The sequence below is a fragment of the Vidua macroura genome, chromosome 1 (genome assembly GCF_024509145.1).
Source record: "Vidua macroura isolate BioBank_ID:100142 chromosome 1, ASM2450914v1, whole genome shotgun sequence".
Lineage (NCBI taxonomy): Eukaryota > Metazoa > Chordata > Aves > Passeriformes > Viduidae > Vidua > Vidua macroura.
In genome coordinates this window covers 110686492-110820868 of record NC_071571.1, presented here as the reverse complement: position 1 = coordinate 110820868, position 134377 = coordinate 110686492, and the positions used below count along the sequence as shown (strand labels likewise).

General features: G+C 37.6%; 1 protein-coding gene and 2 long non-coding RNA genes across 6 annotated transcripts in view; 1 reads left to right on the top strand and 2 right to left on the bottom strand.

Annotated features, from left to right (window-relative positions):
* The first annotated feature begins 12701 nt into the window (after positions 1–12701).
* On the top strand, positions 12702–64312 carry TRAPPC8 (trafficking protein particle complex subunit 8). Of its 4 annotated transcripts, XM_053979000.1 has the most exons (31): positions 12702–12964; positions 18314–18508; positions 21115–21198; positions 23987–24076; positions 25407–25581; positions 25977–26130; positions 27259–27340; positions 28771–29018; positions 30017–30132; positions 31404–31554; positions 32847–32947; positions 34394–34499; positions 36032–36163; positions 37791–38015; positions 39020–39128; positions 39875–40069; positions 40254–40384; positions 41475–41549; positions 42226–42352; positions 43387–43544; positions 44315–44757; positions 47082–47229; positions 48484–48580; positions 49025–49093; positions 49207–49247; positions 50758–50943; positions 51440–51541; positions 58071–58118; positions 59462–59607; positions 61217–61306; positions 63280–64312. In XM_053979000.1, the coding sequence occupies exons 1-31, from the start codon at positions 12808–12810 to the stop codon at positions 63512–63514; spliced, it is 4416 nt and encodes a 1471-aa protein (XP_053834975.1). In that variant the 5' UTR covers positions 12702–12807; the 3' UTR covers positions 63515–64312. The 4 variants fall into 4 exon arrangements, with proteins under 4 accessions (XP_053834975.1, XP_053834986.1, XP_053834981.1 ...); XM_053979011.1 differs by lacking the exon at positions 21115–21198 and having other exon boundaries at positions 12703–12964; XM_053979006.1 differs by lacking the exon at positions 58071–58118 and having other exon boundaries at positions 12704–12964.
* A 61835-nt stretch (positions 64313–126147) lies between these two features.
* LOC128810972 (uncharacterized) lies at positions 126148–128704 on the bottom strand. The gene is made up of 3 exons (XR_008438189.1): positions 128644–128704; positions 128487–128559; positions 126148–126341 (listed from the first exon to the last, which is right to left on the bottom strand). It is a non-coding gene; the product is annotated as an uncharacterized LOC128810972 (long non-coding RNA).
* A 5668-nt stretch (positions 128705–134372) lies between these two features.
* Positions 134373–134377, bottom strand: part of LOC128810970 (uncharacterized) — a 3111-nt gene continuing 3106 nt past the window's right edge. Inside the window, exon 3 of the long non-coding RNA XR_008438187.1 lies at positions 134373–134377. This exon is cut by the window's right edge and continues 158 nt beyond it. This is a non-coding gene — a long non-coding RNA (uncharacterized LOC128810970).

Below are 134377 nucleotides of genomic sequence, written 5' to 3'. Positions count from 1 at the left end.
ACACTGTTTGCCCGCAGGCAGGTTTTAACTTAGATCATTCCTGTACTTTAGACAGGGTTGAAAAGGTTTCTTTGTTTCCCTGAGGAACAGATGAATCTTCTATAAATAACCCTGTACAAGGTTCACAAATGCTGTCTGAGATCTTTCCCCTTTTAATGGAACAGAATATAAAATCAGATTACCCTTTGCCAGTTTGTTCACCCTCCCTCTAAAAGTGTCAGTAGCAGGAAAAAAGTTGATATAAAGGATAGAAGCATTGGAGAAGAACAACTGCATCATGCATTATATGCAAATGGTCTTATGCTGTTAGCCAGTGATTTCTTCACTTGACTATAAAAAAAAATTGCAAAAAATTCGGGTTCAGCCACAAAAACCCCCTCCATCCTTAACCCAATTTATCACTTTGTTTGCTCAGACTGCACCTAAACACATAAAACAAACAAACAAAACAACACAGTGCAGATAGATTAAATAACACCTAAGTATCTCAGGATATTGATTCTGAACACTGCTAAGGCCCTACAATTTTTCCCTTCCTGCCTAGCCTCCAAACAATTGCCATGAGTCTCTAGCCAGAGGCTGCCTAACACCTCCCAAATACAACAGAAGCATTACATTAGTTCATCTAGGAGATACTGAGGCTGCTCTAAACAGTTGCACTTTTAGACATGCATGCATATAATTTGTGTGTCTCAGCTCAGGAGCACCTAATTTTCCGTAATCTGTGACCTGGCATAAATGGTGAAAACAAGCCCCGCCGGATGAATAGCGGAAAAGGCTCAACTGCTTAGCCGGATCACTGCTGGGAAGGAACACTGCAAAGCTGACTTAGCCTCTGAGGCCAACGAGTGATCCTGGAAACACAGGAGCTCAGAAACATGCAAGGAAGTCTTTAATCCTTTTTTCTCATTTTTCTCCCCCCGGAATTACTCCTGAACATTCACTTAAGTGATGCTTCTGCCTGCCATGAGCAGCAGAAGGAGGCTTGTGCCAAGTGCCAGGCTGGGAAAGGGAGCAACTGTTGAGCACAGATGTAACTGACAAGGCATTTAAAATAGTGGTAGGCAGAGGTAGGTTATCTCAAAGCTGATGATTCAGTCATCTATTACTTTTAACAACACATTTCCATTAGCACCAGAGAGGCGTTTTCTCAGGTCTGGGCAGCTATGGCCCACATTTCTTGTGCCAGCATGACGAACCATCAACTACCTCTGTGAAAGAAAATAGGGAAAGACTTAATGGTTAAATGTTACAAACAATGACCACAGATATTTCAAAGAAATTTATTTTGCTCTATTTGTAAAGGTTATGAAGGATTCTCATTTTTATCTGTTTTCAGCCTGTTATTTCTTTACCCAGAACTCTGATGATAGCTGTGATGGGGATGTCTGTGGCAAATGACAAGATAGGGCAACAGAAGATATGAGACATGTCCTTGTGTTGGCTAACAGACACAAATATAGATTAATTTTAGTAGGAAGTTAAGGTACTCAAGGAGAGCTGAGCTGTGGAAACAAAGCTGTGATTTTTCTTGTCATATTCTTTCATGTCATTCATCCCTGTGCATGAAGCTTCTCTGCCCACAGTGGAAATGAGTGCTGAAGCCAAGTGAAAATCATGGAAGGAGTTGAACATCTACAAACATAACATGGTGACCTTAATGCAGCTGTCAAAGCAATCTACCAAAGCAACTGGGTTGGTTTTGCCTGTGATGAAGAAAAAAAAAAGGCAGATTCCTTCTATGTGTCCTCAGGCATGTGAACACTTAAAGAACAAAGACAGTGTTCTACTTATTTCTGCAGGTACTGGAAAATATGTGATACATTCAATAATACATATAAGTGTTTTGGGATCTGTCTAGGTTCTTCTCATTTGGCTAAAAGTTGCATCTGCCCTATTAAATACAGTTGGAAAAGGTTGCAATATATTTTGGGCAGTGTCTTTTTTATCATGACAAAATATTATTTTTCTTTTATTATTGAGAAAATCTGAATATAGAATCATAAAAAACTAATATCTGGCAATTCATGAATATATTTTCCAGTATCCAATGTATTTTCCACAGCTTGATATTTTTACAGAAGCAAAGTCAAGTATGACCCACTTTTGAGTAAGAAATAAAATGGGAAATGCAGTAGACTTGGCACCTCCAAGATGAAAGCATCAACATGTTCAGTTATCTTTCAGTTTGCATCTGGCCTGCAGTAAAACTAGTAATCTCCTGTCAAAGTGATTTTCTTGGAAATTTCCATCACAGATTTGGTTTTGGAGAAAATATCAGCATTTTCTGGGCCCAAACTCTGCAGTGATTATTATCTCATATAAACAGCCTTTACAGTCATGTTATTAACTTGCTAAATCAAACATGTAATGACAGCAGAAGGACAGAAATATTTCCTGTCTTTGCTATTTACTCCTATGCTATCCCCCTGATGAATAATAAAAGCAGATCTAAGAATTATATGTCATCTTAGGTAAAACTCAAAAAAACCAGGATAGCAGCATGCATTATTATAGAAACTGCAACAAAGTATGTTCCAGCACACATGCAATCTTGTCAGTCAGAATCAAGTCAATGAATTTCCTGTGACAGCTACTGGTTTCTTTTAGTATCCAATAAATCAGGAGGAAAATAGTAATACCATGCCACTGGCTGACTCTAATATTGTCTATTAGTGCATTACAATTTGGTGTCACTTGGTTAAGATTTAGATCTGAATTACACCCAAATTCAATTTCTTTGCATATGACTGCATTAATAATCTAATGTGATAAAAGGTCATTAGCCACTCTAAGATAATTAAGTGCTAAAATTATTTAAAAAATCAATCAGGGACTACATCTGTAGGGTTTTTCTTCTGGTAAATCACACACGCATTTAAAATCTGACTTAATGTAAGAATGAATAATATATGGAAAGCATTAAATCAGGAATGTTAAAAGTAAAGAGCTTTTTTTTTTTTAAAAAAAGCAGACCAACAAACCAACTTTAAAATACCCAGCAAATAAGCCCTTAAGTGCCTGTCAGTAATATGTGAAAACAGAAATAGCATTGTCATTGTTGACGTGAAGAATGGAAGTCTCATGAAGACAGTGGTACAACTGCATTAGAGATTTCAGAGATTACTGATGATATTTTTCCAGTACTCAATAGATGGCACACATGGAAACCTGATTGTGGTGGGAAGGACTGGAATGAGCACCAGGCTGGAAAGTTGTAGTGATCTGAAGAGAGACACAATGCTCTCAACCAATTACATCAAATGAGGTCACACGGAGAACAGGCTCAGCCAAGCTCTGTTACATGTGCACGTGTCTACGGCTGAGTAGGCATTTACAGAAGTGCTTGCATTTAATGTGGATACACACATACAAATAAATTCTATATATGCCTGATTTGAAGTTTCCTAGAAAAAAAAATTAGTTAAGAAATAAGGAAAACTGAGAATGTATTGATGAGAAAATTAACAGTATTAATGAAAATTAGTATATGTATCAGAAGACTTCATTACATGGTGTTAAGCAGTATTTTAAATATTAAAATGAACAATTTTATTTAAAACCTTTTCTGGAAAAGGAAGGAGAGACAATAGTTAGAAGTAGATAGCAAACATAAATATGTCAATAAAAATTACCACACAAATCCAAAGAAAATTCAAGCCTAGTAAAACGAGGGACAACAGAAGGACATCTAAAGTAGAAACAAGAGAAGGTAAAACTGCAGGTAAGATTTGGTGCTAGATCAATAGGAGTGTGCTAATGTTAGCTGCAGTATTTGGTAAGGAGCAAAAGGATGTATTTATATCTGATCAGGGTAGTGGATAATTTGCTAGGCCAAAATGCAAATGTAAGTTTTAAACTGCATTAATAAAAATTGTTTTAAAAAATAAATATTCTAAAAGGAAAGAAGAGAAAACTTGCATACAATAATCCCAGATGAACTGGCTGAAGGGTTTTCTGTCTTGCTGTTAATCATTGTTAATAATTCTGAGCATGCAATGGAAGTCCTCCAATGCTGGACTCAAACAACATGTTTGACCCCATCAGTTATAAAATATAAAATATGAAGCACCATCAATAGAAATATATTGATGTTCACTAATTTGGTTTTAGAAACAGGACTTGGCAACCTCAACTCAGGTTGTACTCTGATGAACTTAAATTATAATTGAATTTTGTAACTGTGCTGATGTAATACATTTCTATAGGGTATTTAACTTAGTCTTTCATGGCCTTCAAACTAATATAAAATAGCATTATATAATACAAATGAGATACTTGGGAAACAATAAATGCTGTATGGCAGATCTTACAAAGTAGCATCAGAAACATACATACTTGACCTTACCATAGGTAATATTTTTATGGACATTGTGGAAACAAATACACAACTACCAAGTGACTGTATTTGCAGATGCTGGAAGCAGAGATGAAGAGATAAATCATGATGGCAATGTAGATTGCACAGCACAATCTGCATTCCAGGATAAATTGGACCTGTTCAGAGAAAGCAGATCCTAAAATGTCAAGTGCAATCTCATATATCCAGGGGAAAAAAAAATGTGTGCTATATTTCTGGAAGAATAACTAGTGGCTGAACACAGCCTGGCAACAGGGTGGAGAAGCAGCTTGCACTTCCCTGGTAGCTCTGCTATCAAAGAAGCCAAATGACTTCTGATGGGAAAAACAACAGTATAAACTGAAAAATAGGATATTTATTGCATTGGATTCACTGCTCTTAAATGCAGAGCAAGTGAAAGAAACTCTGCTAGTGCAACTTGACTAATTTTTTTCTTATCCAAGGCATAGCATACATCAGATAACCTGTGCCCACAGATAATCTGCACAATGACAAGGGGATAAGAAACAGGTCAATGTTTCCCAAGCAGAGGTCTGGGATACCTTCTGGTGTAACCTGAGCATGCATATAATGAACACTGCTGTTAAACCACAGGGCATTTTCCCACCCACACAGAAGCTGTGGTTTTGCTGCTGAGGATACATGTTGAAGTTGAGGATACATGTTGAAGCACAACAAGGGATGTTTGTTGATTGACCTGAAAAGAGCACACCAAGTTGCTTTTCCTCTTTGTTCCCTTGCCCTAGTTTAAAATGCTAAGATTGTAGAGGATTTCCTCATGTGAATTTCCTGTCATTTATGCAAGTCAGAAAGAGGCAAGGATTTCCTACTCCCAAAAAGGAGGCATTATACCATGCACGTATGTCAGGCAGCAGTGCTGTTGCCTTGAAATGTGAGTTTTAATTTCAGTGATCTTATTTACATCATGACCCTTCATCTATTTACCTGATTTTAATGACACTATTATATGAGAAAGTAATCTGTGAAGATTATATTATTTGGTGTAACTTTCTAAAACCTTAATGTCCTAACCTTTGTTAGAGTGAGTCATACAATTAAGTAATTGGGTAAGGTCAATTGAAGTAGACACATGGTGCCTGGTGAAAGCATGTGTTGACCTGAAGCTGGTTTTATAAAATCATAGTGTAATTTCTAGCTTCTGCTTGTACCTTTAGAAACTATAGTTCCCCCAGGGAAAACCCTTGTGAATAAGAAAAGATAGCTGAAACGATAAGCCATGTAAGTACTGATATCTTTAATGGCTAGGATTTTAAGAGAAGGTTTAAAATCCTTTTGTTAATTTATGAAATCACTTCTTTCATGGCAAAGTGGCAATACAGTGCCCAAAATTTACTTTTTGGTATCAACATTTAGGAAAACTTTTGAAAATTCCTTGGGTATTTTGATTTCCGCATTCCTCACATTTGTCTCAAGCTGTGATCCTATCTGTAGCTGTGGCTTCCAAACAGATTCATTGATCACCCCACTTCAGTCATGAGCACCTTCCCTCTTGCCTGTCCTTCAGTGACCCCCAGAGTATTGGTCCTCCCCCCAGAGTATTACATCCCCATCTAACTGAGATTTGAGTCCAATGCTTTTTCCTTGCAGTATTGCCCTTCCAAGTCCAGCGTTCTTCATCCACGTGTTTTTTTTCTCCCACCCGTGTTTCTTTGCAAGTTAGTAACCCATGTCTGCTGGCTTAGCTTTCTAGATTTGTCTCTTGTTTTGCCATTTGGTATTTATTGCCTGACCAGTGAGTGAAAGCACTCACTACTTTCCTGATCAATTTGAAGTAGAAATTATTTGCAATGAGTAAATTATTTTCCTCCATGTGAGAATGCATGCTTGTCTGAATGTTCAATTTTTCTGTGTATCTTCCCTGCAATTTCCTCTGAAGAAACTTTTCCTGGGAAGGAACCAGCAGGCCTCACCTGGTGCCTAGCTGAGGAATCTGGACAATTTGATTGATACACCAGGCTGGGCTTTTGGAAAGTGAACCAAGTGAGTGAAAAGAGGCCCTGGGGAATCATGAATAGAAGGCAAAGGGGAAGCAAGCTATCACAAAAACATCAAATTGCCTTTGAAGGTTATAGCCACAGCAATCACACTCAGATTAGTGACATTACACCTCTATGCCAGGCCCAGCTCAGGTGCATAAGATGACTTTAATGAAGTATAGTAGGTGTAGAACTAACAGTTCACTCCTGTTCATCAATAAATGACCTCATTAATTTTTTTCCCCCCTTAAACTGGAACAAGAGTTGAAATTTTGAAATCTCCTACCACCTGGCATTTTGGGGGTAGGAAAAGTCAGGAATGTGGAATATCTTTCTGAATTAAACATAATTATTAAATGCAAAAATTTAAACAGGCTGTTTAGAAGTGGTTGGAAAGTTTGGATTTTACCTTGTCATGTCTGGTACAGGACACAAGACATGAAAGAAAAAGTGATTATATCCTCTGGTCAGGGCTTTCTAATTTGGGAACCAGTATTGTCATGCTGAATCTATCACACTCCTTTCCTTCCTCCATTTCCCTTCCTTCCCAAACAGCAAAAAAATAATTATGCATTCAATTCTAATTCTCAGTAGGGATGATGGTTCTCTCATGTGTTTGCATTATGCTGTCCTGAAGCTGCTGGAGTGGAGTGCTCTGATTTTTTATCCAATTTGTCCCCCACCTCTTCCCAAGCTGAGGCCTACATCCTTACAAAAACATAGGAGCTATCATGTCTTGCACACTAAATCCACACTAAATTCTGCTTTGGAGAAATTAGTACAAATGTTGCCCTATAAATGAAGAACCAGTTTGTTAGTCCTTTGTTAGTTTAGTGACTCAGTTTCAGCAAATGGTGGGCAACAACCCCAGGAATTTCCCTGACAAAGGGACCCCCAGAATCAGGAAGATTATTTGACTATAGTTTAAAAGAAATGAGCAGCAAGGATGACAGACTTTAGGTAAAATATCTGTGATAATTAGGAAAATGGAAGTATGAGATTGTGTGAGAGAGTGAGCGTGAGAACTTCACTTTTTTTTTTACAAGGAGAGTGGCAATATTTGTATGTGTCCAAAGTTCTGTGGTGAATGGATCCAATGACTGTGTTGCTGAGTTTTGATCCACTTGTTTTACTTAATTTCTTCCTTTTTCTACTTGTCTCTCTCTTTTGTTACTGGCAAAGAATAGAAGATTGCTGCTAACCCTGGGCTGAGTCAGGGGGGTGGTACACAGCTGGTTCTGGGAAACAAAAGAGAGGTTATAGAGAATGACTTCAGAATTCCCAGCCAGAGCAGGATCACCAGGAGCTACTCCTAGCTCTCTCTAAATACCAGGAGCTGTTCACTGGAAGAGCTGTATTATGATGTCTGTAAGGAGAACTGCATGATCACCCATTCCCATCCCATGCCCATCAAGAGCATTGGGATCCTGAGTAGTCAGGGAGAGTGTGCCATTGATTTAGGAGAGCAGGAGACTGATCCCTGCTACCACCTTGAAGCATGGCTGGGCAAACCTTTCCCATTAATCCTTACAGCTTCAGATCTGACCTTCTACTTCAGCCAGCAGACTCTGTCCAGAGGATCACCTGGACCATGTCCCAGTTACCCCAGCCTTGACACACACTTGAGGCCCCTGGAACAGTTCTTACTGCCTTGCTGTCTAAAATCTTCCTTCTAAACTGGGTTTTTTCCTTGTCTTTTGGGAAAGGACAAGCTGTGTTGATTCAGCTTAGGAGGAGTTCCTCTTTCTTCTGTGCACGTGTTGTTTTTCCTTTGTCTTGCAAGCTGCAGAAGGGCATTTCATGAGCTTTTCCTGATTTGTGGAAGGCAGTGAAACTTAGAGGGCTACTGATGCATGGCAGACTGCAGGAACAGCTTTGCTCTGGCAGCAATTCGTATTCTGTACCAGTGTCTGCTGACACAGATGACCACATTGTTCAGCTTTGTGAAGCTCATAAGCAAATCCAAAAGTTGAAAAATCAGGGTCCCAGATTAACCTTGAGGAGTTACCACACAAGATATTTAAATGACTGCAAATGAAAGTATTGAATTCAACCTGAAATTGCAGCTCTGGCAATTCTATATTCTTTTTCCTCTATTTTAAACCTACACAGTAATACAAATATTTTATTAACAGATGGAAAAAACCCTTTCAAATGAACTTCCTCAGCAGTATCCGAGTTCAGCAGAAAGATCTAGCTTGGTTATCTGCATAAAACAATTGCAAAACTTACAAGTTCAGGAAGCTTCCAGCCCAAAGAAGTACAAAAGCACAACTGGCACCAGCAAAGAAACAGCAAAGGGCAGAGGCTAAGCAGTTTCAGCTCCAAATTTTACAGTCATGTTCTGGTTATTCTTACAACTGAAGCAGTGGACATGATCCCATCTATTCATGACACTTTCTTGTTTTACTATTTGTTCTCTTTCTCTATTTCTTGATTAGGCCTCCCCTGTCCCTTTCCACCCTATACTCTCTGACTTACGTTCAGATACCATTTCCTTTGACCCACTGCTTTCTCTGTAATAACCAGTATTTTTAGTTAAGTAATTCAGATGGTTAAAACATGGATTTGTGACACTGTATTATCCCTTTGTATTTCTGTCCACTGTCTGTCCTATCTATTTGTACATTGTCAGAATCTGAAAGCAAAATGTTATGCACACATTGCCAGACTGAGGGTGCTACAAGTCCTTAGCAATGATCTATTATATTCCTTCTAATGAATTTTCTGCCTTGTAAATAAATATATTTGAATGATTGACTGCCCCATTTTTTAGTAACAGATCTGGGATACAAGACCCTGAGCTGCTTTGTTCATTGAAGATGGTGTTGTTCATCCCTCCTCAATTCTCCAGGCAAGTCTGAGGCTGCATCAAAAGGTTCTCAGTCACCATCCCTGGACGTGTTCAAGAGATGACTGGACACAGCACTTGGTGCTGTGGTTTAGTTGACAAGGTGGTGTTCTGTCAAAGACTGGACTCAATGATCTCAGGGGTCTTTTCCAACCTAATTGATTCAGTGATTCTGTTACCTTGTCTAGGAGAGCAGTCCATGAGATGGCAGAGCAGCATTAAACTAGCATGACAAAACTGGTCCTGTAGACAGTGTCCTACTGGGAGAGATCATCCAAACAGAGAGACATTCTAAGCACAAAGTTTTTAATACTGGGTAAAAAGAAAATGTGTACAACATGTTTGCATTCACAGAGAATAAATTCTGAGCACACAAATACAAGTTTAGAGCTGCTATAATAAAAAAAGGACCTCCAACACAATTACAATTAAAATGAATATTTTGTCATTCTGTAGTGGCTACTGAAGATTGATAACAGCCACATGAAATTTGAATTTCTGCCAGAAATTTAAATTAAAAATTGAATCTCTGCCAGAAGAATGTGATGATGGTCAGAATTTTAAAATAATTTTTAACCTCAAGTCATGTGTGCACAGGATCGGGATCCACTTCCCTCTACTGGCTATAACTCATGTAGTGTTCAATAGTAATGGATCAAGAGGAACGGCAGACAAACACCATTTTCCCAAAGCATCTGTGTGGAGGTCCTAGTTTAAAGTATCTGTGAAAACATGATTTTGGAATAGCTCTGGGGAATTTCAAAATGTGGATAAGCCATAAATATTGTGGAAGTTTGCCTTCCCCTTGTTCTAATAATCTATCAAAGCAAAAAAACATTCTTTCTGCAATATTTAGTAGCTTTTAGATAACATTCCCAGGACACAGTCCTGAACAACAGCAACTTGTATAGCCTATTCAATATTTTTCTTACTGTCTATATTAAAAACTATTTTTTCATTCACAGAAGATCTTCTTTTATATGATGTTTACAAGCCCTGTCCCAAGGACTGTCCCTGGCAGGGTGTTAAAAGTCAGCCCTACTACAGCACTCCTTTTTTGTAAATAACATGTTCAAAATCACTTATTTTATCATGGATAATCACTGTTGTCTTCCACATGACTTCCTTACTCAGGTGACAAATGCAAAAGGACTTTGGGTGATAATCCTGCTTTAACATGCAAATCTCAAAAAAAGAGAAAAGGAGCTGTTTCATCCCATTTAAATTTAATGCATACACCTGAGCAGTGACCCAAGCAACTCCTTAATTTTTAACAGAGTCACAGAGTGGGTCAGGTTGGAAAGGACCACAGTGGCCATCTGGTTCAACATCTTCAAGCAGGGTCATCCTAGAGCACATGGCACAGGGTTGCATCCACAGTTCTTCAGTATCTCCAGTGAGGGAGACTGCAAACCTCTCTAGAAAATCACACCAGATTCACCAACACAGTAAAGAAGTTCTTCCTCATGTTCAAGTGTAGCCTCCTGTGCATAAGTTAACTGCTCTTGAGGGTTTTGTGTGTTTTTTTGGTGGTTCTATTTGGGTTTTTTTGGGCAGTATTTGTTCTGCTTATATTATTTTTGTTTTGTTGTGGTTGTTGTTGTTGTGGAGATTTTGTTTCTTTCTTTCCTTTCCTTTCTTTTTTTTTTTTTTTTTTTTTTTTAATAAAACTGACAGAACTGCCTCCCTTTGGGGGAGGTTTTGGGGCCAAATGCCAGCTCTTGTCCCACCACAAACCAGCTTCCTGGTGCCAGGGAATCCCCCAGGACAGCTGCCCACCATGGTGCAAAAGGATTTTGTTTAATATCATGCTTTAATGGGCAAAGCTTTAAAAATGAAGCTATTTTGCCCAGTTTGCATACAACTGAGCACTGACAGATCTGCCAGAGAACACCCCAGCAACTCTTAACTTTTTAACAGAACCTCAGAATTGTTAGGGTTAGAAGGGGCCTCTGGAGATCATCTACTCCATCCCCCTGCCAATTCAGGGTTACCTGGAGCAGGTGACAGTGGAATGTGTCCAGGTGGGTGAACGTCTCCGGAGGGAGAAACTCCATGTGCTCCCTGGGCACCTGTTCCAGTGCTCTGCCACCCTCGGTGGAAAGAAGTTCCTCCTCATGTTGAAGTGAAAAACGCCAATTACTTGGTTTTTTTTTTTTTTAAATTTTTAAAAGTTTAATAATAATAAAATGGTTATAAAAATAGTAATACAATTAGAGTAATAAAAATTTAGAGTTAGGACAATTACAAGACAATAAAAAGCAAAGACTTAGGGATGTCGGGATGCTCTCGGGCACTTAAGCCACGACAAGCATGCCTTGTGAGTAAAGGAATCACCCTTAAAACAATACACTGTTGCATGTTCATATATACTTCATGGTTATGCATACATTCTATTTAGAACAAGAAACTCTGTTATATGTCAACTGTTTCCTTTAATCCCCACGGCGTCTTCGAGTCTGAGCAAGGCCTGAAGAAATTAGCTTCTTCTGATAAGAAAACCATAAATTCCTCTTCTCTGGAAGATTCAGGTGTGTTCTGTGATGGTTACCTCGAAGCGAGTATCTCATTCCTTAAAAAAAAACCCAAAAAACCCCCACATACATAGTTTCTATTTTAACTACTAAAGCTTCATTTTAACTACAAAACTACATTTACCATACTTAATACAGCACAACTAATCAATATAACATAATACCTATAGTAATTATCTGCGAAGAGCCATATAATATGCATTTTGCACAAAGCAGAACTTGTGTTTTAGTTTATGGCTAACCATTCACAGGTTTTGTGTGTGTAGCTTTATTCATGTGTGGGGTTTTTGTTTTGGGGTTATTTTGGTGTTTTTATGGTTGTTGCTTTTTTGCGTTTGGATTTTCGTTCTTGTTTTTGATTTTTCTCTCCTTTGCTTTGTTTTGGGGTAGTTTTGGCCCTTTTTCGTTGTTGCTTTTTTTTTTTTTTTGTTTGGTTGGTTTTTTGTGTGTGTTTTGTTTTTTTTTTTTTTTTTTTCAATTTTCTCGGTTTGATTTGTTTCGTCGTTATTTTGGCGGTTTTTTTGTTGTTTCGGGGCGCTTTCCCCCCCTATTTTTCTTGTTTTGGGGGCAATTTTGTCGCTTTTTGTTGTTATTTTTGGGCTTATTGTTTGTTTTGTTGTTTGTTTGGTTTTTTTTTTTACATAAATCCGACAGCACTATTTTTCCCACTCGGTGGCCAAACCCGCTTCCCGGCGCCAGGAATCCTCAGGAGCATCGCACGGCCCCGCGCCGCCCCCCGCCCGGACCGCACCAACTGCCCGCTCCGGGGGGGCAGGGAGGGCACACAGCCCAACCTCCCCCCCCTCCGGCCGGCCACCGTCGCCTCCCCCTCCCGGCCCGGCGCCGCCCCTTTGGCCAATCACATGAGCGGGCGCGGGGGCCGCCGGGAGCGGGCGCTCCCCGAGGGGCTCGGCTGAGGCGCAACATGGCGGCGCTCGGCGGGCGCTGAGCGGGGCCTGGGCGGGAGCTGCGGACAGGCACTGGCCAGGGAAGGAGGGAGGGAATAATCCGGAGAATTGCGGAGAAAGGTGGCGGGGCCGTCTCGGGCGGCCCCGAGCGGCGGCCATGGCCCAGTGCGTGCAGTCGGTGCAGGAGTTCATCCAGGACTCGTTCGTGCCCTTGGTGGCCGCGCTGTGCAGCGAGGAGGCGGAGCGGCTCACCCGCAGGAACAACCTCAGCTTCGCCGAGCTGGTCAGGCCCTTCTGCCGCCTCACCTCGGAAGGTCGGTGCCGGCAGCGGAGCGCGTTGTTTACACGGGGCGGGGGAGGCGGCGCCGCCGCTCCCTTCCGCCCGCGGCCTCCGGGGGTCCCGCGCGGCTGTGCCTGCCGGGGCTGCGCCGGCGGGACGGGCCCGACACCCCTTCCCGGCGCCGCGCCGGCGGCCGCCCGGGTGGTGTCACCGGGAGCCGTGACAGGCTTGGCGGAGACACGCGTTTGCCGGGGTTGTCGCAGGTGACAGCTGGTAAGGCAGCTTAGTTTCATTCGGTCTGCGGAACCGGGGAAGTTTGGCTTCTCCTGGAGACATCCCACGGCTGAAGAGGAAGGTGTCTGTAAATTCAGCTCTTCCAGACGGATTTTTGTCTTCCATTAAAACCACTTTGCTGTTAACTTCCTAGTACTCGTACCTGACTCTTGCTGTAGACTCTACTGGATACGGCTAGTCTTTCAGAAACATTGATCGTAATTTCAGTTGCAGGGCTTTCGTTTCTCTTGCCTGTAGCATGATCCTATGTGGGTTTTTTCCTTTTCTTTCTTTCTTTTTTTTTTTTTGTTGACGCTTCTGTGAGTAAGACCTGTGCTAAGAAGAAGTGGGAATCGAACTGCTTATGTGGCAAAATGACCACGTGAAGCAGCAGGAAAACTGGGGATTGACCACTTGAGAGAAACAACAGAGTTTTTTAGCTGTGGTGCTTTAACTTAATATTGGGAATTTGTTTATTTTTCATTTAGGTAAGCTGTGCATTTCAAGCTGCTGCCCATTACAGTTGTGTGCAGGACAGCAGTTTGCAGAGAACTGCTTGTCAGAATAATGATGCAATGACATTTGTCAGATTTGGTTTCTGACAGACGTGTAGCTCAGACTGCAGCCTCTGCATGCCACGTGCTGAGGAAAGAGTGCAAGAAAATGAAGCTTGTACTGTCATTCTTAATAGATTTTTGCATTTCTCTCTTAAAAATGGCAACAGCTTAAAAGCTACTTTGTCTTAAAAATCTGCCTTGATTTTCAGGTGAATCTTAGTAACTTATCAACTGTAACTTGTTCATAAATGTTTTTCATTTTGTTTAACAATGCTTATGAACTATGTGAGAATGCAGCAGAGATAAAAATAATAAATGCAGATGCTCACCTCTTTAGAGCTCTGAAGTTAATTATCTCTTTCTTTTAGTGAAAGGCTCTCAAAATGCATCTAGCAAACAAAACCAGGCTGAGTATTCAAAATGTAGCATTCACTTGGAAGGTTAATTAATTCACTTAGTTGCAACTATTTTGGTCCAGTTATTGTGACAGTTAAAGAACTTGCAAACCCGAATTATCCTCAGCGTTCCCTGAGCGAAACTTGACACAGTTGGTTTTGTTGCTGCACGATTTTGTGTGTATTCTAATCCAGCAGGCCACAAGCCTGACTCCAGTTCTTCACTCCAAGAGTGACTTCCTCTTCCTACTTCCTGGAAAAAAAATGTTACTGCATGCTGACTGTAAGTTCTTGTGTTAGAAGCTGCATGTGTGAGGGTAAGGACTGAGAGGAAGAAAGGCATGATTAAATGATCTGATTGCGGTACAGCAGAATGTGTATACATGACATGCTCTGTGGTTTACTGCTTATGGTTTTAATATTATTATTCTCATATTATGTAGGGTTATTATATTGTGGTGATAACTGTTCAGGGATTCTGTGAGGAGCAGTGACCATAAGTTAAAATACAAGAAGTTCTACTTCAACATGAGGCAAAACTTCTTTCCAGTGTGGGTGGCACAGCACTGGAACAGGCTGCCTAGGGAGATTGTGGAGTTTCCCTCTCTGGAGACATTCCAAACACACCTGGACAGTTCATGTTACCTGCTTGAGGTGATCCTGGCTTGGCAGGGAGGCTGGAGTAGATGATCTCCAGTGATCCCTTCCAACTATAACAGTTCTGTGATTCTGTAATTCTGTCTTGATGTCTTCCTTTCTAAGCACAATTTTTCTTAAGGGGGTGTGAAATGCTGTCCATTTGAAATTAATCCATCTCTCTTTACTTAGTGGCTATTTCATTGAATTTGTAACATAAAATTGGATTGATTAGTAGTTCATCCCTTTAGAAATAAGCTGTCCCTTACTTATACAGAAGTTTAACGTACATGTATAGCTTCTTGGATTCTTTAATTTGAAAAGCTAAGTCATGGATTTGCTACTACATTTTTAGAGTGCTGCTACAGTGCATATTTTTGTCTGAAATTAGGAATTACTTAGCTTATGAACCAGCTGAAGGCTGTGTGCTCATCAGCCTTCTTGCTTAGAGAAGCAGTGCAAGTAGGAAATCAGTCTACTGATATATGTGCAAAACAAATCTGATAAACAGGAATTTATCAGTAGAGAGCTGAGCTCTCTACTGTGAAAGACCAGAACACAGTGTAATCCTTCAGGTAGTGTAAAACCACACTGTTGAGGTTGCTCAGTCCAAGGAGGCCAGCTTCTATCTAACTTCAAGTAGAGCCCCTAGATGCAGGGGGATCACCCTTTGCACAAATCAGTATTTAATCTACTCATCAACTTTGGCCTATCACTGACTTGCTAATGTTGGTGTGGCCAAAATACACTTGCAATACTCAGCAAACTGTGATGGTAGTGTGTCTTGAGCACAGATTCAGGGTGCTCTGTCTGTAATTTTTAGCCTCTTGGCTTCTGTAAGTAAGTCACCTCCTGTTAGTGAAGGAGAAATGTTTAAAAAAAGTGAGAGGACAGCTTTACTGTCCCCATAAATCTTGACTTTAGAGGAAAGCAAAACCAAAACCCTCCCCAAACTTTCAACTTCCTTTAATAAAAGAAACCAGAAGTAAACTGAGGATTTTATACTTCATATTTATTCTCAAAGTGGCTTACTTAACTGTTTTGTTTGTTAGTTACAACTAATGCCTGATTTAACAAGTGTATTGTGCATTGTATATATTGATAGGCGTATATTGTGTATATAGGTAGGTTTTCTTTAAAATAGGATCCTGTTTTTAAGAATCTGTAAAAATACTCTATGAACTAATGCTGTCTTTGTGGGAGGGAGGATTACAGTGCACATGTCAATTAGCAAGTATCACTTTAAGATAGCATTGGTTGCTCTTAAATCAAAGCATTTGACCTTAACAAAAAAAAGAGCTTCTGATAACTTTATCTGATTCTAAGCCTTAAGTATGTGCAAGACGTAAGGAAGTATAATGGGAACACTGCTTACTTGAGCTTAGTGTGATGTTAGGAATTCCTTGTTCATGTGTATCTTAGCATCTGATGCTTCAACTTTTGATGAGAAAGATACTGTTCCAATACTGCTGCCACTTTTGGGAAAGTACTTTTTGAAATTATCTTATAAACATTTGAAGGAAATGCATAACACTAGATATGTCTTTTTCTTTTTGATTAAAACAAAAACTTTTTGGAGTTCCAAGTATGCCTGTTATTTTAGTCCTTAACATTTAACATATGCCAGAGATGTCATCTGTGTTCTCTAGGGAAATGTGGTTGCTCTTCATTATTATGGCTATTATGTTTAGGACAGATAGCAAGGATGAATTGTAGTGTTACAGCTGTGCTGGTGAGCAAACTAGTTTCCTAGTTGTTTGTTCCTGCCACTTCCTTTACATTTGATAATTTCAAAATGGGGTTGATAATTTACCAATGTGATAAGATGAAAAAAACTCCATCCAAAACAACTGCTTCAGCTTTCTGATAGAAATTATGAACTCAAATATGTAAAGTTTAGCCTGCACAACTGCCTTTTCTGGTGTTGATAGAGCCTTATGATGTACGAGTTCAATCTAAAACTTATAGCTGAAAAAAACCCACATATTTTTAGGTTGTTTTTGGCAGGACAAGTGTTTTAACCTGCTTTACTGTGTTTTCCCATGAGCTTGAGTGCTGGGTAAGGCTTGGGAGTGAATATGTGATTGAGGAAGGTAGAACTACACCAGTCAAGATTTGAATGACATTAGAAATCTGTTTTAACATTTAAGATGGATTGTAAACACATCTAGTGTGATCTGACTTTAGCTGTGTACTTGTTACTTCTGAAGAGGCTTGTGGAAAAGGTGTGGAGTGCTTTCCAGGCTGGAACAGATTGAATACTCAATTTCAGACCTTTATGGTGTGAATCCTGTAGTTAGTTGAAAGATGAAGAAAACAGCAAGAATTTTCATTTGTGCTGCCTTTTATATGCTATACAGGAATTTGTGAAAATAACATGCATAGGAGTCGGGCTGTGCTGTGTGGCACGTGGTAGCACCAGGTGGTTTAGGCAGCCGTAGTCAGTGTGTCCTGCCTGCGCTCAGTCTGGCTTGCTTTGATGGTGGTCGTGGTTTGAAGTAGGGTAAAATTACATGAAAAATCACAGTAGGCTCCAGAATTGTTACAAGCGTTGAAAATATTGTGATCAGTTCTTTAAAAACAGATGGCTTTAGGGAGCAATTTTCAGAAAGATTCTACAAAGAGAGGTATAGTGTTAAAAATCATACAATGGTGTAGGTCTAAAGGGACCTTCAGGAACATCTAGTTCTAAGTGTACCCTGCTGTGGTTAGGGTTACTTTCCAACTGACCAGGTTGCTCATACCCCTGTCCAGGCAGGCCTTAACTGTTCCAGTGTTGGGGCATCACAGCTTTTTTGGGCAACCTGTTCCAATGCCTCACTATCCTCATGGTAGAGAATTTCTTCCCAATATCTGATCTAAATCTGCCCTCTTTCAGTTTTAAGCCATTCCCCCTTGTCTTGTCACTATGTGCCCTTGTACCTCTCCAGCTCTCTTGAAAACCCCTTATAGGTACTGGAAGACTGCTCTAAGGTCTCCTCCCTTCTGCACGATGAGCAACTCCAGCTCTCTCAGCTTGTCTTTTAGGATATGTTAATTTTGGATGAATGAATACTATGTTATCCCTGTCAGGTTTCTTAAGTGCTATTTAATTGTGTGTGGGGGATTTCTTGGAAACTGCTGATTCCTTGAAACATGTGTTGTGTGAAATCCATACATGGTTCCTGTGGCTTTTTCATGAAAGTTGATATGCTCCACAAGGAAGGGAGTGCATCAGTGTAGGATGTGCACGCTCTATGTTAGATGGAGTAGATATTCTTACCAGCTAAGATCCTATACTGTTCATTCATCAGTCTGCCTAGATGAGCCTAATGTTGAACATCAAGTAATTTTTTGTTACCACCTTCCTCCCCTCCAATTTTGGTAGTCAATCATTATGGACTGTGGTCTAAAACTGGTGATGGAAAAGTTTAGTGGAGCAGTCTTTAAAGAAAAAATGTGTTGGAAAAAGACTAATTTATGACAATTCCTTTAAACTGTCTGTTACACTCCTCAGCAAATCCTCTTCTTTTTCTTTTTTAGTTCACATGAGAGATCCTAATAATCAGCTTCACATCATTAAAAATTTGAAGATTGCTGTCAACAGCATCATTACTCACCCACCTCAGCCCGGTGCCATTCGGAAACTTTTGCATGATGTTGTGTCTGTCAGTCAGCCTGCTGAAGGACTGGTAGCTAATGTGATCACAGCTGGAGATTATGATCTCAACATCAGTGGTATGTAATGGTATTGTATTTTTCATAATGTAAACTGGAATTGGCTGAGAGATTTCTAGCCTTTGTTTCAGCTTCATGGCATGTACTAAAATTATTCAGAGTTTATCAGTTTTGAGACATTGCTTTTACTGAAACTTTGGATTTAACAAATAGTTTTGGCTTTATATAATGCTGAAAGAGTGGTTGAACTGAATTAATAATTTTAAGTTTCCTGGTGTTGTAGTTCTTCTCAACTTCTGTTAAGTCATTACTTTAATGTAGCCATTAGCGATGCTTTGGTTGTGTAATTTTCTTGTTACAAAACTGATACAGTGACTTGTTGCACTTGGCTGGATAAATGTCAGAGCTTAGTGTTGGTACTAATGTGCAGCTTTATCTTGAAGTTAGTTATCCTAGCTTCTTTTATTTTTTATGATAAAGTCATAAAATGTTTAAGGAAAAAGGACTGTGAAGAAAGGTGTGTGACTCCTTTGATTCCTTGTCTTTTTTTTTTTTTTTTTTCTCCTGTGGAACTTGTGCTTCATATTTCACTGTCAAAATGACTGGAGTATTCCAAAGATGTTTTTTCTTAGATCTCCAAGGGATGAGGCATTGTGAATAATGCTAAATGAGACCTGATCTTAGGATCTGAGAAGATTGAACTCCTCCCAATTAAGACCCTAATCCATTAAAGCCTCTGAGCATGTACTTAGTTCAAAGCATGTATGCACTGCCCTATTTAAACATGCGTAATTTATGTAGTTAAAGTTCAGCCTGCAGTGAAGAGTTTGGCTCTGCTATAGCAATAGACTGATAAAACTTCATGAGGATTAGTGACTGATGTTGCTCTAGTATTTTTTTTTTTTATGTTGATGATGGAAAAATGGCATAATTCTTATGTCTTGGATACCTAATTTGCAAGATATGTTTTCAGCTTGATGTCCCATGTTGGTTATAAAACAAAGGACCTGAGCCTGGAAACCTCTTGTTTTTGAGATTTGTTAAAAATCCCACATATTTTTTCAATTTCTGTGCCTGTATTTATAGAGCATATTGGTGAATTGCCATTTTGCTATGAAATTTTATTTTTGGATGGAAATTTGCTTCAATTCTAGAGATGGAAAGACCCTGAGAAAGCAGAATGGTTTTGGTGAGGAGACTTTTCCATGAGGTTATTAGTGACCGTAGTTTAGAAGTGAGGTATTGAAAGAAGAGAAGAAAAATAGTAGCTATGTTAAGCAATGCTTTGTAGTTATAGAAGCTAATATCTCTCCTTTTGTTTTCAATATTTGCTGCTGGAGCCTCAGATGTACAAATCACCATGTTTGACTATCTTTTGTCTCTCAGTGATTAGGTTCTTATTTCTATTCAGATTGGCTATATGCTAATTTGACAGGAGGAGAGGTGTATAAGCTGTTTAAGATCACACAGAAGGACAAATTCAGTTGCTTTGTCTTTTAGTGGAACCCTGCTTCACAAAACACTGATAGTGCTGTTGATGGAGGAGTTTGTATCCCACAGTGTAAGAGAATATGAAGAAGTACCAAGTAGGGTTTCTTTATGCTTAGATGGATATGAGTATTTACTAAGACGTTTAGGGTCTTGTTTTTTCAACTTTCTTAGAGCATTTTATTCAAACCAATGGATACATTCATTCCTGACAGCAGAACATAATAATTTGGGATTGTAAATGGGAAATGCTCTCCTTAGTTCTTAATTTGTTCTTTTTTTGGGAGTGAATTAGTTTTCTAGGATAATGATATTAAAATATACTTCCTTAATTTTAATAGTGATGAAGTGCTGTCTGTTTTGAAGAAAGGTAAATATTGTTTAAGAAGCTGAGTTATGATGTTTCTGGCACTGGGGTCATAATCCTGCTCTTTTTTTTGATAAAAGGTTTGGAACTGCTGTGTTGTATTGATTTGTTTGTAATCCTTCATTGTTACAGTTTTGTTTAATATTCTTATAGTTCCATAATATAGTGCTGGGAGACTCATTTGGTTGCTGAAGATTTGCTCATGTTCAGCCATGCCTGCTTCTCCCATGTACTGGTGCATGTAGAAGGTGAAGAAAAATGGTCTCAGTAAAGAACTAAATTATTTGAGAGAAGGAAAGAATTTTCTACTAGACCAGTTCCCTATGTTTGTTCAGGGCTGCATGATAAAAATGCTGGCATGAGGCATTGGAGGAATATGTTTGAGATGAAAGAGAATGTTGGGGCAACCACTTTCAGCAGCTAATGTATTCAGGTACATCTAACTAGTACTATAGGCTTGGAAATCTCACAAGTTAGTGCCTTAGATTTAGAGTATCTTCCATCTAGTAAAATAGAAATAAGGTTTAGATACAACTTAAATCTTTGCTTCTTGATAGAATTTCCATTTGTGTTCAAGCCTAGAATAGGGACTGAACTAGAAATTAATATTGATTTCCATTAAAGTACACTGTCAAATGTTGAGAAGCCAGAAATATTCATGATTAAGGTTAGCTGGAGTCAAATCTCTTCAGTGCCCCTCATAGGCCTGCATGGCGTAGATTTTTTCTACTTCACTCTACCAGAGTGTAAAAGCCGAGTGTGTTTGCATCTGACCCTTTTTAGTATAATAATATCATGTTTTTTCTATCAGATCGCTCAGTTAAAGCTAGTGTTCCTTGGTACAGTAATTGGAAAGAGACACTGATGGAACTGAACACATCCACGTTTTATTCAGGTATTTTTTTGTGGTTGGTGCCAATTTGCCAAATTGCCCTTTACTCCTTTTCCATGTGCCCCATCCACCTTTCCTTACCATCTGCTACAACTGTTCAGCACTTTCCTGGACGTAGATGTGTGTTCCTCCATTTTTTCCCCCTAACTGAAAAATCGTTGGTGGTGGTTGTTTTAATTTTTCTTTTAATCACATTTCTACTCTTGTTAATCAAAAATCATTTGGTCTTTCCATGCAATCAATAAGGGTGGTGGTGGTAAATTAACTGTTGCTGTTAAAAACACTGGACTGTTTGATCCTATGGAACTGTATACTGTCACTGTGCTGTATTTCAAATGTACTTTCTGCTTCTCTAGGGAAATTCTTAGGGGATAGTAACACTTTTTAAGTTGGAACTCAACTGCTGACTGTACTTAGAGCACATATGTCGCTGCTATATTGACATTCTCTCTGGAGTATGATCCTTAAAAAAAGAAAAAGCTTTCTAATACATTTTTATGTAGTTCATGAGACTTATTGCTACCAAACCACATTGGTTATTGACCTTTCAAGGCTCTGCATTGTGGTCTTTAAGAGCCAGGATTTGATGTTTTTCATTTTTATATATTAATATAGTTTATGCCTTTGGTTAATAATAGCTGTCCTTTCAGTAGTATCTGTTCAGATCCTGCTAAATGCCTAAAGAGTACAAAACTTCATGAAGTAGACTTTCCATTCTTAAGCTGTTATGTAGAAATATTACTTTTTTTTTGTTTTTTAATTAAGTTCTGAACATGTTAACAAGTTTGCCAAAACTTCAGTTCTGTTACCAACATACTGGAAAAATGCAAAGTGTATAGGTCTGGGCACCTGAATGACAGTGCTGGCCTGAACTGCTGTAATGTGTTATGAGGTGTTACAGTTGTGAAATTTTTTTCAAATACTGCTTTTGTTTTGAGTATGGTGTGTGTTTATCAAGTATCTACAATAAGTGATTACAGTCCTGTAAAATGCTCAAGTGAATCCTGTTAATGTTGCTGTGTAGAGGGAATCCTACACAGTTGCCCTTTGAGGTTGCTTCCAAGCTTTTTAAGTAGGCCTAATGAAAAAAGAGGGCAGGGGAACCAATCCACAAAACAAAGTAGTTCTTCTCTGTTTGTATCTCAGATTTTAAAAAAACACGTAATTTTTTTATTTTGCTGTGATTCAGCTGCAAAACAGAAGTGAAGTTTTTTTGCCTTAGGTCGTTTAACAGTGTTTACTTTGAACCAGAGTTACTGCATTGCTTGTTATACTTGTGAAAAATGCATATGAGTCACTTTCTTATGGCTTGCTTTTAATAATAACAAGCTGTGTTTTCCTTAATTTAAATAGTTGGCATGTTTGCATGTAGGTCTCAGTAAAGCCAAGAGCTTTTTATATCCTATATGAGTGCTCAGAGAGCAGTTTCTGGAAAGGCTGTAATCAAAAGCTGGAAGTTTGTCTCCTATTGAAGTAACTTTTTTTTAGTATTTTTTTTCATGTGACATGTGCTGAATGCTAGACTGAATTCAAGTGTGGCTATATCTGACTTCTGTGTGTCTGAAGCCAGTCTAAGATGGCTTGACCATGTAGGATTAAACAAAATGCATTAGATGAATGCCATACAAGATAATTCCAACATAAAAATGAATTTGTTTTCTAAAGTTAGCTTAAGAAATCAAAGTGGTGGTTTGGCTTGGTTTTTATGAGGGGGTGCATGAGAGCTTTACAAAGCATTAGAAATTTTTATTTATTTTTACTTTTATTTACTAAAGTCTAGTGATGTGGGTTTTTTAAGGCAATATAAAGAAAATACCTTCAGATTTTCTTAACAATTTTTTTTCTCTACTAGTTACTGTTTTCTAGTTTGCAGGTGAGATGACACTGGATTCCTGTAACCAGTGTGAAATCAGTTTATTGAAACTGGATTGATTTTGCTCTGGAGTCTGTTTCCCACTCAAGGGAAAGGAGTTGGAGAATAAAGATATAATAGAACAGGCTTAAAAGAAGAAATAATAAATAATTGTTTGACCTATAGTGCGGTGTTCAGGGATGCAACACTATAGCTGGAGTGGAGAGAAATGGACGATATTAGGTTCACCATTTTTTTGATGTCCCAGATATCCTTGGTTTCCCTTGATTTGTTACGCTTAGGAAAATGAAATCCCTGTTGTAAAAGGGCATTGAACATTGCAGGTTAAAATTATTAGGCATTAATGGCACAACTTGGATCTGAGGTTTTATCTTCTTGGATCTTTGCCAGCTGAACTGTTTGTTTTAGCAAGGCATGGGAAGGGGACTGCTGTCAAGCCAAGTCAACACTTGTAGAAAACAGGCAGCATAGGGTTTTGGTAATCCTTAGCTCCTCTACATACTCAAAAATGAATTTTGTTTCTTGGTCAATTCTTACATCCCTAGCCCAGAAATTAAATGACTGTTAGAGGAATTTATTTCTTTCTTTGTCAAGTGTATGGGTGTTTAAAGGGGTGGTAAAGAGTAGTTGGTTTAAACAAGGACTCCATGCACGTGAGCCTGCAGTGGTGAGGAATGGGGTACTTATGGTGCTATTCAGTTTCACAGGATTTGATTCAAGTGTTACTGTTTCTCCTACTTGTGTTGCATCTAAAATACTTTCTCCTTGGACTATTCCCCCTTCTTTCCTCTGCCATGCAAACCTTGTCAGAGTTTGCAGGCTTCACTTTCAGGGTAGTCTTTCATACTTCCTTTTCATGAATGGGTAAACAAGTTTCACTGACTAGTCTAATTTGTCCTGTTTTATTGTGTATTTCAGCTACTACTCCTTGGTTTGAGTCTTACAGAGAGTGCTTTCTTCAGTCCATGCCTGCATCTGATCACGAATTCTTAAACCACTATGTTGCATGTATCCTTTAAATGTTACAGACCCCTCCAGGGAAGGCTGTTACAAAATGTAATGTAGGAGACACTGAAAATTTTGCAGTACCTCTTTCACAATTATGATTTGAAGCCTATATATTTTTCCACTATGTCTGACTACACAGACTGATTTCATAAGAGTGTCAGGGTTTTCTTTGTGACTGTTTGGCCTGAGTTTTTTTGTAGTGTTTGTATTTTTTCCCCTTTCTCCACACGCTCTTTTTATGTCAAAGTGAGCTCAAAGGCAATACCTGTAAGTGAAACTCCATCATCCTAAAACACTTTCTTCTGTAGCTTTTTAGGTATCTCTTGTCTGTCCCTTATCTACATCAGAGGAATGTGTGTTTGGGATACATCTGCTGCTTTTTAATAGCTTTTTGTAAGCAGATGGAGTGGTGGAGGTTGGGGAGAGGATGTTTTGGAAATTTGGTGAACTTTGAGCTGTGCTGGATAAAAAGAAGTCTGGAAAGACTGGAACGATGCCTGAATGCTTTAACTTTTTTTTTTTTTTTTTTTTTTAAACCAAAGCTTAGGCTCAATTTGCTTGTCTACAGGGAAATTGAAAAAAACCACTGTTTCGTGATGTAGCTGATTTTAAGCTTTACAGTAATTATGATTCTGCAGATTTTATGACACTCTGTTCCTAATTCTGTCCTGAACATTATCATTTCAGTATAGAGGACAGGTATTATAATGGCCACACCTGTGCAGAATTAACTTTGCAAAATATTGATTCTGGATTCTGAATTTTAATAACATTTAAAGTATAACTTTGCTTTTTGGCTTCTCTGAAGTAATGTCTTTTGATTTGGTGAATAGATGTAGCAGAGTGGGCTTATTAATGATTGTGTAGTTGTATTGAAATAAAAATCTGAGCACTTCTGCTTTTTACCCAGGTGGTGTTGCTGCGTTTATGAATGCTGGTCATCACTGTTGTTCAGGTGATAACTTAAAGCCCCAACTCTCCTTGGAAGTTGAAAGCTAAAATACAGTTGGGATAAATTTCAGATACATGTTTGCTATGAACATCTGGTTTCAATCTAAAATCTTAAATTAGCTATCATGTAGCAGCTTAAACTTAGATTCACTGTCAGAATTGGAGCAAATTCCTGTTGCATCTCATTTTACAGATGTTAGTTAACTGATTCTTTTTTGTTGAGAGTAAGGCCAAATTCTAATTGCACGTACTTTTGTGGTAGCATGTTTTACATGCTTAAGTATTGTACTCATCTATTCTGTTTTATACTCTTCCTATTTTATTTTATGGTCAGTGGTTATCCTTGTGTTCTTTGGGTATATGTCCTTAATGAATTCAGGTATGCTGGTAGTTTCTTCTATTGAACCTGACCCTGTGGAGCAGTTCCTGAAGCTGTCCCAAGAACAACATCGGATTCAGCACAGTAATGAATATTCATATCCCAAGTGGTTTATACCAAACACACTCAAATATTATGTGTTACTGCATGATGTAAGCACAGGAGAAGAACAAAGGTGGGTCATCTGCCTTCAGTGAGCTTACACTGAGCTCTTTGACCAAAGTGTTTGGGTTGATAAATTCTGTTGAGATTAGACATGAAACAGGATCCATTGGCCAGTATGCTATTATCAAGGCAGATGTTTGAAAGTATTATTTTTAGATCTTCTTCTTGTGTTCATGTAAAATGAAGTTAATCAGTCCCAGCTCTTGGGGTAGGTGCTTTCTTTGGTAGCTTTCTGAACTAATTCTCAAAGATTTTCAATTTTACTCTTACATAATGGATTGTTTTAAAAATTGGAGAATTTTCCTTTTAAGCACTATGGATAATAGTCTAAAATAGTTTGTTGCAGTACATGCTCTAAAGTTAGTTTGATATCAAGACAGGATAAATGTTGTTTTACTGTTTCAGAGCTGACTCCATTTATGAAGAGATGAAACAGAGATATGGAACTCAGGGTTGCTATTTGCTGAAAATAAATTCTCGGGTGTCAAACAGAGGAGCAGACGAACAGATACCAGATCCTTGGAGTCAGTACCTTCAGAAAAACACTATCCAGAACCAGGTATTACAGTATTCTAAAACCAGATTTTACTGTGCTTATGAAAGTACTTTTTAGTTGCATTGAGTTTCACCTTAGTGTTATGCATGTGCTTCTACAGAATAAGTAGGCATTCCAGACACTTCTGACACAGTTGTGGCTTTTTGTGAGGGCATAAGATGAGTCCTCAGTAGGAACTGTCCTCTGTGCTACTTAACTTGACACTAAGGAGCACTGAAGTACTAGACTGTCTGAAATAGACTGACAGGAGCACAGAAATAATAGACAAGAAATAGGAAGTAATAAGAGCTGTAAGAGGAAGTAACCCCAGAAGTGTCCTGTTCATAGTAACTTTCTACCTTCATTTTCATTTGTCTTTCTCAGGCTTAATTTTTTTTTTTCCTGGGTCTTCTGTACTCCACTAAATAGTCTGGGTGTGTTGTTTTGTGGGAGTATGTGTGGTTTTTGTGATAACTTCATGTGGTCTGGTCTGTCATCTAAAATTGCAAGGGAGAGTGTGTTTTGAGTTTGCCATAAATATCTGTATTTTTTGCTTTAGAACCAAAAATACTCTTTTTTGAGTTTGCTTTTGACTGACTTGAAATTATAACTCCTTAAGATTAAAAGGTTTCTGGAATTTCTTTACCAAATGTAGCTGTCTGTTCTAGGTAGCCATTCTCAGCATCAGCTGCTACTGAAAAGTCAAAATATTCCCTATTCTATAAGCTAAGAGGACCAGTGAGTTATAGTCCACCATAAACTAATCAGATATTTTTCTTTTTTTCTGTACCATGTCAATTGTGTAATATAGATCTTTGTGTGTGTGAGCTTATTTGAGAATTGCTTTAGAGAATGTATTTTTGCTGCTGTAGGCATTGGTGTGCAAGAGCTGAAGTTACTTTGGTTGACAGGGAAGCCAGTTGAGCAAGTTAGAAGGTACTTGCTTCATTTGGTGAATATAAGTTTTGTCTTTAAAATAGAACAGTTTTTTAAAGCCTCAGAAACTACTTAGAGAAATTAATACATATGAACAAACATGCTGCTGTAGTAATTCAGTTAAATTATTGAAGTTGATAACTACTGTTTCATGACTTTTGTATGTGGTTGAGTAGTCTTAAAGTTCTGACTTTTTTTTCCCCTCTTTTCTGGCAGGATTCCTATGAAGATTATACTGTTGTTTCAAACAAGAATACTGATCACTTGATATCTGATGGCATAGACAGTGAAATGAAAGGTATTTTTGTAACTTTATGAAAACCTTGGTCTTACAGCATTTACACAACTGTCTTTTGTCTTGGACAGTATTTAATTAGATGTCTATTAGGCAACTCAGAGTAATGGTTTTTTAAATGCTTTAAGTGTCCTCAAAAATGCTGTGGTAGTGACCTACTGGATTGGTGACATCTCCTTAATGAGATGGTTAATGATGTATTTGGCTCATATTTTGTAAGTCTAAGCATATTGTATGCAACTCTGGTAATCAGTGAAAATAGCATAGGATTAAAAGGTCAATTTTGATAATAATGAAGGTTTTGGTTTGTGTGCTTTGCTATAACTTGGAAGCTGAGGTTTTGGAGTTTTTTTGTCCTTGGTTTTGGTATTAAATCTGTAAATGTCAAGGAAGTGTTTAGTTTGTTGTTTGGAAGCACTTGCCTTGGAACTCAGCTTGTGGATGGAAGGGGATAGTAAATGAAATAGAGTGCAAATTATTGATTGCACCCTTAAAAACAATTAAGATAGCTGTGTAGGATTCAGATGAGAAGCATCACCAAATAGGGAAAAAGTGAGGTACCCTGCATTGCCTGGCCTGCCTCATCCTTCATACCTCACCTGAAAGGCATGTGTAGACCTAGAATGTATAGGAGACCCTATAGTTGCCATCTTTGTAAGGCCTTGCAGCCCAGATGTAGTCTGGGAGCTGCCAACTGAACTTTACAAACTCAGGATTACATTTCATGAGTAAAATCCATTGAGGATTTGTTTTCATGGCTCAGCTTTGCTTGGTGCCAGATAGGGCAAGCTGATTTTCTTATAAGTAAGAGAACTGCTTAAGTCTTAGAGTGAAGCAGTGTCTCAGTCTATTTCAGAGAGCTAAATGCAATAGTAGTCAGCAGCCCTTCTTATTGAAAAAAGAGGACTTTGGAGGAAATTGTTTTGCATCATAATTTGCTTGGAAGGACATGGAAAATTAGGTTTGTTTTAGTTTTTGGTTTTTTTTTTTTAACCTTTAAACATAAGCAGAAAAAAAAAGAGAATGGACCCAATGGAGCAATTGTGGTAATTGCTGCAATCCCAACTTTGATGAATGCTTTATTTTGATTTTAATGTTTCCTAGGTTTTCCTTCAAAGTTGTTAATAATAGTTAGCATACTGGAAGATTTTTTTGCACTGTAGTTGAGAACCAAAATCGTATATATTTAGTCATGTTGTAATTCTTGAGATTCCCTGAACTTCCTGAGAATTGCAGGAATGATGCCATACTCAGTGCTCTGCTGCTGCCTGCTCAGCATTGATCTGTAGTGTAGAACAGCTGGTGAATTGCTTTGCTTTCCAGAGTTCTGAGTAAGGAAAGCTTTGAAATAGGTTAGTAAAAATGACCTTTAAAACCCAAAATATTTCAGTAGCTTTATACTTACTGGAGCTCTTATTTCAATCTTTCAACAGATGGCTTGTCAAATAACTTTAAGACTCACCCCCTTCAGCTGGATCATCCCAGTGGCAGTTTGGATAGCACTGATTACATGAAGGCTTCTACATCACTTCAAGACTCAAAGAAGTCAAATTCTGGGACTCCTCATGGTGCTTGTTTAACTCTCACAGATCACGATCGAATTAGACAGTTCATACAGGAATTCACATTTCGGGGACTTTTGCCACACATAGAGAAAACAATTCGACAGCTCAATGATCAGGTCAGTTTACCCTTAAAAACACTCTGTGCTATAATAAGGAAAAATGGTTGGGGTATAAATCCAGATATCCAGAAATCTGTTTCGACAGTATTACTTCCTTCTTGTATCTAACAATTCAACAGTCTTGCTGAAAACGGTTAGTAGATTTAAGAGAAGTAACTGAAATTTTCCCATTATTGCTTAATTTATCTTTTAAAAAACAAGAACTAGTTTGTATCAACAGCTCCAGTGCAGGGTGGCTTCTTGGTGAAAGCCTGTGTGAATTGTTTTCAGGGAAATCTGTTGAATCTTAATATTCTATGCTTTTGGATGATTCTGCATGGGGAACAAAACAGACTTAGTGTTTCAACACCAAAATACACAACTGAATTTAAGAAATTTGTTTAATCAATAATCATCTGCAAAAAAAACCCTGTATCCTTCAGTTGCTACTTGACAGGGAAGAAATGCAGGGACACCCTGAACCGTGTAATTCTGTTGATTTTAGCAGTTTTTGCAGCTGAATATGCTTCTTTCAAAATAGATTTTTTTTGGAAGTGGGATTAATATCATGCCCATGTTCAGTCAAGGTCATGCATTAAAGTATTTGCATCACAGTGAAGTACTTTATTTTACAAATAGTCTAGATTTTAGGTTGGACTACTACCCAAAATTAGATACTCTTATTATTTAGAATTTAGTTTTCAAACAGATGTATCAAATATTCAAGGTCTTAAGATGGATGTTTCTCCAGTTTACCGAAAGAATAGCGAACCCCAAGTGTCTGAGATAAAATAGACATATGAATTATGAATATATGCATATAAATATATGAGCTTCTGTCTCAGTGTCAGAGATTAATTCTAAGAAAGTGTGTTCTTAGTTATTTTATTCCTTTTATTTATTTCTGTTTTATGGAAGAAAATCAATTCACGAAGCCATAACGAAGCTTGGCTTTTTATATTAGTTTAACGTACATCTCTTGCAATGCAGTGCTCTAATTCAGTGTCTTCCTCCAGTTAATATCCAGGAAAGGCTTGAGCCGATCACTGTTTTCTGCTACTAAAAAATGGTTTAGTGGCAGCAAGGTTCCAGAGAAAAGTATAAATGAGCTCAAGAATACTTCTGGTTTGCTGTAAGTAATCTCAGTCCCTAATTTTAGTCCTAAAGTGCAAATGTAGCCTTTTTAGGGATGGGAGGGAAAGCATGTGTTTGTTTGATGGTGTTCTGCAAAGTGAACTAAACCAGCAATGTTGTGAATTACTTCAGTTAGAAAAATCATAAGTGCTGTGCCTCAATATGTTCAATAAAGGAGTAGCAGAACTTAAAGAAGGGGATAAAATAGACTGTTTGCAGAGTCTTCTGCCTGCTCTATTTACAATGAAGCTTTCTAAGTTAATAAGAACACATGATTTTAAGAGTAATAGTCATAAAAAGAAGCTACAGTTTGTCATGAGGGATTTTTTAAAAAATTTACAAGCTTTTTCACCTGTCATTACAGCCAAACCCCATGTATAGGTGTTTTTGCTTATATAACTATGCAATTTTTTCCAGCAGAGTATTGAGTATTGTATATTGTATTGCTTTTACAATGTGTTCAAGAGCTAAACTAAAGGAAATTTCATACTTAATGTACCTGTGTCTTAGTATACACTAAAACCAGGTTTTAAGTGTTACTGAAATACTAATTCTCTATGATTTGGTAATTCTTTCTGTGAATTGGGATGTATAATCATGAAGAACACTCTCCAACTGTCTTTACTACAGAAGTCTAAATAATTTTGGTCATTGTCTAGTCAAGGTTAATGTCCTTGACATGCACATAGAGCTTCAAATGTCTGTGTTGCATGTCTTTGGATTCGTAATCAAAATGTTGGTAACTCCAGCTTTCTGTTTTGAACTTGTAAGTGTAGATCACTTCCTACAGCATTTGCCATACAAGTGTTCGTGAAAATGTATTTGATTATCACTGAAGTGAATCATATATATTGGATTAATTAAAAATTAGATTGATGCTTGCAGAGGACAGGAACTTGCACAGTGTTTTGGTATAAAGCATAGTTTTTAGTGGACTGACTTCTTTCAAGAGAAATGTGGAGAAATAACTTACAGCCAAGTGAACAGTCAAAGTCTCTTTTTTTTTTTTTCTTCTCATATGGCTCTGCTTAGCTCTAGTGTTTAATCTGATTAAGCAGTTTCAGTGGTAGTTACAAATTCCATTCAGTATTTCTTGGCTAAGAGGAGTGTGTGCTTTGAATGTCACTGGAACAGTGGATCTTGCCAGTCAGAAAGTAGGATGTGAAACCAAGTTAGGTGTGGCGGCAACAAAGCAGATTCCCTTTTCTTGGCTGTTTTGGGGCAAGGCTGAGAGAGGATGACTTTGAATTTAAATATTTGTATTTATAGGTATCCACCAGAAGCGCCAGAACTTCAAATACGGAAGATGGCAGACTTGTGCTTTTTGGTGCAACACTATGAACTTGCATATAGCTGTTACCATACAGCAAAGAAGGACTTCTTAAATGATCAGGCAATGCTTTATGCAGCTGGAGCACTGGTTGGTACTTCATGTAACATGAACATTCTGTGAACTTTTTCTAATAATCTCTAATATTTGTCTGAAAGTAAAAAAATGCAATCTCTCTCCTCTACCTCCACATCTGTAAGGGTCTCCCCAAATCTCCTGCCTATCTTTAGGAAACTCTAAGGTCTTGTAAAATTTTCTGCTGTTATATGAAGGGAATAAAGCTATGAATAAAAACTGGAGAGTTAATTCTTAAAATATGGAAAGGAGAAAGCCTAAAATGCAACCTCCAGAAAAATTGATCTTTAAACTGATAACTCAAAGCCAGATGTAAAATAGCTTTATGGTATCTCTTTTAGACTTAGGCAAAATACTTATTTGCCAGAAATTCAAGACTCTGTCACTATAAATACAGTATTGTACCTGTTTTCGGGTGACTTAACTTGAAGGCTGTACTTTGAATATGTCACTACTGAATTTCACTCTAAACACATACTCATTCATAATTTCCTCCTGAGAATGAAGGTATTTATGACTAAAGTAATTTTCATCAAGATAAATGGGAGTACCAGGGGAAATTAGTAACTTTATAAATTTTTAGAAGGTATGTATTGTAAACTTTAGTCTGGTTAACTTGCTAATATTCTAAACTCTGCTTCATAGAGCCATGGAAGCATTATTGTACATCTTTGAATCCTGATTAAAACTTTTACTTAAATGTCTATTTTTACAGTTCAGAAGGTTGCTCTGCATTTGGATAATCTGAATAAGCAGAATATTAAGAAATCCTTATTTCCAAATAAATGGAAGCAGTCTTAATTACAAATTTGTCTTAGTGTTTACTTTCGGCAGAAAATCTTTGCTAAAATATTTTCAATCCATGAGAAAAGAAGTAAAATTTCAGACTGCATGTTTACTAACTTCCTTGGAAGCTGATAATGTAATTTCATTTAAGCAAAACTCAAAAAGCAGACCTCAGCTTAAAATACACGGTAGCGCTTCTTTGCAGGAACAATCTTCCTGATAATAGGAAGTTCTTTTGGACTTGTAAAACTGCACTGAATTAATGCTTCTGCACAGTGTTGGGGGTACTGTCAGCTGCAAACACTTCTGTGTGTAACTCTCTGGCTAATTATAAACAGAGCCATAAATAGGCTGTTGTATTAAACCTTTTATCAGTTACAGTGTATTGGATATTTGTATATGCCAGTAACTGATTAGGTGAAGATCTTGAATCTAATAGCTATTGAAACATGTTCCTCAGTCTTTTGAGGTTTATGATTTGTTGAAAAACCTACATTGACTCCACTGAATTTCTCTTGTAGGAAATGGCAGCAGTATCAGCTTTTCTTCAGCCTGGAGCTCCTAGGCCATATCCTGCTCATTATATGGAGACAGCAATTCAGACTTATCGAGATATCTGCAAGTATGTTGTTTACTTTTGTACTGATCTTCATACAGTGAAAGTTGAAAGATCTGGTGGCTTAACTTTCTTGCCCAGCACAGTAATAGTGCCAGGTGACCACAGAATGATGGTAACATTTTAAGGAGTAAGATAAACTAATATATCTAGGATAGCATGAAAGGAGATCTGGGCACTTCTTAACAGAGTGCTTATTGAACTTGTGTATTGAATTCACATGGTAGATTTTTTGGTTGTGGGGTGGCTGCAAGGAAGGTTTCTGTGAGAAGACAGCAGGAGCTGCCTGTGGCAGAATCAGTTTTCACTCATCTCCAAAATGAACCTGCTGCTGCCCGAGCTGGCGGTGCTGCTGTTACCTCTGTGATAACACATTTAAGAAAGGGTAAAAATAGCTGTGCAGCAGCTGTGAGAAAGGAATGAGAAAATGAGAGAAATAGCCCTGCTGATACCAAGGTCAGGAGAAGGTGGGGCTTCCCTGCAGCCTGTGGTGAAGACCATGCTGAAACAGATTTTTCCTTGCAGCCCATGGAGGTGCATGGGCAAGCAGGGATCTACCCTGTAGCCTGTCCCAATGCCAGAGCATTCAGGTGGATGTACCCTGAAGGTGGCTGTAGTCTGTACAGAGTCTATGCCACAGCAGGTTGCTGTCAGGAGCTGTGACCTGTGGTGAAACCACACTGAAACAGTTCCTAAAGGACTGTACACTGCACAAAAGGATACATGCAATACTTGAAGAACTGCATCTGTGGGAGGGACTCCACACTGGAACAGGGAAGGAGGATGTGGAGGAAGAAACAGCAGAGGAGAAATGTTATGAAGTGACCACAGCTCTTTTTCCCTGTTCCCTTGCCCTGCTTGTAGGCAGGAGGAGGTAGAAGAATTCGGAGGATTTGTCAGGAGAAGGTGTTTTATTTCTGCTTTTATGTATCACTGTGCTATTCAGTTCTTAATTTTCAATAAATTAATTCAATCTTCTCCAAAATAAAACTGTTTTGCCCATGACTAAATGGTGAGTAATCTCCCTGTCCCTTTCTCAGCACATGAGGTTTTTAGTCTGATCTTCCCCTGTGTTGCTGAGCAGGGGGTGTAACAGAGCAGCTTGGTGGGCACCTGTACACAGGTACAACTTGCCGGTACAACTTGCTTCTAGCTGTTGGACTTCTTGTTTATCAGATCATTTTATTTGGTACTCTTACAAATACAATACTGTTATAAAAATGCTCTCCAGCTTTGACTTTCATAAAGCTCCTGTTATAGTTGGATTGAACATTTAATGTGTCAGTCTGTATGTGGTTGTTTTGTGGGGAGTGAACTTTCATATATTTTGCTTTAAGAAGAATAAGCAACAGAACCTCAGTCTGATGCCATGTGTAGAAAATCAGTAAGATTTGAGTTCTCTGAGGTTTATTTTGATAAATATTTATTAATAAATGCATGTTTTTACTTTAGGAACATGGTTCTGGCTGAACGCTGTGTACTTCTTAGTGCTGAAATCTTAAAAAGTCAAAGCAAATATTCAGAGGCAGCTGCTCTTCTGATTCGTTTGACCAGTGAGGTAAAACTTAGTAGCTTTTTCTGTTTCTGCCCTCTCACTATTTGTTTTCTTACCCAAACACTTCTAGGTTACCTTCTGATTCTTGTCCTACAATATTTTCTAGCCAAAGGTAGCAAATGAACAGGTATAAAGCATGAAGTGAAGAAAACTGTGTACACTGTAAGTGAAGGAACTAGTACAGTTATTATTTTTCTAGTCAAATGACATGCTTGACTTCCTTAACCATACTAAATATGTTGTCTTTGGCTTTGTAACTAATTTTCTTTGATATCTACTTAGCTCTTGGATGGTGTAGTTTACAAACTCACGTATTAAAAGTATTAGCATGGCTTGCCAGAGCCATAATGGATGCTATCCCATATATAATCAGAAGTTCTCTATAGTTTAAGCAACTAAGGCATTACTGTAGCTCAGCTGGTATGAATCATTAGAACCTTACTCTCTAAGTGAAAACCTACACTTCATTAATTGGTGGAAATTAACCATGGAATCAGCTTCTAACCCAGGAATTATCTTGCTTGAAAAGGAGTGAAGAAAAATGTAATTCCAGTAATAGTGTAGCATCTCCTTTAAAGCTTGGAGGGAAGTCTTAACTGGTGGTTCTGACTTCATGGGCAGCTGCACCAAACATGATGCTTCTGAGACCTTCCTTGGACCACTTAAGCATGGAATAAATCTGTTTAGTTCTGTAATTTTCTTTCTCAAGTGTCTCTGTAGCTTCATTCTTTCCCTTTCAACTTAAGTTTGCTACAAATGTTTACAAGAGCAGCCTAAGATATTTAAGCGAGGAATTTAAATGCTATTAGCTTTGCACAGTCATTTTATAGCTTAAAATTGCACATAGTATGCCTGTGGAGCATTTTGGTTGTTGCAAGGAAAATCTTCACAGGATACTATACTGGTGTCTCAGAGTATATTTGTAGTCAATATACATACTTGAGCATCACTGATAGCATGGAGTTCAGCTGTGGTAAAATCAAGCAGATTCTGTTCTGATTGGTTAAAGTAATATAGATGTATCTTGGCAGAAGAAGAGAAGGATACAGTAGTAAGGAATTGTACATAAAGAAATCAATATGTTCGAAAGGTTCACATGATAAAAATTTACCAAGTTTCATTGCTCCCTGTATTTTTCAGTCATCCTGGTAGAGGTCTTGTTTTTTGGTTCTAGCCTTAATATCTGCAGGGGAGGGAGGGGAAAAGGTGGGAGAGTGCTTCAGAGATAATGGTGTTTGAAACTGTAGCCTGAGTAATTGAAAAAGCAGAAAATACTTTTGTTACTCATACTGAAACAGGTTCATATATGCTTCACTGGAAGAAATAAGAATATGATGGTATTGAAGGCTATTGAAAAATACGTTTAGTTTTATTTTTATGTGCTCACATATGTATATAATATTTGCATATAAAAGAATCTTCAACTTCACAGAACTCTTACAAGTTACTGTCCCTCTTAGCATTAAAAGAAGACCACTGTTACCTTTATGGTTTTATTCAACTCAGGCTAATTCCTCTTTTTTCCTTTTAAACAGGATTCAGATCTTCGCAGTGCTCTCCTGTTGGAGCAGGCAGCCCATTGTTTTATAAACATGAAAAGTCCCATGGTTAGAAAGTTTGCATTTCATATGATATTGGCTGGCCACAGATTTAGTAAAGCAGGGCAGGTAAGTATTATCTTTCCATATGGAAAGAATGCCTGGTATTAGATACTTTGAAAAATATGTTAAGTGTGTCATTAGTCTGGAAAAAGATGCTTGGCTTCTGACACTTCTATGTTAGTCTGCAGTATTCTGTTCTGTAATCTTCTGAAAATGATTTCTGGATTGATCGCCCTAGCCTTTTACTTCTGTTTTTGAAGTAATGCTGAAGATCACTGACTTGAAATTTAAGTGATGTGTGTTTTCATTTCTGGGTCTCATTTTATACACAGTAATTTTGCTTTTTTGGGCAAAGGAATATTTTTACTCTTGAGATAAGAGTGAATTGCAGGAGATAATTATTTGTTAAACTCAGTTTATTAGAATAATAGCAAAATTTAAATATTTGTTTTTCCTGGTGACTTAAATACATGTTCTTTATTGGAGGTGCAGGTGCATGAACAGTTACTACATGACACACCAAAATATCTCTTTGGCTGTTAGAGTTAAGTGGCAGTTAAAGAAATACAGATTGTTTTTACTCCCATTCACATTCCTTTGCAGGCAGCTCTAAAGGTGGTAGATGAACTTTTTTGGATAGAACTTTTGTGCTTTGTTTCTGCATTAGTTGTGGGATATATTCTGTAAAGACAGCTTGTGCTTGAGTCCTGCTGAGGTTGGTATTGCAAGACAATAATACAGGAGAACCAAGGTATCAAATTCTGTTTGGAACAAAGCCCTGTGGTCTTGGCTGGGGATTTTCTCCCACCCTTCCTAATCTCAGTCTCACTGTCCTGGTAAGGACTAAAAAAAATATTTTTGCATTGTTGGCATCTGTGATGTGAGGAATAGTAGGAGTAAAGTGTCACTAGTACATGCTCATGTTAAGGATTTACTGCTTCTACTCTGCTGTCATCACCATACCAGTGTGAACATATATTAGATTTTTTGCCCGTTAGTGCTGTAAGGGAATGCTGTTGCCATTTTTTAGAAGCTGAGACTTAGCTGTACAGTGAATGTCTATACAGCTGTTCAATACCTAGACTTGGGATTGAATGCCTGCATCCTGATATATGTACAGGAAAGGAACTATGTAGCTGACTGGAATCAGGCCATCTATCTCCCAGTGGCTGATATGATGATTGGTAATTTTTCTTGTATGTAGGGCTGTGTTTTGTTGGTTTTCTTGGCATGGATTTTTGTCCCAGATACGTACACTGAACAACAGTTGGCTGAAAGTATCACACTGAAAGTTCAGTTTGGGTGGAATGAGATGTATTAAATCTAGCTTATGTCCTGAGGCTTGGCAGTAGAGCTCTGTAGAATTTAGCAGTCAGTTGTAAAGGAACTTCAAACACTATTTTAAAAGTAATTTTTTTCTTATTTGCTTTTCTAACTTACTGCCTGTTACTATAGTCTTTGAAAATGTGAACTTAATCTGGAGGCCAGGCTCTGTAGTATAGGAACAAGCACTTCTATGCTTAGATTAGTATTGACCAGATTCTGTGAGGCATAGTTCTGAAACATTACAGTTTGCATAGTGGCAGGGATGTGGTAAAAAGTACTTTTCTGACTTACTGTTCAGTCTTCTTAATGTTATAATTACAGTCAGTGGATAACGGGATAATTTGACAAATTACCTTTTTTCTTGCAGAAGAAACATGCCTTACGTTGCTACTGTCAAGCCATGCAGGTTTACAAAGGGAAGGGCTGGTCTCTTGCAGAAGACCACATTAATTTCACCATCGGTCGTCAGTCCTTTACACTTCGTCAGCTGGACAATGCTGTGTCTGCCTTCAGGCATATTTTGATCAATGACAGTAAACAACCTCCAGCTCAGCAAGGAGCTTTTTTAAGAGAATATCTTTATGTCTATAAGGTAAGTTACTTCCTTGTCTCTGTTTCTTGAGTAATAAGTAATTCTACTACCACCAATTTTCTATTAAATCATTAAATGATTTTCTGTTTTATCTACTTTGTTCCAGGGTTGGGTTTTTTCTTTTAATCTAGTTGATGAGTTCAGTTTTTTACTTGGGGCTTCAAAAAACCCGCACATGCTGCATTTCACGTGTGTAGTACTTTCACAGATGGGTATAAGTATGGGTTATTAGCACAGTAATGTATGTGTTTTTATTACAATAAAGTCTTCTTTTTGAGGGTCATAGCTGAATTGTAGTTGTGATAAGTTTCATGTATTTTTAGAGGAAACTGATCTGTTTTGATCAATTTATGATTTTGAGGGCTTTTGATAATACATGTTTATTAAAGACTAGGTAGCTCTGTCATCATCCATATAGTGAATTTAATTCTTTAATAAGGATAGAATTTGATGGATCAAGTGACTCATTGAGTTGTGTTTAAGGTCATGGGTGATTCTGGATTGCAGTATAGCATATACATCATGGGGTGTTCAGTGCTGATATTGCCACACAATATGCAGCCATGTAGATACTGTATTTTAAAGGTTATGAACAGATTTCTGTGGTGTTTAAGTTATGGCAGACCTTACTCAAAGGCTGGTGTTTGAACCCACAGCTCAGTTTGGTGAGAGTCTTGTTTAATGGTGGTGGGATAGTAAATGTAATTTATCAAATTCTGAGTTAGAGAGTCAAGCTTTGCATCAAATAAAGCTCGTAAAAGCAATGCAACCATGGTAGTGATTAGATTTCAGGATTAAAATAATTCTCCTTTTCCCATAAGGGTTTTGCAAACTTCAAACTCCTATTAAAGCAAAAAAACACTCTGTCAAACAGCTAATTGAAATTATTTATTCCATCTTAAAAGTACTCCCTGTTCAAACATTGAGTGTTTTTAACTTGGCTTCCTTATCATTCAGCCATTGGTAACGTACATGACACTGGTTTTCTTTCTCCTTTATTCCAGAATGCAACCCAGCTGTCACCTGATGGTCCCTTACCACAGCTTCCTTTACCATATATTAACAGCTCAGCAACTCGAGTTTTCTTTGGCCATGATCGACGACCAGCAGAAGGTTAGAAAATTTTAAGTAAACAGTTTCAAGTCCCTTTTTTAAGGAACCAAAATACATGCAGGAATTGGTGCCATTTAAAAGAAGTTTGTCATTATGTAAATCTAAAGTGCCTGGGTAACTTAAAAATATTTCAAAAGAAAAGCTTGAGCTTAATATCTACTGGCTGGATGTTTTCAGACTTCCTGTGTAAATATGAAATCTGTGTGTGTGGTTGTGCGGACTGTCACTGTTTTTTACACCTGGAAAGCTTCAATGCAGGTCTGTAATGAACTTCATGAAAGGGATTATTATTGTTGTAGCAAAAACAGGACGCTAGTGGCAATGCTACAAATTAGCTTTACAGTTAACTTCCTCTAGGATGAAATATGTGAAATACTCTGATTCCTGAGCGTAAAGAAAGCTGAGTGGAAATTCTTATATAATCCAAGGTTGTACTGTGGGGTTGTAGTCCATTATAAAATAAAAATGATCTGTAGCCTGAGTATACTATGTAGCTTGCTAAAATCTTGGAATGCTGTGGTATCCAAATTGAACTATGTTCAAATTATTCTCAGTGTTGTTTTCAATGTGTGTATTTCAAGGTGTCCTACAATTCAATTTTAAAATCAATTGCAGCATAAGAATTATAGTGACCTAGAACTTAAAATATTTTAAGAATAGTTAGATACCAAACTGCCAGTGCAACCTTCTGATGCAGCTATTGCACATCACAGTTCTTGCCTTTAAGACCGCGTTTCTCTTCCCAGGTGAAAAGCAGGCAGCTACGCACGTAAGCCTGGATCAGGAGTATGACTCGGAATCATCACAACAGTGGAAGGAGCTCGAGGAGCAGGTTGTGTCTGTGATAAATAAAGGAACAATACCTTCAAACTTTCAACCAACCCAGTTCTGTTTAAATCGCTACTCAGATAACTCCAAATTTCCGCTTGCTGTGATAGAAGGTAAGGTTAAGATTTTTACACTACAGAAATCAACTGAGATAAATTTGTATTAATATTTCCTGTCTTATTAGATATTTGAACCAACATTTTTGTGCAAGTTGTTTGTATGTGAATACTTCGAGACAGCCTTCAGATTGTGGTGGGGAAAGCCTGTTGTCATTATTTTTGTGCACTTTATTGATAGAACCAATAACTGTAGAAGTGTCCTTCCGAAACCCTCTGAAAGTTCCACTTCTTTTGACTGACCTCTCATTGCTGTGGAAGTTTCAACCTAAAGACTTCAGTGCAAAGCATGATGGAGAAACAAAAGAGCAGGTAAGGAAAGCTACTCTTTCTTCATCCATTTCCAAACCAAACAACTGCAGGTATGGAGTATATATTGAGTATTCAAAATTCTGTAGTATGAAAACATTTAAGCATAAACATTAAACATGAAGGTTTAAGTGTAAACTAAAAAAAAAAAGCAAGAAAAATAGTAGCTACTGAAATAATTTTTATATTATCTAGATTTTCCTAGATCTGTAGGGCACAAAGCAGCCAAGTTAGCAAAAAATTCTAATGTGTATTGTAAAGCTGAATGCAAAACAAAATACTTCCAAGATTTCATTATATATGTGCTACGCCTATTTTGAGTCACACTAGCCTTGACCTGCAAATATGCGTGTCAGTAGGTAGATTATCAAATATACCCTTTTCTTATTTGAGCCACTATACATAGTGAAATGTGTGTTCTGAAGAACTGTGCTTATATAAAATAGAAACATCTTAATATTTTGATTAGAAGAGAAATGAACATTTATTGTATTAAAAATTAATGTTTTGAATACTATAGATGAGCTGTTGTGCTACTGTTTGACTTAGTACTTCAACTACTGATGCCAAAAGCTCTGATGGACTGTATCACATCCAGATTTTAAAGGTTTTAATTGGTTCTAATACTGAGTAGTACAGTAAATTCCTAAATAATTTGTTTTCCTGGCCAAAACATTGAGAACACAGTGATCTCTAAAGGTGCTGTAAGTATTTACCAGAGTTATAAACATGATTCCACATCATTTAAGTCTCAAGGCTTTCACTCACGTTCCCTTCTGTTCTGATCTGAACTGCTACTTTAATGGTGTGATAAATACTTTTGTGAATATCCGTGAAACAGACTGGGAATAGTTCCAATTTACAGTGCTAAATCTTAAATTTCTCTTAAATAAATGTTTACTGAGCTCTCAAGCTGCTTTTTTAATTCATAAATGCTGAGGAGCTGAGCATGCAGCACTTGCTTTTCCTAACTGTTTGGAAATTTGTATAATTTTTTCCCTTGAGCAGTTTAGGAAGGGTATTGGAAATATTATTTATGGCACTTTCTCTGCCTAGGAGTAATAGTATCTAAAGAGTTGTTTCTTCTTTTCAGGGTATGTGTGATGAAGATATGGTAGGAACTGAAGCAATAGCAGAATTTTTAATAAATAGTGAGGAGACAAAAGTGGTAAGTACTATACTTTGTTTTAAAAAAGTGTTTTAGTGTTGCACTTAGTGTGCATTTCAGACCTGTTATGATCTGAACTTAACACTAAACTGACAGAACACATGACTGAATGAGAAATTCCAGTACCTCATATATCTTACCACTTTGTATAAATGTGACAGGACCAGAAACAGTGGGCACAAGAGGCTACTCCTGAACATCAGGAAACATTTATAACTTAATTTATAACACTTACTTATTTTGTAAATATGATGGTGCTTGTGCAGTTGGCACAGGCTGGCCAGAGAGATTGTGGGGTATCCATCTTTGGATATGTTCAGAGCCCTTTGGGTGGTGTCTTGGCAGCTGGCTCTAGATGGCCCTGCTTGAGCAGGCAAATTGGGCTTGATGACCTCCAGAAGTCCATTCCAGCTTCAATCATTCTGTGATTCTGCCCCTGTTAATCACAGTGAAAGTTAACTTTAAGGATTTTTTTCTAATGTAATGAGCATTTCTCAGCTGTGAACTGGTTTGGTGAATTCTGTGTGTATTAATGATCTATATTTACTGTTGCAGTTACAGCTGACACAGCTATAAAGTAAATGTAGCTGTGAGTGTGTTTAGCAATTCAACATTTAACTGTAATAATACTTCTTTCTAGTAGCAACAACAACAAAAATTTAACATATCTCCACAGGCAAGACTAAAGCTCTTTCCCCATCAAACAGGGGAGCTACATATTCTGGGAGTCGTTTATAATCTTGGCAGTGTTCAAGGTGCTGTGTCATTAGATGGGATAGATCCTTCTATTGGATTACAGACAGGTAAGTGTATTATTACCTTAAATTGTGTGTTTCTGGATGGAGGAGACATGGCTTCTGCAGAGTAGAACTAAATTCTAGTGTCTAGTGTTTGACTGCCATGATACAAGGCCTTCCATCAGATAGGGATGTAGAAATAAGAAATAAGAGAAACAACTAAATGGGAAAAGAACAAATTGGCTGTTGTAGGAATCCCACAAGGAAGGATGCCAGATCAATACGTTACTGCTCCTTTTAAATCTGATGAATTTTTGAAACCAGTAAAAAAATCAAAATGTAAATATTCCATCTATGCCATGTTGAATCTGTAACAACTTCCATGGACTCTCTTGCTGTTAATTTTTCTTCCACATCTTTTTGCGTTGTTAACTTTCAACTTTTGTCTAAATGTTACACTGAAGACTTTTTTAGAGATTCCTAAATTTAAATTTGGCTGATAGTTTTTTTTTTTTAGCATCTTGAATTCTCTTTCTTTTACATTAATCGATTAATTGCATGCTACTTAATCCGTTTTGTTGAATCATTCATCTGAAACTGTCTCTCACGTGGAGAATCTAGTTGTTAGATGAAATGGAGATTAAAACACGTGAAAGTGTCTGAATGAAATAAAAGCTTGCTTAGAGGCTGGAAACCTTTTGAATAAAAAACATTGGAAAGTGGTGGCTGTCTTTAAAGGAAATAATCCTCTAAGTGACTTCTCCAGCCTGTCAGAAATTGGGAAAGGAAATGAATGCATCAACTTTGTGCACTGTGTCTGCCACTTCCTTTCCAGTTCTAGTCAAACTATTGAAGGGCAGAGAAAGTCCACAACAATGGATCACTGGCTGTTGGAACTTGAACTAGCCATGTGTCATGTGACTGTGAGCTTTGAATAGTTCTTTGTTGGTGGTGCTGCTTAATCAATGAACACCGCATCGGCCCAATAACAAAAATTAACTTTTGAGATTGGATTGGGAGCTTCGGATCATTTCTTAGAGACAAAGTCAGGCATTACTTAAAAAAACCCAACTAAACAAAAGTTCTAAAAATATTTTCAGGAAAGTTTGTTTCCAATGGGTTATCTGTACGAGGACGACAAGATTTAGAAATCCAAGGACCTCGACTTAATAACACAAAAGAGGAAAAAACATCAATTAAATATGGACCTGATCGACGTTTAGATCCCATTATTACAGAAGAAATGCCTTTGTTAGAGGTATGTAGCTACTTCCTCTTGGCAGTTTAGAGAAAATAACTGAATGCACTTTATAAATATAATTTTAACAATGCCTAAATCTTTCCAGGTAATTTCTGATCTGTCAGTGACAAACTTGTGTGGGTTTTTTTCAGTTAAAACTTGAAACCTCAAAATTAGTATCCTCCTGAAATTGCTATATTCCCTTTAGAATTTTAGTTAGCAACAGCTTTATTAGCCAGATTTTAAGGTAAATGGGGGACAGGCAAAGAAACTTTTTTCTGTTTGCTTGCCATTCATCTAGAAAAGTTATTCCAGCTGGTTAATTAAAATACAGTGCTTTTCCTTTCTAAGGTTATTAAAATGGTCTGGGTAACTGGTTAATGACAGGGGCCTACAGAGTGGGATGGATCAGCTAGAAGGGACTACAGTGATCATCCAGTCCAGCTGCCTGACCAAGTTACACTATGTTAATGGCTTTGTCTAAATGCCTCTTAAACAGTGTCAGGCTTGGGGCATCGACCACCTCTCTAGAAAGCTATTCCACTGTTTGACCACCCTCTCTATACAGAAATGCATCTGTCCAGTCTGAACTTCCCCTGGTGCAGCTTTGAGCCATTTCCACATGTCTGATCACTGGATTTCAGGATGAAGAGATCTGCACCTCCCTCTTCACTTCCCCATAAGAAGCTCTAGGCAGCAGCATAGTTTGTATTAATGGTTGTTTTCCTGGCATTCCCAGCTTGGTTCAGTGTTCAGGTTTTTATTTTCTCCTTTTCTTTCCCATACAGGTGTTTTTTATAAATTTTCCTACAGGGCTTCTCTGTGGAGAAATCAGAAAAGCGTATGTAGAATTTGTGAACGTAAGCAAGCGTCCTCTTACTGCACTAAAGGTCGTGTCCAAGCATCCAGAATTTTTCACTTTTGGTGGAAATACTGCTGTTTTAACACCACTAAGTCCTTCAGCCTCTGAGAACTGTAGTGCTTACAAGACTGTTGTGACAGATCCTACCTCTGTGCGAACAGCACTGCTGTCTTCAGCTTCTTCTGCAGACTTTGGGGTTGGCACGGGAGATTCACCTGAGGTAATACAGGTTCCGCTTCCTGATGCTGTTCTTCTTCCTGGGGCTTCAGTGCAGCTGCCAATGTGGTTACGGGGACCAGATGAAGAAGGTGTTCATGAAATTAACTTCTTGTTTTACTACGAAGGTATTAAAAAGCACTCAAAAATGTGGTAAGTTCTTCTAAACTATCTTTTCTGTCATACTTATTAAACGCATTAGATTCTGTAATTCTGTGATTGTAATGGTAGAAGTAAATATTACTGAATTTCTCTCATTCACTGTGATGATGTGAAAATGGCCTGTTATCTGATATTCTAAGCAATATTTTTTCAACTATATGATCTAATTTCCATAGGAAATTGTATAGCCTATGCTGCTTTTATTGAAGTAGTAAATACTAAAATTATTAAAATACTAAATTATTAAATTAATAGAAGGAGGGTTAATAGAATTAAAACAACCTTTGTATTTAGTTCGTCTGGAACTAATGTTCTGAAGTATAGGGTGATTTGTTTCTACATTTTATAAAACAAAATCTTGTCTACCTTGAATGAAAGATTTTATTGTTAAAATTTGATTAGTAATTGTATTGTGATGAAGGATATTCGTATTTAACCCCTCCAAAAAGAAGTTTGACTTGCATGCTGTTGTATAGGTCCTTTTTGGACCATCTTGAGTCCACAGTCAGGTTTGACACAACAAGCTACAACAGCCCCAAGAAATTCATTCACCACTTCCTGTGCGCAGGCAGGTTTTCAGAAACAGGGGGCTCTATCAAGTTTAATGATTACTTGGGAAGATACATCATCAGGCCCTGCTTTCTCCTTCTCCCTATTTTTATTGCTGAGCATAACACCATACGGTATGGAATATCCTGGTGGTCAGTTAGGGATCAGCCGTCCCAGTGTGTCCCCTCCCACCCTTTTGTGCAACCCCAGCGTGCTTGCTGGGTTGAGGAGCAGAAAAGGCCTTGATCCTGTGCAAGCCCTTCTCAGCAATAACAAAAACATTCCTGTGTCAACATTATTTCTGGCACAAATCCAAAACATGGCAACTTACCAGCTACTGTGAAGAAAATTAATTATCCTAGCCTAAACCTGTACACTTGAAGTCTGTACCATGGTTACTTCAGATAAGCTCTAGTAAGGTGGACAGAATGTCTTCTTGTGGCTGAAGCTTGTTTTCTAGGCTAGTTCTGAGAGAGAAACAAAGTTCATGTGCTGTGAGACTGGTTGTGGTGTAAACCAAAGCAGAGTAAGTTGAAGATGGTTGAGAGAGTGGATCAGTAGCATTTCTCAAAACTGAAGTCATGTAAATGCACCCTTGGTTTAGATTTTTCTGTAGCTTCTGAAATACCAAAGTTAGCATTTAATTTGGCTCTAAGCTAGTATGTAGGAATAAGGAATTTTTCCCCTTACAACTCATAGTATTCAGAAAAAGGTACTTGAGAGATGCAGAGGGTTGTTTGAGTAATGTACGTGTTCCTTACTGTACTGAGGTTTTGAGGGGAACTTAAGAGAACTGCTGTGGTTTAACAGTGCTCTTCGTAGACTGAGGATAGCTTTTAAGTATTCAAAAATTATGCAATTTGTGCCACTTGAAAGCTATACAGATATCTGTATATCTGAATATTAACTGCAAAACTTAAAAGTTTCTTCTGTAGTTATGATATTGTGAATTAGGAAGCCACTGATTTTTCCCTCCCAAAACCAAGTGTCACATATTTCAACATATTTAGTAGGTAATGTGTATCAAACTTTTACATGCTTCTAAAATGTTTCCAAGTGGAAGTTATGGTAACTAAAAGCTTCTATATAGGAAAAGCTTATATGTTTTGATGGTGTCTATGAATGGAATTGTAAAGATTAATTCATCCTTAGAAAAGCAGGAATATATCACAAAGGGACTGCTGTCCTGGAGGTTGAGCATGCCTAGAAATAGGCAGGGTAGCTGTGGTTTGAGTCTCTTTTTTTTTGATTCTCTTTTCAGGGAAATTTATTGAATGCAGTGGTATTCTTAAGTGCTTTTTAGTAAATATTTATGGCAAGAGATGTGGCTAAGTAGTGGTCTTTCTCTGACTTACTCAGAAACTCTTTTCCAGAGCATTTGGTGGCATTAAATAGCTTAATGATATCTGTGTGCCAATACATGTCTGTTCACTTTTACTCTGCCAGTTGTCTTACATCTGAAACATTTCTTAAGTGTTTTTCCTCATGGTAATAACACCTGAACCTTTTTCTCCAATACTTCACACTGGCTGAGACTGTGTGTTTAAAGAGCACCTACCCATGCAGAAAGATGGTTAAAAATAAAGTATGTTTGATAGGGTATCTTCAGTGAAAAGTGTATCTTTGGTTGGAATGAACAAATTGTCTAATGGCGTTAATATTGACAAACATAAAAGCTAAATTTCTTGGTGTCATGTTCTGGGCAGTCCTGGTTGTTCAAAATGTTGTCTTTTTTTTTTTTCTCTTTTCTCTCCTCCATTTCCTAGTCACAGAGTATTAAGGCACACTGCAGTTATTTGTACGAGTCGGTCTCTGCATGTTCGGGCCACTGTCTGCAGAAGTAATGCACTTGGGGATGAAGAAGGCAGAGGGGACAACATGTTGCTCTTTGTGGATGTAGAAAATATCAATACTGTAAGTTCTTATTTGTATTAATAGTAATAATACGGTCCTGAAGCTCAGCAGATATGAACCAAGACTCAAGTTTTTCTACAGTAACTTTGCAAACAAAAAAAAAATAAACCTTGCATATTTGATCATTCAGTTACTGTTGGAAAGAGTATTAATGTAAAATGTATAAATGTATAATGTATAAATGTAAATATCCTAACTCTCTGAAAGTCTTCTATACTAATCATAATGCAAGACTATAGTTCATAGTCTTTCAAGGAAGATTTATTCCAAGGTGATGAATGTTCTTGATCTCAGCTTCCAAGGTTGTCTAATTCAGAACTGTGTCCCCTTTCAGTGAAAACACTGGTAGAATTAGTGGTAATGTCAAAGTTAGAATTTAAGCTCCAATTTGAAGTAAGTTTCTCTGTTTACATTTATCACCAAACTATAAAGACATTTTTACTACTATAATCCAAATACAGATATGTCTGTTGACTACTAAAACAGATGAAAATACTCAGTTTTTCAAACCATGCTAATTTAAATTTACTCATTTTCTTGGTAAAGCTGCTCCCATTTTTTCACTCACAAAGCAAGGTAACTGAATTGAATGTTCATAGAATTCATAGACACTTAGTTGGTAATCACTGAGTTGATTTGTCATTTTCTTTTAAAGGTGTGAATACTCTGGTTTTTTTCTTCATTTACTGAATATTGTCCACCCCTTTAAGGAGGGAGGAATGTTTTTATAAAGGACTTACCAAGTTAACAATGTGAGGCTTATTTTTCCACTACCACCTCACTCTTTACAAGAAAGGAAGCCAACTCCAAAAGCTACATTTTATCCTGTATATATGTAAACCCAAAATAGATCTTGAGTTTCTAGGATTTATGGTAAACCAATGCTTCTAAAATAATCCTAGAAACCAAGTTGCCTTGTGGACAGTGTTCTGCACTGGAGTTAAGAAGCCTAGTTTTTAAGTTATTCTTAATCTAAAATACTAGCTTATGGGTCTTTTTCTGGGGAATCCTTGTTTCTTCTTTGTGTGGCTTTGTTTACTGGAATTGGAAGTTGCTGTGATCTGGGACTGTTGCATTACTTTACAGTGGGTCTTAAATCTCTCCTTGTCTCTAAGTACTGTGTGTTACGAGTGGTGTGAATAATGAGTTAAATTTAGATTCTAACTGTGCCACCTTGCAGTGAACACACTGTGCAATGTGGCACATCACAGTTGTGATTGGTTTTCTTTGACGTAACTTTTGTCTGTTCCATAGAGTGAGACGGGTGTTAAGGAATTTCATATAGTGCAAGTTTCAAGCAATAGCAAGCACTGGAAACTTCAAAAATCTGTTAACATCTCTGGAGACAAAGGTGTGTATCGTTATCACCAAAATGATGGCAAATCTAGCTTCTGACTGATAAAAACAGTTTAAAGAATCTTACAAGGAGCTGAATTTGGCTTTCAGAATAGTTTCCAATAACTTTGTCCATTCCAAAAATACTAAAGCTCTTATTTTGTTATATTTCAAGAAATGTATATTTACAGATGACTTACTCAAATGTAATGAATTTTAAAAACAAGCTTAATTTGCAGGTAAATTCTGTGATGTAGAGAAATCCATGTGTGGTGTGGCTGATAACTTTCCGCCCAAGAAATATAGTTGTGTTGTGTGCCATTGCTATGCCTGATTAGCTGTGCTTGTTGAATGTCATCATGTGTTTCCTGTTTGTGAATGTTCAAGACTTGTGACTTATGTCTAAGGGACTCTGATTATACTGAGGGTGAAAAAAAATCTTGCCACCTTTTTCTTTCAGATACTAAAGTGGCTAGCAGAGAGAGAGCAAAATTGTGTTTTAAAGCAGCGAGATGCAAAAACTCAGAAGGTGGGTTTTTTCCTGAATGTGGTAACTTTTTGAAAAAATACTATTTTGGATACTGTAGGCTGAAGTTGTGAGTTCTCATGATGCTAAAACAGCTTTCTCTTTTTATTCCTTAGAAAATTACACATTTGCAGATATTGTCTTTGGAAATGAACAGGTAGGTGGATGGGTACAACTGCATATTTTGTCTTGTGTAATGTGTTCCTGTCATGTGAAAGGACAAAGAGGTGGTAAGGTAACCTAGGCTAGTGTGTAGTCAGGAATATTAGGATCCCAGCTCCACAGCTGAACTCCAAAATAACTTTGGAGTAGTTATTTTAAATATATCCTAGCCCTTTAGTTTTCTAGTAGAGGCCTGCAGATATCAGATTCTTGTTCTTAATTATACATTTACTAAGACAGGTTAAAAATTCTAATTACAGCTTATTTGAAAAACTGGAAAACTAATGGATGTTGGTCCCAGAATTTCAAAACTACAGGAGGTTGCAGTGGATTCAAGGAGTCTGTTTGATTTTTCTAGGATTCTAGGCTACCATGATCTTCTAATAATTTTAATCATACAGATATTGAATAATCCTTTCAGTAAATGATCTTGGTACTACAAATGCTGTTCCAAAACCTGAGCAAAGTAGGCCACTTGCATTAGGTGAAAAATCTGCATAGTGGATTTAATCAGTTGAATGACAGATTGCTTATTTTATGCTGAGCATACATTTTTCCTGTATTTATTCAGCTTTTAAAGCCAAAGAAAACCTATTCACTGCCATTTCATTTCATAGGCATATAAATTGAAGTAGATAATCCACCTGTGCATTTTTAGAGTTGTAATCTGAGCTACAGGAACTTTAGCTTTCCTTGAGATTTTTTTATTATAATTTTTTTTTATATTTGATTTATATTTATATTTGAGATTTTTTTATTATTTATTATAGTGGGGAGATGGGGAGGGAATCTTCCCTTCTGAACAGTGGCTTCAAATGTGGATTTTCTCCCTGGGCATCAGCATTCTGCTAGTGCAGTAATTAGCAACTTTGCAACAGCATATTCTGGAAAAGCGAGCATTTTTGAAAGGGAGGGGTTGTGAAGCTAAATTTGCTTGCTTATCCTGTTGTCTCCAACAGGACACAGTATCATTGCTGTTGCTCTTAACCAGGCTTTTGGTGTTGGAAGAGCTTGGTACACGTGACAGCACAGTGCTTCTGTTCCATGTATCTGTGGGATGTGCTGTGCAGTCTGTTGTCTTTGCTATTGCTAGCAAAGTGTATGCTCCTAACTTAGATAAATAATTCTAGCTAAGCTGAGGAAAATATTAGTAAGCAGAAATGACTTTTGTGTGACTTAGTTGGATGCTTCAGCTCTCTTTAATAGACTTGATATATCACAGTAGCCTGCTTTGTGGTAATAATCAAAGCTCCTATTTCCAAGTTTGGTATTTGTAGTTCTAAACTAGCAAATTATAGCTCTGTTTTCCCTATATTACCTTTAGCAGCCCTTTAGATAGGCTGATCTGTAACAGGTCAAGCACAGAAACCAAGGTGTCTGGCATCCTGTAGCTTTGCAAAGGGAAGCCCACTGGGAAAAAATGCTACAATGATGAGCTCTGTTAGAGCAACTTGAGTCAGCTCACATCCTGTTCTGAACACTTCCTTCCTTTTTTTCTCTTGTAGATAATAAGTTCAGCCAGTCCTTGTGCAGACTTTTTTTTCCAAAGCTTATCCTCTGAATTTAAAAGAACACATGTGCAATCTCATACTCATGCATCTCAAAGGGCAGTGAAACAATCATTTGATGAAACAGTCAGATTGATACAAAGATGCAGTGAAGTTGATTTGAACATTGTGGTACTGTGGAAGGTATGTATGGTTGTGGCTTTTGTGGTAATTTGGACATGAAACATTACCATTAGAAAAGAATTTAATGTGGCATCCTGAACTTTCAGGCATATACATATGAAATTTATGGGTGATTTTTTTTTTCCTGAAAACAATCAAACTATAATGATGTAAGCAAAGATAGTATCTATTACTGTAATAAGTGTCCCTAAATGGTTTTACATTACTCTGGATGCACCCAGTTCTTCTGATTTCTCTTTTAAAAGAGAAAATTATGAAATCTTAAACTAAGAGATTTATTAATGCTTGATTTTACAGAACTGTGAGAGTGACCCAGTCTGCTTTGAAGAAGAGAGTCTCATTTGAAGCAGTGGAAATTGGCATAACTATGCCATGCTAGCTTCTAAGTTTTGATCAGTACAGCATGTTCCACCTAAGTTAAGGAGCACTCAGTAATTGTGTTATGAATCCTATGATAGTTTCTGGGTTGCAAATGCCTTTGTATTATATTCTGTAGGCATATGTTGTGGAAGACAGCAAGCAGCTTATTTTGGAGGGCCAGCATCATGTTGCCCTTAACACAGTTGGGAAGGAGGCCTTTTCATTTCCTCAGAAGCAGGTAATCTTCTACTGTGAAGTTTTCCTTTACAATTGCTTCTTTCTCTAAATAGACTTAATGAATTCTCTAGTATGTAAGTGAAAGCTTCTGTAGAATCTTTGTCAGATATGTGTTATTACTAAATAATTCAGGCTGACTGACTCCAGGTTTGCTTAGTCTTCTGTATTGAGCTAGCCAGGCCCAGTTGAAACATGAGAAAAGCAATATGCAGGTAAGCATGTTGGTGAGCTGTTGTTGAAGTAAACTCTTCTCTGGTATTTCAGGTAGAACTAGAAACTTGTTAACAGTATGAAAGGTAATGTTTATTTCATAACAAAGTTAATAGTAAAATGGTGAAGTTTATAGTTGTTTTGCTTGATGAAAGAAAACAGCATCTGTAAGAAACCAGTGGCTGTCTTCTGGTACATAAATTGATAACAACTATGGAAGTTACAGAGAAGGTTCTGTAAAAACATCTGTACTAAATTCATTTTATGTGGATGTTCAGAATAAGAGGAAATAAATCTTGTGCTTGTTTAGACTTCTCCCGAGCAGCATATTGCTGTTCCCTTTTGGTTTGGTGCCATGCTTAATGTTTTGACCAGTATTGCAAACATAATACATAGCTTTTAGTGAACTCTTAAAGTTGCAGCAAAGAGTACTATGTACTAATTTTGTCAAGAAAACAAAGATAAATGTCTTCCTATAAATACCATACTATAATGCAAGTAGTGAATTACTCTGAAGCTGTGCATTTGGCTTTGGTTCATCAGCCTTTAAGTATTTGTACATTGCTAATTTTTTCCACTTAGGTATTTGTGCTATGAAATAAATGGGAATTGGCACACATGTACTCTAGCTATGCTGAGCAGTGCAAGAGGCTGTATAATCTAATGACAACTGCCTCCTCACGTATTACTTTCCCTGTCTTAATGTATATGTAGAACAGTAGATCACACTGTAGACATCTAAGGGTAGGGGACACAATACTGTGAGCTTCTGATTTCATCAAGTTCAGATTCTCAAATGAATAGGAAGAGAAAATAGAAATGAATCACATCTGCATCCTAAAATAAACAAAAGACTGAATAGGGTATGGGTAGAAATTTACATTTCTTGTTGACTGGAATTCTATTTGTCTGTATCACAATCAATTTCAAATTAAAGGAATTCATCCTGCCACCAGCAACAAGGAGATCTGTATGTATTCTCAATGTTTTTTTTAGGAATATAAGCTACTATATTAGCATTCTCTGTCTAAAATCCATTTCTCATCAGGTTTTATTACAACTATCTTCATATAGATTCTACATTGATTATTGTACTCACTTCCTTGAGTATAAGGAGCACACTTCCTTTGAAGCATTCTGTACTTTGGTTGGAAGCAAGAAAGCATCTGCATTGTCATGCAGTTGAAATCTGCTATAAGAGTAATTAGTTGTTGTTTTTTAATAAACATGTAAATTCTGTGTCCTCATGATAACCAAAGCCTAGAGTTAGCATGAATTTTAAGAACCTGTGATCTCAGGACTTCTAAGAATTGAGAAATTTCATATTCTCACATACTACTTTTTTTTTTAATTGGATCATAATAGTGTGAGGAGAGCAGATAGACTGCTCTGAGGTAGGAGGTGAGGTGTAACTAATTAATTGTTTTATGGCTTTGCAGCAGTTTACTCCATTCAGTTCACATTTCAGAATTAAAAGATTCGCCAAAATAGAATTAAATTAGGCTAGATAGAGAAAATAACGTACTTAATCTCTTAAGAATTGTATATTGTCTTTGAATTATCTTGCTCTTTTAGAATGACACAAGCGGTGAAAAGCTGCGGGGGGGAGCAGTGGTAGAAAATCCCAAACTCAGACTTGACCTCTGATTTAGTATTTTCAGTGTATAATTTTGTTTTGTAAGTCTGTATTTATTCTCTTAAGTCATGAACAGGGTTGGAAACTACTCTAGACTGTTTCTGATTTGCCTTGTGCTGACAGTGTTGAAGTTGGTTGTTTTCTGAGGACTTGACAGCAGAGGGAGATGGAGGTGCATGCTTTTTACCAACACATGTGGGTTGCCAGTTCATAAATGATAGAGGGCTGCTCTGATTTGGGGGGGGAAAAAAAAAAGTAATTCCAGACTCTGAACAGGGTGTCACCTAGGATGCAAGAGTCCACTGTCTGCATTTATTGCTGAGTTTTGTGACTGTTGCTTCCCTACAGTGACTTTCTTCTTGACTTTTGCTTCATGCCGTTTTATCCAGCAAAGGAATTTTGGCAGCCACAAACAGCTATCCCCAGCCCAAGAACAGTCTCACAATGGACACTGAGGAAACATGAACAAAATTCCTCTCTGCCCCCCTGCCCCACCCTTTATTTATTTTAGTCCTCTGAGAAATGGCTCAAATCTTAGCCAAATTAATCAAATAACTCTGTTGAACAAAATGAGATCACTAATTTTATATTTTGGTTAAATTCTCTGTACTGGTTGGCTTCTACTACATTGTCAGTTGTGGTGTATATCAGATTAACTCTTTGCCAGTTTATAAATATGTAGTTTGGATTCACAGAAGCTACTACTATTCGGGGAAACAAAACCTTAGTAAAGCACTGTAGTGAAGAACAGGAGATTGATATTCTTTAGCAGTGTTATGTTTAAATTGTTCCAGCAGTAGCTGGTAGATTGGTAGTTGGGTGAACTGACATAAATTCATCCTCATATGTCTGTAAGGTGTTAGACTGCTGATTGAGCCACAGTCATGGGTGGTTACTTCTGCTTGGTTCCTTGTGGGACATTTAATGCCCAACAAGGAGGTGGAACAGACAGCACGGTGCAGGTATACAGGGTTTCCAGTATCGCAGTAGCATAACTTGCTGTAGTATTTGATAAAATCAAGATATAACCTCTGGTTACAGTGGGGCTTGGGGAAAGGCTGGGTAAAATTTCTATATGTACCATCATATTAAAAAGGTAAGTAACAGTAAAATTCTATACAAGTATTTTGATGCTCAAATTCATGTGCTCCCTTCTCTTCCCATGTTTGTTCAAAATAGAACTAGAGATACTAATCCTTTTTCATTCCAACCACTACAGTAGCAATGACTTTAAAGCTGGTTTTCTGTCACTGAATACAGATGTTTTTTGTTGTTGTTTACACTAGAGATTTTTTTTGTATAACAAAATAGCATTACTTTTGAGCATAGGCTACTGGACACAGTAGGCCTACCAGGAGATGTGACTGAACTACTTAGACTTTTATGGTCTGGAAGTTTGGAGTCATAACATGTAGTGTGCTGAAGGAACACTTACAGAATATTGACTTTGTTAAAGTGTTTATTAGTTTCATATAGAAATCTCTCTGGATGATATGGAAAATATTTATCTTCTTACCCTTCCTCTCATTTGTATTTTTGAAAAAATGTCCTTTGGCTAAAGGTAGGGGGAAAATGCTAAATATAATTTGTTGCCTTGAATCAGAAGGTGCCACAAAGTGATGTGTTAATAGTCACAGGCAGCAATATATGAAGAAAATAATCACATAAGGTGTAAGTACAGTGAATTGATCCATTTGAATAGATCCATTTCAGGCCAAGTAATAAAAGCCTCACTTATAAATTCAGCTGAGTATTTGTAAATCATGGCTGGTTTTTTTTTGACTGCTATAGGTTCTGTTTCTATTCTGAAGCATGCTTTTGGAATGAGGTAGTTTTAACTGAAGGTCAATTTAAGATTGCACCTAAAATACAGGTACTCTGTCTCTTCTTGACCTTTCTGCTTTAAATTAGTGAAAGGACAAAAATGCATTAAAGGACTTCATATGCATTAAACATCCATTCACAGTCAGGGCTGTTGATTAATATTATTTCTTGCTGCTCTCTTCCCTGTTTTTCTAAACTGGTGGATTCAGTCCAAAAGATTCCAAAAGAAAAATGCAGTGTAATATGGTGGGATGGAAGTAATAGTGGAAGCAATACGACATTTGGCACACCTCTGGTTTTTAAAGACTTCACACCGATGGAAGGTGAGAAGCAGCCTAGAGGTTTGTTATTTGAATGTTGGAATGTTGGGAATAGCATCCATCCTTTCCAGGTGTGTTTCAGGACTGCACATTTAGTCCTGTGAATTAGACCAGTGCTAGCCCAAAGTAAAATCCATAAAATGTGTATAGAATGGATGCAGGCAGAGATGATAATTTTATGTAAGATAGCTTCTTAAAATACATGCAGCTTAGTGAGTCAGCAACAGTTTGGTTGGAAGCAGGAATTCTTGAAATGTAGGAGAGGGTAAGGTTTAAGTAGCTATTTTTCCTATTACTGGAAGTGACATCTTTTGCTAGTTCAGGACTTTCTTTACAGAATACGTGGGAGGAGATGCTTGAATAAAACGGAGATTGTTGTAAGGATTTAAGACTTTCCTTAAACCATGTCAGTAGAGGAAAAGGAAAGTTCTTAAGGGTAAATCAACATCAAGAGCTGAAATACATATTTTTCATTCTGTTGTATCAATTAATGGAGCAGATACAGTACCAGTTTGGGAGATCTGGCTTATATTATTGTCATGATGGACTGCAGAGCTGAAGATAACTGTTTTCAAATGTATTATTCTTGATATCAGTAAAATACTGTTCCTGGAGTTGTCATTTCTGTAAGTTGAGAGCTAGAATGAATGTAGATAAATCACATGTTGAAGGAAGCAACTTAAAACTGAGGTTTTAAAATGGAAATTCTCAGATCTAAAATGGGAAAGGGAGTAAAGCACATCATTTAGATGTCTCACTCTTATTCTTCTGCTTTCATATATTTTGCTTTTACTTACGCTTAGCTCCATTCAAGTGTTTCCTGTTTAGGTTTTCTTCTGTGCTGTGCATACTGGTCCCTCATACTTGACTGAGCATGTCAATCCTTTTGGCTATGTGTGACTTGTGGTTTATGGGGCAAATATGCTGATTTGCTGTACAATTTGGAAATCAAATTGCAGTGCTTACCTTTTTCTAGTGTGCTTAATGGCACATTGACCAAGTCTCTAAGAATATTGTTTATGGAATGGAAAACTTTAGGTTGTATAATACTGAGTATAAAAATCTTTTAAAGTGACTGTATGTGAAGATAACATCACTTCTGTCCATCTGATGGAAGGGAAGAACTTTTAAATTTGAAAATGCATTCTGAGATATTGAGGAATGTATTATGGGTAGATCTGTCTGTTACATTTATTTAAGACGCTTTGAATTGTTAAAATATTGCTTTTTCAACTTTTAGCTAAATATAATTGCAGAAGAGAGCTGAAGCTGATTTGAATGACTAAAGCACCATTTCAGAAGTGTATATAGAGATGATTTATAGCTATTTCAAAGTAACAAAATACCAGACTCTAATGATTTTCTTGTAACACATATAAGTGCAGATATTGAGATTATTCTACTTGAATTAGAAATCTTTTGTCTAGATTTGAGTGGCCTTTGTAAATGGCTTTGGGGAACAAGAAGCTTTCTAAAAACAGAAAACAACTTTCCAAGCACCAGTTGTGCAGTTTGTAGCTCTTGGAACATAACTGAGGGAGCACTGTCATTCTGGTGCTAATGCTTGTTGTGTATTTTTAGGCAAAACCGAAAAAGCTTTAAAATGCAGCTATAAAATGTAAAACAATAACAAAAACACACACTCGTCTTCCAGTCAAGCCTCTCTACCTCTACCAGTTTGTATAGATGAGACACTAAAATTACACCATAACTGTTTTCTGAAAGGGACAATCCTAACCGTTGATGTGGCTTTCTTGTATGCAGCTTATGCTGGTTACTGGAGCTTGTGACACTTCTGGAGGCTTTGCAAAGAGCCACACTGGGTCAGAAAGCAGATTTTAGGTGTCAGAATTCTTTTTTTTTTCCCCTTTTACAAGGCAATAATTCGCTTGGGCTGATAATCAAGGAGTTCAGCAACAGAATATCACCTGTTCAGTTCTTGATTTTTCTTTTGCTTTGTTTGTGAGCATAAAGCTGTTACTGCTTGGTGTATATTCTTGACAGGAAGTTATGGGTGCCAAGTAGGTATGGGCTTTTGGTTTGGTTTTTTTAAAGCCTTGATCCAATTTCACAAGCTCCAGAGGAGGGCAGGAGTTTAATGCATCCATAAAACTTAGCATTTATTAGCAGTCTCTAGGTAGCTTTCTGATCTGCATGCACATCTTCTTGGTTATTGTTTGGAAGTCCTTAATTGTTTGAACTACCATTCATTAGGTAAAAGAAAAATTGGCTAAATGTCATATCTTAGCCTTTGTTCTAGGTACACAATCACAAAAAGCCTAGAGTCTGAGCAGCTAACTTGGAGAGACAGACATCTTTTCTGACTCTTAACACCCAGAAGGTGGCTGGGATTAAGGTTTAGCTCTGCTGGAAAATGATTAATTTTGCTGCTTTCCAGTCCTTCATCAGAGGTGTAATATTAGAACTAAAGGTTTGAAGTATTAACAGCACTCTACACTTTCACCAGTAAATGTTTCTGCTGCATTTCATGATGTTCTTGTCTACTTTTAGAGGTAAATATTCGTATTTGTCTTTTGTAGGGTTTTAAAAAAATACTCGGGAATTCTGATTGGGAGGACTTGGAACAGGTAATTGATTCTAGGGCAAACTGCACTATGTAGGATATTGCTGTGTGGTTGATGGCAGCCTTGAAAATTGGTTGAACTATTATTTGAGGGGAGAGAATTATTTAAATGAAAACTTATAATCTCTGCTGTGTTTCATGCTGTCAGTTCGCATTGTTAGATAGGGTAGGATGGAAACACCAAATTCATTCAACACTTAAAATATATTTTATTGTTACTATGGAATCTATCTTTTTTTCTTCTCAAATTACTTTTTGAAAGAAATACCCTTCCTTTCAAAGGGAAGATTTGCAAGCCTGTGAAAACATTTGGTGTCTTCCTGGTATTATCAGCACAGTGACTAAGGTGTTCATGCACATTTCCAAATGCCCAGTGTGTTTGGTTTTTAAATCAGGTTTCATTGCCTGTACTGCTCCTTTTCAACTTAAAAGGTACAATCTATCACCTTTTAATGAAAAGTATTAACTTTATTATATTGTACCAACTTACTGGTGGCTTTTAAAAAATCTTGTTTCATGTGGTTTTTTTGTAGGCAATGACATTTACTGCTGCAAATTCTTTTTTTCCTTTAAAGATGGATTTTCTGCAGAATAGGTTCATAAGGATGTCCTAAAGGGCAGCCCCTTCCTGAATAAATCCTGCTCACAAACAAGATTAGATTATGTTAGAAATGCTGCACCAAATGCAGGCTGGTTGCAGCTTTCTGTATCACTTAATTTCTGCTTCAGAGTCTCATTCCATCCAAAGGGTTGGGGGAATCCCAAGTAGTGTGTTAGAGCTTGTCTTGGGCTTTCAGCTGGAGACAAAAGGTAACTTTCATATTTTCAACTGCTTGTTATGCAGTGTCAAAGAAACTGTTATTCAATCCTTCTGGTAGTGTTCACATGTTCCTGTATATTTCTATTTGATTTACTTTAGATTTTTTCTGGGAAACTTGTGCATTGGCTTTCCTGTTTTGAACTTCCTAGGGCAGGTGATGAATTTTTTTGTTGTTAGGTACAGCTGCTGAACAGGGAACAGTGTAAATGCTGTCCCTTTTCCCTAGAAGCCAAACCCAAGCACTAGCAAACTACTGCAACAATAGTGTGCTTTTGTGAAACTTGCACAGATAGTGTTTTCATAAGCAACTGTGAAATCTATTTCAAAAGAGGGTAATAGATAAGTCATATCAGTTCCTTGTCCAGCATGCTTAAATACAAACCACCTTGGAAAAAATGTGAGCTTCATGATACTGCAAACTTGTTTTCCTTATGAGCTATAGTTCATAATGGAGAATTGTAACTTCTTTGACTGGATTTCTTGTACCTTATGTTACTATTTTCAGTGTTATTCTCAATTTGTTTTAGGAACTACCAGAAACAGTTCTCTTAAAGTTTTTTCGACCAGAAAATGCACTGGTACCTGCAAGACCAACACCAGAGCAGCTTTCTAATCTTATTAAGACAAGTCTTCATTATCCAGAGTCTTTTAATCATTCTTTTCATCAGAAAAGGTTAGTGAAACATTACCTTTAGAAACTTTAAAAATATTGTTAATTGGACATAAATCCTCTTGAGATATGCTATGTGCGTTATGATATTAAAGTCTGGTATGCAAGTGTGAAATCTTGTTCAATTTTTAAACTTTATATGTAAAATGAAAAGTTTATAAAAGTTTAGAAAAGTTTTTTAAAGTTTATAGGTAAAATTAAAGTTTCATGTAAAAAATAATGGACTGTAGTACCACAGCTCAGTTTTAATGTTAACAAGTAATGTTATCAAACTTACTGAAAAAAAAAATAGTCTGCTCCCTTTGTGTTTATTTTTGTTGTCAGAGTAAACAGTGTGATTTCTTTGAGAAGCCAGACAAAGAAAGAGGTACTTTTAGCTCAAAGGAGCTGTTATGTCTACAACATCTTACTTGCTAAGATTAGCTGCACATGGTTCTGACTTTCATCAGAAGGAAACGTGGTAACAGTTCAGATCACTGGAGCTTGTCTCATGGAAGAATATCAGTATTAACCTCTGTCAAAAAGCTTGCTGTTAGAGTGAATTGTTTGGAGCCTGTAAAATCCATGAGTCTTTCAAATTTTAATGATATGAACAAACACCCTAGCTTAAGTTCTGAACATTAAATGGGTTGTACTTGAAACATGAAGGTTTCAAGTATAAACCTATTTAAGCTTGAGTTTTTTATCTGAAAGCTCTACTGTGTTCATTTTTTATAACAGTTAATGTAACTTGTCGAAAGAAAAAGGAATTTGTTTCTAAAATCTAACATTTAAATGTTCTATAAAGTGCTATATTTTAATGGCAGTGATAAAGCATGCATTATCCCAGTAAGACAGTCACCTCTTATTGGTTACAGTCTCTAATTGTTCTTTTCTTACAATTCAAGTTTAGGATATTTAAACTGTTAGGCAATGGCAAGGAATTCCAGTGACACAAATCACTTGCTGAATACAAGCTGTTTTAGCTGCAGTAGTTTGTGTTCCTGCCTGTCAATTACTTGGGGTCTTTCTTGCTGCAGCATTATTTATAGAAACAATAATAATAATTGTGAACAAGCAGAATATCAATTAACTGTATTAGTTTTATTTAGTATAAAGGCCTACATTAAATCCAGGTATACATGTGCTATCTGTTCTGGTTGGGCACTGTTCAGGTTATAACTTAAGGCCCAGTGTCAACAATTCCTCTACGGGAGGCAGTGCAGAAGAAAAGTATCCAGTCAAAGTGTGCCAACCAGAAATTCAGAAAATAGTATACTGGGCCATGTTGTCCCATTCTGGAATGCCTCATGTCACACAAGCAGATTTCCTGTAAACTGAGATGGTATTTATGCTTCTTCTCTCCTTTCTCAGCTGGATGAAGGGAGGTGATAACTTCATTTGGCCCAAATGAGCCAATGCTGTTTGCCTTAATTGACAACTTTTATTATAAGTAGCTCTAGTCAGTGTAAGTGATTATATTTCTATCTATACTGTCTTGACTCTGGCATAATTGACAACTACATATAAATTCCGTGTTACTGGAAATAATTTTAACTATTTTAGAGTATAATTAAGACTATCCAAAATAAGATTCTTTTTTTCTTTAATGTGGAACTGTTTCTCTTTGCAGCCTCTGTCTGGTACCTGTCACTCTCCTACTTTCCAATTGTTCCCAGGCTGTTGTAGATGTGATGATTGATTTGCGGCATAAACCAACAAGGTAGTGTGCAAATGTTAATAAACCAATATATTTTAAGAACTCTTCCTAGCTTGGGGAGTCTTGCAATATTTTAACTATATTGAATGTCTAGAATAGGATTTTTTCAAGAGTGGCTTCTTTGAAAGAATGGAAGTTGATAAAGGGCTCTTGCAGTTAACTGTGAGTCTTCACTCTCTGCTAAGACAGGGCCTTTAATTGCGACTCTTAAATAGTTAAAACTTGGCAGATCTTTTCTAGAGAAAGGGAAATGCTTTTCCACTAGTGAAATAGGAGCTTCACCAACCTTTATTGGTTTATAAGTTTTTAGGTTTTCATTTTTAAAAAAATAGAGTAATTTGTAGACAGCAACTTCCTCTCGCAGTTTGGCTTAGTGTAAAATTTTGGAGAACCTTGGATATTTTAAAGATTTCCTCTAGGTTTAGGAGCTGATTCTTATGACTGCCTTTTTGCTTAGTACTGTAGTAGTATGTGGGAAAATACTAGCCTTGAGGAAGTGTTCATGAATTACTTCTAAGTTTTACTAAAGAATTTTTGTGGGATGGAGAATTCAGTACCATGATATCTATACCACTGTAATTCTGCCACTTCTGTTTAAACAAGGCAATTTCTACTCATGAGCATTGCAGGTGACAGCTCCCCTTCTGCCCTCTTAGATATAATGCTACCTGGTCTGTTTGCCACCAGGGAAGGGAGAAAGATTGTGAAGACATTGTGGGGGCTTAGTCTCATGGGGGACCAGTGGCTTCTTGTCAACAGTCTGTTGACAAGATATTAAAAGCCCAAAGCCTAATGCACAGGTTCAGAAATGGAAGACAGAAGATTTAAGTGTGGCTTACTTTTCAGGTACAGTTGGAAAGCCATTCACTGATCTGTTTTTTCACAAGATGGTCTTGTTGTGTTACATTGTGAGACATGTCTTTGGAAAGATAGTGTACTCCTCATGTACCTTGAAACTGCTTAAAAAGAAAGCCCCCATACACTCTCTTCTAATGTATTAGTGCAATGTCTCTAAAGCAGTGTATGTCCATGTTAATTATTCCTGTGTGACATGCAGTCTGATTTAACTCTAGTTCATGGGACAGGTCCAAGAATGCCTGAAACAGGAATTCCTTAAACTGTGACAATTTGAATCTTGCAACTACATTTAGTGTTAGTGTTATGTGCAAGTTATGTAGAAAGCTGAGAATACACTGAGTTCTTCATTATGCATCTATGTATAATTAATGTCCTGTGTACAGTACATTAGGAACCAAAGAAACACATTAAAGGTTTGTAATGATTCATCTGAGCCAAGGGGAGAGCCACTCTAAGGATTTTTAAGTGAGGCTGAGAACATTAAAAAATATTTGGCAAGACCCAGAGTTAAATTGAGCTGATGGATGGACATAAGCATCCCTAAATTTACCCAAGGGTACCCCAGGTACTCTGAGTCTACATGTATTTGGGGGAGCAGGTGTGAGAGGATAGGAATGTAGTAAAAGAGAAGACAGACACAGGTGATTTTTTTTTTTTTTTCCTTGAAGTTGTATTACAGTATCTCAATAAAATGTTAAGTGGAGTACTGTCTGTAGCTATGATGGCAACTGCTAATCCTTGCAAAGTCTAGCTTTGTCTTGCTAGAAAACCTACTCTTAAAGGTAAGGAGGGTCCACAGAACAAAGAAAGCAGTATGCATTTGGGGAAGGCAGTGATTTAAGGGTAGTGATTGTAGACAAGCAGTCAAAAAGACTCACCAGCATCAAAGACAAATGCCAGTGGGCATTCATCCAAGGAGAGCCAGCATAGTAACATAAGTTCCCTACTCCTGAATTCTGAAAAGTTTTTAGGAAGTATCAGTCTTTGTAAGGGCCTGGTGAGGGGGACACAGTGCATTCTGAAATCTTGGGAATACTTGAAGTTGGAGGGAGTCCTCTAAATTGGTAATGTATGCTTCAAGTGCAGAGAGTTAACATTTATATCCTTTTTTTTTTCAGCTCTGAAGCACTAGAAATACATGGATCTTTTACATGGCTTGGACAAACACAATACAAGCTTCAACTTAAAGGCGAGGAGGTCTATAGCTTGCAGCTCAAAGCTTGCTTCGTTCATACAGGTGTCTATAACCTTGGAACCCCCAGAGTATTTGCCAAGCTTGTGGACCAAGTTACTTTGTTTGAAACAAGTCAGCAGAACTCCATGCCTGCACTGATTATTATCAATAATATCTGACCACTTCCTGAAAAAAAAAGCACTAAAAGACAAAATAAATGGGATTCTTTTCTTACATTGCTGGTTGACATTTTGCTGCAGTTTTTTTGAAATAGCACCTCAGACATCTAACTTGTTACTAAAGATCGTGTAGAAAAGAAAATAGCAAAATATTCAGATGACTTGTCAGTTTGTTTCTCGATGCAATGCACGTTGGACTGAAAATACCTTTATCCTTTTATAATGTATTTCTTCTCTGGTAATTAAGATACTCATAACATAAAATACTCTAACTGCAGATCTGAACATACTTGTATGTCCAATGCCCTGTCAAAAATGCAGCTTGACTGCTGTTACAACTTCCAGCATGGTGTGTTTAATATTTGTGGCTGTATTAGGATATGATTCAGGAAGAAAACCTCATTGGCTTTTTCCTCTCTGAAGCCATTAGTCATGGTAAATCCCAACCTTACTGTGAAGTTCAGTAAGGTCTCTCAAATCCATTTCTGATTGTCAGTTTTTTAGTTTGATTTTGGTTTCATATTTATGGAAACTGGTGACTTTTCAAGGTTTACATAAAAGTCCACCGAGGATGTGTAAAAATAAATTTGAACCAGTTTGAGTATTTTCTCATTCATCTCAAAACAGAATGCACTATTTCACAACCATGAGATTGTCATTTAAATTGTCACTTACTTTATTATGTAACTATAACAACTGATCTGTTTAAAAAAAATCTACTAAAGATTTTCAAAATATGTATTATATTTATAACAAATGTACTGTAAATAGAATAAAGCATACACCATATTCACTGTATGGACTGGTGGCCTTTTTGCTTCCCATTGCATACAGCTTGTAGCAATCCACAGGTGCTGCTGCTATCATAGGACAACGCTGGTGTATGAGACAGTGCATCTACCTTCTGATGCATTTTATTCTTTTTAGGTAAGGCTTCCAATTTTACTTGTGTTTGGTACTACTGTATGACCATCTCTAGGACTCTGTACTTCCTGAAAGTCTTGGAACCCATTCACAGCACGTAACCTTTCATAGTCTAACTTAATAGAACTGTGGATCATGTTGCTAAATCAATAGAATACTGAAATATTATCTGTCAATGAATATGTTGCTTCAGGCCTCAAGTCCTTTTCTGCTGATGTACAGCTTAAAAGAATAATCTGAAAGGTTCTCAGCATTGTAGCCTTAAGCTGTGTCATCATTGCTTTTTCTGTCTCACACCCATTTAGGGAAAGAAAAGTCATTATTGATGCCATTCAGCTGTGCACCATAGGTCACAATGTTCTAAGTCAGTTGGTGTGTATTTTAAGACAACCTGTCCAAAGTGGGTTATCAAGAGCATCATGTTTAGAAATTGGATGAAAAGAGGAGAGACCCTGTAGAGGGAACTGGGCTTGTCTGATGGAGGCTGGAGATGGTACAAATGGCAACTCACAGTGAGATCTGGCCATTGAGCAGTGGCTGGCAGGTAAAAAGCAGGTGAGAATTTGAGAATCTCTGAATGACACAGTAGTGAGATGAGATGATGCAGGGCAAAGCAGCTCCTGGAGCTTCTCAGCACTGCAGGCCCAAATGCGTAAGCTCTGACGTTCACCTGCACATCTGAGTGGTCTGATTCATCACTGAGATCAGCTGGGAGATCAGCTGGAGCTGTGGGTGTTAGGGGGAGGAGGGTCCTTGGTAACCTGCTTTTCTGGATTTCAAATATGACAGTGGATCTTTTCCTTTCTTGGAATTGCAGTAGCAATGGTTAGCTGGAGGCATGCTCTTTGTCTCTCTTGGTGCGTCATTAGAAATTCTAAGTGTGTCTTTGGGAGCTGTAAAAATCAGTATGATTGCTTAGGAGAGGAACTAGCATGGAAGTAGGGCTAAGCCTGCATGGGAAACTCTGTGTCCTCATTGTGGACTCCCAGTGCTGATGGAAAACAGTTCTATTGAAATGAAAATTAATCTTGTCTTGCTATTGAGTAAATAAGTAATATGCAAAGGCGTGCTTGTGCTTCTGTCACAGCAATGTTGTGGCTCACAGTAGATCATAATATACACCTTTGAGATAGCTAGAAAAAGCTCTCAAAGACAATGGGATCCAAGGGCTCTTTTTTGTACTAGGAATCTACTGAATGTTTATTTCTTGCTACCTTTGTAACATAAAACCATGAAACTTGCCAAGCTGGAGGTTTTGGTGAAAAATAAAATGCCCTGCTTCAATCTGGGGAATATGGGAACAATTTTATCTTGTATTACTTAAAATACAGAAATAATTCCATGTACTAATATACATAACATTTGGCTTTTCATTTGAGCTGAGTAACCAACAAGCCTGTTCCTGAGATGAGGTGAATTCTGCCATCCCTTCCATACTTCATGGCATGTGCTGCTCCATCCTTTGTTAGGGGAATTCAGGTGGTTGTAAGCTTCTTTGCCAAAAATTGGTGAAATGCTGCATTAACAGATAACTATTTTGTGCAATGCAAATCTGGAGTGATGAGGTTTTACAGAGTCAGAGTCTGTGAATCATGTAGGAGATTACTATGATAACATAGCAAGGTCTTGTGCTTTTACTTGTCTCAAACAGCAATCCCCATCTGCTTCCTCAAAAATAGTAGAAATCATTCTAAATGGAGTATTCCTCTTATATTTTTCAATATTGTCTACTTGTCTTGGCTGAAACTAGGACAGTATTCTATTGTAAAAATTTTTTTTGAAGGGATGGTTATGCTGATAAAGCTGTGGAGTTTTCTGAATTTGTTGTCTTGTAACCTAAACTTTTCTATGCTTCAAAACAGGAAAAATCATCGTAACTTTAATACTTAAATTACTTATGACAGAAACCCACTTTGTCTCTATCTGAAATGACATTTTTAAAATCCTGTCTAAATATTGAGTAATAGAATAATGACTTAACTAGCAATAAATATCTAAAAGTATGTAGCAAAAGCAGTATTAATTGCTTAACTTGTAAACAAAAGGGCCATTTACGTACTCTTGTGGTTGGTGTAATTCTACTTTATTATTGCTGTCTGACTAGAAAAGTGACAAATTACATTAAAAGTCCATTCCTACCATGGTTTAAGACAGGTAATATTCTCCTGATACTCAGCATGTGTGAAAACCCGTGCTCTCTTCAGGAGTTGGTTACAATTCGATGTTTGGAGTTTGAAGATAATTTGTCTTCACCACACAACCTGACTAGATACCAATTAATAAAAAGTCCACTGAAGTCCCTTTCATTTAAATACAATTTTGTAACATTTAAAATCTGCCAGGTTTCTGAAATCATTTGCTTATCCTGGAAAGACTGTCTGTACAGTGAAACATATAGGACTAGACACATAGCAGTGAAAAATTTATAATGAAAAATGAGGGGGGAAAAAAGAAGTAAAATTATCTTTTTTGATTTCAAAATAATAAAACATTAGCTTTCTAAGTAGAAAAAGGGCACTGAACCAGTTTCTCCATTGCATTTTTATAACATTTTTTTCCTAAATAAAAGGAAATTTCTCTTATTAGATTTCCCAGAGACTTCCAGAAATTCCACTCAAAATAACTTTTTCTTCCTGTTTTTTTTTACAGTGATAAATGAGATAGAGAGTATGTAAAAAATCAAAAGCAAAATCAGAAACGCTGACTGTGATGCCCAAAAATGTTGATAGTTTTTGGGAAAAGCACTACAGACATGCACTGGGAAGGTCATGAATAAATTGCAATAACTGAGATGTACCCGCTACAATGGCTTTAAAGATATGAGCATTATAAGGAGGGAAAATTAACTTCTTTTTCTCTCTATCAAGAGTTTGATACTTAACTGAGGACCGATTCAGCAACTCATAACAACCTTTTGATATCATTCAAAGATTCAAGTAAAAATAGCAGGAGGGAAAAATAATGTAAAGAGAGGTCAGTTCTGTGGTTAGAAACTTCTCAATAGAAGATTTGAAGATCTGTTTCTCTCCCACTGAGTCCTTCTACAGAAAGCCAAATAGTATCCTTATTATCCCTCATGTCATAAGTCACTGGTAGTTATTACTGACTCTCAGGATCCAAGACTTGAAGCTAACAAAGGAAATTAGCACCAATTCATTTCCAGTTTTGATAGTAAATTGTCCTTGCTCAGGTGCAAATGCTCTTGTGACCTGTGCCTTGAAACATCAGCTTGCCCCCCAAAAAACTAGTTTTGTTTACTAAATAACTTTGGACTCCTGGAGTTGTATTTCTTCCCTCTGGACAGGGAAAGTGCCTACACTGTTAAGTACAATTTCATGATGGTTTTGAAAAAGTTCTTAGTATTAGGAAATTCTACTGTTTCTGGAAGCATGAACTCAGCTGCACTTTAATTTCATTTTTGTGATAGGATTTTGCCAGGTTCAGTAGCAGAATAGGGAGGTTCAAAGTAACAGTTTTTTGATAGTCACTCAAATTGTGTGCTGCTTCAGAAGAAATACATAAGGTTCCAAGACAAAAGTAGAAGAATTTCGTGTTTGGATTCACTGACATAGTGAATTTCAGCAGAAATAATACTTGATATACATGGCCAGTGTGGATCCCACTGCATAGGTTGTATTTTGAGCTGTTACCACATTTCTTTCCCTGTCTAACACAGAGACATACGTGTATAGCATGTTTGTCAAGATATAAAGATAGTAAGTTGTGAGAAAAATTCTGTTAAAGTGCTAGAGTGACTGGAACATGCCTATGCCTTGGATAAGAGGATAGCATATAATGGAGTAATTAAAAAAAAAAAAAAAGTTGGTTTTAATTATTTAAACCCAAGGTCATAATAACCACACAATGTAAAGAATCTTGGTACTATACCAAAGCTTTCTTACTGATCTAAAGTTAACATTTCCCTCCTCTAACTAAACCACAGAATTACATTTTCATTATTCTTCAGCTGCAGTAAGTACAGCTGCCTTACTGAAAAGCCATCACCCTGGCTATGAGACTGCCTGGAGAATGCAACCATGTGGTGCAATGACAGCCAGAGTCAGATTAATGGGGACAGAACTTTTAATATTAAAGATTGCCTTTAATTCAGAATCTACTGTGACACAGAGCTGTCTACATCAAAGGTGTCACCCAGCCCAGGTGTATCAGAAGTCAGATTGCTGAATTGCAATGAATACAGTAGAGACTCCTGATGTTTTTCACTTACTACACTCTTGCTCCAGTAAGATAAGGGATTATTTCTGAGTATCCTTAAATATAAAGATGTCTGCAGTAATGGAAATCCACAGAGGGAACTTCAGTCTTTCTTCATATGCACATTGCCTTTTCTTCAGTCCCTTGAACAATTTCATGGAAAAAAATGACTTACAGAGTAAAAGCTAGGCTGGAACAGAAGATAATTTTTTCAACACTTCTGTTTTTAAAACCGTGAATAGAGATTAAACACTGAATGTTTCCTGATCCCATTTAACTCAAGATTTATTTACTACACATTTCTAGTTTACAGGAGTAAATAATTAATTTGTAAAATGTCACTTAGTTAATGAGTTCTACTAATTGCTTAGTGGTAGCTGAAGAAGTGGAAAAATGAACACAGTTTAAAAATTGTTGCTTATAGACTATATCAGTGTATAAATCAATTCATCTGATGCTTGCAAATGTTATTCCTGTGGGTTTTCCTCTTTGGAAGTTAGCATAGATGTATTGTTCTCCTCCTGATTATTGTGGGATAGTTCCTTACCCTGTTTCCTCCAGGATGATGAAAATTCTGCTTAAAAAAAAAAAAAAACAAACCCAAAAAAACAAACAAGAAAACAAGACTGTACCTATAGATTTTTACTTACTGAGGGAAATAACTTAGTGATGGTCATTAAACAGCTGCCCTGTGATCCCCAGGTACTTTGAAGCCCTAGGATGAGGGAGGTATTTCTGTATATTGAGGAGTCTGTAGAGGAAGTATGAACCCCATCTGACCAAGAACAGAAATACTTCCTGAAATTCACAGGCAATGTATTTCTTGCTATCCTTGTGACGAAAGCATCAGTGATAGACCCAGCTTTCTTCCTCACTTGTCAGTGTAGATGCTGTTGTCAGGACATGCCAGAGGGAGGGACAAAAGTGTACTCAGGCCATCGGCTCCACTTCTTATAGCTGCTGACACCAGCGTTGTATTAGTGCATTTAGTTTTAGTGGCAGTTAACCTTAAGCTCTTGAACCCAGGAGATGCTTTGAAAAGATCAGATTTTTGTAATATGCACTGGTAGTTCTCACAATGTCGGGGAAATACTTGAAAATATGATTTGCTTGTACCAAGAAGCATGGTTGTTCTGCAGCCATGAGACAAGTTTAAAAATGGACCAACAAACAAACCCCCCCCCAAAAAACCTCTATAAAAATCCATCCCGATTGTAATACCATAGGCAACTGGAGGGAGCTGCCAGAGAGAGGAAAAGGCAGTGGCAGTTCAAAGCACTTCTGGCTCTGCTTGGGAGGAGCAGTGGGAGGCCTACAAGAGGAGACTATCCTAGAAAGTTTTCCTGCTGTGACAGAACTGATTGAACATGTCAGCCAGGTTAAGAGGACAAGACTCAGGAATCACAGCGATACTGGTTTTCATTTTAACATCTGTCCTGTAGGATCACAGCTTTTATTCTCCAGATCACAGAGGGGGCATGTCACTGCCTTAGAGGTTCATGTTCTTTTTCTGGCTGCTTTTCAAATCCACTCTCTTCATCTGTAGGTCACATGAGTGCTAAGCATTCTGGGTTAATTGTATCCTCAGATGTACTAAAAACACTATTAAATTTATTTGTTCTGTTATAGATGCAAATTAAAGCAGAATATTTTGTTAACTTATTGAAATGCCACTTGGAAGTGTATCTATCTTTAGAGTAATATCTAAAACCTTTTCAATAATGGATCTGTAAAAGATTGCAAGGAGATAGGGAATAATTTATTGTTGCTTGCCACCACATTTTTTCCTACTAGATAAGACTTTTTTTTTACTCTGAAAGCCAGAGTTTGACAAATATGTGTGGGTGTTGAACATCCCCCTGAGAAAAGTTTACTTTTGTTCAGTCTTTTATGTAACTGGCTATGGGCTAGAATTTCTCAGAAGTCTTGGATGGTATTTTCAGCATTTTACAATATAATTTCTGAGTGTGTGAAATTTGACATTGATGAGGGTTGCCATGAAAACGCATTCATTTCCTTAGCATGGAGAAATGCCAATTAAAACCAGGATGATTAAAACCCTTTCAGTGGAGGTCTTTGCACAGTGGTATGTCTCTGTTACACAAGACTAACAAGAATGTGTGCATTGGGATGACAGTGGAAGGGCAGATACGTAGTCGAAACCTTCACTAACATGTGAAGATGTGCTAACATCTTCTTCCTCACTTTGGCTTCATTAAGTATTGGGGGAAATGAGAAGCAGTTGTGAAGCAGCTGCTTTGTGGCTTTATTTATTTTTTTTTTTTTACCCCTGAATAGAGTCTTTAAAATGAAAACTTGTGCATTTAGCTGTGTTGGTTCGAAACTAACATGCTTTCTGTGAGTTGATGCTCTGCCTGTGCTGTCAGTGCTCTGTATCTCAGTGAGAGTGAGGAGAGCATGACAGGAAGGTTCCACCCTGTGGAATCCCTGCAGCACCAAGCAGCTCTGGAGAAAGAGTATAGGAAAAAAAAGATCAAGCACCTGCTCTTTGGCTAATCACATGAACAATCTCAGAATGAGCTGTGAGACCAACACACCTTCATTAGGACTCTCATGGCAGATGAGACAGCAGTCCAGAAACTCCTGCTTGCAAAAATGCTTTAGAAGGAACTTAGCAACTAAAAGCAAGTTGTTAAATTCCAACACTTTGGTGGTAAATGAAACGAGGACTGTGTTATCCACATCCTTAATCAGGGAAGTTTACCAAATAGAATTGTCTGCTGTGAGTACAGTTGGTCCTGCTCATTATGAATTCCCTGCATCAACTATCTTAGTCAAAATCCTGTATGCTGCTGTAGACAGTTAAGTTTGTTAAACAGGTAATTATTCCTGTCAGGGGTGTTCAGTCATGTGTGGCTGCTTACCATTGTACACTCAGGTCTGCTGTTCCTTATACAGCACCTGTATCATGGATGCATTGTTCAATGCAACATTTCCAAAGACACAGAAATGAGAAATGACAGCACTGACAGCACTGGCTTCTGACTGAGGAGAAAAAAGTCAATGTCTCTTATTTCAAAATTCTGCTTTTACACATTAATAGTACAAAACAACTGTTTGACACACTACTGCAGTTGTTTGACTTTAGAAAACACTGATTAATAGTGTCTGTGTCTATGAAATTAATTGAAGATTGCTATATTTCTTAAGGAGCAAGGACAAATATCCTTAAGTCTGTATTCTCATTCTACTAAGAAAAAATTAACTCTATCCCATCTGCAAGTGGGACAGTCACTAGGCAACTATAAAGGGTCAGAGGGGGAAAAAATCCAAATAAATACTTAATCCCAATTAAATTTATTCTGTCCTGATACCAGACCTAAGACAAAGTGATAGGGTAAATGAGAGCTCTGAGCAGTTGCTGCACCTGTAGTCAAGAGAAGGAAGAGGGTGGAAATGGTATCTGAAAAGTTGTATAAGTTTGCTATTTGAAATTGCCTGTTCTTAGTTCCTTGACAGAATGGAAGAAGGAAAGATATAACCATCATTCCTCATCTTGGATATGAAAAGGAGATAAGCTTAAAAACCTTAGCCTCCTTTTCCCTCAGATTCCTGTAGAAATATCAGGAAACACCACTAGGAGCAGATATGCTCTGGTGGATATTTCTGGCAAAACCCAAGGAATATACTGATAGAGTCTTTCATATGAGACTTGTGTCCTATAATAGAGAGGTTTTCTAAAGGTTTTTTTTTTTTTGAGATTAAATTTGTACTATCCTTTATATTGCTTTAAAAAATATTAGGCTGGGGGTCAGATGGTTTTGATGGATAATCACAGACCTCTCTAAAACTGCTGTTCGTGACAAGTGTCTTCTGCAAAAGCAAAATGAAACTGGCAAAACAAACCTAAAAATTACAGAAGGAGAAGTATGTGTATTGTGGCCCAGACAGAAGTCTGAGGCAGGAAGTTTTTGAGCAGAGCTTCAAAATGCAAAGGAGCAGTTTAAGAACCAGGGGAGGCAGTGACTTTCAGGATTCCTGGTATTCTCTCTTTGCATTCCATCAAAGTATTGCTTTACTTTAGTAATCAGTGCAAATAAATTCAAATTCCTCAACTACTAATTTTTCAGGTCAAAAATGACAATAAGGTCATTTTCTGTTTCCTAAGAAACCCACTTTCTTTAAAAGTGTTACGTTTTGGGATGGAAGAGTATATTTCAGTACATATTGTTACTTCGCCCCCTATTCTATGAATTCAGAGACTGGTGATATTTTGGAGGCTTGTTGTTAAAGTCAGAACAGTTTCCAGGTGGGCATTACTTTTGAAAATAAGATTTAAGTTTTCTGGGAGATGCGCTTATATTGGGAATTGTATACTATGCCATAATTTTGCTTCCAACATCAAGAGTCTTTGTGATTTCTTGATTCGCAGAACTGGAATAAATCAAAATAAAGGCATATTTCAATGGAGGGAGAATAAAAAAATGGCAAGAAGGCTTTGATTTGCATTCCCCTCTGTTTCATTATCATATTTTGATGGGAATAAAATGTGAACATTAAGGATTTTTTTCTTTTTGTTCAAAAATCAGTGGTTTTAAGTAGAGGTGCTTTTTTATTGTTTTTTGTTTTTTTTTTTTTTAACTTTTTGGAAAATTATAAAATGTTACTATTTAGGAGCAATAATTTCAACTCAGTGCCTGTGTGCCATGGCTTAGAGTACACTCAGAAATGTTGCTGTATGGTTGGTGGTGTTACTGACATGCCACCCTCCACCCTCTGCCTCAGCATCACATGCTGCTCTTTTGGGGGCAGTTTCTATTTTCAGAGACATTTTGGGTTCAGCTTGTGCTGAAAGTGTGACAAATAGATCTGTGTTTCTTGCCAGGTGTGGCTGTGCTATTTTTATGGCTGTCTTATATTATTTCTCTGGGTCTTCAAATATTTGTTTGAGAAGTTGAGATGTGATTAGTGAAGTTACAGGAGATGGATTTGTTCCTCATTTTTTTAGCACCTCATAAACTGATTGTACTTTGACCTGAAACAAAACATATTTCTTAAGTATTAAATACATCTCAGCCAATTTCCTACTGGCTTTTTGTGAATGGTAAATATAAATTCAGTTCAGACAAATACATATGTAGTGAAATTTAAACACCAGGAAATGTGGTTTTATTCCCATGTGATAATAGAAAACTGGATTTGACATTTTTCTGCAGTTTGTCTTCAGTTCTTCACTAATAGTCACATGGTGAAAGGATAATGCCACTTTTTAGAGCAATGTATAAATACATTATAAAAAGGTGTACTAACCTTTTCCTACACAGGGAGGCAAGATCTGTTGTGTGAGGGCAGGAAATGTGAGCAGCTGTGTCCAAACACCTGCACACTTGGGCAGGCTTTCTCAGAGCTCCAAACTAGATCATAGGGAGTGTCTGAAAGTGTCTAACCACCATCAGAGGGTTTCAAAGGCTTTCAGTACCACATGTAGGGTCTGCATGGCCTCAGAAAGGTTCAGGATGCTGCAAGGATGTTCTATAAACAGTATTTTTCCTTTAGATTAGGGAGTTGCAAATTATTTATTCTTGGAGAGAAACCAGAATGAATGGAAGCCACCTAACAAAGTTAGCAGAAGTGGCTAAAGACATGAGTTGAGGAGACAAAACTCAGAGTTAAGCTATTCCCTTCTTTGCTTCACCATTCTCCTCTTCCCCCAAAACTGAGGAAGTAATTCTTCAGGGAATGGATATCACAGAATCACAGAATATTCTGAGATGGAAGGGACCCACAAGGATCATCAAAGTGCAACTCCTAGCCCTGCAGAGGACAGCACCAAGAAACACACCATGTGCCTGAGAGCATCATGTGGGAATTCCTGGGAGGAGATATAATCCAGGTGGCATTAATTTTGCTGCAAATGTATTACATGGTTTCATGTTGGTCTATGCCAGGTTTCTTTAGCACCCTGTAATGTTTCTGCACCTGCATGTTTATGGCACCATATCTAGAATCACTGAAGCTTCAAAAGCCTCAGAACTCTAGAAACTCTTACTTATGAGAAAAACCTTGAAGCACCTTTCCAAGCATCCTGCAAGACCTCAGGGTTTACAGAAATATCATATGAGACATAAGAAATGTTCCTTTAAGTCACAAGGAATTAGACTCCATACAGAAAGGATTCTTCAGGCAGTGAATGACTAAGCCTGATGCCATGAAGATGATCTGGGGGCTCTGTCACAGCTGTCCTGGTAGAGGTCATGGAAGGAGAGTTCTTTATAATTTTTTCCTGTGACATGATGGAAGTTCTGTAATATCAAGATATTACAGCTAAAAAAAAGTGTTTACAAAGGAATATGAGGAGAAAGGCTAAAAAATGTATAATCTTCAAACTTGTCTTTAAAGTACAAAAGGGGGCCAATTGGAAAAAAGAAGCAAAATAAATCTGGTGTGTAAGAAGGTGGAGTAAGGGACAGCTAAGAGAAACAGGCAAGGACAATGACAAATGCAGAAATTATGTAGTTGAGTGAAAGTATTGTACCTGTCCTTTTGAGAAGCTGGACAAAGTAATCCTTGAATACTTAAATAAAGGGCTTGAGGTAAAGAACAGAATGTCTTAAGTATTTGGTGGACAGCAATCATTTGAAGGGCTGATGGACTTTGTGTGAGATGGACTTTGTTACTCAGCTTCAGATGGGGAGTTCCACAATATATTGGTATTATCTGTGGCTGTAGCCTCTGCAACCCCAAAACTATGTAGCAGGATGAGAAAAGGCACAGTGAATATCAAAGGTCTAGAGAAAAATTCCTGCAAGGAGAAGGAATTTGCTTGTAGCTGTGCTCCACTATTTTATGTCTACCATTACTTTTTGTGAGCAAAATGCCTAAAAATGAAGCTTTTAAAGAGAACTATCCTTTATGATCTGCTGGTTTGAGGTTGTGGACCACTGAGCTGGGCCAGTGAGTTAATTGCCCTTTTAGACAGGGATTGAAAACAAACCAAACCAAGCCCAAAACCCAAACCCTTGCTGTTCAGAGAAAAAGGGCTTTTGTGTTGCAGTCATAGGCATCTGTTTTGTCTGTTCCCTGAGCTCTGTGCAGTGTTTGTCTGTCAGCAGAGTAACTTCTGGGAGGGATGGCAATGTGATCAGGGCATGAGGTACTAACATTTATAACCCACTGTGTTTCTAATGATCTCTGTTAAACACAGGGGAAAAAACTTCTGATGCAAGAATAGAAAATCTATAAAACTATCTATCCATTTCCAAAGCCACCAGAGCCTGCAGAAGGATTCCAGTTTTTATAAACAGAATAAAAAAGCAAGCAGAACTTCTTCCAAACTTGTGCCTGGTGAAGGAGCCACAGATATGTGCCTATGGGCTGTGGAGGTCATGGCAACAACTTTGAGGCTGTAAACTGAAGGATGAAGTCTGGAGTGCAGAAAAACAATGTGTTGGGAGCCTAAAGAAAATACTGCCTAAAAGGAAAGCATGAAAAATACTGGAAAAGGAGTTTAACTCAGAGGAGGAAGAAGTGGGAGGTGAATATAAAAGCATTTTATCTATTATTCAAGGCCGTTGCAAAGAGGAAGGGGATAATTTATTTTGGGTAGTCAAGCTGGATCAGGAAGAATTAGGACAAACTTTCTAACAGTAACGTATTTCTGAGCCTTGTAGAACACCAACACTGCCATAAGAGGACCATACATTGTCCCTCATGAGGTACTCTTAAAAATGCTCCACAGAAGTATCTATCAGGAAGAGCAAACTAGAACTGGCCATGTTTTGTCATCCTGTGGGCAAGAGCCACATTGAACAACCAGAAATTAGGACTGTTTCTACAAAAAGCAGGCAATGCCAAACTTTAAGGCTTTGTGTGTGGAATGGGGCAGGTGGTGACCTTCCAACTAAAGTAAGTGTTCACTGCACTGCTCATGGGTTTTAGCTGAGTGTGCAGAAAGATCTTAGTTTCCTGGGCACGTGTTGGTCTCGTATCATACTTTTGTATTTGTCTGTTTTCTGTAAAGTGAAAGATCTTTACCTTTGTTTCTGATCAGTGCCAACATTTCAATGAGTGCTCTTAGCCCTCAAGGAGGGCTCAAAGCCCTTCTGGATCTTTCTTACACAGAAGTGAGGGAAAAACAGAATGGATGCTTTAAAATGGCTATCAGATGAAGATATCCTCCCTGGGAGATATATGTATATGATATTTGTATGTATGCCTATATAGATAAAAACACATAGTAAAGCTGCATTCTCTGTTATGAAAGAATAGCTTTATTTTAGCTTTACTTTAGAACACTTTTAAAATAAATGAAGAAAAGAAGTGGGAAATCAGTGTGAGTTTCTTTCAGTCCTTGGGAACCTACCTTGATCACCATGACATTTCAGAAATAGAGTGTGACCTCTTAGTAACATCTGCCAACACACTTGGCACTCACAATTGTGTCAGATCAGAGGCCATAGGCTTGTGATTGTTCAGTTTGTGCAAATGTTCCTTAACCTGGTCCTGCTCCATGGAGGGCAAGTTCCCCTGTATTCCAGTTCTTCCTGCAGGACAGAGCCTCAGAGGAGGAATCAGTTCAGGCTGATGGCTTGCTGCATGCAAGCTGAAAGCTAATTTGGGCTGATGAGCTCTGTCTCCTTACATCAGTTCTTTGAAAGAAACATGGGATGTGTTGGATCACCTCTCCTCTGGACACTGATAAATAGAGACAGCCCATTTGCCCTGGCAACTGGGCAGAGGGGCACATGATCTGCCTCTAATCAGACACAGAAGAACAGCGAATGGGACCTGAGAATCTGCAATATTCAACACTTTTTGAGAGGACTGAGCTGTGGAAAGTAAACTTTAGGTTTTTCCTCTCTCTTATGTCTCACCTACCAAGCTGAGCACATCTTCCCCTGCAGAGAAACCAAGGGGCTGTGAATGTGTGAGATCCTAAGAAGGGGTGTAAGAGACTGGGGGAGTAAGTACTGGATAGAATGAATTTCATGCCGAGAGCTTTTGTCTTTTTGCTTGAGATGCTGATTCTCCTGCTGAGAGATACTTCTGGCATGCATAAGAAGAATTGCTGTCAGAGCTGACCAAAGGAGGTACTTTTTTAATTAAACAAGAAACACTTCTTTTAAACAGAAAAAAAAAAAAAATCCATTAAAAGATAATGTTCTGACTAACTATTCTACAAACAGGGGTTTCTGTGTCAGAATAAATTGAAGCTTAAAAGAGTATTATGTGACTGGACTTGTAAATTTTCTGGGCTGCATGCAGGGACTGTTATGACATTGGGGAACATTTGGCCAGCCTTTAGTATATATCTTCCCAAACTGAAAAGTGTCGCTGTTTATAGAGGAATGTTGGAATGAATGGGGGGTCATCAACACACCTCTTGATATTGTAGGTGTGGCATCTCTTGGAAATGAGTAACAACTGAAACACTTTGTGTTTCCAATGATGGCTCATAGCTGAATGATGCTGGCATTTTTTTATTGCATGAAAGTAGAGATATTATAAAAAAAAGACCTTATAAAATATAGTTTAGGCTCTGCTACTCTAAGCTAGCAGTCAGCTTGTGACTTCCCATGTGAAAAATCATAAGAATAAAAGCAATTAGCACAACAAACTATTCTGGTAAGAGAACTGTTTGCTCCTATAATAAACAAGAAATCTAGCCCATAAGAATCAGAGAACAAAATATGTAAACTAACCAAAAAGGAAGAAATTTAACAGATGTACACCTTGGCCATTAACCTACCAATAAATTGAGAGTCAGTGTATTGTTAGCCAAATAAGTCTAACACAGTGCTTTCTGATTTTTCCTATAAATATGAGCTTTGTGAATAAAGAATTAGCTTTCCTGCATGAAGAAACTGAGTCCCATCTGCTTTACTGCAACATTTTCTATGTTATATAATGTTGAAGAGTGAGGGTTTTGCCTTTTTCCTATCAGATTTAAATACAGGAATGCTGTAAATAAGTATTAGGGCTGTCAGGATTGCTCTTGGTAGCAATCAGGATTCATGCATGACACATATGTTTTCTGGCATCCTTCAACTCCCAATAGCAAATTCTCACTGATAGCCAAGATATTTCATGACTGAAATACACTATTTTTCTTCAAAAATCCAGCCTTCTGTCAGACATAGAACCTTTATACTGTGATTTTCTAAGCAGCTACAGGTTGTGATCCTGACTGTCATAGGAAGAAAAAACACTTTGTGCTGTTTTCCCTTGGCCAAATGGGAGGTAGAGGCTCTGGACTTGATGAGGTCAGTGTCCCATAGCAGTGGAACCAAGATTTTTTGCCAACATATTCAGCCTGGAAGATCCTTCTTAGATTTGAAGATTGCTTCTGAACAAGAGGATTCCCTGGCAAAAGATTGATGCTGATACTGTGGGTCTTTTACTTTCTCATTTCTTGGTCCAAGGAAAGGATAGTGTTGTGGAGGGGAATAAACATTATGCAGCCCAGTCTTCTGAATCATGTGGCAGGGCTGAAGGTTTTTTCCTTCTCATTCTTTTCCATTTGAACTGCTCAGGATTGAAGAAATCTACTTATTATCATCTGCCAAGCCTGGGGGAAGCCACAGACCAGGCAATTCTAAGTAACAATGTGTTTTCTCTTGCTTCTGAAGAGGAGTGATACAGCTCCTTGGTTGGCAGTATAGTTGAGCTGGAAGATCATGCCCAGTCCCTAAGGAGAAGGCAATTTTAGTTCTCTTTCATAAAAACAGTATCAGAGTTATGATCTTGTATCGTTTAGGAATGAGGAATCCATTTTATTTGAAGACTTCCCTCTGCACATTGCTGGGAATTCTATTTTTCTGGTTAATGGTTGTTTATTACCCTTTTCTGTTTGGTTTCTTTCCCCAAGGAGTCATTCTAAACACTAGCAAGAATTTGGAGCCTTAAAAAATTCCTGGAAAAGACTCTAGCTGTTGTCCTTTGTTGTGTGGCAAAATCCAACAACTATGCAAACTTTTTGAACAGAATTGTGGTATTAAAGTAATTTTAGAATCCCTTTGGCATGAGTCAAAAAATCATGTCTAGTCTCACCATGTAGCTCTGCAAATCTTGATATCTGTCTACTTTCTGTTTGTGTATTGAAGAAACATATTTTTCATGATTCATATTCCTAGAAAAACTTTCCCCTTTCCTTCAAGCTTGACCACTGAGTTAGTTTGGAACAGTAATATTTCCTGAAGGTTGTACATAAACACTGCCTTTAAACTCTTCCTCTGACCCAGACTCAGGATCCCAGTCTGAGAAACATGCAGCTTTTCCTAGCAGCTAGATATGATTTCTAAGGTAAGATGCTTCCAAAGTGTTTATAGATAAGTAAATCTTACTCCTGCCAACTTAGAAAAACAGCACCTACAAGGTGCTGCCCTACTCCACTCTAATTTTTCAAGGAAGAAGTTGAAACAATAGCGAGGACGTGTTTCCCATTCATTATCCATTGTCAGTTTATCACTGGCAACTGGGATAGTTATGGAAATAAGCAGCACTTCTGAAGAAAGAGTTTGGATCCATTCTGAGGTAATTCTAATCTGAAAGGACTAAAATCCTTCAATGTGTCTGTCGAAAGTTCATCTGTGTCAGGGAGCGGAGAGCAAGGAGCAGTGTCTGTCTGTAAAGCAGCAACCAGCATGTGAGTGCTTGATCTTTCTGGTGTCAGAAAGGGTTTTTTTGGTTCAGAGCTGGCAAGCATGGCTTGTTCTGGAGCCCATCATTCCAGGATCACGTTTGCTCTTTGTTAGTGTGTTTTTCCCCTTCAGTCATCCCCCTCTTCTCCTTGCTCCTTTTCTAGCTGGTCTGGTGTACTTGATCACGTCACTTTGGCAGACTAGGATGTAAATTTAAAGAAATGCAACTTCTTTGTCACAAGAGGGGGACTGGCAGCATGACTTCAGAGAAGAGATTCCCTCATCTATTTCAAACATTCATCTCTAAGAAATGTTTTTTCACCTCCTGTGAGGATGTACATATGGCCTCTGATCTGGTCACATGCATATCGGAGTGAGGTGAGCGTTGTAAGCTGCGAAGTACAAGAGGTAAAAAATTTTCATGAAGAAAGCAGTGCTTGTGTTATTAACTGGTGGCTTGGAGGACATTTTCAGGCTAGTTATCTTTTTTCATTTGGCAATTAACTTCCAATACCAGCTGTATTTGTGTAGAAATCTTAGCTGAGAATGTTTCATTAGTAATAGACCAAAAGGTCTCTCAAAGTGCCAAGTGTGATCCTTAGAGGGTGCTGTGACAGCAGCAGAATAACTTCAGAAGAGCCTGCAGCACAGACAGAAAATGAGAAATTCCTAGTGTATTTATCCTACTTACAATAAAAAAGGAAATGGAAGTAATAGGTTCCTGCAGGGATAACAAGCCATCGTATTTCCATCTCTTATTGTTACCTCTGGCATTTAGTCCTTTTCTCAGAACTGACTTCCTATCGCTGAACTTCCTGGCTTCAAGGAGGTTCCTACGGCAGAACCTGATCCTGACACTGAACTTTATTACTAAATTCTTGTTGAGAGGGAAGACTGCCTTCTTTCAGCTTTTCCTACAGGCCACAAACCCTACTCTTACTTTGATGTAGGGTTCCATTAAATCTACAGTGTGGAAGTAAACTGTATTTCAAGTCACTCATTATCTGCTTTTGTTTTGGCAAGGATTCTCAAAACCAAATAAGGGCTCTTAAATAGGACTTTCTTTTTCAAAATCAAAATGAGTACAATAGCTGCTTCCCAAAGGCATTGTAGCAAATAACTAAATGGAAAATAGAAAATTTGAGTATCTTTTTCCACCTTACAAATGAGACTGGAAATAAAGTACTTGAGAATATTTAGATATTTATATAAAATATGGAGTCTCATTACTGTTTCAGTCCTTGAAACAAGTAGAAGAAAAGTAAAAATATTCTAGCAATTACACTGATTAAATTGGAAGCCTTGGTAAGTAAGTATATTCAGTTAACTAAAGAAACCAGAACTGTGTGATGTTTTCTCATCTGCTGGAAATCTCTGTTCCCATCTCTTCCTGACCAACACTACAGTATGAATCCAGTGAATAAGACCAGCAGTGACAACCAGCCAAAACAGGGGAACTTTGGCTTTTCTGAGGACTACCTGTCATGTTGCCCTGCCATGCTCAACTCTGCACTTTTGGGCCCACATTAGTCTCTCTCCTTGCATTCTGAGGAATTTTCAGAATTCCTGAGAGAAATTGCCATTGCAAATGAAGGTAATGTGACATGTGCTGTAGAAATATGGGCAATAAAGCTGAAGAATGTCTTTTTGAGGAGATAGAAGTTAAGGGCAGAGCTGTGATGAAGAGTTCTCAAGGTACCCAATTCCCCTTCCAGTACTTCACTTCCCTTGCTGTCAGCACTGCTGCCAGAGCAAGCGTGGTACCCTTTTGGAATGTCTGAAAGCAAAATTTGAAATTTAATTCAGCACATTTTTTAGAACCTTTCCACCTTTTATACCTTTTAAAAAGCAGATATAGAATTCTTATGTGATAAGAATTTTTGCATTCATTTTTCTTTGTTTGTTTTTAAATCTTTTTAATGAAATCCACTGAGTGATGTTGGTTTCTAATGTGCAAAATTAATCACTGTACTTAGCTCTTAAACTATTACAAATATCTGCAAAAGGGGATGTTCTTGGAAACTGCTTAGGTGGCAGGTTTCTGGAGATTTAGCAGCTTGGGAACTCAAGATTAAAATGGCTTTACTGGTCCTAAGAAAGTGAAATTTTATATTAAAATTTATTGTAAAAGAATAAGAAGAAATATTTACAGTGCTCAGAAGAATGCAGATTTCCAAACACTGCAAATAACAACAATTGGAAATGACTGCTTAGGTGATTCTCAAAATGTTGTTTAATGGATGTTTTCTGAGTTTATTTTTATCAAGCAGGATGCGGTTTGATTTATTTGATCTTTAAGATTCCTATATCTGGTTTTATTTTCATATTTTGTTATCACACAGAAGGCTGACACAGTTATCCTTACTATTTTTACACAAGATCTGATGCTGGAAATATGACAGAGGGAGCTGAGTAGACTAGTAGGACTGGAGTTTCCATAACAGAAAGAATTAAATAAGCCACAACCTTGAAGTGATTTTCATTTAGAGTGGCAAGTGAAAACTGGGAAAAAGCAGATCAATGTCCTGTCACCATCTTTGTTACTGTCTCTTGAAGGAAGTCACATGCTGCAGCACTGGCCACCAGCAAAGTGCTAGAGCTGAGGCTTTTGATGTCATTGCTGCTGCATTTGCTTCATGAATGGAACAAATAATGGTAACATGAAAATGTCATGAATATTATTAGTCTTATGCACGAGGCTTAAAATTCTCCCTGAATGAGCTCCTGGTGAGAGCTCATTGGAGCTCAGTGGTTTCATTGGAGGTGTCCTGGATTACAGAAACTGGGAAGACTTTATGTAGAACCAAGTGATGGGCTACAGTGAGAATAAGCAGCTTATAGGAAGCTCTAGGGAAGATAGCAAGTGGAATTTAGATACTCTCTTTTATTACACTGAAAGAAAGAAATGCAGCTACAAGGTCACTATATGGTGTTGGTACCCAGCAGTTAGCTCAAAGGCAGTGGATTTAAGTGCTGTGTGAACTGTGAGCTTTAGCTGTTTGATGTGATGTCTTAAATTCTCCAGGTGCCTTTTTTTTTTTTCCACATATCCTACCTTTCTCTCAAGTCAAACATGAAAAGGTGTGCTGCCATTTCAATGTGAGCTGCTGTCAGTGGAGCAAGAGCCAGCTGCAGTTCACAGTGATCAAGCAGGAAACAAGAGATTTCCCTTTGCAAACAAAAACTCAATGGAAGTAAAGAGAAAGTGAGAAATGACCAAGAATGGAGATGTATTATGTCAAGCAAGGGCCTGAGAATATATCTGGAGGATTTTGCTGAGCTTTCATCATCACAATTTTGTGGTAACTTCCATTTGCCAAGAACAGCTTCAGTTGATCTCTCTAATACTGGTTAAGACAATACACCTGTGAGAGGAGAAAAAACAAAACAAATAAAAAGATTGGCCTTTTCTAGACTTTTTGCTTTTTTCTGACTGTGGTAGAAGAAAGCTGCACCTGAGGTCGTTGCCTTTAGATTTTGTGATGTGTCAAACCATGTATGTGGGAGATTTTACATATCTGCTCTAGCAGCTATATTGACATTTTTTCACACGTCAGTGTCTTCATTTTGCTCCTGCACTCACATTGAGGCAGTGAGGTCTCAGGGGCTTGTCATGGTTTGGCCCCACAGCAGGAAAGCAAGTGGTAACACTGACATTTTTTGAAGTTGTGCCACCGTGTATTTTAGACCAAGATGAACACAGCTGACAGAAGCTCTTTTTCATTACTTTAACTCCATTCACAACAGATTTTTCTAGGAAAAGCTGAGCAATATCCCTCTTGCCTTGACTTTATAGTATCATTGTAGTTATGTTCAAAGCTGACACATAGGATACGTGAAATACAGACTCTCCTAAATTTAATAACCCCCTTCCTGAAATTTGAGAGAGTTCAATCTGTTGTAGTTTAAGAGGCCATTAAGCAATGTCCAAGCTTTATATTCTTAGCTAAAGTCAGAAAATGACCTGGGCACTTAAAATGGGACTTTTACAATTCTGACTAAGCCCAGAAATATGACCATGGAAGCTCTTGCTTGGAGGCTGCCTATGCTTTGAGGCTCCATGAAAATGCCTCTGTAAGCATAAAAGTTTACCAGGTTCCTGCAGTTTTCTTTAATCTGTCTTGCCCTTTGCATTAAGTGGCTATCGCTTTCCTAAAGCATATTAACATAACTACACCATAGCATTCAATTTAAGACCACTTTAATCTATTTGTTTGTTAGCAATGGAATATTTTTACTAAAAAAGAAAAATAAAGCACAGGTAATATTATGATTAATCTACTTCCCATGTTAAAAGGTCTGTCTGCAGTGTTTATTTCTGTGCTGTTTTAGAATGATAAATACAAGACCTTTAAAAATGTAATGGAAGCTGTGTAGTGCTATTGGTGCTTGTGAGTTTGCAAGGTCAGATAACTGATATTCCTCTTATTATTATATAGTTCCATAAAAATCGATTATAATACGTACAGAGGACATGATTGTTCTCATGTGACCTCTACACTGATGCATGGGTTTGACAGCTTCTGGAGAAAACATGCTCTGAGCATAATTGATAATACAGATAAATATTATGAATGTGAGCAGAAATGTAGAAAACTGCCTCTTCCCCAAAATTTCCTTGGGATTAAGCTGTTTCAGAAACAGAGCTTAGTTCTCCCTAGACATTTCAAGATATCTTATCAAACATTTGTCCAAGTACCATCTCTGAATTGTCTGCAGTACATTCAATTTAAATCATGAAGGCTTTAGTCTGGGGGATTGTGTTCAGTTTTTCTTCTAACTCAGACTTTGAGTATGACCTTGGACAAAACTCCCGGCATTCAACTTGTATTTCTTTGTGTATGTAATCCGAGATACCTCTGAAGTACCTGATTTAAAACACTGGTGAATCATTTGGCTGAAAAGGAAAAGGTTGAATAATTCACAATATTCTCCTAATATTATTTATTGGAGAAACTGATTTTGTTAAATTTTGGAATGCAATGATTTCCAGAGAAAAATCCCTGACCTGCACACCATGGAGGTTAATTTATCTTAAACTGTTTTTTTACCATGCATGGACATTGTGATTGTGACTTTTTAATCCTCATTATATATATATTTTTTTTTAATTACTAGAAATTTTACCACAAACATTACTGGTAGGTGTCACACTGCTCCAAAACTGGAAGTATTATACATGCACTGGTACAGGCAGTCTTGAAAACTGTGGCTAACTACAGGTGGGAAAATCTATGAACACAGAAGGAAATATAACATAAATCAAATTGGATAAAGGTTACTCTTCACAGAAGACCTTCAACTTAGGATACAAGATGCTAAATCATGTAACTCATTACAATGTGTAAATCTACTCTTGATGTAAAAAAAGAATTACACCCGTTTAATGCCTCTTTTTTTTATTTTGTACATTTTAAACAGATGCTTTATTTGTAAAGCAAAGTAGTGCTGTGATTTGCTGCAGGCATTTCAAAGCTCTTTGGGGATTAGTGGTCAGTGTGCTGTTTCTAACTGCGCATGAAGGGCAAGTATCTGCATAAAGACACAAATAGTCTTAATGCCAAACTTGCACTATTGACTTCATAATATTTATTGATTAGAGGTGGAGTTGGTAAGGTTTTTGGCAAGGGTATGAGAGGGCTGATAAAGAACTTGGTGAATGTGTGTTACTGTCAAGGCTTGTTAAGGAAGAACACATATGTTTCATCTAGGCAGAATATTAAATTGAGACTCCCTTATTTTAACACAGGTGATCACATTTATGATTGACTTTTATTTTTGAGTAGCAGAAATATTTATAACAGTGAATCTTGAAAGAAGTGCTTTCAGATCCCTATTTGAGCATTGTTCAGATGAAAAAACCTCTTCCATTGTGCTTCAGACTTTTCGGGAAAGCTGCTTTCATTTTTACGTGTTCTCATTTGACAGGCTCATTTATAGTGATTACTGCTGCTTGTATAAAAACCCAAGGCTTTCCAGGTGTTCCAGTCCTACAAAGCTGCCAGGCATCTTGGGAAGAAGTTTAAGGGTTTTTTTTTTAAGTTTATGGGTTTTTTTTAAGACTGGAAAAGGATTGCAGAGGTAAAGGAGGACAGATCAAGAATGTGAGACAGCCTCTAGTCATCCCAAGTTCATCGGACTTCTGTCATAGCCTGATGAATACCATTTTAATTCCCTTCATCCCAGTGCAGGAATAATACTATCAGTTGCTCTTATCTGTTGCTTTTCAGACTTTGCCATAATTGCTTTGGAATATTTTACAAGACACAATTGCAATATGGCTTAGCTTTACAGGTCAGCAAACTACAGTTCTGTGGAATGTTTAACTGTCTACTTTAATGATTTCTATGCACAGTGAAACTCTTCAATATGGGAAATCATGGCAAATATCTCTCTTAGTGATGAAAACTTGAGCAACGTCAAACTACCAAGCCCAGACCATCAGTGTAGTCATAATCAAATTTGGAAATCATTCTTGCTTTGCCTAGTGCTTAGCCTGTTGGCTTCTCCCTCTTGCATATTTATGTCCCCAGGCTTTGGTATGGTGCTCGTGGTGAGGTGACTCTCAACAAATTTGCACTTTTCTGGTGGAGGCTATGGGATCAAGCTATGGGATAGTGCTATGTTTATGTTCTCCTACTATCATCTGTGATCTGGATCAGTGGGAAGGCTTTGTTCTTGGCTTTCATAATTGCACTGGGTGCCCCCTGATTTCTGAAAGTAGAAAGACCAGAAAAAGCAGCTTTGGACACACTCCAAAGGTGTATGACCCCATGAGGAAATTTGGCCCTAAAACTACCATTGGAATTCCTCTCCTGAGGGAACTTAGATCTTCCTCACCCATGTAGGTGGCCATAGGGAAGGACAAGTGGAGTTGAAGTATTTAATCCATTGGGATGTATATAGTGATCCCATCTATAGGGTAGGCGGTGATGCAGGGAGGGTGGATTACCCTGAAGATACACAGCTGCCATAAACATTTTCAATGAAAGGCTCATGCTGCACTAGAGCATTGCTTCTACTTAGATCTACAGGCAGCCTGTAGAATTGGTGGGTTCCTGACCACATTAGAAGGCGTGCCCATTTATGTGTACTTTTTGTAAGATATGCATTATCATAGGACTCACTTAAAAAGCAATAGACAGCTATCAAAATATTTGGGGTAGTAACAATTAGATAGTTAACAAATTAAACAGTAAACAAATGAAAATAGTTTGCCATATTTTAGCAAGAGAGTTGAAGAGGAATTGTCTTTACCTTGTACAAGTCAGCATCACTAAACTGAGCTGATATGGTGAGCTCTAAGCATAAGAATAAATGAACAAAAATAAATGAACAAAATAATGCGATGTTGTGTAAAAAAAAGTGCTGCCAAAGGTCTGTTCTAAGGTTTCAATGGGGAAGAAATTATTGGAAAGTGGCTCACTGAATTGCTTTGGAGTAGACACCAACATGAATCAAAGTTTTGGGTTTTTTTTCTGAACCATAGTATTGTAATGGTATTTTACTGTTTTCACTGTTTTTACTATATTGTTCTTTCTTGAATAAAGGGAGGAGTAAAATCCATTACATGAGCTCTCAAAGCTTAGCCTGTGATTTTCTAATTTATTTCTCTTCTCTATTTTAGCAATGCATTGACTCACTGGCTTGTTATTTTGCAGAAGAAAACAAAGTAGAGGTTGTAATAGTTCCCTGAGGCATTAAAAAAATAAGTGGAATTAATTTGTTGCTCATAAGCATTCATTTGGACTAAGTCTTACAGAATTTGAAAATAGATGCACTTAGCCTGTCAGAAACAATTTGTAGGAAAAACTTTCTATTCTCAGCAGAAAAATCTCACCCATAGCAATTCCTTTAGAAATGAAAGGAAAGACGAAAGTATAGTTTTATTGGCTTTGTCATACCCTTATATAATTACTTTCTGAGAGCACATTTCCCCTTCTTTGTAGCCTCTAGGAACTCAGAATCTTTTAAGGCTCTGCTGCAGTAAGCATATCACATATGTAAATTGAGAACAGTTAAGCACCCCTGCAAATATTCTTTCTGTTTTATAGACAAGAATTAATTTGGCTGCCAAAATAAGCAAAAGGTTCTACAGAGAGACAAATGATGGACCATATATGATTCACAGGAAGGACATCATGCAACCCTCTTGATTCAGATTACACAATCTCAGAAAGGCATGATCCTTCTAACTCATTTATGCTCAAGACTTCTTATTCAACAGCTCTCAGCAATTTATTTCTTAAGAAGCAAAAAATTTACTTTTAACTTTCAGTTGTAAACTTACTTTATTATTACAGTGAATTATCCTTTACTGAGTTTTTTTTTTTTACCACAAGCATCTGCATGCTGACAAGGTTCTCCATTGTATGTTGAGATACTCTGAGCCAAGATGTGAAAGATGCTGAATACATCTAAGTTCTGCTTCCCTGCCTATTCCTGGTGCTGGCCTCAGTTGTGTGGGATGGACTGTCTCTGACAGCATGCAGGTTTACCTCATCTATGCCTACAGGCTCAAGTCATTCTGCACTTCCTAAAAGATCAATAGGAGCACAGGGTTTTACATGACCTAACTGCATGACCTAATTTAAAAGTATCTTTCTTGAACTCGACCAAAACTTCTCCTTTCCTTGTCTTCTGTACATTGCTCATTCTTCTGATATTCCTGATAATCACGCCAATCTTAAGCAATAATGTCAGAGTCTCCATAAAGATATATAACAATCAGTTGAAAGTGAAGGTTTTTAAAAGGTTTATGATTTAGATGATTCATGTATCTTCTTTAATACAGTGAATATACTGGTACACCAAAAAGTTATCCAAGTCCTAAGAGAGTTCATTATAGTAATGGTGGAGTGTAGTGAAAATATATTATATAACTTTTACAATATAATCTCAACATTTGTGCATATTTCTGGACAATATAATTCTGCATATGAAATTTTTAAACATAGAAGTTGGTTGTTCTGTTGAAGGTGCTGCATTTGGAGACCTAATGTTCTTCAGGCTGATTGAAGATCTGCAGCTTGTACTAATTTAGTGGAATTTGCAGCTAATCGACATACATGTAGCTGTCAAGTCTGAAATCGTAGGCAGGTGCTAAAATAGTGACATAAGTGCTAAGATGTAGGTACCAAGGACGGAGCGATCTCAAGCATCTACATGGTTTCCATTAAAACTTGCTGAAAGTAAATGTTACATGACAGATGCATAGATAATTCAGTGTTTATAGATTTATTAATTAAAAAGCAAGCCTGCTATGTAATTATTGTACTGGTAACTAAACATGACATTGAATAGAAGCTTGCAGTTATAGCTCCATGCTGGGCTGTGACAAGGTAAGAAAGTGACTTCTAATATTTCAATATTCATAATTTGTACCTATATTGAATCTCCATTTGCTATTTGAAATACTGGTGATATAAACCAGTCTTGAATCCTTGGGGCAGCCTAGCATCACAGATAGAAGATACATACCTGTTTCCTTGAATTTTAAAGTAAATGGAAAGGATTTTGTTGAAGAAATAAATGTCACTAGAATGCAAAGGAGCTTGCACTCTTCATTGCTTTAGGGGCACAGACACAGAAAACTGGGAATGCAAATGTCTAGGAAGCTAATGGCAGCAGATTAAAGAGGATAAATCTGAGGATCTGTAGCTGGAAATGATGGTAATTTCTGCTCTAGCCCCTTTTCTAATATGGCTGGAGTGCTGGGAGGGTTCTGGGAGGGTTCTGAGCAGTTTGCCAGCTGTTCCTGGCTAAGTAGCACATGCAGGAGAAAGCTTTATGTCTTCATAATTTAGGCAGGAAAATGAGTGGTAACACCACTGTCTTTCTAGCAAGAGGACTGCCAGTGCCAGGCAGCCTATTTATCTGTTCCCACCTCTACTGTGACAGTGCCCTGTACTGTCTCCAGACCTGCAGCGCTCTTCTGGTCTGTGCTGGAACTAAAAAAAGGGTGATGAAAGATTAAAATTTGTACATGCTGATGCTTTTATACTATACTTAACAGAATCTTAACAGCCTTAATTCCTCTGCTCAGTCTCTGAGATGCAAAATCTGTTTTCTTTACTAACGACAATATTTTGCCCAGTCAGATCTCTGGCTTCTGATTAAATCTGGAGTGGTAGGCTGCAGTTTGGGATGAAATTATTATTTTGAAAGGTCCTATGATTTGCTTGTGGCCCAGGAGGCATCCTGGGCTGCATCAGAAGCAGTGTGGCCAACAAGTGAAGAGAGGTGATTTTCCCCCTCTACTCCACTCTCTCGAGGCCCTACCTTAAGTACTGCATCCAACAGTTCTGGATTTCATGTTATCTAATGCAAACAGTCCATCCTGCCAAGATAATTCCTGAGGATACCAAAATTCATGAGGCTTGGGGTGACACTCACTGATGTCACCTTTGCAGTAAGCATGCTTTGCATCTGTTTATAATGGCCAGAACATACTGGACCCAAACTGTGTGGTCTGTTCTGAGAAAAATTAGGACACACTGACCACTTCACAGTAGGACTAACAAGAAGGCTTTAAAAATCCCTTCAGCCAAAATGACTTGCTAAAACCTGTCTGGAACATAACTTTGAAATAATGCTTTGCACCAGTTACTAAATGTATAGTCAAATAGACCTTTTGTAATGCATGTGTTCTCTTTCTCCATGTAATTTCTCTTAATTATAATGAGTAATGATTTACAATGGGTAGTTTAATGCAAATTACCTTATTGAGTATATGAAGGCAAAGATGTGACCTAAAAATGAGGAGAATGGCTGATGCATTGTGTGCTGATTCCTGTACAGTAGAAGTGAGAATCTGGAAATAGGTGTTGGTAGTTCTCCTTAGGACAGGAGATTTTGTGATTTGGAAACAGATTGGATGCAAAGAATACTTTATCTGATGGGTCATGGAAAAACATGGGTAGTTTCAGAATTTGAATTGTCGAATGTATCAAGCATTCAAGTGGTGTATTTCTAGTTGTAATTTTTATAAGGTGGATGGACAGATTGAAAAATCTGGACTGGACAAGCAAAAATAAACATATGCATGAGGAAAGATGTGTAAAAACAAGGTGCTTTTTTTTTTTTTTTTTTGTTTTTTTTTTTTTTTTTTTTTTTTTTTGGTGTTTTTTTTTTTTTTAATCAGTTCAGATACTTGTAGAAGCCCAGAAGATAAGGTGCTAATGTATCTCAAACACCTATAGCTGGATGGTAAGAACATGCTGTGAAAAAAAACAGGATGATGCTGGAACTAGGACTGGTCATTCATTCATTCATTCATTCATTCATTCATTCATCCCTCCCAAATGAAATTTTTCAGTTTTTGCAGACCCTCTGACTTTTGTTGTTCCTTTTCAGTGATGGGTATCTATGGATCTTGGGTGTTCTTTTCCTCTTAAGGATAGGATGTCACAATACTCAGAGGATGTTGCATGTACAGTTACAGTATTTATAAGGATAGTTTGAGAATACATGTACACAACGGCATATATGGTTTTTTTATGAGGAAATGAATAATTTTCCCTTGAAAACATGTGAAACTCCACAAGTCAGACATTTAAAAGTTAGAAATAGAAGTCAGACAATGATATTCCTGTTGTAGTAATTTTTTTAATAAACAATTTAATGATCAAGTGTTTCCTGTTTTTCAATTTGTTTTCAAAATGTATCATTTGATAAGATCTGTCTTCCACTAGCATTATGCATTCTTACTAAAGAAACTTACTGTAATCCTAAGAGGGAAGCCATGAAAGATTTTAATGTGCACATGGTTTCCACTTTTTTCATGGAAACAAGTAATTAGATTTTTTTCTGGTAGGCTTGACAGCAGGGTACTGCTACCTCTTTGTGCCTGGGTGACTGGCTGAGTGTCACTGCACCAGGGATGTTCTTACCAGTGGTTCTGTCCTGTAAACATCATTGACTCAAATGTGGCAACAAGCTGAATTCACCCTGTCTTCTTCAATACATCCTCCAATAAATGTCTGTGTTGAAGCAGCTGAATCAGCCTGTGCCAAGAACCAGGGTTTGTTCCAGTCTGCATGAGTGAACTCACATACACCAGCTGAAGAGCTAACTACAAAGACGACTTAATGCTGCAAGTGTAGAACATGTATTTTCTTTTTCTATTTACCCGTAATGTAAAAATATCCTCTGTAACTTGTGGTTTTTATTGTGAAGCTTTCCTTATAAACCACAAGGTTTTCCTCAAATTCCAGCTCAATCATAATGCCCCAAGAGAGATTTTTGCCTGTAAATTTCTGAGTGGTATCATCTACCATTATATTTGGTACGTGGACTATATCTTGTGCTTGTTTTACAGACACAAAGAATTTTTTTTCACTTGTAATTGTGTTTTTCCCCATGAGATATTTTGAAGAAGGTTTTTGTATAGAAGATTTGCCTACATGCAGAGGATAAGTTTAAAAGTTTTTTGGAAATTACTCTCAGCCAAATCATACTGTCCACAAGCTATGATTGAATACTGCCTAGGCTAAGAGGCAGGGCGAGGGTGACTCCTTGTCTTACCTTAGGAAATTGTTATATGGCTATATGGCTACATTTATATGAATTTTAAGATTTGAGGTAATGATTTATGCTTGGCAAACTCTATAAGTCAAACTTCCCCTTCCAAACAGTTACTGAGTGCATAGGGGATGCAGTGTGTACTGTGATAGCATTTTTCTTTTACCCCTATATGACAAAGAGGACCACAGGGATTCTTCTGATCAGTGAGATCTGTGAGTGGAAATACAAATAATTAAAATCTGGCTGGCTTGAAAGATATGGGAAGAATCATCACTTTTTTATTCATACTGCAGAGCAACAGCAGGATGCTTGATGGCCCCTTTGTTAAGAAAGGATGTTAGGAATTTCCATAATTATGTCTAGTTATGAATAGGTAACTCACAGAATTGAAGCTGTTCTTCTCTCTATTTCTATGATAAAGACATAACAGCGTTAACAGTTTATTTAAATCATCTTCTTACTAACACTAAGGGATTTTGGATTCTAAACCTTTTTTTCTACCTGCTATGAACTGTAATGAGTTAGTGCTTTTTCTAATAGTTTCCATAACAACTAAATTTTTAATGCCTTTATGTGAGTTCTACACATATTTTTCTAAGTCACATCTTCACATTGTCCCTTAACCAGCCACCCAATCTTATGCCAGATCTCCTTGTGGTCTGTAAAGTCTCAGATCACTGTTTCTGAAGTCTTAACACCTGTGTATTATAGGTTGAGCCTAAAATTAGGCAATATGTCTCTTCTTTGCTTCAATGAGCAGCTAAGTCTAGGGCAAAATTATGAGAGCACTTGGATGTAATCCAGCATGCCTGTTGTCCTCCCCATGTCTTATCATGTAGTGATGCACAGGGAATTGCTGCCTCACTCCACTGTATCACTCCACAGTAGAAAATCAAAGGCTAGAACTTGTGGAGTTGTGTTTTGACACCTGCCACATGTAGCATGGATTTTGCACTATGTTTTATGTGGAAAGATTGTGATAGGAAAATGCTTATAAACAAAAAGAGGAGAGATTTAGATTAGATGTTAGGAAGAAATAATTTACTCAGAAGGTAGTAAGACACTAAAGAGCTTGCCCAGAGAAGTTGTGGATGCCCTGTCCCTGGAAGTGCTCAAGACCAGGTTGGATGGGGCTCTGGGCAACCTGATCTAGTGGATGCCATGGTGGGAGGTTTAATGTAGATGATCTTTAGGGTCCATTCCAACCCCAATCTTTCTCTGATTCAATGATTCTGTGATAATTGAACCAATCACACACTGATGTAAGGAAATGGGGTAGCAGACCTCTCTCACAGTGTGAAAGTCACATTCACTTATGAACAGTTCTTCTTGGTGTACATAGTTGATACGTGGCTTTTGTGAATTAATGTAATGAAATAAAAAGACAAATGCACAGATCAGCTGTTCTCAACAATAGTTTCTGGGGTAAAATGAACTCATCATTGGAAACAACCTACCTGAGACAGAAGTAGATTTTTTCCTGGCATGTTCATAGAGTTCTAGTTGGTTATTGGGGCTTGATTGACAGAATTTTTAAATAGTTAAAATTATGCAAGACTAAACTCCTCCTTGCTCTAGAAACTACATTGATGTAGTTAAAGGAGTTGATTGAGAACTCCTTGAAAATATGTGGGCCAAGTGTCTTTTCATGGGAAGAATTAAAGGTTACATCAATCCCAAAGACTAATTGCAAGTCAACTCCCTACTTAGATCATGTCCAGAGGAGGTCTGCAAAGCTGGTGAAATAAGCCTTCTGTGAAAAGCAACAATTGATTCTAACATGCATTTCTTCTTAATGAGATTCTAAAGGGCCACACACTAGTTTAAATTCCACTCTTGAATACTGGCCTCAGACATTTGAGGAAAAAACCTGGAGATGTAGAGGAGATGCCCTTCTGCTGAGTTGCTCTGCCCCCATGGCAGCCTTGAAGAGAAGCAGGCAGCTGCCTCAGCCAGCAAAGTGGAAGAGCCAGCTGGTGATCTGGACCTCTCCCTGTCCACGGTCCCAGTGCAGTGATATATTTTGTTACAGGTGTAAAATATCTGGGCCCAATCCCATCCTTCTTCCACTGAGGTGATTGCATCATTATTGCCAATTACACTTTGCAGTTACTCATGGATTTTCATCTCATTGTTTTATGAACTGCAACTAATTAATCCTCTCAGCTCAACAGACGCTATTGAGAATCATCTGCATTTTTGTTCCAGATGAAGAACCACAGCAGAGATTTCAGGAGCCTTGTCAGTGTAATTGGAGGAGTCAAGGTGGTGGAAATTCGTCTCCCATCACTTGGAATCTGGGCACAGCTCTGGCTACGCATCTGTTATTTGGAGGAGTCACACCATAAAATTAATAGCTGTGAGATGAAATGAGGATGAGTCTTGTTGTCTTTTGTTTAATGTGTCTCAATTTCTGAAGAGGGTCAGGACCAACCTATTCCATTGACAGAGAGACACTGGCAGACACTGTCTGCCAGTCAGTTGTTGAGATTTAGTTCAAAGAGACTGGCAGAAATCGTCCTGAGTGCTGAAACATTTTCCTTTTCAATTATCTTATTTCTCTGCTTCCTATCGGGCTTCATGCTGAGACAGGCTGTTGCTGAATGCTGATTACCTGCTGCTCCAGGAAAACGATATTTTTTTCTACAGGCAATTTTTCCAGTTCTACATGCATGAACACAGACAGCTTCTCCATGGACTGTGGTCACAGTCAGCATACTCTCTGATGTACGGAGGTGTACAACAGAAATGATTACTCTGTTTTAAAATACTATCTAAGTCCACACCTTGAAAATACTTTGCTTTTCATTCACTGTCCAGTCCACGGTTCCCCCATTGCAAATAATCACATTTGTCTTTTAAACATCTTTCTGTGTCAGGCCAGCCCTAAACAGTCTCAATACTCGGGGACCAGTATTCCTCCAGTGTGTCCTGGCTGCAATTCCAGTAGAGAGGCAGGGCCAGAGAGCTGAAGGACCTGAGCACTGCCTGCCCAACAAATCAAACAGCACTCCCAGCTAAACCAAATTTGACCAGCCTAATGAAACCAACTCATAAAACAAACCTTAAAGCAGAGTGATTTCTTAGAAGGTACACTATTAGGCCCTTCCTATTTTTCACTCTTGTCCCTGCCCAGTTCAGCTGAAAGGGAGCTGATTTTATTTTGCTTGTCTCAATTATCAGCTCCCTGCTCAGAATATGTCCAGAGAAGGTCAGCAAAGGTGGTGAAGGGTCTGGAGCACAAGTCTTATGAGGAGCAGCTGATGGAGCTGGGGTTGTTTAGCCTGGAGAAAAGGAAGCTTAGGAAAATTAGCTCTACAAATACCCTAAAGGAAGCTGTAGTGAGGTGGGGGTTGACCTATTCTCTCAGATAACAAGTTACAGGGTGAGACAAAAGGGTCTCAAGTTGCGCAGGAGAGGATTAGATTGGATATTAGGAAAATTTTCTTCACTGAAAGGGTGATCAATCACTGGAACAGGCTACCCAAAGAAGTAGTGGAGTCACCATCCCTGGAGGCATTTAAAAGACATGCAGAAGTAGCATCTGGGGACGTGGTATAGTGGTGGACTTGGCAGTGCTGAGTTCATGGTTGGGCTCAGTGATCTTAAAGTTCTTTTCTAACCTAACTGATTTCATGATTCTCTCTATCATGCTCTTGTAGCACACATTGCACTGGCAGATTGGTCCAAATGCAGTAATTGGTGCCAGCTTTCTGGTATCAGTATTCATTGGATTCAGCTGAAAAATTTAAAACCAGAACTGAAATAAAGGAAAGAAGTTCTGACTGTACAGACTGTACTGCCTGACATAGGATAGACTCATTATGGCATATGTTATGAAACTGCAGTTTCCTTTTGTTGTAACATTGTGTATCTCTCCATGTTTCCATAGTGAACAAAATTACCACCTCATTTTAAAAAGCTGTGGAGGCTACTATGCATGGGGGTGGTGACAGCTGTTTAGAAAGGTGATGCAAAATGTAGAGCAGCTGAGTGCAGCTAAACTGCACCAACGCTAAAAACTTCAACAAGACTGAGAAAAGGAAGACCATGTTAGTTGTGTACTCACAATTTACCTAGTCTTACAAGGAAGAAAAAACATGCTTTCCCCCAGGGAATCCTTTTGGAAATACAACTCACTATTCAGGGTTTGTTAGAGATGTGAAGACAATGTCTTTTTTTTTCCAGCATGGATAAAGGATTTAAAACCTCCATTCTGTTAGGTGAGCTGACATCTAAAAAGAAGGAATACATGAGATCTGCAAGGAGAGCAAGAGGAATTTTGTCTTGGCAAGGCCAGGAGACTTCACCCTAGCTGAGGACAAAATCCCTCTGCCCTCATGATCTGCTGCAAAAGCTAGATTTAACCCTTCTGTTTCTTGCTTGACCATTTCCCTTTCCCTGTCCTCCTAAAGGAGGAGAGAAGAAATGCTAACAGCGTGGAAAGGGCAAAAGAAATCAGTAATCAAATCCTTAAGTATTTTTTGAAAAGACAATTTAATAAAAAGCTGTGTACATATCATTGCCAAAAGAAGAAAACTTAATTTTTAAAATTTTAAGGTTTTTCAGAACTTAGAATTTTTTTCCTGTGATTTTTTTTTTTTGCAGTTTTACAAAGGAATCTTGCATAAATTAATTCAGGAGACATTTTCTTCTGTGTTCAGCAAGCACAACTCATGAGCCTGGTGCCAGAGAGGAACTATGGTAACTCCATACACAGTATGGCCTGCACGATGCAGGGCTGAAAAGTCTGCAGTTATTTCTGCAGCGTGGGAGTGTATTTACACCAGGTGCACTCTTTTTCTAAGTGGGGCAGCTGAAACCCAGCTGCTCTGAAAAGTCATTTTTTGCATACATCTGTCTTTGAGAAAGCTGATGGGCTCCCTCTGCCACTGCAGGGTGCCTTGGGCCTTATTAAAAAGAAAAGAACAGGTAAGAGGGGAAGCAAAGATTGTTAGAAGATTCAATTCTTTGCTTCAATCTTCACAATAATTTAAGACAATAGGATAATTTTAATGAAGTAGTTACAGAAGGGAGAGAAGTGCACAAGAGGCTAAAGAGCAGACTCAAGTGTGTTTAGCTAATGGAGATCTGCTACAATTCCTTGGCAAAGCATTATTAAAAAGCATTTTATAAGGGAATTAAAAGAAACAGCCAATGTAGTCTGCAAAACACCAGCACTTATCTCCACTTACGGAGATTTAATGGAGGACGGAGAAGGTCTTGGAAGACTGGAAAAGAATCAATATTATGCATTCTTAAAAGGCAGATGGTCCATAACATTCTATTTTCTTTTTATTTTTTTTTTTCTTGAACTTTGATAACTGCAAAGATTCTGCTCAAGTTATTAATTTTTATTTGCAAGACTATAAAATGGGTTTATTAAGAACAGACCATAATAGTCTAATTTTCTGACAAGCTGTCTGGCCTGGTGAATTAGAAAAATGTGACTGATGAACCATGATCTAAGTTAGTAGAATTTTTGGCAGTGTCTCCCAGGATATTCTCAAAAGTGGTGCTCTTAAAAGCAGGCAACACATATAAAAAATGTGACCACCAAAACTTACAATCACTGTGTGAAAGAATACAGCTTTCAAAAGAAATAATGAATTTTTAGTCAATCTGGGAAGGTATTTCAAATATGGAAAGACCTGTCAGAATATTTTGACCTTTTGAGTATATTCAGGTTGTATAAGCATTTACAGGTGACAAGGTGTTGGGAAAGCTATTGGCCCTGCACTGAGTTTGTGATTACACTGAACTCTGAAAAAAAAGTAAATTCATATCATGCCATCAGCAGGAGATGTTCTTTCCCAGTTAAATTGTCTTATTATCTTTATGAAATATGTGCATTACAGTTTTAAAATACCACAGTTGAATCCAGAGGCCACTGATTAATTTCTATGGTAAAACTTGTACTTCTTCCCCATCCTGCCCAAAAAAGAAACACAGATTCTTTCATATCCTCTAAAACTTAATGCATCCAAGGGTCAGTGGCCATGAATATAATTTCCAGTCCAGGACATTTGCATAACAATCAGTCTGAATTGAGTTTTGATCTAATTGCTTTTGGCTAATTATGCTTTTTCCTTATGGTTAATGATCCCTTATAGCATGGTTTTAATGGACTGCTCTTCAAATGAAGATCTTTTTCTTATGGGTTTTCTGCTGTGTTTTTAAAAATCCAATTACTTTAAAATATATTTTTGACATAAAGAAAACAGCTTTTCTACCTCATTAGCATTCTGTTGGATAGTTGGAAATAGCTCATAGCTTAATCCTTAACATTAAAATGTAAGAGGATGTGGCAAGGTAGCCCTGGTTGGTGCCCACCAAAGCCCCTCCTCAGCAGGACAGGAGAGAGAAAATATAATGAAAGGCTCATGGGAGGAGATAAGGACAGGGAGAGATAACTCAGCAGTTATTGCCACAGGACACCGACTCATCTTCGGGAAATTGTCTTAATTTATTATCAGTCAAATCACAGTATGATAATGACAAATAAAACCAAATCTTAAAACACCTTCCCACCATCCCTCCCTCCTTCCCAGGCTTAACTTCACTCTTGATTTTTTTACCTCTCTTCCAGTGGCACAGGGGGAACAGGGAATGGGGGTTACAGTCAGTTCATTACATGCTGTCTCTGCCGCTCCTCCCTCCTCAGTGGGAGGACTCCTCATACTCCTCTATTCCAGCTTGGGATTCCTACCACGGGACACAGTTCTCTGTGAACTTCTACAGTGTGATTCCTTCCCACTGCAGTCCTTCATGAACTGCTGCAGACTGGATCCTTTTCACAGGGTGCAGTATTTCAGGAACAGACTGCCCCGTGAGTGGATCCCTCGTGGGGTCACAAGTCCTGCCAACAATCCTGCTCAAGCCTGGGCTCTTCTCTCCGTGGGTCCACAGGTCCTGCCAAGAGCCTGCTCCAGAATGGGTTTCCCATGGGGTCACAGTCTCCTCGGGGCATCTATCTGCTCTGGCATGGATCTCTTCCATGGGCTGCAGGTGGATATCTGCAGACACGTGATCCTCCACGGGCTGCAGGGACACAGCTGCCTCACCGTGGTCAGCACCACAGGCTGCAGGGGAATGAATCTCTGGTGCCTGGAGCACCTCCTCCTCATCCTTCTTCTGCACTGACCTTGGTGTCTGCAGAGCTGTTGCTCTCGTATATTCTCATTCTTTTCTCCAGCTGAAATTGTGCAGTTTTTTTCTCCCCTTCCTGACTCTCCTGTCTCCTAGGAGTCACCATCTACCTGCTACCACCACTGCTGGTCGGCTCACTCTTTTCCACCTATGGGTTGGTTTTGGAGCCAATTGGCACTGACAACATTGGAAAAGGGAAAAACTTCTAGCTGTGTCTCACAGAATCCACTCCCTCACTTCCAAAACCTGACCATACAAACCCCGTGCACAGACCTGCAGATGGCTTATTCAAGAACAGAAAGTCATACTGGAGATGAAAATGAGATGTGGTGCAAGTGGGATGTTCATCACCCTTCATGTCGGTTTTCCAGAATGCATTCTCAATAACTGTAATTCTCAGTGAAATAAAATTGCTCATATTTCCTGGAGCTGGGAACTAGAAAATTATGATGGCTTTAGGTCCAAGGCAGTTCATTGGTTGGTTTACCTGGAAATAAAAGATCAGAAAGCTTCCAGCTTCAGCAGTTCATTACCCTGCCAAGTACATTGGCAGGAAAGAAGTTGAAGTATGATGTCTGGAAAACACTTTTTTGCTGGTAACCTGCCTGACTTTTAACCTTGGAGTTAATCAAAGTTGATAGTATTCCATAAGGTACTTTGATTTAAGAAATATACAACTGTAGAATATCTAATTGGAATTCTTCAAAATGGTGGCAACTGCCAAAGAACATAGAAAATCTTTTCATCTCCATTTGATTTGTTGCACTATGCCTTTGTCTGAGATTTCTGGTGTACAGAATCTGAAATGAATATTCAGTTCATCCTAAAGCTCCATTGCACTGTTCCAGGAGTGAGAAATTCTAGGAGTCAGACACTACTGGAAGCATAGTAAGCAGACAGTACACAGGTACTTCTAAAATTCTAAAAATCAGGTGTAAAAGAAAGCCTTTCATGGGCAAGAGAGTTATCAAACTAAATATGTGTGTATTCTTTTCCTTTACCATGTCCCATATAGATTTTAGAGAATTTTTAAAAGATGGGTGGCTGGGTCCTGCTTCCATACCAGAACTTTTAATGTGAAAACAGCATGGTCTACCACGGTACCACGGTGCCTGGTGTAAGGAAAGAGTAAATTCTATGGGACAAGGCAGACTTTCTTTTATATGTGCTGCCCATGGATTAACAAAGTCAAAACATCTGAGTGCTGAAGAGGAAAAGAGTTGTCCAGGTTGATTTAAGGCTGTTTATTTCATGAGAAAAAAAATTTTACTAAGCTTCCTGAAACTCTCCTACAGTGAGGTTGAGTGACTTAGCAGAAACACATTTGAGGAAAAAAGGCAGTTCTTTGCCTGAATCTTTCCTAACTAATCAGAGTGCTTGCAAGTGAGCTGGAAGATTCCAGCAAGAGCTGGAAGCTTGGCTAGAAAGGATTTTATTTTTTTTAATAGCAAGCTGAAAAAGACAAGAAAAGTTTAACCAAGTCTCTTCCTGCCTTTCACCTTAGATTTTTTACGAGGCTGAAGGGTCAGAGCAAGGCCAGTTTGGCACAGTAAAATTTTCCAAACTCCATTTTTTCCAGTTTTGCTAATAGATTAAAAAGGATGGTGGTGTTTTGTGTGAAAGCTTATTTTCCTCCTGTTTTTTCCTTTGTCTTTTTTTCCCATCAGATTCCCTAAGAGATCAAAAAACCCCTCAATAAACCACCCCTCAAGACCTATTATGTGTGTTAGCTCAGCTATAAAATAAAACCTTGAGTATACATGTAGAGTATTTGTCAAACTTGTACAAAGTCACTTTTGCTTTAATGAATAGCACATTCCAATTTTAATGTGTGATTATTCCATTATGTGACTAAACTGTGCACATTTCCTCACAAACTTGCCTCCCTTTTCTTATTAGATTTAAGGTAGCAACTTCCCAGACTGTCCTATGATTCTTTGATGACTGGGCTGCTATTTGTTGCCCCAGAATAAATATATTCCTGATTTGAAGTAACAGACACCTTTCCTTAATGTCAAGAAGTGTCTATTTGTAAATCAGGTGAAATTACATCTATCAGCTGCATTTGTACTGCTCTTTCACTTCTCAATATTTTGCCATATAGAGTCTACAAAAATTACCTCAATTTAAACATTCTTTAGTGGATATTGGTAGCATAATAGTTGGACTACAAACTCAAGCCTGAGAAGATATCAAAGATAATCAATTCATTAATAATCTGAAAATCTACCTAGACACAAGGACAAACCTGCAGGAAGTTATACATTCATAGGCAAGTGTTGTGATGGAGTACACGTGCCTGGGAGCAAGGGACATACTCTGATTTTACTGCCACAGCCTTTGTCATGCTGGGTATCATATAGAGGGCACGGAGTTCTCAGAGTTACAGCAAAACACTGCTATCCCTTCATCACTTGTCAGTGTTGTCTGTCATTTACACTGAAGACAAAAAAGGTAGTTTTAAAATGCTCTTTAAAACTTGAAATTACTCAAAAATATTCAACATCATTTTTAGGACAGAGCCCGCTGGGGAATTGCTTGGGAGACACCAGTCTCTGATCAAGTACAAGGCTTCACAGAGGCTCTGGAATATGATTCCATAGTATTACAAAATAAACTGTCCATATTTGCAAAATGGAGTATTTAGGACTGATTTCCCCAGTGTCCTGTAGCCTATGAACACAGTAACACATTTTGAGCAGATCAACAAATTAATAAAGATTTAAGTCTGAGGTTTGCTTCTAGAGGCAGGGACAACATCTATTATAACACCAATCTCTCTAGGGTCTTGGGGGCTTCTCTGGGCTGCAGGAAATGAGCAAGGAGAGGAAAGGTTACTGGCATGTAAGTGAGGTGTTGATATCTGAAACAGGATGGGGGTGTCCTTTCACCAAACAGGAATCCAACGTCTCAGTCAGCCTTTTGGATATTCAGTGCATAAAAAAAGTGGGGCAATAAAGTACTTTCCTTGCAGTACTAGCAGAACCTGTAGTACAGGTTCTGATGCAATGAGGGCTGTCAGGTTTCACAGTGCTGCTCTGAGACGTTACTTCTCCTACCTGGAGGAAATTCTGGTAAAAGTGTGGGGAAGGTGCCCTGAAATCTGTTCCAAGAGGAAAGAAGTCAGAGATTATGGTGAACACTCTTTCTGTCTCAGCAGAAGAAATATATAATGTCCTTTTGTCTTAAATATTTGGCTGCATCTCTTAGTAATTACTAAAAATTTGAGCCAATCAGGCTACTTTGCCTGGGTAATATTTAGGCAACTGTAGTTGTATTAATCTCCCAAGTGTTTCTTTCCTTCTAGTTTTACACTCAAATGATGCTACTTTTGCAGACAACATTGTCAGGAAGAGGACCACACCATTTAAGAACGGCTTTTTACAATTTTGGAGCAGTGAACATGAGAAAATTGCATCTCTGCAGGTGTGGTTCATCTGCCTGAAAAAGGTGTGAGCAGAAGTGAACTCCAGCTGACTACTGCATGCACTGTTCTGCTGAGGATGGAAGGAGGATAGAAACCTGCATGCCAACTTTACAAAGTGATGTTTTCTTAAAGAAATCTGAGCAGTGAAATCCTGAGCCCAGCCCAGGTGCAATAGTGTAGTAATAATACAATAAATAGGAAATATAGAAATCCTAGAGCTGGGAAAAATAAGATTTTTTGCATGTATGCATAGATATATTTCTGAGAAATAAAATGCATATGGGTGTTCAGATACCTGAAAGCATGATGGAAATGCTGTTCTGTCTCTTGGACTTATAGGCTCTATGTCTTTTCTGTCTCTTGGACTTCTATTTACTATAGGCTCTATGCATTTACATTTGAAATAGCAAGTCAGATTTTAATTCCAGCATTTTTAAAGTGAAATTAATTTACTGATTCAGATCACCAAGGAGGAGAAGTGAAAGGATGAGTGAGAGAAGGTTCACAGGATGGAAGTGTTGTTTGGTCCACACCTTCATGTGAAGTACTTTTCATGTGCTGCTGATTTTGATGCTCTGCAGTTAAAGAGTGGATGAAGTATTTGAGATCTGTGTGCAACCACTATGTGTGACACAGCTGCTTCATGGTTTTGTCACTGTATTATACTAGGAAGCCAGTTCTTAAGATGTGTTGTTGTTAATAATCATGCCTGCCAGAATTAACACACTGTGACTAAGCCTCCAACCAAACTCCTAGAGCAAGAACCCATGCATGTAATGACTTCCTACGCTGTCACTCATCCTGAAATACAGAGTCTATCCCACCATCAATCAAGTGGGAGCTGGCAGAGATGGTAGGCTGAGATGCTCTCTTTAAACTTGCAGAGACAAAACTGCAGTCTTTGTTTCAGCTAAAGCTGACAGAATGACCTAATAGTGCTTTGCTGCTAACCAAAGTGTTAATATGTGCACAAGCACACTTCAGGCAGGTCAAGTTAGTCCTGTCAGAATGCCCCAGTTGTTACACAGAGCTCCTCCTGGCCTATACTTGACCAACAGAAAATCTTGCAAAGTTTTCTTCTGAGAGGTGCAGTGCTATCTTAGGCAGCAAACTGCCTGCCACAATCATCGAATATATGCATAGTGACTGATTCAGAAAGAGGGCAGGTGAAGAAACTGTGCTGCCTTACTTCATTTTACTACATGAAATTCAGATCAGAATAGTGAGGGTTTTTTTTCCCCACCAGTGCATGCTCTCTTCCACAGTTTCATGGAAAATGTTAGCTACACAAGCCAACAGTCTAGTACATCTTCCTATCTCCATTCCTCAGAATTTAATTCCACCTTAATACCACAAAAGTTTTAGAAAACTAGCATGTCTCAAGTTCCCAAAGCTCTATCAAGAATGCCAGAGCACAGTATGGAAGTATTTCCACTGAGTGAAGTACTTGGACATAAAATGTGTGATCAGAATCATACCTAGCACCTCTAATACCAAGAAAATCCTCCAGCAGAGATACGATTAAAGACATGACAGAAAAATCAAGAGACGCAATTTGCTGCTACTGAAGTTTAAGGTTAGATGGAATCTAATTAGTCTATCATTAAATAAAAGGTGATGAATGTCATATTCTGCCTAATTGTTGTGTTAGAAACAATTACAAATTGGAGGGATCCTTTCAGCTTTGTTCTGCAGCAGTGATAACCTTTTTTGTTAGCAATAAAAACACCCAACTAATCTCTTTGATAATCATAACTTGTTTTGTGATGTCGTCAAGGTACTCTTGGCACATCTGTTTCAATATTTTATAAAGTGTTGACCTCTCTCTTCAAGGAATTTGAATTTCTATTTTTTGTACTCAGTTACAGCAATAGCTTTTAGAATATACAGTATTTGCAAGGTGTTTGACAAGGGATGAACCTTTTGTTCTGTGCTTGCTTGGTCTTCACCTAAGATGGGGGGATCCAACTGCTACAGGAATACAGCTCTGTAATAATAATGGATTCTTTGTTCTCTCCGGTGTCACGAAGATTCATGGCAGATCCTTTTAAACTGAAGCTGCATTACTGGAGTTGAGTGTCTGGGCTCAGTTCCAGCAGCTTAGACTCTGACTCCCTGCTAATGCTGCTCAGCAGATAAAGCTGGTTATTACTGTGCTCTGTTCTAGTGACTGCCACCAGATTAAATACTCAGGAGAAACTCAGTAGCATCCTTACAGCTTTGCTGACCTGAGAGGCTGTAGGCTGGTGTAAACCTGCTCTGCCTGCAGACTGCACCACGAGCAGCTCTAAGCTGTAATGCCACTGCTTGTGACACCCTGGTGCTGAGCCTGAGCTGCTAACTCCAGGCAAGGTTTATAATCTCAAGCTGTGCTGTGCTATGCTATCGCCACAGGGTTGTTCATTCTAGAAAAAAGAAGGTTAAGGAGGGCAGCCATCACTGATCTAGGGAGGGATTATAGGGAAGACAAGCTCTTCTTGAAAGTATACAATGAAAGGACAAAAATTAATGAGCACACACTGTAGCAAGGAACAAGAGTAATTCCTGGTGGATGTAAGGAAGAAAATTACTCCCTCTGAAAGTGACTCAGCACTGAAAAAGGTTAAGCAGAAGGTCCCTGGAATCTCTGCCCTTGGAAACATTAAACACTGGACTGGATGAGGTGTGAGCTCACAACCTGCTCACAACTTAGAAATTGATCCTGTTTGAAAGAAGATTGGGCTCTAGGACCTCAGAGGTGCCTTCCAGTCTCAACAGTTCAGTGGAAGGGGGCATATTCTACACAACTCTTCTTCTTTCTCCTCTGGAAAACTGATTTCTATGTAAAGATACACTTTCCAGCACAGCAAGATTTAATTTAGAGATTGTTTTGTAATGGTAATTTCTTGTCAGTTGTTACAGTATGAATGCAAAATACCACTGCAATCCTCAGGAAAACAAATTTGTGAGGAAAAATGTTCTTGACCCTCCTGTCATGCCACAGAATTTCCACTGGACTGCAAAATAGTCTGTCTTTGGTTGCCACCTGTAACTTGAGCTGACCAGTCCTCTGGCTCCTCAACCTCAAGCTAGTGTTGTAGCACAGTTTATTGCAGAGCTCAGCCCACTCTTCCAGTGTACCAATGTACACATCCTGGCCTCCTGCTCTGGCTTGGGAGCAGAGGAAGTATCCACACACAGGAAGAAGACTATTATTCTTCCACTTGCATTTTGTAAACTTGTGGAGATCTCAAATTCCCTCTTCACACTTGAGATACTCATTGACATCAAGTCAGAGCAGGAAGACACTTCTAACTTCACTTCAGCCATCATCTCAAGTCTTGCCTGATGGTGCATCCCCACTTTCCCCCTCCCCTTTTCAGACTGCACTGTGATCTAGAACTATGTAAAGAAAAAGAGAAAAACTAGAGAACTTAATTGAGGCAAAAAGCACTGGGACTGCAGGGAGTCACTCCCTTGCCAAAGGGTAAGAGTTCTTCAGTGCAACTCAGATGCAACTCCTGACCGAAGTACTATGTTATTGACAGTGTTCAGGAGAAGATACTTTGAAAATAATATGGTAAGGCATATCTATATACCTCTATCTATCTATCTATCTATCTATCTATCTATCTATCTATCTATCCACACATACTTCTGCTTTTCCAGTCTGTTTCCATTTCTCTGTCTCTAAGGCACTTCATAAGACAGAGGATTATATCACAGATTTAGATCAAACTTTCACAACTCTTGATGGATTCTTCTTCCATGAATTTGCCCAGTCCCTCTGGGACACTGCATCAGCAGAAGCAACATGTTGTAGTAGGGAATCCTGTAGGAAAAAATAATTTCCTTTGGTTAGTTTTAAATCTGTTACCCAATAAAATGAGCTTCTGTGATAAACTCATGTTTTGAAGAATTGACTTAGTTGCAAACCACCTTCTCTGTCTCCCATGTAGGGAGAGGTTTTGGTTTTCCTGAATGGAAATGGAAATGGACTTATTTAGGAAGAACAGCCTTATGCTCCTTATTAAAATGACAAAAACACTAAATATTTTTAGGACTCTCAATCAGCTGTTCAATGGCAGAGTTTTATGCAATGCATTTTCTTAGCATGCTGAGATTTTCACTGTTCCTCATTAGTCCACAGTGGTTTCTGGGATGAGTAGAACAATTAAGCCAGTCCCAAAACACTTATACACATGAGAAATACTTGAATTCAGCAGTATTTGACTGATAGTCTTAATTGAATTTCTGTTGACAGAAGGTAGTATAAATTCTTTACACTTTCCATTCTTTCACAAAAGAGGCACCAAAATGGAGATTATTTTTGTTTTTTTCATTTTGACTCTGTCTAGCTCAGGAATGACCATCTTCTAGGAAAAGTGCCAGAGAAATAATTCCTTTTTTTTTGTCAAATTTCATGTCGCATTAGGAAAAAGTGAATGGGGAAAAGATACTTGTACATATCCTCTTATCCAAGAAGTGCAATTCTTGATTCTCTGGAGCTGAATGCCTATCTAACAGACTGAAATTACTACCATAACTCTTTAGAAATTCCACTGAGCTTTTTAGGACATGGGATCATGAAACACATACTCATTTCCTTGTCTCTGCCTCCTTGTAGGGCTGCAATTCATTCATGAATCAAGAATCAATATGGATCTACTTCCTTGCCAAAGGGTAAGTTCTTCAATGCAACTCAGATGCAACTCCTGACCTAAGTGCCATGTTATGGACAGTGAATGTGGAGACAGCTTATGGCTGGCTATTATGAGAACAGTGCTTGCACACACTGTTTTCCTCCTGACTTTCAAGCTTAATAAGAATGCTCACATTATAACTCATCTCAGTGAAGTAATTATGTATAATTGCATAATTACTCGTTACAGCTGTTTGACTTACTGGCACTTTAATTAATTAAACTAATGTGATGCACAACCACAAGTTAATTTAAAACAAGGAAACCTTAGAATGATCCCCCTTGAGGGTGTCTACACAGGCATTGATATTGTGGTTGAACAAAAAGTGAAATGTGAATCCTCCATATTTTCTTTTTCCTAGAGCTTCTGCACAGTTTACTTTTAACTGATGATGAGACATGGAATTAAATTATAAACTCTGTAATAATCCTAAACAAAACAAAATACGAGGCTCTGAAATGAAAATAATGTCTTGCTCAAGAATACTTGCTACGCTCCAAGTAGTAGGAAATAAAAGTTCTTGCAGGCAAATAATCATACATTTGTTTATGATAAATATTTCTCAGTGGTGGCCAAAGCTAAACTTGGATTTATCTCAGTACCTGCTGGTATATTTTATTTTCTTCTAGTTTAAAATTCAGTGTTTGAGTCTTGTGTTCAGTCAACTATTCTGATATGCAAATTACTTTAATGGATTGACTTTTTCCTCCTACAGTGAACTCCCAAATAATATGAAAAGGCATAAGATTCAGAATATGAACTTCAATAAAGAAAATTGAAGGATTAACATAATGAATAGCAAACAGAATTCTGTCTTTAAATCTGTAGTTTTAGGGACATTCATAATACTACAATTACTTCACTGAACAGAGTGTGCTACTTAATTTTGACTCAGAAAAGCACTATTTATGTACTTACTGTCTTTATCTGAAATTTGGTCTATGCATTTTTTCAAACAAAAATGTCAAAATCCACTCTTGCTGCAACAGATGAACAAAGTCTTCATTCTGTTTTCTCTCAGTCTTTGCATGCTATTGAACTTTATTGCTATAAATAGAGGGTCTGGTTACTGTGATGTGTTTTACTTCTAACAGGGGTAAGCAGAGGAGTTTATATCTGCTCTGTGCTCTGAAGATCTGAAAGCAGTTCCTGTAGTGAACAATGTTGGAAGCCTAAATACTTTTCCATGAAGGAGAAAGGTTTCTGAGTTCCTACAGACTTCTGCCCTCTGAAGCTGAGTCTGGGGTGGGTTGGCACTTCATACATTGAGGAAACAGCTTGCCTGGGTAGAAGACTCTCCTTTTGAGAAAACTGCAAGAGAAACAAAAGCACTTGACTTCCTCAGGGGAGAAACTCGATGACCTCTAGCAATGTGTTCCACTCTTGACAAGTAGAAGCTCAAACAGTTAACTTAGAAAGTAAGAAAAGACAAAGATGTCCTTGAGACTGAAGCTGCTTGTGCAAACTGAGAGTTGCTTGGAGAAGAGGCCAGCCACAAAAAAGAAGAGGCATCTACTATTTTATGATTATTATGTATTATTTGATATTAATTTTAATTATATAATATTATCATATTAATGTTTTTTTATATCTTAAAATATCTTTTAATGAAATTAGCTGATAACCACAAGAGGGTCTATTAATCTAATAAGGTATTACAGGGTGTAATACTGCATGCAGTGCTTTTCTCCCAAGGTTTTACCTATTTCCCCATTTTCTTTCACTCTCCTGAGTAATTTGAGGCATTCTGCTACACTTTGATGCCTCAGATGACCGGGAGGTTTTGGTGACACAAGCCATCTGTTTTAATAGAGTTCTTCAATCTGCTGTTTAATGCTGAGACATTGTAAGGTGCATGTCAATGTCTTTTGTCAGTTACCTGGCTAATGCTCTATAAATGAGATTTTTTTTTTTAATTAGCTATGTGCTGATAGTGAAATTTGTGGGTTTTTTAGTGTGTTTGAAAAATTGACTGAAATAGTTCTGAAAGCATCACAATTTAAGACTGCGATGATAGCAAAATGAGGCAGGACTCCTGACCTCTGAGAAAGAGATCATCAGCAAAAGAGAATAGCAAAATCCTTCTACTTTGTGCAGCAAAAGAAACTGGAGGTGCTGATGATCCTGTTTCAATGAAGCAGGATGAGTAAATTTTTTTTTTATGATGAGGCATTTAGAGATTACATGTGCTGTATAAGAGTTGTCCTTTGTAGATTATGAACAGAGAGATGATAATTTATATATATATATTTATTACTTCGAGTTTCCACCAACTGTTTGGTAAGTTAACCAAAAATTTAATTTTTACTTACCAATAATATAGAGGCTCCTGTTGCACTGAGCAGAGAAGATTGTTATAGTTTAGTGCATGAAAATAAAAAAACCAAACCATCTAGAGATCAGTATTTTTTTTCTCATATCCAGGTTTTCCTGTTGTCAAAATAATTGAATTGATGAGATGTCTCTGTAAAATTTTAAAATTTGTAAATAAACTACTATGCATGTCTGGATTCAAATATCTTGAAGTGGATTTCAGATAACATCATAAAGGTTTTTTTCAAAAAAATATTAGAGCTGGAACTCAGCAAGATGTTTATCAATGGCACCTCCTACTTGAAAAGAAGTATTTCTGCAAAAATAAAAAAATCTCAAACAAAACTGCTGGTATGATGCATGAAATATATTTTATCTTTTTTTTTTTTATAACAGTGCTGACTTTTTCAATTCAGGAAAGATAGGTGCGAAGTCTTTCAATAGAAACTAGTGATACACTGAGAAAATATGATTATCAGCTTTAAAGAGATAGACACAATTTTGACTATGTTACAACTTTTTGGTTTTTTTATTTGGTCTTTATACATTAGCCAGCTTTTGTTAGACCCCTAATATTGAATACATAGCTGGGATGCTGTTAATGTGCTTTTAAAATCAAATATGTGAGTCTCCAGATATGAATCCTAAACTGTTCTTTGGCTTCTTTGCACTGGATGATTGCTGCCACACAGACTGAGCTCACCCTGGTTTATGGTACATGTAGGCCTTTAGAGATACGTGAATGTCCTCTATCCTAGCTTTTAAAATGGAGTATCTCTATTAACCCTTCACAGTCTGCTGGGTCATGTTATGTGATTGCTGGGAGATCTAACCACAGCAAAAGTACCTTGCAGTGAGGGACTGCACAGGTTCACTCTGGACTGCACTGCACTGCTCTGTGTGTTCTCATAGCTGAAGGCTGGATCTGTGAATCAACTGACAAGACTATCTTGAAATTCTCCCCAGGAGCATGATTTTGGCTGCTTCCATGCTGGGAACTTGTCTCTAACTAGAGCTTGAAAAGCCTGCTTCTATTGTGCAGATGAGCTCTTCATCTTGATACTGAGCAGACAGCTCAGAGAGTTCACAAAGGGAATCATGGTCTTGTTCTTCTCATCCATGATAGAACAGAGGAAAGAACTACTTTAAACACACAAACTGCTTGAGGATAAAAATAAGAGCTGCACACAAAGGATGAGAGGGTTTCTTTGGTTAAAGGATTTCTTTCTTCGCAAAGCTTCTCCTGCTTTGGGAGTTAAACACCATACAGGGTGCCAGCCTGCTTTGGCACTGAAGTACAGTGGTGCACATTATTGCTTGAATGTGTGACCATCTTAAGTGTGGGAGAAATGTCTCCATCAACTTTGAGAAACTAGCTCTTCTGAAATGCTTGCTTCACCATGGGTTACCAGCATGGATTCACCTCAGCTTGGCCACACAGAATGCCGTTGCTGCTCCAGTCTCACCATTAATTCCAGGCATTTTACCTGTATGCATTTTCTGCATTAGGAAGAGATAAGTAAATGTCAAAAGATAGAATACATTGAAGAGTCCCAATTGCATATGTTTGTCTAAAATTATAACCCTCTTGCTGCATGGTTATTGCCACCTAATTAATGTAGCCCAGAGAACAATTAATGCTCTCCTGAGAAAATACTGGCACCCTATACCATTCACACTCAAACCTGAAATCAGAACAAAAAAATGGGAGGTTTTTTTTTGCAAAGCTGTCACAGCAGGTTTTGCATCAGGAATTTCCAGAGCTGGCACACCTACTTTTTATAGCTCTGTTTTAACAGGTTCTTGATAAAGAAACCCTTTCATTGGAGATGTCAGAGATTGACTGGCTGTTACAGCACTCCAGTGCTGCTCAAGAAGCTAAAAACAGAAGATGGATCACCTCTATTGGAAACCCACAGAGGTAACAAGGAGTCAAATATGTTGAAATTGAACTTGCCAATATCTTAAGGCAAGACCAAATGTGTTAGCATCATTAAAATATTTTCTTGCACAAATGCTATTGGCAGAGCATCTGCAAATCTAATGCAAACTTCTCTGTAAACATTCAGGGCTGGATTTTTAAAACTTGAGCTTTCTAAAAATTTCTATGAGTTGTAGGGATAGAAATGGCAAAGCAATACAAATGGGGTATCAAGCCCTGCCACTTATACTGGTTTTAATAGCAATCATGCTAACCTTGATATGATATGATATGATAACAAAATATTTTGTTGATATGATAACAACTCTTGATATGATAACAAAATATTTTGCACAGTTTTCTCATGACTTTGACTAGGCAGTGCATTTTCCAGACTGCTTGGCAAAGGCCAGTACATTTTACGTTATAGTTGCTCCTTTACATGCAGTTAAGTTTTAACAATACACACACTAATTGCCATTAAAGCATCAATTTATTCACATTAAAGCCCTTATTAGTAATGCATTCCCATATAAACTCGGAATTTCCTTCTTGCCATTAAATTTCACGTTACTGGTATCCTTTTATATTTTTCCTCAAACGATGTGGAACACATGGTCTTAATGGGACTATAATTAGCCACTGAATTTAGTTGTATATACTAAGAACGTATATTTTGTGCCAATCCATAACCCTCTATAGTTTGATGAACACAGAAATCTTTTTTTCTTGAGAAAATGCAAACAACTAGCTTTTTAAAAGCCCCTTGTATGTTTTTCTACAAGTGACAGATTTACATCTTAAAGCACTTCATTATTCATATGATGTTTAAGCATGAGGACCATTCTATTAAAGTCATTACCTAAATTAGCACTTGCTCAAGTGTTTGCCTGAATGTCATTTTAATTAGGAGAGCATTGCATACAGGAGATGGGTGACAGACTTAGTTTGCCTTCCCACCAACCTCTCATTTCTTCCTCATGGCTGCGCCTAAGGGTTGGGCTTTGTGTTGGCCTATGGGTGTTTAATAAACCTGACATTGCCTGTGTGTGCTAAGTGCCAACACATGGGAAGTGAGGTTACTCTCTTGGCTAGCATCAGTTCTATGGGATAGGGAGATGATATGAATGAGCCTACTTTTTCTTTTTCAGGAGTGAAACTCCTGAAGTTTACAAATTCCTTGAAAACAAAATACTGGTAGGGGTTCTAGAGTAAATTTCTTTTACAGTTATCAGATTTATGTTTTACATGAATTTTCAGAATAATATTCTGGTCTCCTTAGAAATCATAACAGATAGGCTAATGGCTTCAAAAGGGCTAGGATCTCACCTGTACTACAAATCCTGTTCAAATATAAATTCTTCTGTGCTTCAATATTTAATATCTCAAAAATAGGTTTCAGTAGTAGCATATTAAAATTAAATTTAGTCTAACATTTTAGTCCTCTCTGTAGAAGAAATTAATTTCAAGAATAAGAAAAGTGTGAGTTTCTACTTTTTTATACATAATTTTATACGGGAATATAAAAATAGTTTTTCTCATATTTGAGGATACCCTGTGAGCATGTGCTCTTCATGACAATCTATAGCAGTTATGGATATTTGTGGATACATTTTTCTCTGAGGTCATACTTCTAAAGTTTTAATGTATTACCAAAAATACTTTTCCCCTTAAATATGCCTTCAAGCTCCAGATGTCATGTATGCCTATTGGCAAGCATTTCTTTTGTTATGCCCACCAACTGTAACAGGCTTATTTGTGGATTAGCTGTGTTTCAGCTGTAAAATTAATTCAGGAGCACAGCCTGCTGTTCCAAACGAAGCTGTAACAGAAGGAAATGCTGTTTCCACGGGTTTGTTTTTAAAAGATTTGTATAATTGGTTAATGCTGTTTTGTCTTTTTGTTTTTTGGAGACAATTAATCAATACTTTGTCATGTGTAACTTTTATTTTCTATTTTCAGTACACTGCAATATACAAACAGCAAAGTCAGATGATCGTGTCCTCTAGTATGCAAGGAACCAGAGAGCCCTAATTAACTGATCTTATTGTATAGCAGATTTAGCAATTAATTTTGAGTCACACACCCATGAACCGAAGACATCAGTTTTCAGCTTTCTGGATTTTTAAAAATTTAAATCAGGTTTTGCAGAATAAATGTATATTTTCACTTTTTTTGCCACTCTCAGTAGAACAGAAGGCAGATGGCTCAATGCCTAAAGCCCTGCTTTTGCACTCAGGTGCTGCAGGCTCTGTTCTTTGGCCAGAGTTTCTGCCTGAATGTGTGAAGACACCACAAGATGTGGGGAGAGAGTTGAGACTTCCTTTAGGGATGTTTTCTTTATGCACCAGATATATTTTTTGGACACACCGAGCCTGTCTTCACTTTTTTCAGGTATTGCTCTTAGCTGGGAAAAAACCTCCCTGCCAAAAGCAGTGAGGAACCTTTCAGCTGTAACAGGGTGTGTAGGCACCTGGAGCTAGTTTCAGTGCAAAACCCAAGAGATGAGTTTAAAGTACTTTGGACTTGCAGAGTTGAACAATTTGGTGCTCTGTGGACACCACCAAGATGAAGCAACACAACCTAGTGACAAAGATCAAATGCTTTCCTCCAGCTGAAGCAGTGGAAAGCTAAGCTTTGAACACAAACAGGACTGACTGTTGCCAGAGACAATTTAGTGCAGAATTAAAGCAGCTCAAGGTTTTAAATGGCTAAAGATTACCATTGGGTAAATTGCTTCGCTCCTTTTCCTTCTACCAGTGCTCAAGCTAGTTCCTCATCCAAGTTCTTAGGAAAATAGAAGGCAAATGCTTTGCAAAGGAATGTAACTGGACTGTGAAGGTTCTTTCTATCTATTTGTTATGACAGGGATCATTTTTACACACGATAAAAGCAAAATGGATGATACTTGCCTTCAGAGGCACTTTCCCAATTATTAAGTAAGTTTTCCTCCTTTGCCCAGCTAACAAGTGCTGCATTTTTTTCCTATGGTTCTTCCTCCATTTGTCATATGGCCTGTACTAGGGCAGAAGGCCAGCACCAGCACACTCCTGGAGTGAACCTCACCATCTAACCACTTTTCTGTTGTGATGTGAAGGCTGGGTCCTTTATGCCTGCATAACCTTGAGCAGTAATCTCCATTAGGAATAGTCCATATTACTTTTCCCTCCTATTCTGTGGAAAGAAAAAAAAAAAAAAACCACTGAGTAGCTAGTCTATGCCTTCTTTAACTGAGTTGCTGCAAATAATCACTTGAAAGAAAATAGGTGAACGTATAGATTGCCCTCCAGAACTAGCTCAAATAAAATACAGTGTTGCAGAAGGCTACATAGGAAAGAAGGGACTGTCCAATGTGTGTGTAGTGGGGCATATCCACCTGATGGAGTTTGGGGGATGGAGGTTAATTATATGGAGAGACAGGGGATACTCAAAGCTCTTCATGCTTCATGAGACAGGAATTGAGGGAGGAAACAGAGTGAAGTGGAGAAAGGAAGATAAGAGGGACTTCCAGGAGGACACAAAGGGTGGAGTGAACTGCAGTGTTTAGTTTCTTATAAAAGAAAAAAAAAAAAAAAGGTGAATGGCTGTCTAGGTGATAATTTAATGGATGCTAGAAACTTCATGAAGAAATCTTTGTGCTAAAGCCAAAGTATGAGCTAAACATCCTCCTTGTCCTTGCTATCTTGGACCATCTTGCAATTTCCTCTTAGCATTTCTTTTTCAATCTCTTCATGTTCAACCAGGGTATATTTAAAACTGTGAGTTAATAAAATGAAGACACATTCTTAATCTAGTTCAGATTCCTGATACTCAAGTGAACCCCAGTCCCTGGGGCTGCAACAATTGTATAATGACCATTGACAACAGGGCTCAAGGTAATTTAAAAACAGCACAGGGTACTCCGAGGTGAGTTACTGGAACCAGGCATATTTTCAGGGGCTCATTAAGTATAAGTAACAAGAATTTTGGCAAATATACATGTAGCTCAAGAGACTTGACTGGATCTTACTTGCACAGGAGGAAAAGTCCTAAAGCTTTCACATAAATGCATTCACACACACTTTATGTAAGATAAATCAGTGAAAACTGATTTATACTCTATAGTCTCCCTCAGGCCCTGACCCAAGCCTTTAAATCACATGTCACAAAAATAAAAGCTTCACTTTACCTGACTAGCATTGACAAAATGGGAAACATTTTGCCTATGATAAAGGCCTGAATTTCTGTTCTTAGTATGAGGACTCTGGTGACATGATTATATCTGCCAGGAGAGGAGAGAAATATTTCTTCTCTCCACAGTGCTCAGACTGGATGGTGTTGGACTAAACCTCAGACTTCTGTCAGCTGGCCTATATAAAATAATGTCACTGTCTTTGCACATTGCACAGTGCAAGGCATAGCTGCTTGCAGTTCTTCAAGAAATAGAAGAGCTAAATGGGGGAAAAAATCGATATTTTTCTAAAAAGTTTTCTATCTTCCCAACACAACTGTGTGGATACAGCTAAATCACAAGCATCAAACAGGGATGTAAAATGGCTCAAATCAGAGAAATATGAACATGTTGAAGGATCTCATGTATATGTCAGAATTTCATTTGTGGCCTTAGTTTTGACTATATGTCGGTGGAAAGAAAAATATATTTTGTAGGCTTCTACATTTATTATTATTTATTAGATCAAGTCCTGAATTACACTAACAGAGTTCATCTTCCACAAAAAAATGAAGCTTTTTCTCCGACAATCTGTCATGATTATTTCTTGAAATAATTATTGTCTCTGTAGTGATGGATTTTGTAAATTCACCATGCAGTATTTCTGACATACATTATATAAATTGCTGAGATTGAAGTGTCCAGGGCATAATGATTTTGCTGTCAACATTAAATTGACAAAGGGCAAAAAATAAAAATGTAAAACTACGCAACACTTCTGCAATCTTTCATTGCAAAAATAGGCAATCCATCTCTTTTATTCCTGTTTAGCTTCTGAAAACTGCTGCTAGGAGTATAATTTAATCCCAGGATTTTTTTCAATGAGATTATGGAAGGTACATCAAAGAGAAGCTATAACTTTAAAGAGTAATTTAAGACAGGTTGGATTACTTCAAACTGTATTAGGAAGAACCTTTCAGGTTAGGACAAAGGCTCTGTGTTTCCTCACTGAAAGGCTGGGAAACAAAAGCATTTCACCATATCTGAGGGACTCATTTTACTTCTTTGCAGTCCTTGCATTCAGACTTTCTGTTCTTCTGTCCTCTTTGCAAACAGCATGAGAAATACTTTTATGTAACAGAATCTCATTTTTATAACTCTTCCAGTTACAACCGATAAATATTCCAGTGAATCAGCTAAGACAATTTCATGCAGAACTGGGCATGGTCTATTCCTGGCCAGTCTATTTTCTGCATATGCAACAAAAATCATAATGTGGTTTTAAGGTTAACCCCAGCTCCCCCTTTGACCTGCTCAAAGAAGGTATGACCTGTTCCAGAAGGTATGGAGACACCCTCTTCCACTGAGTGCCACATCAAGAAGGAAAAATTAACAATGCATCTTCCAGAGGTTCAGCAGGATTATACATTACTGTCATGCTGTTTCAGAACTGCAGCACTTACCCCACACCCACTGGAGGAAATTCACAGAAGTGAAGATAAAAGGAAACATCATACTCCATTTTTCAATCCTAGAATCAACTTTCAACACTGTGCAAGTAGTCTGGGAGAACTCTGTGTCCAACAATATTTTAAACAGAAATTATTGAAATTAAGAACTAGCTGCATGCATGAATTACATTGCACCTCCCTGGTTTGAGACAAATCTACCAGTGATATCTACCAGTTAGGTGCTCTCAAAGGTAAATTTGTGCTTATTTCTAGTATAAAAATAATGATTAAACTACAAGTGTTTAGTTTCCATATAGAATATGATTAGACTAAGAGTACACTTTTCCTTATTGCAAAAGTATTTGCCCATTCCCTCTCCTTTATCTTGTGTCAACAATATGCTCTCAACAATATAATTCTCCTGGGAAAGGACTGGTTGCACAAATTAAGAACTGGATAGAAATTCAAAGCTTTTAGTTTGCTAACAGGTTTTCCACTAAAGAAAATAAGTAACTTTCAGTGTAAACATTTTTCTGCAGCAAACTAATTTAATGGACCTTCTGGGTAGCTGTAAATCATCAGATGTCACACTGTAGGTATGCAATGTGCTATAAAACATATCTGCATATATATATAGAGAGAGAGAGACAGAGAGACAGAGAGACAGAGAGACAGAGAGAGAGAGAGAGATCTACCTAAATTGTCAGTTAAAAAATTGCACTGATTCAAAAATTCCATATGAACTTAATAAAACATAATAATAAACTAAATAAAACTCAATGAAGCATAATCTTCTTTGCCTTTATTATATATTATTCATTATATACTTTAAAATTAATTGCTTTGGTCTTCAATAGGTAAAAATTATGTTCACTTGTAGACCAATATGTAATATAATACCTTACAAATTAATTTCATAGGAACAATTTTTCATGAGACTCTACCCATAGCTTAGCATTTTTGCTACTCTTTTCTCCTACAGTGGTCCATGAATCATCAGAAGGAAGATTTAATCTGTCATAAGATTGACCAGGAACAAAATATGAAGAAAGAAACAAGCTCTTAATGTGTGAATTTCTCACTGTGTTTAATTTGGTTCATTTTCTGTACATGTAGCAAGCTGGATTTCTCTAAATTAAATTGAAATTACAAATATTTTTATATTAAAGTTTTCTCTGAAAGCATTTTTTTTTAACTCTACATTTTCTGTCAGTGGATGCTCCCTTCTTGATTCATATTAGATGGAGCCTTTATTACCTTCAGCTGTTCTTTGCTTTCCTGTACTACTCCCCTCAGAACCTCTCTACTGAAAAGCTTCTAGGAACCCAGCCTAGATTACCTTAATCAAAACCAGCTGGGTTTATAGAAACCTCTTTCATTGATTACTTGATTTAAAGTAACTGACTTTGGTCATCATGAGTTGGGAATTCACACACTTTCTTTTACTGGGTGGGAGAGCAAGGGGTAATCTACCATAAAGGGCACTGAACAACCAAAGGTGGAAATTTCTTTAGCAAATACATAAGCTCCTGATAAGAATATCCAGACACATGTAGGAGCTTACAATAATGTTTCAACATTGAATCAACATTCAGAATTGATCTAGCTGGAAAATAGCCATCTCATACCACTGGGACTTCAAGTGAATGAGGAGTGAAAGGAAGAACAAGAACATTAGAAAATAAAGACAAAAGATTAGAACAACAGTCTGACCTTGTCCCTGTCTTCATTCTCTTCAGTCTTGGATCTGGGTACACACAGAGCTCCTTCAGTAAAGTTCATGTTTTAGTCACGACACTCATATAGAAATACCAACAATCAGAGGGATCAAAGGACAAAAGGACACAGCAGAATACAGCGAGTTAAAGCTCCAGAATGCCTTGCTATTATCCCCTTGGCAGTGGCCAGTCTTCCTCTACTGCAGAATGATAGCACGACATAAGGATGTTTAATTCCTCTGACGGGCATATTTTGAAAAGAGATTGATTATAATTTTCACCAAAAAATATTGTGTAAGAGCTCTGTTTCCTTGACTACTCACTCAAACAGCAAAATGGTCACTACAGCTGCATAATATTGCTCTTTCCTGGGTCAGCTGATATAATGAAATGAAAATGAGTAATACATTTTCAATTTGAATTTTAGACAACATTCAAAAATACTAGAATTAATGAAATCTTTGAAATCTTTTGAACTCAGCAGTGGCTGATTATTTAATAAGTCTCAAATGACAAATCAATGTAATGCAAGAATTGCTGATGCTATTAATCATTTAGCTCAAACAATCCAGCAGATTTTTTTTTGTGGTCAGAACATTGAAACAATTGATGAGTTGAAGCTGCAATGAATAGGGATTGCAATAAAGTAAGCATTCACCTTTAAATGGAAATTCAAGAGACAGGTAATATGTGTAGTAGAACACTGCCTAGTTTCAAAGAAAATATTTGGTGTGTTAGAATGACATCTAGTGACTAGTTCAGGATCCAAGGCTCCATGAATTATAAAAATAGAAACAAATAATTAATTTAATATTCTGATTCTTTATTTGCTGCCCCCTAATGAAAGACATAAATATAACAAACAGTAAATCTATCCAGAGACAGTAAAACTTGAAAGAAAATCAAGTAAAATTAGGGTTAAAGGCAAACAGTGCATTAATTTAAGGGGGAAAAACAATAAAAAGACTTTGTGTTTCCGAGATCCTAGGAATTCAAAATTATGATTGCATCCCACTCTTCAATATGAATTTATTCTTCAGGAAATAATAATTTTTCTTTTGTACGGAACAAATTCAGCAAAAAAATTGTTAAAAGCCCTTTAAAATATGTGCCTGATCAGAAATGTAAATTCACCTGCACTGTGAAAAAGGTTTGACAGAAGCCCAAAATATGCCTTTGGAATGATAATCAGCAGCCTTCTTCCATTCAACATAGTCCAGCTACTGACTCACAGAGCACAGCACAACAGGGAAAGAGTTCAAAAGATACCTTATGCTCTTTCAATAGTCACATATTTGATCAAGCCTAACAAGATGCACATATTTTTTTTCCATGTCTGATACTACAACTACAACCTCTTATGAAATGGAAATTTTAGAGACAAATGGAATGGTAGTGAGATAAAAAGTAATTTCTGCGGCTAAAAGTGGAGACTAAAAGTAGTTTTTAACCTTATTGTTAATTTTTATTATTTTCATTAAATATATAATTTCATTAAGTATATAATTGCCTGAAAAACATTGAACTGTGCTCTTTTCACTGAAAACTGTGAATACAGTCATTAGATTAAGATTCTTTTCTTCCTCACACATCAGACCAATGTTCCTAAATAAGGAGAATGCTTTATAGGATAGGATACCTGCCAGAGCCAGAGCTTTCCTCTGACAGTGAGCTTCATTTCAAAAGGAAAGTTAACTCTCTAATTGCAGTGTTTCAAAACAATCTGTGAGAATACTAGGGACATAGAATTATTACACATATATCTGTCTCAATCTGTAAAGAACTGGAACAAGTGAGGTACAAATGTCAGTTATGATAATCTAAAGGTAACTGTTACACATTTTAGTGCTCATGACAGTACAAGGGAAAGAATATGCAAGAGAGGTGCTGTTTTCTGATTCATAGAGTACTTGTTCTCTGATTCATATTAAAAATGTCTTGGGGATAAATTTATAATGCATAGGAAAATATACTGAAGTTATAGAAGACCATGAGGACTGGTTTTGTGTTCCCCAGAAAGTTTATCATAATTTCAGGTAATGATGTTCTAACTTCAAACTTGGAAGCACTTAACTATACAGCTGCACGTGATGTTGCTAAAATAACTAAACTAAAGTTTAGTACTTTGCCCTGAAATTGGTAAACTCTATAGCATGTAGATTTTACCTGGGATCTTTCTTAGTGGGTGAAATGTGCATCGAAGTCTTTTGATAATGCATCATTGCTCTTGTCCCATGATAAATTTCAATGTCTTATTATTTGTTTAATATGTGGAGATATTACCAGTTGCTGCAGGTTTTTTTGGTATTGGATTTCCTGCAGCTTTGCATCTGATGTGGCTCAGCAATCAAGACTATCCTCACTGTTCCCAGCACTTTCTGGTTAGATGTATCTGGAAGCAATTTGTGGAACACAACCATAAAAAACCTTGGAGAAACATTCTGTTTCTAACCCCCATTTTGTGTCAAGATCCTAGCAACGTGGCACTGGAAAGGGTTGGATGATTTAGGGCATCCTCAGGAAAACTTGGTTACACATCTATTGACCTTCAAAGTGCAAAATCAGTTATTTAGGGACTTATTTGTTTTAGGGTTAGGCAATGAGTGAATTGAGATTCTAAATTCTCATCATGTTTACATCCTGGTAGGGTTGCTGGAACAGAATGATATTAAGTTCCTTTGGCAGATCCAACCTCTATTATTTCTATACCTCAAATTCCCACCTATGGAGGAGGGAGAGTTTTAAAATGTAGGGCTACCAGGAATAGATATATTGAACAACAGGATACACTTATATACAGCAAGGCTGGGGAGACAATATGTGCTTCAGATAGAGGGCATTCTGCACAGTCAGTGCACACAAGAATTTTTTTCACCCTTATTAATTTCCTAATTGACGGCATTGAACACTGCAATGTATGAGAGACAAAGAATTTACAAATTAATAGGCAGGAACAGAGAAAATGAGATTTGAACTGGAAGCCTGGAAAGACTATATTGTTATTGTGTGTATTTTAATGTTTGGTTTGATTCACTTTGTGTGAGCATTTCTTGCAAGGGAACCAGTCACAGAAAAAGTCAGAAAATGTCAGTGTCAGATAGTAAGGGTCTGATCTGACGGGCATTCAGAGAAAAAATAGTGTTCTGTGTTAAAGACATGGGCAGAAGACCCCTTAAAAGTTCAGTGAAAACATCCTAGATAAGTTTCTGTTCTGCAAACCTAAAGCTGAAATTAATGGAATGTTTCCCATGGGATATACTTCATGATATGGATACTGATGAAATCAAGAGTTTCTGTAAAGCTTTTTTTAATATTTACTACACGTTACTTACCAAACAGTTTGTTCTGCAACTATGCCCAATATGTCTACACAAATGCTAAAATGCATTTTCAGCTGGGTATTTGCATGCACTGGTTGGCTCCTGTAGGGCTTTCATTTGGGTAACAAACACAAAGAAATTAGTAGAGTAACACTATGAAAACACAGAGGCAAAAGAACACCACAACATTTTGTTCAACCACCCACCTAATTGCATGACAGGCTGATCCTTCAGCTCCCTGCAGCGCTCAGCATTGTGCTGATAACCAACCCAACAGTTTATCACACTCCATTTTACAGTAAGAAATGTTTTAAATAAAAATTACACTTGGATATGTGTGCAATTGGTATAATGTCTTTTGAGGAATTAATCTCTGGCTAATTACCATGTCTAGAAACTGCACTGACAAAAAGTGTGCTGTGTTGTTACTGTGTCTAGAGGAATTAGTGAAGTTTTCTGGTTCCTCAACTAATCCTTTTCTGCAGTACAAGCAAGAGCATATGAAGAAACTTGACTTTTACCCAATTTCAATCACGTGATGATGGCATCAAAACGAGATGGGGAAACACCTGCAGCACAGATCACACTTGGGAATGTGCCAAGGCCCCTTGGAGTGCAATACATCAGCTGCGTGTATTGCCCCCTTAACTCAGAGCGCTGACCTGTTTCCCCCAACAGGCAGGACTGCTCTGGGACATCACCCATCTGCTGCACCTTGCTAGGTGAGAGCAGCTGGGGGCTGCAACCCTGTGTGGTGTTGCAGCAACACAGGGTGAGGTGTAGGCATGGGAAGGGGGGAATCTAGGAATACAGACAGCACCAAAGCTTTCTTTAAGCTTGTGAACTCTGACAAGTCTTCAGCAGCCAGAGAGAACTGATTCTTTATTTCAGCCATGATCCCTTCTTTAGAAAGAATGCTGGAGTTAATCACAGAATTATAGGATTATTTAGGTTACAAAAGACCTCTAAGATGATTGAGTCCAACCACTAACCCAGCACTGCCAAGTCCACCACTAAACCATGCCTCCAAGTGCCACATGCACACATCTTTTAAATACCTACAGGAATGGTGGCTCCAACACTTCCCTGGACAGCCTGCTCCGATGCTTGACCACCCTTTCAGTGAGGAAATACCTAGTTCTAAACTTGGTGCAACTTGAGGCCTTTCCCTCTCACTCTATTGCTTGTGACTTGAGACAAGAGGCTGACCCCCCACCTCACTACAAGTACTTATAAAGACTCCCTGCAGGTACTTATAGAGAGTGATAATACACTTTTTTAAAAAGGATTCTGAGAGTAGTTACTAGAAAACATGCAAATGTGACTTATAATAGAAGAGATTCTATATTTATCTGTTTTAATTTTATGTTTGTTTGTTTTTCTCAGACAGATACAAATTACTGAGTTACTGAGGTCTGAAGAGAGTAGAATATAATCCAGGAGGTTCATGTTAATAAATCCTGAGTTGATAGTCTAGTGCTGGCATACTGTGTGGGTCTCTGCTCTCTGCAGTGCCTTGCTGAAATCAGCTAGACTGTGTGTGGGTGTAGAAAGCTAAAATTAGGGGGTTTTGACTGCCGCAAAAAGCAAAGCAAGTGAGTGGGTTTGTCCCAGTTGCCTGTAGATAATTCATTAGGAGTATTTACTTCCTTTAACCAAACTCTGGAGTAAATGTAGGACTTTATTGGAAATTTTTCTGACAGTTCATGTCAAGCACTGTTTTATTGTATATTTTGGTCTTCTTACATTGCTAGGTATTTTTTTTTAATAAGCTGAAAGGAAATTAATGACCTGAATAATTTTTATTTTCTGACCATGGAAAATGTTTATTGCAAGAACATTGCACTAAAGTAAAAGATTGATAATATCCTGGGCTTATATATATTAAAAAGATTTGCAAATTCTTCATATTTTACAGGAGAACAAGATCAACTCCTTACCACCACAGTACTGCAAAGCTATTCTGCTTTACAGGCAGGCAAGTTGCCTAGCTGCAGCTGTCTTAAATCATGACTTTACACTTTTTTAACTCAGGTGGGAGCTGTTTGAAAACTTGCACAAAAAGTGAAATAAGGTAATAAGCATCACATGCTAGGCTGTACTTTATGTTCAGCATCTCAAAACAGTTTTAAGCAAGTAATATGTGATTTTCTAGTTCCCATGTCAAGTGAAAATACTGTAACTGAATCTTCTTAGAAAACATTTGTCTCCATTAATTTCAGCCAGCATATGCAGATTTGTCAGTTACCTATAGGTATACTCTAATCAGAACCACATTGAGCTGCTTCCAGAGATCCTTCTTGTTTTCCATTCTCGATCCATGCACAAACATAGTTTTGGACAGATTTTCTGTGGCTGTAATTCAGGGTTTCTGACTGTGTTTATACCTGTAGGTACAACAAATAAATAAGAAGTATAATTTATCTCCTCTTTTTTTTCTCCTTTAATCTGTCTAGGTATGTTGTGGCATTTCTTAACTGAAATACAGATGTAGAACCTGTCACTCTCCATGAAGTGTGTTCATCTCTCCATATGTGATTTTTAAGTCAGACTGGTTTTATTGAAAAATAGTGGGATCCAAAGTGACTGGGAATCGAACGTGCTGTATTTCCATATAATGACTAAGAGCAATCCTTGTGCAAGGCTGTATCGTTTAGATATAATCAAGATCTGTGGGCTAGCTACTTAAAAAGAATCACTGGAACTGGCAGCTTTCCTGAAATGGAATTAGCTCTTGTACTGCCTTTGACAGGTGACAGATACTAAATGAGCAAACTTCATCTGGGAAATATTGATTCTCTTGTGTACTAGGGATGTAATGGAGGTCAGGCTAAATTCCCTTGTTTTGCTAAGTGGAGTGAACTGTTCTAAATGTAATATTCCCACTTTCCATGGCCAAGAGAAATGCACTTTTAGTAAAGCAAGCAACGCCTTGCACTTCTTCTGATATCTCATATCTGCCCTCATATGTCAGATGGAATTGGAAGATGTTTCCCTGCAGAGCATGAGCAGGAGTACATCTCCAGCTCACTCCCTGCTTTAATGGAGAGGAAACGAAGGGAGGATGTATTCTTCTTTTCTTTGGAATTGGAAGTAATTCCATAGAAATTAATGGAGCTTTCCAGCACAAGATGAATGTGAAAGAACCTGGCCTAGCAGTTATAAATTAAGTGTAAGTGAAATTCAGAGAGAGAGTTTTGTGCCGTAAGCCAAATAAAATGTATTCTACTCAACTGGCTGAGAACAAAAATGACTCAAATTATTAATTAATACTGCAGACCAAGAAATAAGTTCTGCTTCAGTGCCTGTTTCTTTCCTCTTCTGCTGTTTTCACACTGATTGAGGTTATTGAGAAAGCTAACTCATATGATCTCCTTCTCCATGCAAGTGATCAGGAGAGTCCTTTCAGACACAAATTATAATGTCTGTAACCTGGAAGAAGAGAACATACTAAATACTTATTTCAAATAAGCTCCAAATTATGAGTCTAATTCTTCAAAAAGAAACTACAATATTCTAATTAAAAAGATGTGTCTTTTTGTTCTAGGAAATTTCAGGTGATGCTGAAAGACTGAACATTGTTGTGGTGTATGCCAGACATTGTACTCCACTAATAACCAGCACTCACCCTGATGGGAATAGGGAAACACAAAAGACTGTGAATCAGTGCTTCTAAAAATAGCCCTGGCTACCCCTTTCCTCCTCAAAAGAAATATAAAACCTTGAAAAAGCTGAGGCTGAGAACAAGGTGAAGTAGCTGAATGGAGAAAAGCAGCTTTTGCAAAAACACACCACTTTTCTAGAAAGTGGAACTTTTCTGCCTGTCTCGCTTGCAGTAAAATAAGTGCCCTGTGCTGATTTAATTGCTGGAGTAGTGTTGAGATGGCAAGAGAAGTCATATAAACCTAGAAAAATGCAGAAAAAACACAGAAAATAAAAAATTTTGTTTAGCTGGAATTGATTTTTATAGAAAATTTTCTCTGTAGTGAACTGCTGCTCTGCTCTAAGAGATAATCCTAAGGAGCAACTCTTGTTCCAGATGGGCAGCTGTAGCTGAAGTTTATTTTTTGTCTCATACACATTGAGGGTTGATTACTATGAGATATACTCCTCCTGAGTGACTGTTCAAGCTCAGAAGACACTGAAGTTTTAAGTTCCCTATAAGAAAATGAGCATATACATTTATGTTTAAGAGCTTGCACTGTGTGACTGTCTTAAAATGCATCTTATAAAATTTGTCAGTTAAAAAACTTAATTTTCTGTTTTATTTCAAGGCTGCATTTGATCAGTCTTTGATGTGAATTGATTTTCCTCTTCCTAATATGTGGGGGTGTGTTTGTCCATATACCAATCAGCTTGTGCAAAACTTCCTTTTTATTCCACATGTGGACTAATTGCTCACTGACCACTGACTGAAGAGAGGAGGAAGATTGTGCAAGCAATCTGTGTAACAGAACCTGGTTCCCTTCCCAAAGTCAGCTGAAACGGACTTTGCTTCAGAGGTTAAATATATCCGCTTCACTTGGAGGGAGTTATTATTACTTCTCCACAGTTCCTTTTGCTGATTGACATTTGGAAATTACAAAAGAGTGGGAATATATCTCTTTATGGAACTTAATTCTCTATTTATTTCACTAATTTGAAAATACCCTCAAGCAAGCATGTTAAAAGCCCCTAATTTTCCTAATGCCCCAGTTGTGTAACCAGTGCGTCATCTTTTCCTATGTGCAATACCTTTGTAAAAATGTCTTGAACGAGTGGCTGACAAGTCCCTTTACAAGTAATGATCAATCTTCTAAGCAGGCAGAATAATTTTTTTGTTCTTCCTGAATTTGCAGGAAAGGTAACCAAACTAAACACATGTGATTGTGAAATGGTATTGTTGTTCTCAGAATTTCCATGGATGATTAGAGAAGAGTTATCTGATCTCTTTCATAGGTGGAAAATGCTAGAAATGCTAGTGTTACATTTTTGTTACAGGGTTAATCTGAATAACTGGTTAAACTGAGTGAAAAACAGGTTTATGACTTCAGTGATCTTCTGAACTATTCACAGACTCACCCACCCCATTGCCTGGGGCAATACTGGGGACCTTGAACCTGAAGGAGTTTATGGATTGTTTTGGAGGACTGTTGGCTCCTCACAAATTTTACAACTTCAAAACAACCAACACTCTAAACTTTGAATCCAGGGAACCCAGGTTGCCTAAATGAGAAGATTTTCAGTGCCTCATAGCCAAGTTTTGGACAACATGCAAGCAACATCCCAGATTAACTTCCTAGACAAGAAAGGTATTAGCACATCTGGCACTGTGCCTTAAAATCACAGAGGGATTTTCTCAATTACTGAATTACCACTGGAACATTAATTGCACATTCCACTTTCATATAATAACCAGTGTTTTTGCTGTTCATTACCTTGGCCATCAAAGTTTATGTGCCATTTTGAAATCTCCTCTCTTGTACCCGTTGTGTTACACACTTCAGTAGTGCTGGGGCTCAGGTTAAACACTGCACCCTCACTACCTTTTAACAGCTTCATTTAACAACAAAAGTCTGAAAAAAACGTTGTGCCTACTTGAACCAGTGCTTTTCTCCATCTCTAGTCCCAGTGCCACAATGTCATGTGAGTTTTTTTCACAGGAATTCACCTGCCAAAGAAAGTGTCCAGAGCTTTTTGCCACACTTTCCGCATTTGGGCATACACCTTACCTACTTTTAAATTAAAAGTTTACCTGTGTCCTCTTTGAAGCTGAGATAAACTCAATGCTTATCAAACTCAAGCATGCAGCAACTTTTCAAAAAAAAAAAAAAAAATAGTCTCACCTTTCAGAAAAGTACAGCAATTACCTGAAAAGTAGGGAATTAATTTTTAGTACTATTGCTTTTACATTTAAAGAGCTCACACACACCATGGAACATCTTTGTTTTGGAACAATCAAATCCAGAAATAAATTATTGGATAACCAAATTATTTGTATTTAGGGAATTTCCTCCAATATATTTTTTTAGGAAAAAGGAGCAAGCCCCATTTATTTGAAAAGGGGATTGTACAGCACCGAGAACAATGTATTTTGTCAGTTGGTAGCATTTTTTTAAAGCAACAAAAAGGAAGAATGAATTTATGTGTGGGCTAATTTTTGAATACTTCATATATTTCTGATCTGCTCTGCCTTTTCTATTTGTAAAATAAAAATAGCATTGCTTTGGTTTTCAGCTTTTTTAAATGGTGTTTTCTTCATGACAGGATTTTGCTGAACAATTTTTGGGAGATTTTCCTCCCTCTGAATGGTGCAGAAAAGGGTTTTTAAAAAAAATTAAAAGATAGACAAGAGAAAACACAGTAAAGTATTGTATCATTCTTTTCTGAAAGGAAAAAGAAGGTTACAATATTTGGGACTTATTTAACTTCCCTTTGACACCGAAAGGCATCAATAAGGTCCTTCACATTACACAAAAATTTCTTCAAGACAAATTCTATTTCCTGCATTGCATATGAAAATTACTATTGCAATGAGAATTCAATTTCCTTTTTATAATAATGTAATAAATATGATAAGCCTGAGAAATTGGTCTTTTAATTTCTTAACATTGTGAAGTACAAAAAAACAGACTTATAGATTTGGGGCTAACCTAGGAGTTTTATCACTTGCTTACTTCTCAGTGTACACAGTATCTCCAGTTACTTTCTTGACTTTTGCTAAAAACAAATATATATGTGGGTGGATGTAGAAGCACATTTTAATGCAATGACAACCCAATGGCAAATAAGGTAAGTGTTCTAAAAGTTGCATAAGGATACATGGATTAGCAACATGATTCTAATAAATATTTATGAGGTATAATTTTTCAGTCAGCCTACAAGGTAACCTGCATCATTCTTTTGTAATTGAATTCAAATGACATCCTTTCCTACTGTCTTAATAAATTACAATATTTCAAAGGACTCTAACCATCCAAACCATGTATTTAAGATTTTCAAAGAAAAAAATCTGGCCTATATCTTATTTAATAAAATAAGAAAATGCAATTTTAACCGATAATGTATCCATTATCTCTTAATAATTTTGGGGTTTTTTTTTGTATGGATTATAATAAGGACAGACTAGAAAAGGATAATTGACATACAAATAAATTAGATGGTCCAAACTTTTAGGTCAGTTATCTGTTATTGGAATTAATTTTTATGTTGGTTTATTACTCATAACACCACCTTTCTAGTTAAAGACTGAAATTTCTGTTCTAGCAAGAGAGTAATTAAAATGAGTTACCTGGGTTACAATGGTTCATTAATATGTGGAATCAAAATTACATTTTGTGTTGAGTCGTTAACAACTGAGGCTTGCTGCAAATAACTGCCATAGAGTGCTCTAAGTGTGTTTTTATGCTTTAGTCACCTTGTAGTTTATTAAAGAGTGTATTGAGACTGTGAAAAGTGACTTCTGACAATGAGCTCAATGTTTTTTCACAGGATCTCTGCAACATTAAATTGATATGGAACCAAATACACGTGGCAAATAAAACATGCTTTTAGAGATGATTCTGCAGTATGGGAATAGGTGGCAAATGCTGTCTGAAAGCAAACAATGGAGATGTTGGGATCAGAAGAAGATGCTGTGAAAGAAAATCCTCATTCTATGGATAGGACTGGCTTTACAATGAACTTCAGTCATTGTGCAGCCATTGCCAACTATTACACATAAAAGTTATTTTGGCCAATTTTAGTTTCCTTTCATCCTTACCTTAGTTTTTCAGAAGGGTCTAATATTCTCTGGCCATTTATTAGAAAAGTAAAAATTTCAGATGTAAAAATCTTAAACCCTGAAGATACAATTAAATTCCTAATGTTTCAATAAGTTGTCTGGGCTTTCCAGTGTGCAGAGAAAAAACTCCAAAACATTTCTTGAAGACTACTTATTCATTCTAAGTTAGATATTTAAAATATTTCAAGATTCTAAACTGAGAAATACGAAACTTCATTTCCCTGTTCATGGAAGAGACAAATAAAATATATATGATCTGCATTTGTGCAAGCTGAATGAAAATAATCTTTAAATTCAATACTTCTCTCTCTCTCTCTCTGTCTCTCCTGTTGACCTACATGGCATAAGGTAATGCAGACACACTGCTGGTTTCACATTGATTATTCACTACTAAATAATTTCTAGCTTTAGCTTTAGCAACCTGGAGAAATGAGGTACTTCTCTCTCCTTCTATTCTATTTTCAGCTCTCCAGTAAAAAGAAGGCTTTATTTTCTATATTTTTGCTGGTTGTGTACTTATGCAATATTTCAATCTAAGAACACAGTCTCTTTCCACAGATTGAAAGCTGGATATCATATTTATCTTTGCGAATAAATGCTCTTTTTAACTCCACTGGAAAATGCAGCAGTATGTTAACAAGATTCTATTTCAGAATCCACCTTCATTTTGCTCCACAATACCTTTTTTTTTCCTTTTATCTTCCTAAAATATGTAGTCTCTATCATAGGTTTTGTTCTTTCTCACTGGGAAGCATTCTCTAATAAAGATTATTAATTTTGCTCCTACCCTCTTTTAATTTTTAAAGGTTATTCCCTTCTGTTCAGACCCTATGACATTTTATTATTTTACAAACTGAGGCAAATATTGACCCTTGCTAAAGAGTGAATTTGTTTGTCTTCTATAATCTGCTGAATAGGCTGATTGATCTTTGTGTTACTGGAACTCTGACACTGCACAGCAGCCAAGAAATTCTCGACAGTGGTTTCTGGTTTCCTGTCAGGAACGCTAATGCCATATGTCTAGGAAATGTCCCAAAATGCAATGTTTTCAGAAAATAATTCAACACTTAACATTTAGAATAATTTAGGAAATGACAGCTAAACAACATCTAATAAAGCATGTAGAAATGTAACTTAATGTTGTGCCCATCTCCATGTGTGTTGCAGCAATGAAATGATATTCATTTTACAGGCCAGAATCTGGTGTCCTGCAAAAGGACCCAGTGAAGGCTAAATTACCCATTCAAGGATTAACTAATTACCCTATAATTAGTGTCTGAGGAACAGATTGAAAGCTTTGTTGAATCATGAAGATGTGACAGTTGTAATTCAAACTTTGATTTTCACAGTTTCACAGCACTACAGGTTTGCTTATTGGGAACACAAGTCCAGATTTAATTGCTTTTTAACAGAAAAAAAAATCATAGTTGAATTCTGCCTGGGATTTATTTTAATAAAATATAAAGAAAAATATTGGTTATTTTTTTACTTTTTAGGGGGATGGTGATGAAATCATTAAAGAGAAACCCTTAAGCCCTTCTTAGTTCTGAAAATTTTTATGATTAAGAATTAAAGGATAACTTTTAGAAGTAGTAGCCTCTCTGAGTTCTCTGCCACAGATAAGACTGCATTCCTAGCAGGAAAAAGTTAATTGGGGAGTAGGATTTAAAAGGAAAAAGATAATAATCTGAGATCAACATGTTTGTTTCTTCCACTCTCACATGTGCCTTTTAATGACTGGAATATAATCTTGTCAGAGAACAAAAAACTGAATCTGAGAGACTGAGATGTTTCTAGACATTTCAACCATTATCTGAGACCTAAAGTCTGTCTTCTATAAAGGCAATGGACTGAATGAACACTCACTATCACCTAACTGCTCCTGCAGCAACAAAAATTGTTTCCAGGAAAAGGAAAATTCAGAAAGCAAAAGCACATGCAGGAAAAAATCTGCTCTCTTTCTACTTCCCACCACTGAAATGTCTGAAGCCATCTGTCCTTCTCTTGCCTGGACAGGCCATCTGGAGCAGAATAGATGAAATTCAAATCACCAGCAAGGCTGACATGCTCATTTTGTACCCTTGTAAGGAAATCTAAATGCATTACAAGTGAAATTTGAGGGCTGATAATTCCAAAAATTATAAAGAAAAAAACCCTCTCTTATTGTCAGTTTATTTCAGTGACAACCTTTTCATTTCCCCATTAGTGTAATTCAGTCCTGTTTTTAAAGAGAGATAGCAGTATATAGAAGTTTTCATAGCAATAGATATCTTAATAAAGGTTTGGAAACATGGTCAAGACTAATGAACAAGCAGGATGAGTAAAGGGAGGAAGGTCTTTTCTTGTCTATCGTTGTGATGCTGGTAGAGCAACCACCTTACAGCACACTATTCTAACAAGAAATCCTAAGCACAAACAAAAACATACTATCCAAAGAGTCAGAAGATCCTCCTGAATTGAAAAGTAGGCATTGCAAAACTATTATTTTTTATATTTAATTTTTAATTTCAATAATGTAAATACTTAATGCCACTGTATCATTGGAATTTCTGTATTAGGTATCGTAAATTCCTCTGTTATTTTGTGGAAGTTTGAAAAACTAACGACAGTTTTGTCTGAAAAGTCATTGTACTTCCTCAGACTCAAGCAAAAGATGATTGCATCTGCATCACCTTAGCAGAATTGATACCCAGAACCTGTAGGTACCTATTACTGTGCATAGCTCTCACTAAGGTGATTGAGCAGACCTGCCAATCTATAGGAAAGAATTGCCAGAGTGTCAAGAAAGGATATTAATTGAAGAGGCAGGTCTAAACATCAGGTTTTTTTCATAATAGACAAAAGAAGAGAATTGGAAGTGGAGAGGGACAAACTCTTTTGTAACAGGGATTTGGAGGTTTTCTTCTGTTGCTCTCCATTCTTTAGAAAAAAACAGATGCCACTTTTCTTTCTCTGCATCACTCTGCCATGCAGACTTGGGTATACACATAGACTTGGAAGAAGGATCAGTCCTTCAACACAAAGGTGACCCAAGAGTAAGAGGGTAATAATGAATTTGAGCTTTGGCACCGAAACCATCTTCTAAACAACAAAATGAACTGACATTGCTTGGATTTTTTTCAGCTGTAAAACCATGTGGATTGCAAGCCTGAACTTTAGCCACAGCTTCCCTTTCCAAGATGTTCTTTCAAAAACAACCTCATCTTTTGAAGTGATTGTTTATGCATAGTTTTGTTGTGTCTGTTGAACATAATTGTTCATTCTGAACTGTAGTCTTTAACCTCTATTTATATTCAGTAAAACTGTAAAAATTATAACCTTGGGTAATACAGATTATTATTTGCTCATGCTTTCAAATAAAAATATTTGAAAATGAGCATAGGACTGATCTAATCACAGAAGTCACAGCATGGCTGATGGATTCCAAGAGCAAAAATAATACTGAGTAAAAAATCTGTGTGTTATTTAGTCCTGCTTCAAAATGTAGGACTTCACCCCTACTTTTCTGGTCCTGGGAGCAGATTGTCTGATAACTTCCACTGAAAATTGGGCTCTCCATATTCCAGATCTGTGTGGCAGACTCATGACATAGCTCCTCTATGTGGAAAGATCTCTATTATGCCCAAGCCAGTAAATATTTCACAGATTTTGGTTCAGAGCTAAAATATCATGAAACTCTATTCCATTAACTGAGTGTTTATTTGCT

Coding starts and splice junctions, on each gene's coding strand:
- TRAPPC8 (XM_053979000.1), top strand. CDS start 12,808: ATGGCCCAGTGCGTGCAGTCGGTGCAGGAGTTCATCCAGGACTCGTTC. Junction 29,019..30,016: donor TTCGACAGCTCAATGATCAG/GTCAGTTTACCC, acceptor GTCTTCCTCCAG/TTAATATCCAGGAAAGGCTT. Junction 39,129..39,874: donor TGATCGACGACCAGCAGAAG/GTTAGAAAATTT, acceptor TTCTCTTCCCAG/GTGAAAAGCAGGCAGCTACG.